A 119,547-nucleotide genomic window follows, 5' to 3' on the forward strand; every position below is an offset into this window, starting at 1 on the left:
CCCCATACACCCCCCCCCCCTAACTTATGTTTATTTTTCAATAAATATAACAATTTATTCATTCATTTTATTTTCGGCATGGTCCCTTAATTAATCAGGGGTCGCCACAGCGTAATGAACCGCCAACTTATCCAGCATATGTTTCATGCAGCGGATGTCCTTCCAGCAGCAATCCATTATTTGGAAACACACATACACTACGGCCAATTTAGCCATGCAGGGGGGCCGGACAGGGACCACTTGTGCTTTTAGGGGGCACACTTTAACATACATCACAAATTACTTAAACAATTATTTGAAGTCATTTTTTTAATGCATCACTCTGCGGTATTCATAAACAAGATAATTAAATTTCTTAACCTTAATAATCTTCCATGTTTATTTATTTGACAAGTAACTTTGAATTGTTGTGGATAACGCCTCTAACATTCAAGTACATCAAGGCACATTTTTGCAGCTGTAAACTATAACAGATGTAGTTGAAGTCATTTTTTTTTGCCCTTCCATTTTTGCCCTTCCATCCTAATTTAAAATGATGTTTTCCAGGTGATCTTTAATAAAACAAGGAAATCACAGTATTTCCTATAAAACAAAAAACAATTAATTCTGGAGTCATTCATTCATTTTCTTTTCAGCTTAGTCTCTTTATTAATCTGGGGTCACCACAGCGGAATGAACTGCCAACTTATCCAGCACGTTTTACACAGCGGATGCCCTTCCAGCCGCAACCCATCTCTGGGAAATATCCATACACACTCAGTCACACTCATACACTACAGACAATTTTAGCCTACCAAATTCACCTGTACTGCATGTCTTTGGACTGTGGGGGAAACCGGAGCACCCAGGGGAAACCCATGTGAGGGCAGGGAGAACATGCAAACTCCACACAGAAATGCCAACTGACCCAGCCGAGGCTCGAACCAGCGACCTTCTTGCTGCGAGGCGACAGCACTACCTACTGCGCCATTGCGTCGCCCTTTTGGAGTCATAATAAGTCTTATTTCTTATAGTTTATTTCTTGAATAAAAGCAGTTTTTAATTAAAAAAACATATTAAGGTCAGTATTATTAGCCTCCTTAAGAAATATTTGCTGTATATTTTATTAATTGTCTACACAACAAATCAGTTACACAATAACTTGACAAATTATTCTAACTTTCCAAGTTAACAGTTGTCTTTAAATTACACTTTAATCTGAATCAAAGACTATGAAATACTTAAAGGGACTTTGTCTGAATACAACTACCTTGCAAAATAACTAGTAAAATAGTATGCACTGACTGTGACCATGGAAAAGATAAAGAAAGTATTTATTAGAAATGAGTTAGTTAAACTATTATGTTTAAAAACGTGTTGTAAAAAATAATGTGTTTGAAGACTCGTGCTTTGTCACGACTGAAATCAAAAACGAATGAAGGCAAAACTAAATGAGCTGATTATTACTTTTACATGAGCGTGACTGAAAACTAAGCTTGAACAATGTGTTACATCTGTTCTTCGGTACTTGCTGACTTTTTGTAAAACTCAAGACTGCATTTCCTAACGTAAAACTGTACACTCAATTTTTTTATTAATAATAGCCTCTGCATAGCCGAGGACTTTCAATATTAAGTTTTAAAATCGCTATTAAAGATGTCCAATATTTTTGGCATCAACAACATGAAAACATGAATCTATCCTGCCTTGTATCAACGGTTCAAGCTGGTGGTGGTGATGGTGTAATGGTGTGGGGGATATTGTCTTGGCACACTTTGGGCCCATTAGTAGCAATTGAGCATTGTGTCAAAGCCACAGTTCATGTATTGCTACCCAATCCGACCAAAACCCATACAATCAATCTCAATAAAACCTTTTATTTAAAAAGATAATATTTAACTTTAGTTACCATAATGGTTTAATTGTTTTCTTTACAATAACATTTGTTTAAAAGTGCTCCGTGTTTTTACTGCTGAGGACACCAACCTGGACAGATTGTTGTGCGTAGATTTAATTTATCATAGTTATATATAAATATATATTTATATAGTTATTATATAAATTTTCTTAAAACAGGGATGCCCAAACTTGGTCCTGGAGGGCCGGTGTCCTGCATATTTTAGTTCCAACCCCAATTAAACACACCTGAACCAGCTAATCAAGCTCTTTCTAGGTATACTAAAACCTTCCAGGCAGGTTTGTTGAAAGAAGTTGGAGCTAAACTATTCAGGACACTGGCCCTCCAGGACACCCCTGTTTTAAAACATTTCTTCCTTTTTTTATTTAAAGACAGTTTGTTGGAAAAAAAAAAAAGTGTATGGATACAAGTAGAGCTTACACAGCATCTAATATATATATATATATATATATATATATATATATATATATATATATATATATATATATATTTTTTTTTTTTATTATTATTTTATTATTATTGTAATATTAAATGTATTAAGTTATAATAATTTATAATGAAAGTTAGGGCAAATAATAATCTCCATCTGGGCCATTTAAAAAATTCCATAGCGTTTGGCTTTAAGAGTCTAAAATTTGATTCATAATGGTTTTAAAAAGACTTAAATTTAACTTGATGAGACTTGCAGAAACTCTGTTCTATAGTCTTTTCTCTCATATAAAAATGTTTTAACGAAGGACAGAACAGAGTAATTGACCATTTTCATGTCGTGCTGATAAAAAAAACGCAGCATCTCTCAAACCAATAAGTGGTGTTAGTGAGGCCAGCAGGGGTTTCTCAACCTGCAGTCTGTGTGGGTCCTAATGCACCAGTATAGTGAAGGGAATACTATACTGAGGCGTTAAACAGAGGTCGTGACTCTCTGTGGTCATTAAAAATCCCATAGCACTTCTCTTAAAGAGTAGGGGTATAACCACGGTGTCCTGGCCATATACCCTCCTCCATCAGCTCTTACCCATCATGACCTCCCACTCATCCCTATTTACAGAATTGGCTCTATCACTCTCTCCACTCCACCAACAGCTGTGTGGTGAGTGCACTGGCACCATTTTCCTGTGGCTGCAGTCGCATCATCCAAGTAGATGCTGCACACTGGTAGTGGTGTGGAGATTAATTGTGAAGCGCTTTGGGGTATGGACATACACAATAAATGCACTATATAAATACACACATTACATTACAATAACGACCAAACTGACAACGGATCAAACTTCCAAGAGTTTTATTATCAAAAGTGGCCTATTATACTGAGAAAAGAAAAACATCACGCATACAGAAACTGAAAAACAGGTGCCACACTGGACAAATGTCATCACCTTCTAATGAGCTGGTGATATGCATGGAAGAGACCAAGTATGTATAAGAACAAAACCAGACAAAAAAAAGAAGATCTGAGACAATCTAATACCTTGAGATATGAACTGCAAAAAGCTACAAAATGGGAGGGAGATTTGACCAGCAGAGAAGAGCGGTGGCTTTTGAGAAGGATCAGTCAGTGGGATCGATTCAAAAGAGGAATAAAAAGAGATAAAAACCAAGTTAGGGACGTCTTCATTTGAATGATTAGCAATAAACCTCCAAGTTTGGTTGGGGCGTCGATAGTTGGTCTTCTCTGATGGTCAACGATCACTATTTTACATTTGTTTCATTATACAATTAAAAAATAGTAATAATTTTATTAACAGATTAAGTATCATCAGAATAGCAGAATAGCTCTCGCTAATGTTCTTAAAATACAAACGAAAAGCAAAAAAACCCTCCCACAATTGCTCACGAATCATCTTTTAATTTAAGCCTCAAAACAAAAAAAACACAACATTCACCTTTTGGCTTTTTTTTTTTTCTTTTTTTTTTTTAAGAGTACAAAAAAAAAATGTTCCCCCCTCTTCAACATCTCTGCCTCCAATTTGATTTCTTTTTACGAAATCAGCTCTAGGACTCTTCCTCTACCAGAAGTCTCGGCGATGATAAGCGTCTGGATCGCAGTACTTGGTCACCACCACCCTGTTGGCGAACTTTCTCCCCGTTAAGCCCTGCATGGCCTTCTGGGAGTCATAAACAGATGTGAACTCCACAAAGATCTGGAAAAATAAAACACAGATCATGAAATGGTTTGTGTATGTTTGCGTAGCACTGTCAGATGTTGATTTCTGCAGAGTTCAAAGTAAAAAAAAAAAACAGAACATGAAGGTGAATAAATGATAACAGAATTTACATTTTGAGCTGAAAAGGAGGACAAAGTTTGACCTGAAGCTTACAGCCCGCTTGAGCTGCTTTGGTAGGGCTTACCTTGCCGGTTCCAGGTATATCAAGGCCGTCGACGGGTCTGGGAATCTCTATGCTCTTGACCTGGCCATATTTAGAGCACTCGTCTTTGACGTCCTCCACGATCTCCTCGTACTCCTCATCATCGATAAGCTCCTCTGGAGCCACCATGTTCATCAGGCACAGGACCTCAGTGGGAATACCACCCATCTGGATCATGGGGTTTGATGTGAGACCCGGCACTTGCAACGTCACTGGAGTCTCGTTTATACTTGTCTACAGAGGGATAATGAAAAAGGAAAAACCCAGATTTAAGAACAATTAGAATTAGTGCTGCATGATATTAAAAAAAATCTGATATTGCAATATTTTATTTTTCTGCAAATACTGCAATTTGAATACAGTTCTCAAGATGGTATGAATAGCACTACTTCATGGGTTTCTAGGGAGTTTTGCTTTGAAATGTAGATATTTGAACAAGACAAGACAAAAATTCTAAGTAGGATTTTTTTTCTCCATATAAATAATTAGATGCAAATAATTTGTTACACTTCCAAACATCATAATTTTTTGTGCCGAGATGTTTTAAACTCTCTTAAAATGCTCAGTCACAGGCCTTCAAAACACATGCAAATGATAAACTTTCACTTTATTATGATTAAACTGACTCCAGAAATTGCATGTGTTCTGTATCTCCTAGTCAACTATAATACAGACTTAACTTTGCAAATCTTGCGATGCGATAACAGCATATGTATATCAGATATACAGTGCAGCCCTAATTAAAATTAAAATAAACTATTACATCAAATGTAGGCAGCTCTTCCTAAAGAGCACCATGGATTAAAGACTTTAACAAAAGAGTTGTTTGTAAAATGTAGCAATGTCGAAATTATTTGATCTAGAAATATTCTGTTACTAAAGTCACTGGAGAAACTTCATGCTTCAGTGCTGTATAAAAAGTATTAAGGTCCAATAAAAAGCCAACATTTTTAAACTGTCAAATCATGTCTATTTTGAATGTTTTTAAGTCATGTACCTAAATATCCTAAAACTACAAAAAATTAATTCATCCTTAATTCTAAACTAAATTGAAACCGCTTTAGTCCAGATTCCACAGTTGAAGTTCAGTTTAGTGTAATGTAAATGTCACTGCTGAAAACCAAAACACTAAAGAGCATATCCAACAATGTGCAAAAACCTCACCAGGTCTAAATTGCATAAAACAAATATAGCAAAAAAAAGGTCATCTCAAGCTGAACTTGATTCTTACCAGTGTGGCATTCTTGGCTCCAACACTTGCCCTCTGAACCAGCAACTTCTTATCTGCCAACTGCATACCATTCAATCCTGCAATAGCCTGTAACAAATGACCAAATTCACTTTTAAAAGCTAAAATCAATGCTAAAATCCATGGATCCAGTGAAAACCCAACCACACCAACTCACCTGATCATTGACGTTAACATCCACATATTCACAGAAAGCATAACCCTTTGACAGGCCGGTAGCGCTGTCCTTAACCAGATTGAAGGCTTTGAGAGGTCCAAAAGAGGTCAACAACTCTTTAACCTGAAGATACACAAACAAAAAAAGTCAACATCAAGTTCCAACATAGTTTTTTGTCTGATTAACAGTTGTTACCAAAGAGAATGTAGCCTAATGACAATGCATAGACTAATGTCAATGCATCATTGACAGATGGCTTTCTGTGTGCTATTTCAGGACTCTACGCCACTTCTAATTTAAAATGTGACAACATAACTTCATAAAACTGCAACTACTTTTTGGGGCCTTTAAATGTTGGGAATCAAAAGTTGCAAAACCTCACTGTTCTGTACTGAATAAAATAAGTGTCGGTGCATTTGGGAATTTGAGGGCTTTTATTTTATTTTATTTATATAATGGTTTATTAGATCTGATTCAAATGAAATGGCTAATATTTTTGTTTCCACGGAGCGGTATGGTTCTGTACAGTATGATTTGACAATGTCGACAAACTTTGTTTGAGCTCGAGTCGACTAGGTTTCATAACTGCATTGCTATTGTATTATAACAGTGTCATGTTAAGGTTGTGCATTTAAAAATGGTACTTTCAGTGTTGTCATACCACTGGCTTGTTGCATGCACAAGTGACTATTCGCTGTAAATCAATCGGCATTCTGCAGCGAGTACTTCCTCCTTTTAATACCATACTGGTGTGCTAGGTACCCTTGTGCCACAGTACAAACCGTATATGGTATGGGTCACCTTTGTCAGTCATCGTATTGCTAGATTCACCGTGCCTTTAAACTCCCGAAATACAATTTTCAGAGCACAAGCTGACCAGGGTTAAAAACACAAAGAAATGTTTCTATTTTGTTGCTGTTGTAACCATGGCACAAGCATCGGAAGCTGTTGCCTACATCGGAATATCTCCACATCCCCTGTTGCAATGTTATGTCTATGTTTATGTGCTTGATCTCACACTGCCCTTTTTTTTCACCTTCATATTTTTCCCCAATGTATCTTATTTCCTCTTCCTAATGCTACCTCTCATCTGAGCTGTCTTCCCCTGAAACATTTGATGTTTGTGTATAATTGGAGGGGTCCAATTTTGCTGCATGTACAGTGGTCAAGGCTCATCATCAAGTGGTAATGGCAAAGCTTTCTTACACTAAATAAGAAATGTTTTTTTGCGAATCAAATCAGCATATTAAATTAATATAGATGAGTTATGGCTGATGGAAATTCAACTTCATTATAACAGGAATAAATGAAAATAAAACTGTAAATATATTCAAACACAACGCATTATAAATTGCCACAATATTTTTACATTTTTTGGTTTTTACTGCAATTTTGATCAAGTTAAAGGGGTAATTCATCCTAAAAGGTAGATTTACTCATCTTTTACTCTCCCTCAAATAGTTCCAAACCTGTTTGAGTTTATTCTGTAGAAAACAAAAGAGCATATTTTGAAGAATATTAAAAACTTCTAACCATTGACTTCTATAATATATTCATTTCTACTATGGATGTCAGTGGCTACCAGTTTTCAACATTCTTCAAAATATCTTCTTTTGTTTTGAACAGAAAAACGAACAAAGGTGTGGAACCATTGATAACATTGAGTAAATGTTAATTTTTGGAATGAAGAATCCCTTTAATGCAAGCACAAAACAACCTTTCAAATTTATGACAGCCAAGGTATGTTTGACAGACTTTCAACCAGAAAGCATTTGTAACCTACCTGGTCGTCGTTGAGATAGTTTGGTAAACCTCCAATGAACAGCTTGTGAATAGAGTCTGGTACAACAGTAGACACCACACCTGTGGAACAGATGTACAACATTCATCAACACACAACTGGCAGGTACAAAAAAAAAGAAAGTGAATAACAGACTAAAATTTAAGGGTTGAAATGAATAAGAAATAACAGCAAGATTTTCCTAAAGTCAACTTTAAATGAAATTAGTTTACCCTGAAATTGGACTGCTTTACAGATGCATAAGGACACCAGACATTTGTAATAAAGAAAAAAAAAATAAAAATCAAATGTCATATTTGTTGTAGTTTGATATATTAGAAGGGAGTTGCAATGTGGGTTTACCTGGCACATAAACGCTCGGGTTCTCGCTCATGCCAGGTAACGGCTGATAGTCATGCGGTCTGCGAATCTTTAAGCTCTGTGCCTGGAAGATGATGCCATCGAATGCCATGGCCTGCGTGGTCTCATCCACTGATCGGAACTGAAGAATTAAAGCAAGAAATACAGTAAACAACCAAGCATATCAAATCATAGGAAACATAAGCCCCTGTGAGTAGCTATCTTTCTATCTATATCTTCATTATGTGCAGTTTGGAATATTGTATAACACATGGAATTGGCATTATGCGCATAATAAAATCTGCGCCACCATGCGTTCATTGCATTTCGTCTTCTGAGGTGCATGCATATATTTTATAAGAAAAAAGGCCCTCAGCGGCTTCTACTGCAGCAAATTCCATTTTCTCTTTGATATTTGGCGCAAGTGTATCAGGAAGTGACGATATTGATCTTATTGACTCGTTAGATGGAAACTGTGCTTTATTCACAAATGTTTTATGTGATATTTCAGGTTTCCCCCCAAGGTTTATTTGGAATCATTGAAAGGAAAAATAGGGAATGTGTGTATACATGTGCTACTGACCTCAAGGAAAGCAAAGTTCTTGTCCTGGTTAATCTGGACGGCGAGGACAGGGTTTCCTGGGGCCTGAGTCAGACCACCCAATCTCATCTGAGCATTGAAGAAGTCCATCATAGATTCCTGTAGAAGAATTATGAGTGTTAATTGAGCTAAGGATTAAGTTCTTAGTTCATTATGTAATAATAATATAGATAGCTGATCATTTTCTGACAGATGACCCATTAAATATGATAAATATATATATTTTTTTTATCCAAAGTGACTTACACCTGTAACCACACACCCAAGAGTAGTTGGGTGTTCGGTGCCTTGCTCAAGGGAATCACCTCAGCTGTGGTATTGAGGTTGTTATTCCAACCAACAAACCATGTTGGTACAGAGACTCAAACCTGCAACCTCAGGATCTCAAGTCTCTACCTATTAGGCCATGGCTGCACCCCCACATATATTAAAATGTGTGCATATTTTCAATATCAATAAAGTCAGTTTTTTGGCGATCATAAAAGGGATCATTCACCTTTATTCCAAACCTGCTTGCCTTCTGTTGAACACAAAAGAAGACATTTTGAAGAAAGCTAGAAATCAGTGACTTTCATAGAATTTGTTTAGCCTACTATGAAAGTTGATTACCGGCTTTCATCTTTCTTCAAAATATCTTCCTTGTTCTCCTCAAAGATTTAGAATGACTTGTGGATGAGTAAATGTTTATGTGCTTGTTGCTGGGTTTCCCCCCCACTGATCTCACAATGCCCTACTTTAAGGACAGCCTGGGAGGGGCTTTTTTTCTTAACTCCCTTTTCCCCAATGTATCTTTTTTGAGATAGGAAAACGAAACCGTTTAGATCCTGTGTGACTTGGGGATCTATTCACACTTAATAATGGTAAAATTATCTTTGTTCAATTAGTGTAGATCAAAAAATGAAATGATGCATTCATGATGTATATTATATGGCAGAAGTGCTTTTTTCCTATAAACCATGTTACTATTATGTTGTCTACCCTACCTTGTTGCGTATCCAAGTTTTAGGAACAACAAATCTTGTTGACTTCTAGTTGATCATTTGGTATCAGAAGTGGCTTACATGAAAGGCAAAGGCCTCTAGATTACGCTTATTTTACCAAAATAAAATATGATCATGCCTTGATTTTTAATTATTTAATTAGCACAGTAAGGTCTGACTTTGCCTAGACAAAAGTCTTGTCACTTAACAGAAATACTGTCCAGTATAGAATATAAAGTCATGGCGCAGTGGAAAAAAAATGTATATAGTGTATGACTCCCATGAGCTTGGACGACTGCATCCATACATCTCTGCAATGACTCAAATAACTTAATAATAAAGTCGTCTGGAATGGCAAAGAAAGCGATCTTGCAGGACTCCCAGAGTTAATCAAGATTCTTTGGATTCATATTCAATGCCTCCTCCTTCTTACCCCAGACATGCTCAATAATGTTCATGTCTGATGACTGGGCTGGCTAATCCTAGAGCACCTTGACCTTCTTTGCTTTCAGGAACTTTGATGTGGAGGCTGAGGTATGCGAAAGATCCTGCTGAAGAATTTGCCCTCTCCTGTGTTTTGTAATGTAATGGGCAGCACAAATGTCTTGATACCTCCGGCTGTTGATGTTGTCATCCACTCAGCAGATCTTTTGCACGCCCCCATACGGAATGTAACCTCAAACCATGGTTTTTCCTTCACTAAACTTTTATTTTATTTTATTTGTGATGATCGGGATGCAGTTCAACAGATGATTCATCTGAAAAATCTACCTTCTGCCACTTTTCCAAATGATCAACAGGAAGTCAACTTATTATTTGTTGCTCTTACAACTGGGGTTGACGACAAGACTTTTGTCAGGTCGTGTAAAAATAACAAATTTAAATTAGCTGAAGATTAAGTTATTCATGCTTTTAAAGATGAACTTTAGATGAATGTAAGGTAATCTAAATATGAAAACATTGGAGTATGCTGAATTAAATATCCAATATGCTTCTGCATAATGCATCCAAGCATGCTAGTTGGATCAGTTTTCAAAAGCCCCGCAGAGTAATTCTAGTGTGCAAATAGTGTTCGTTCAACACCTCTGTGATGCCAAATGGGATGTTGCCAACGTAAAGTCTGCGAGCCTGGCGAGTCATCTGACTGCCCACTACAGGGACCGGGGTCGGCGTTACTGCCAGGCCGTCTGGCGTCATGGTGGGCAGCAAAGCGGTAGCAGGGATTTGCCCAGCAGCTGAGGGAGAACAACAAAATATGAATTATTAAATTATATGTATGTATTACTGAGAAGTTTGTCATGGCCTGAATGAGAAAAATTAGAAAGACAGGAAGAGAATAAAATGTAGTTTAGGCCCGTGTACACCAATTTTTGCATTGTGCTCTCTCTCACGAACATACATGCAGCTTACTTAACCATAGACGAGCACAGATGGATGAGTTTAGCACATGCACATTATCACACACTGGACTTGTTCTGCTTCAACAGTCACCTCACAAATTTGGTTCGTGCACCATCCATGTGGACAGAAAAACTTACACTCATTAGAGCTGCGCAATATTTCAGAGAATTATTACCTTTGCTACATTGGTTAATTTTTAAACAATGATAACCTGTGACGCACTCCTATATTCTTTACAATGCTACTTTGAATATTTGCTCTGAAATACAGGGTATATGCAGGAATCCTAAAGATAATTTCAATTCCTTTTAAAGACTTTTTAAAGACATTCTCAGAATACTTTAAGACCTCATCTCCACTTCAAGTTGTAATCAGTATCAAACATTTAACTTAATAAACAGTTGTTAATAAACAGTTGTAGTTAAATAAATCAATAGAGCACAACCATGCAACAGAACTCAGATAAGCTCGGAAGAAACAAAGCTTGACGGAATAAATTACGCGGTTGTTTTCCGCCACTGTTTAAACTCGTCTCCAACCAGAAGTAAGCAAAATTACATTTTCTCATTTTGCTGTCTGTTTCGCTTTATAGATTCGCTACATGTGGAGAGCGTCACATCACCTTCCTGCGTTTGTCGCAAATTACATGGATCGAGCACACCGTTTTTAATATTAGAAGGAAAACAAATATATTTATGCTTTTTTGGAGTCGAACACTTTTGAACAAAATTTAAGACCTCGTAAAAACACAATTAACACTTTTTAATACCTTTTAAGGGCCCTAATTTTCTCATAATTGATTTATCAACTTAATACTTCTTAAGACCCCGCGGACACCCTGAAATAGCACGCAAGTATGGTTTAGTAATAAGTGTAATTCATGCGCCTCGCCGGCCAACCACCAAGCATACAGTAGTCACTTCAGGACAAAGCACGTGATAGAGTGAGACCAGCGATCCTTGCAGGCATGAAATATTGCACATTATGACAAGTTTTGCTTGCTACACAACGTGCTAGAAATAATACAGTTTTACATTCGGAATTGTAGTATTATAAAGCACTATAAAGTTTTCTAACTGGCGAATGACATGATCTAGTGGGTTTTCTACATAAATTTTTATATTAGATGTCACCTACCCGGTTGTCATCTATTGGAAGGAATGCGTCAATAGAGCCGCCATTTTAGTATAGGGTAGCGCTCCTTTGAAATTAATGTGGGACCAAGGTACAGTGGAGGACTGTGGCCATCCAGAGCCAGAGATATGTAAACATACATACATATATCGATGATCGGGAGTTTTACAGGTAGTCAGTATGCAAATTTTTTTTTTTATTACAAAAATTATTATTGTACATCACTTTTTCTACATCGATGGATCGGGGCATTGCCGACAAAGAGCGTGTGTTTGTGTGCATGGAAATGTATTATCTCCCTCCCTATAGAATTTGATCTAACCCATGTCCTGACACACACCCCCTCTCCTTCTTTTACTTCTTATTCTAACGGAGGGAGCGATTAAATTGTGAATGAATCTCCGTTATAAACAACTCGTTCACTTAGCCGACAATAATACAAGTTTCTAGCACCACAGCATCTTGTTTTCATTTCATTTACATAGTTTGCTTATTTTATTCAACAAAACTAGCATAAGCCTAGCAAGTTGGTGCATTTTTGCCTTATTGCCTAATATAGTCTGCACTGACTATATTATCATCAATAACGTTACTTGTTTAGCACAAAAGTTTATAACATACAAAAACGTAAAAAATGAAATCTTACCTATAAAATGTTCTGCCCTTATGCTTTGTTTTCTCGTTACTACACTGTACACAGCGCTAAAGTCCAGCATCTTCACATTAGCATACAGTCTTGACTAGTGCGGTTGAATGACATTTGTCCTGGGAGCACTGTACCAATGTGGCAGCACTATTGACGCATGCTCAGGATCCATATGTGATATCTAGTGTATTTATCTATCTATGGGTTGTCTATTGTCATCTTTAAAGGTGCGTGATCGTGATTACAAAAAAGCGTGGCTTTGGACAGCAGGGGAGAGGCTGTGTTTCAAAGATATTATGCTAACAGATAGCATTTTGGCCCATCACCTACTGCACCTTTAAGGTGCTTTTACAAATAGAGCATGAGAAAGGATCTTCTAATCCGGTAGTTTCTTTTACCAAACATTAAGGCTAATTTCAAGGTTTTTTGTATGTAGGTTATGAGTCCATTGTAGAATACATCCAAAACTAAATTACAAGCGTTATTTATTTATTTGTCTATTTATTTATTGCCACATCAGCAACTTATGGCTATTTCATAGCAAGATCAATATTCATAAAAATATTACATGAGACCAACTTCTTATTTCAATAAGAGATGATACACAAACAAATATATAAACAGAAATAAATAAGTAAAATTCAGAAATATATATATATATATTAAATATGACTTTTTCAATTTAATATCTGATAAATAACTTCACATTCTTCCTGGTGATACCTTTCAAAAACATCCAAAGTGTTTTCATTGTAAAAATCTTGTCTAATGGTACTCTTTCAAATACTTTGGTGAGAGCTAAAGTAGTATAATATCTAGAATTCTTGCTATGCAGACTTCTACACATTTCTGTGCAGTTTCAACCAGTATAGCGCCCACACATATTTAGTAAGGACAAACAAGTGGAGAGGGTATCACTCACCTTGCATTGCCTTATACTGCATGGGAGTAATATGCTCAAAGCCTGGAGGCGGGACATCCCAGTACTTCTTAATTTTCTTCCTTTTCTCCCGTTGAGGTGAACGGCTAAGGTGAAGAGGAAAAACAAAATAAATGTTACTATATTTATTTAAATAGTATATAAAATATTGTATAAAGAATATGATATTGTTCTTTCATTTTTATTCAAACAAGGTCAATTAATTGAGTGAAAAAGAAAACACAACCATATAGTGCACAGAATCTGAAGCACACACTTATTACAATTAGCACTGATTTAAAATACTTCACCTAACATGCTATAATCATCACACAGAGACTTTTAATGTAGAAATGACTAGTATTTCCACTCGCAAAACACTTTAAAAATGACGTAAAACATGGTAAAACTGGGTCAGCCCATCTGCTTTACCTGACATTTTCTTGGGGGTGGTTCTGTGTATGATCACTGAAATGACATTTAAGAACAGGGTTTGATATGTAGCTACTTCACAGTAGCTTGAATAACAGTACATAAACAACTGAATGAGATTTCAATTAAGAAAGAATTTAACAAGAGAAAGTTTTATTATTCTTCATTACTGTTCAATGAAAACAGATTACTTCAGTTACTTCACTAGTTGCTTGTGAAATACTGCTTCATAAAGCTTCAAATCCTTTATAAATGTTCTTGAAGTGCATTTTAAATTAGTATGGTCACGTGATTTCAGTAAAGGGGCCTTAAGTAAAGGGTTATGTCAGACGGTTTCAAAAAGGTTTGTAAATTCAATGGTTCTCCACTGAGGTGATCTGTGTAATAACATAAAATCCACATGAATCACGCAGCTTAAATAAAAAGAATCACTGAGCAAGATTCTTTGGTTTTATCTGATCTCAAATCAGTTTTTTTTGTGAGGCATTTGCAAAAAGAAAATAAATAATATTCGTTAATAGTCTCTTATTGGTCTGTTTAGCAGATCCTACCATGGAAAAAAACAATATATAAGCCTTAAAATTAATAATTAATTAATAACTCATTATGCAGCCACTTAAAGGTCCCATGAAATAAAATAGTTTTTTAGACGTTAGTATCACTATTGTTCATTTTTTTAGGATATCTATAATCTAGTGCACACCAAAACAGTGACAAAATTTGCATTTGAAAATATTATACTGGTGTAAAGCTTGAAGCTGGTTTTATTCACGTCACCTCATACTTCAGTTTCTCATTAAGTCTTGACCAATCAAAATCGCCATAGTATCTGACATGCCCCGCCCCCTTCAAGATGCTTCTTATTTGATTACTCTCACTGGCAGAGCAGTGATAAAACAAAACGCTATAGGCTGTTATTTTTTTTTTTAAACTGGTGGAGCTAGAATTTATTTTTAAATTTAAAGTTTGCACTGTTTGGAAAAACAAAAAAACTAATTCTACTACATGTTTTGTTGGATTTCTATGGTTTTGATAAGCAGGTGTCCCTTGAAGGTGGTGTTTCCAATGCTTCGAAACAGTAAATCATCTTGCAAAAAAAGCTTTGTTTCTCCCATCACTTTCAGTAAAATGGAGTTCAAATAAAACTAAACAACAATAAAAAACTGAATCATATTTAAAGAAAAAGTAAAGTAAAATGTATTTATACACAGGGTTTCCACTCTTTCATGGACACCCAATTTAAGCACTTTTTTAAAAAACATTTTTTTTAAGTCACTAATAATTTTTAATCGAGCACGTTTGTAATTCACACATCTAGCATATATGCTGCCATGAAAGTCCTTTCTGTACTTAATATTAACACTAAAATGTCGTAATGATGATGTTTTGAATGTGTCATTTTTAAAAATGTTGACTGTTTTAAACAACTGTTTTGCAGTCATGTTCAAAGAGATTTAGAACAAATGTTTAAATTCAATACTGGTGATATTCATATGTGGTTTCTGAAGTATTGATAAAATACATTATTTGACATATGTTCATGTACACTCACCGGCCACTTTATTAGGTGGACCTGTGCAACTTCTCGTTAACGGAAATTTCGAATCAGCCAATCACATGGCAGCAACTCAATGCATCTGGGCATGTAAACATGGTCAAGATGATCTGCTGCAGTTCAGAGCATCAGAATGGGAGAGAAAGGTGATTTAATTCACTTTGAACGTGACATGGTCTGAGTATTTCAGAAACTGCTGATCTACTGGGATTTTCATGCACAGCCATCTCTGGGGTTTACAGAGAATGGTCCAAAAATTAGAAAATATCCACAGAGCGGCAGTTCTGTGGGCGCAAATGCCTTGTTGATGGCAGAGGTCAGAGGAGAATAGCCAGACTGGTTCCAGCTGAGAAATGCAACAGTAACTCAAATCGCCAATTGTTGCAACCGAGGTCTGCAGAAGAGCATCTCTGAACACGTCAAACCTTGAGACGGATGGGCTACAGCAGCAGAAGCCCACACGAGTGCCACTCCAGAACAGGAAACTGAGGCTACAATTCGCAGTAGAGGATTGGAAAAACGTTGCCTGGTCTGATGAGTCTTGATTTCTGCTGTGACATTCAGATGGTAGGGTCAGAATTTGGCATCAACAACATGAAAGCATGGACCCATCCTGCCTTGTATCAACGGTTCAAGTTGGTGGTGGTGGTGCAATGGTGTGGGAGATATTTTCCCAGCACACTTTGGGCTCATTAGCACCAACTGAGCATTGTGTCAACACCACAGCCTACCTGAGTATTGTTGCTGACCATGTCTATCCCTTTAAGACTACAGTGTACCCATCTTCTGATGGCTACTTCCAGCAGGATAACACGCTGTCAAAGAGTGAATCATCTCACACTGGTTTCTTGAACATGACAATGAGATTACTGTACTCAAATTGTCACCAGATCTCAATCCAATGGAACACCTTTGGGATGTGGTGGAACGAGAGATTCGACAAATCTGCACCAACTACGTGATGCTATCATGTCAATATGGACCAAAATCTCTGATGAATATTTTCAGTATCTTGTTGAATCTATGCCACAAAGGATTAAGGCAGTTCTGAAGGCAAAAGGAGGTCCAACCCAGTACTAGTAAGGTTTACCTAATAAAGTGGCCGGTGAGTGTATAAGAAAGTATATTTTGAAAGCAGTGCAGTACAATTGTAGAAATAACAACATAAACTTTCAATTCAAGCACTTTCAATGACCCATGTTTGTTTAAGTACTTTCTAGACCTAGAATTCATGTCTGAAATTCGAGTACTTTCAAGCAGCATGTGAACCCTGTTTAGCACATTAAACAGAGAAAAGCTGAAGTGCTTAACAGAATAAAATGTAAAAAAATAAAACAAGATGGACAAGACAAACAATAAAATACCAAAGAGAATACAATTAAAATGTCAAAGACAAATGATATGTTTTTAACCTTGCTTTAAAAACAGTAATGAGTTTAATCAAATTGGAAGTGGTATCGTAACATCATCTTTTATCCTACAACATGGCTAAAAAAAGAGACTTGGGCATTAATAACTAACTTTTAAATCAACCTTTGCTTAATATTTCACTCCAAGCCTCGGCCACAGTTACTGTTGAATAATAATGTCTGCGATAGGCACCTGCGTCTGTGTCGGCGTTCCTTGCTGTCGCCGCGGCGCTCCCTGCTTCTCCTCTCCCTGCTTCTCCTCTTCCGCTCTCGACTGCGGCTGCGGGATGGACTGCGTCGCCGGTGCCGGTTCTCCTTGTCCCTCTCTGAGACCAAATAAAAAAAAAGAAATACATGAGCATCCAATAAAAAAAAAAGAGAGAATCAGTACTGCAAGCTCCTAAAGTAAATGAGAGGAAGGAAAGAAGGTGGTAAACAGAAGAGAAAGCCCATTCCAGCTGCAGAATGAAAGAGGTTTGGCACAGAATTATGCAGGTTTTCTGATTTCACAGTAAGTATCTAGGGGCAAACGGAAGATTAGAGGTAAAGGAAGGAGACAGGTTGTGTTTGCTTTTCTGAACCTCGTTCTGGGATACCCACCATGACCATTTAGACTGTCACCTGTGCGGAAGAGAAAAAGGGACACAGGAGGTTATTCCAGCTCATTTAACACATCCTATTCTGTCATGCAAACAGATTACGGTCAGCCTGACTGGACGAGTGCTGGTCTGGCAAAAATGAACGCACTGAACGCCTGCAGAAGGGCCCTATGATTTTCATTATTAAAGTTAGGCTAAAGTTGGTTTTATATTCGCACATATTGACTTTATATTCACCTCCATGATAACATTTCAGAAAAGTATTCTTTGGAAATTCCAAATAGGGAAATCATAATAGAAGTAGGGCTGTACTCTAGATATCGTTTCAGCATCTATATTGCAATACGTGCATCCGCAATAGTCAATATAAAAGAAGACGCTTCAATCCCGGTTTGTGGACTTAAATCAGGTTTATTTTGTACATTAACATAACGGATGTCCATACAGCAGTGGATATTAACGTGTATCTAGTCACATTTGCTGTGCAAAAACAGTGCAAAGCTAAATGTGTGTGTGTGTATGTGTGCGCACAAGCGATCGATCTTTATAACCAAATTATGTGTGACTCATCATTGCAGAAAGGCTTGAATTAACTCCACAACAAATATAACAAACAAACGTTGGGAAAGTTCTAACTGTTGTAAGGGAGATCTGCTTTAATCTGGTCTGTCACTGTGCTGTTTGTCTACATGAAGGCTATGGCTCTGACACGCACGTGGGAACGTTGGGCGGGGATAACCAGCTAGTGTTGTTACGATTCTGGAATTTGGTACCAAACCATACTGAAATTAACATAATTTTCCTGCTAATATCTGATACTAAGCACATTCTTAAACAGTGCTGATTTGCCATTGTGTTCACATGCTCAACAGAAATGACTGTGATTGGCCGTGAAGGTCATCAGTTCACCAAACTCACCGCTGTTTACTGAGTGTAACCACAGATACAGGGACACTGGAGTGTTTCAAACTCACGTCGATCAGGTGGTTTGTCTATAAGCTGATATACCAACAAATCCACTGATGAATCGCAGCTTTAAAACAGTCCAGTGTCCCTGTATCTGTGGTTACACGCAGAAATGTTCTGCTTCTTTGTGAATGAATGGTGTGTTTTTGCATCCATCACGTCTTTACACTGGCTTCCAGTTACATTCAAATTAGATTTTAAAGTAGGGCTGCACGATTCTGGCTAAAATGAGAATGGCGATTTTTTTTGCTTAAAATAAAGATCAAGATATTCCCACAATTCTGTACATGTAAATTAAAGTACTACTATGAGTAGGTTATTATTATTGTTATTTACATATGGTAAAACAACAATCACAATATTATGCGTAGGTCTACTGTTGGTCAAAAAGTTAAATTTTGAATAGACTTTGAATGGTGGACTTGAATAGACTTTAAATATGTCCTGGTCATTAATGCACAGTACAGTGATGACATCATTTTTTTTCTACTGGTAAAATCTGACATTTGGCGTCATCAGATTCCCTCTTGCATCATATTCAACATTATATAGGCTAGAGTAGTAATACTGACACTGTTAAACAATTATTTTCAAGCACAACCCTCTGTGTTCGCTATGAAAGAAAAAAATATTAAATTCTTGTCGCAATCATAACTCTTAAATGCGATATGACTATTTAAATGTGTGCGCGCTTTCGGTAAAATTTTCACTGTGATAACAGCTCATGGCCAGCAGTACACGTCACATGTGATTGGCCGCAAATACATCATTACATGAAGACAGAAATAAGATTTTTGGGTGAATTATACCTTATAAATACAGTATGTGACTCTTTCGACAGTAAACTACCGTATTTTAGTAATTTATAGAGGTAATATGTCTGTATTTTGAATTACCAATATCTGCACATCTTTTGTTACACAGTTAGATATGTTAACACAGCCATATACAGGTGGTGATGAGGAAGTTACATAATGAACCAATGCTTATCACAAAAAACTTTTCCCACAAGCAGAAAAGTGTATCAGTGTATAGAAGGTGCTCAGTGTCGTTCACACAGCTGCTAAACACCAATATGGTAACACGTATAAAATTAAAGTCATGAAATAAACTTTGTTTTAACATTAGATGTAACAAATCTCTAATGTACATAACCAATGGGAAAACAACTAAAAAGATCCATAATAATGTCAACAAAAAGCATAAAAAGTGATGTGCCATGCAGGGAATTCTGGGAAAGTCAATTTACAGTTTTCGCCGTATATATTAAGGAAACATACCGTTAACCAGGTTACGGATTTGTACTGTAGCATTTTTACAGTTTTTTACTGTTGAAATCACGGCCATTTTCTACAGAACTTCTCCTGAACTTGATAATATGATTGGCAGAATCAAAGAAATGCTGGATTAAGATCGTCTTGGGGGTCGAATCGAGATTGCAATCTTTTTTTCGGTTCATCATGCAGCTCTATTTTAAAGTATTATTACTTGTCTATAAATCACTAATTGGCCTAGGACTTCAATACATTACAGATATGCTCACCATATACAAACCTAACAGATCAGTAAGAGCTTTAGGAGCAAATAAACTAAAAATTCCAAGAGTTCAGTCAAGGGTGAATTCGCCTTCAGTTATTATGCCCCCCAAATGATCAGATGTGCTCCAACATTAGTCACATTCACGTCAAGACTGAAAACACATCTGTTTAGCTGAGCCTTTACTGAATAAACACTGTGCTATATCAGGACAGATCACACTATTATGTCTGTCTTCTCTTTTTCATTCCTTTTAAAACCTGTTTTAAAACATTTTAATCTGTTTTTTGTAATTTGTTTTTATCTTCTTACACTTCGTTTATTCCTGTTTATGTAAAGCACTTTGAATTACCATTGTGTATGAAATGGGCTTTATAAATAAACTTTCCTTGCATCGTAAAATTTGTGTGTCTGGGATTATTCTAGATTATACTTTGTAACTCAATTCGATCGCAAAATTTGCATGCAGCAATTGTTGGAAGCCTGTGATAAGTCTATTTGGTTTAAAATATGGACATGTTTCTTATAAAACCAAATCACTTCACTTTTGTTTAAACAGCTTGTGTCATTTGAATAGATTTTTTTTTTTTTTTTGATGGATGCATTTTTTGGAGTTCATCATTAATTCAACTCCAGCTATTTTATCTGAAAAAGGCAAGCCATTTTTACCTTGGATAGCAATTGAAATATCCAATCATTTTATTTAATTTTTTTTGGAAAAAGTATGTAATGGAATAAGAGAATAACCGTTTTTTTTTATTTTATTTCAGGATTTTTTTTTATATAGTTATTATTATTATTATACTTATAAAATATGACATTTTAAACGTTTAAGGTTTTTGACTGATTATAAATGTTTATGATAAACTAAATTTAAATTAACTAATCAGACAATAAAAACAAAAATAAATATTTCATAGGGCACTTCTGCAGTTACAAGATGATAAGTTTTTGTAATAATAACGTGTCATTTCTGGGAAAACAAATCCACAAATCTGTGTCTGTTGCAGGCATGGGCTGGTATAAGATAATAGTATGATAACCTTGGAAAAAAATATCACAGTTTTATGGTATAACGGCATTGTGATCACTGCTCTGAAATAAGTTCTTTCTAAATGTCTGGGTAAAAAAAAAAAACTTGCTTTTTTCTGCTATGAACACAATACATTTTATTTTAGGAAACATTTATAATATTTTAGAACAGCAAACATGTCAGGCTAAATAATTCAAATAAATCATTGACTTCTGCTGTTTTCATTAGTATCAATAACACAGACTCACATATTTCTTTACAGCACGAAGAAAAACACATTAAACACCCTTAAATATACATTATAACAGAATATTTATGCAGTTTTAAAACCACGACTTTTTCAAACCACGGTAAACCTTGAAACCAGTTAACATCCCATGCCTAGTCTGTTGTGCATTTAAAGTGTCATGAGTGAAAGATGAAAGTCAGATTCATTTCATGCGCTGAAAACATGAGTTTCAAATATTTTTTCATTCATTAGAATCCATTTAATTTTTACATTTTTTACTGTGATTTCCAGAAGAAATTAAAGTTGATGTATAGCAAAATGAAGATATTATCATGTGTATTTGACACGAGAATAATTAATAATTAAAATGAAAAAAATTACAATTTAAAACAGCATCTTTGGATATCTTTTTTGCTGGAGATACTGTTGTTTTGGCAGTTTTAAAACCTTGAATTTTCAAAACCGCGGTATACTTTGATAGCGGTTATCGTCCCATACCTAGGTCCAAATGATTAATTTATTGCCATTTTAAATTTGTATACTTTGCCATTAAATCTGAAGTATACATTGCTACTGGGGCTGTGCAATTAATCGAAAATTCAGTTTTGATTTTGGTTTTAATGATTATAAAAAACCATTAATCGAGAAACGATTATTGCATCAAATACCGCCCCTTTCGAGTTGTACATATTTGTTGCTCTGCAAAGCTCAGATTCACGTGAATATTACTAAAAGCATGTACTGTAATGTAACTTTCACAGCACGGCATGCATATCATTCATTGATGTACATTCGCATCATTCATGTTTTAAAAGCGCGAAAGACATCGCATGCTGTTGTGTGCATGTGCTCAGCCTCAGAGATGAGCAGAGCACGCACATCTAAAGTCCTCTTAATGTGAGCGCTTTAATGGTCAAATACATGCAAATTTGTGTCAAAATGCAGTGTTTAGTGATTATTCATATTAACCCTCATTTATGTAATAAACAAATTAGTTGAGAATCAAAAGACATGTGAAAGAGAAAATATAAATCAGAACCATACTGCTCTTAAAGTGACAGCGTGCTATATTCCTGCGGTCGACTGTTTTTATCATCAATCAAACAACAAAAGGACAAAATCACTCACTGCTCTTGACTGAAGAACTTTTGTAGCGATAATTAAAGTTTCTGTTCTTACAGCGAAGATGCTTAAAGCACAGTTTGTTTCATATTTGTATTCTATTGTATTTTTTTCCATTTTCTTATTTACAGGTGGGAAAATAACTCTATATATACTTGAAGTCAGAATTATTAGCCCTCCTGAATTATCAGCGACCCCTTTCCCTCCAATTTCTGTTTAACAGAAAGATTTTTTCCCAACCCATTTCTAGACATAATAGATTTAATAACTCATTTCTAATAACTGATTTATTTTATCTTTGCTATAATGACAGTACTTAATATTTTACTAGATATTTTTCAAGATAGAAGCATTAAGCTTAAAGTGCAATTCAAAGGCTTTATTAGGGTAATAAGGCAAGTCATTGGATAACAGTAGTTTTTTCTGCAGACAATCAAAAAAATATGTTGCTTAAGGGAGCTAATAATATTGACCTCAAAAATATAACAGGAAATACTGCAAAAACAATTTTTTTTATTAAACATCATTTGGGAATTTTAATTTTATATATATATATATATATATATATATATATATATATATATATATATATATATATATATATATATATATATATAAAAGAAATAAAAAATAATCACGTGAGGGCAAATAATTTTGACTTCAACTGACAATCTTTTTGAATAATCGTGATTACAATTATGACCAAAATAATCGTGATTATGATTTTTCCCATAATCGAGCAGCCCTAATTGCCATTATATATCCTTAGTTTCCTCAAATTTTCACACATTACTTTCTAATTGTACTCTTTAATTACATTAATACCTATAACAAGTGTGATTTTTTTTTTACCACAATACAACTTATATTATTGATACACATTTAATATTGTCTAATTATGTACAACACACGTGCAAAATCTAAATAAAAACATTTTATTAATTAAATCTTGACTAAAACCTCAAACATCCACAAAGACCAATTTTACGTGTTCTTGCATCAGTCTTCTTTAACAATAATTCATAAAAATGTTTAATATTAGATGCATTGAGATAATTTCATTACCGTACTAATCGACACATGAATTTTACCCCGTAACTTACTATGTTACGCAGGTGATTACTGTTTAGGGCAGTAAATGATGCACATCCATACTCACCTTGTTTATTTTCAGACAGCTGTCTCTCAAATTCATCAAAATCAGACATCCTGGTGTTTTGGTCAAACTTAAGCTAACACGACGTATTTGCTCAGATAGCTTTATTTCAGCTACACGCTATTACAGGAGATCGACTATAAAACGCAGATTTTAAAAACGTAACACAAGTATATAGACTTTGCCGAAATACACGTATATTTACGCAGAAGTTGATATAAAGGTTTTGCTTAAGAGGGTTGTTAGCGGCTAATGCTAAACGAAACCACTGCGGAGCACGAATAAAAGGCTTGCGTCGATAATGTTTAAGATTTAACCCTTTCGTTACAACGATTAGCCGTTTAGATAAATTTCCTGATACTCAAATTGAGCTAATAGTCCTTATTGATTGAGGTAAAGTGTAGCCAGTTTTGACCAAAGAGGCTAACCGCTTATTCCGCGTTGGCGGATGCGCTCATCTTTTCTTCACGGCACTAAAAACTCGCGGAACGATAACACTGATGATATGCGACACCTAAAGGCCTGGAGAGAAGATTTTATTTTACATATTTACCCCATTCAATCACTGTGGTCATAGTCATGGATTTTTATTCTAGTATCTTGCACATTAACTGACAGAAGGACTCCGTGATGACGCTGAGGATGTTTAACAGCAAGAAAACAAACAGTGATAATACAAAAAATATATAAAACACAATAACAAAAGTCATGTTCCAATGTATAAATATGGTTTTAGCATTATATTTAACGTCAAATAAGCACTATACATCAGAAGTTATATTTTCAGAATGAACCATGTCCTCATTAGTAATATTTTAGGTTTCCCTGCTGAAAGAAAATGCTTAAACCAGCCTAGGCAGGTTGGTTGGTTTTAGCTGGTCGACCAGCCTAGTTTTACAGGGGTTTTGGTCATTTCCAGCCTGGTCTTAACTGGTCAAGCTGGAAAAAGACCAGGTAAAACCAACAAAAACCAGCTTGACCAGCCTGGTTTAAGCAAGACATTTGATTGGGCTCCCAGCCTGGCTAGGCCGGTGAAGCTGGTTTTAGATGGTCATCTCCCAGCCTGACCAGCTAAGACCAGGCTGGAAATGGCTGAAACCAGCCTGGAAATGGCCAAAACCCCTCTAAAACCAGTCTGGTCAAGCTAAAACCAGCTAGGCTGGTTTAAGCAGTTTTTTTTCAGCAGGGTTGCTTTGCTAACAAAGCAAATATAGTCAATATCTCAACTAAAATAATAGCTCTAATATTTTCATGTATATACACACACAACAAAAAATTATTTGTGTTGACAATTGTGGTATTATTTAATAAGGTAGAAATACAAAATTAAACCTTTGTGTTATTAATACAGGCAATACACATGGAATAAATATGAAAAAAAGTTTTATTACAGTCAAGCATTATTTATTATATTTACGCATTGGCTGAAGAATCAAATCACAGCAAAAAGCTGGTTTAGAAATTCTCTAAAATAAGTTTAGAAAGTTTGAAAATAATTTAAATTGCAAGTGATGAACTTTATTTTAAATCAACACCCTTTAGCATGAAGTGTGGTCAGTATACAAAACCGAAGTGTTACCTTACCTGGACAAAAAGTAAATTGTCCAAAGTTTACAACAAGAAACTTAAGCATATACACAAAACAAGAAAAGGTAACCCCTCAAATACAGTGGCTGACAAACTATCTTACATTTCTTTTCCACTTTGGGGAAGAATTAGCATAAATAACTGTAGTTGGGACTTCACTCCTAATGCGTCATTTATAACTGAGGTAGAAAAAAAGGAGCCCATGAAAGTTCAGTGTTTAAACTTCAACACATTTTTTGGAAATTCAGTGCCTGAACCTGTAGGAAATGGGCAGCAAGAGGTTATTCTTCTTCAGGGTCTGCACCTTTGCATGAGCTTCCTCATCAAGAGCTTTATAGCAGCGCCTGGCATAATCCAGAAGTTTCTCCTTGGAGGAATCAAACTCCCCGACCTCAGCCATCTTCTCAGGAGCAACTAAGAGCATTTCAGCAATGGGAGTAGTGGAGGCGACGGTGTTTCTGTCAACCCCGTGGACCTGAAAGGCTCTTGACATGCTCTTCAGCTTCTGATAGGTCACGAGGATCTTATTGTAGCGAAGAAGAACACCTGCAGGGTCTTTTACTGCAAACGAAATGGTAGTAATTATTGCAAACTAAACTTAAGTGTTAAAAGATGCTTTAAAATACACATGAAGAATTCTCACCCCTTTGTCTTTCCATGCTTCGTGCGAAACGGAAGACGCGTCGTCGTTTCACCCTCATTTGGCCACTCAGCCTGCCTGTACAACTTTTACGTGACGTTTTATCCTCTGAAATGTTACCGTCGTCATCTGTAATGAGCTGTTCCTCTTCCACATAGTCTTCCTCCGCTATATACTCTTCCTCCTCAATCACCTCCTCTTCTTCTTCTTCCTGACCTGAGTGAAAAAAAACGTGTTTTAAACCCCATTTAAATTATTAACAATAAAAATAAATAATAATGATATTAATAGGCGACGCAGTGGCACAGTGGGTAGCACGTTCGCCTCACAGCAAGAAGGCCGCTGGTTTGAGCCTCGACTGGGTCAGTTGGCATTTCTGTGTGTAGTTTGCATGTTCTCCCCATGTTCGCGTGGGTTTCCTCTGGGTGCTCCGGTTTCCCCCACAGTCTAAAGACATGTGGTGCAGGTGAATTTGTATGCTAAAATTGTCCGTAGTGTATAAGTGTGTGTGTGTGTGTGTGTGTGTGTGTGTGCGCGTGTGTGCGTGTGTGTGTGTGAGAATGAGAGTGTATGGATGTTTCCCAATGATGGGTTCCAGCTGGATGGGCATCTGCTGCGTAAAAAATTATGCTGGATATTTGATTCATTTTCTTTTTGGCTTAGTCCCTTTATTAATCCGGAGTCGCCACAACGGAATGAACTGGCAACTTATCCAGCACGTTTTTTTATGCAGTAGATGCCCTTCCAGCCGCAACCCATCTCTGGGAAACATCCATACACACTCAAATCACACTCATACACTACGGACAATTTAGCCTTCCAAATTCACTAGTACCGCATGTCTTTGGACTGTGGGGGCAACCGGAGCACCCGGACGAAACCAACGCGAACGCAGGGAGAACATGCAAACTCCATACAGAAATGCCAACTGACCCAGCAGAGGCTCGAACCAGCTACCTTCTTGCTGTGAGGCGAAAGCACGGTCTACTGCGCCACCCCCAATATATATATATATATATTTACACAGTTGAAGTCAGAATTATTAGCCCCCCCTGAATTATTAGCCCCACTGTTTATTTTTTTGCCAATTTCTGTTTAACGGAGAGAAGTTTTTTTTCCCAACACATTTCTGAACATAGTAGTTTTAATAACTCATTTCTAATAACTGATTTATTTTATCTTTGCCATGATGACAGTAAATAATATTTTACTAGATATTTTTCAAGACACTTCTATACAGCTTAAAGTGACATTTAAAAGGCTTAACTAGGTTAATTAGGTTAACTAGACAGGTTAGGGTAATTAGGCAAGTTATTGTATAACGATTGTTTGTTCTGTAGACCAGTGTTTTCCAACCCTGTTCCTGGAGGCACAACAACAGTACATATTTTGGATGTCTCTGTTATCTGACTCATTAACTTCAGGTTTTGGAGTCTCTTCTGATGTTATGATAAGATGATTCAGGTGTGTTTGATTAGGGAGAGGTTGAAAATGTGGACTGTTGGTGTGCCTTCAGGAACAGGGTTGGAAAACACTGCTGTAGACTATCGAAATAAAATATAGCTCAAAGGGGCTAAAAATTTTGACCTTAAAATTGTTTAAAAAAATATATATATTTTTTTTAAAATGTTTTTTTTTTTCTAGTCAAAATAAAACAATTACGACTTTCTCTAGAAGAAAAAATATTATCAGACATATTGTGAAAATTTCCTTGCTCTGTTAAACATCATTTGGGAAAAATTTTAAAAAATAAAAAAAATAAAAATTCAAAAGGGTACTAATAATTCTGATTTCAACTGTAAATATTTTAAAAAACTAAAACAAAAACAGAATCTTTCAATAAATAAAATAATATAATCAATGGGGCGTTGGCCCTCCTCATTTACTTTGAATAGAGTGACGTCAAGAATTGCCGAACTAAATTGTGGATCAGACGAGTCTCGTTAGGGCCGTTGCTCGTGGCAAAAGTTGAAAAGGTTTCAACATTAAACAATTTTAATTGAAAATTAATTGGTTAAATAAATAAATAAATAAAAAGAAACTGGGCTCTCACTGGGTAGTTACAAGAACTCAGTTCAAAGAGCTAGCCACCAAGCCGGTTTCTCAGAGAACTAATCAACAAAAATCAACAACTGGAGTATGGAGGATGCTGCTATTAGAGCTGTGATTTTGTGTGTCATGCATTTCATGACAAATGGAAATTGAATATTCACCCTATCAGCATACATCATTATAGTTCCTACTGTGCAGAATTAAATCCTGCTCTGCAGTAGGAGCTAATTTAATTCCTCTAAATGGCATTTTTAGAATCTAAAGCTTTCCCAGTTCCTGCATACAAATAATAATAAAAAAAACTTCCACCATTCCTTCTAGGAACTGTGAAAAAGCACCTATATGATGCAAAGGCCCCTAAAGTGAACTTTTATCTTAAATTTAAATGAAGCTCATGATATAAAATGCATTAAAAGCTCATGAAAAAAAAATTGTAAACCACACTATAGACCAGGGATGTCAAACTTAATTTCTGGAGGGCCGCAGCCCTTCACAGTTTAGTTCCAACCCTAATTGTAACACAGCTGATCAAACTTATTTAGTCTTTCAGTCTGGTTTGAAACCTATACAGGTAAGCATGTTGAAGCAGGGCTGGAACTAAACTGTGCAGGGCTGCGGCCTTCCAGGAATTGAGTTTGACATCCTTGCTATAGACCATTTCAATCTGGTCATGTCATTGGTCCATGAACATTTCCTGCTTGTTATCAAACTATTTCATAACTGTAACAAGAGGTAATTCAATCATAACTTAACGCTAAAACAGCTCTCATAACATTATCAATTTGTGGCTATTTTTGGATTCTCGAAAGTTAAAGAAATTAAAAATGTAAAACAGGAAATACGTTGGGGCTATTGTTCTTGTTTACATCCCTCCTGGTCTATACTTAGAAAATAAAAAGCTCATTAGCTGTTTTTTCTGCTTCGCTTTTGGCTGCGAACAGGGATTTTTCCAGAGCGTGTCATCATGGGTGATGAAGGAGTGGATGTTTTCCTTCTGGAAAGCTTGATAGGCTGCTTCTGACCCGTGGCTTGCTGCATATGCTCTGCTTCAGTTTCTTTAATGAAAAAAAAAAAAAAACACTTCACTAACCATCACATTACAAGACACAACTCTGCTCTAGAACAATCTAATTCTACCTTTTTCCAAAGTGCCATTGCACTCCCGACTCTTGGTGCTGAAAATAAATCGGTCAAGTTGGCAGCGCAGGAAGTCCCTCTCCTCCTCCAGATCTTCAATGCGTTTCTGGAGCCAGGAGTTCTTCTCCAGTGAAATGTGCAGTTGAGCTCGGAGGCTGGTGATTAGAAGGTATGGACTGCAAGGAGGAATTGAACCCGTTGCAGACTCTGCAGAAGCACAAATTTACGAAACACAGATTGTAGTGCTCATTTGTGATAATTAAAAATCTTATGGATGAGGAAAATACCATCAAACGGGTGGTCATTTGGACTATAGAAACCAGAATCATCCAGGTTGCTGTCCTCAAAGGGGATGGAGATTTCATAGCCATTTTCATTCTTCAAACCTGTATTAAAAAAACAAAAACAAAAATGCAAACGTTTCTTAGTCGGAAAGAAGAAACATTAAAAACTCCACAAGTTGTATTTCCTACTAAGATATTATGATCATTCTGATACAATAGATACTAAAGTGGGCAGAACATAAACTTTAAAGCTGGCTGAGGAAAAACTGTGAGTGGTATTTATAAGCTTTATTAGCCTTTTTCCATAACGGCTACATCACCTTGTCTTTTCATTTAAAGTTGTAACTGTCACCGTCCCACCACCAGGACCGCTTAAGTTTACGTCACCGTATCAATTAAATACTAATCTAATCATGACAAACTATATATCGTTGGATAGGTCTAAGACTTCTGAATAAAAATTTGACCACTTCTTTGTTTTGTTGTTGGTTTACGCAGAAAGAGTAATAGATTAAACATTTACTGTCACCCATAATAATACTGATCACGCCATAATAATTTAGTCTAAACAAAGCAATCATTTTCACAATCACAACTATATATCATATGAAAGCTTACACTTTCTAGATGCTTAGAGTTCTAAAACATTACTTTGCTACAGCAATCCACATTTGCATTTTTAGATGCTTCATAGAGGTTAAATTTGAATTAAACGCCACCAAATTACTTATACTACTATAGAATGTTATGTCAACTTTAAAAATATCCAAAGTAAAAAAAAAAATCGTTCAAAATCCTCAAAACATAGGGGGCGCCCTTGTATGGTCACCAACGGAAGCTGTATGTCATCTGGTGGTCATGTCTGGTACTGCAGCCAAACAAAATCTTACTGAAAGCTTTTATTGATATATCAAATTCAAATATGGAATATAATTTGTTCAGAAGTTTAGCTGGGATTTTGTGTCAAAATTCTGTTTGTAAAATACATATTTAAAATATTATATTAAAATATACTTTTATTTTATTATTTATTTTCATAAACAAAACCGCATAACATTTGTTTTAATAAACTTGTTTACATTTTTTTACACTTCAGCTACAATCTGACATCTGTCTTTTTTAAAATGAGACCAAACTTAAATCTATGCAGTTGAAGAATGGCATTCAAGTTTAATCTAATTTTCATGTCTATGTTCAAAAAGTGGCGGTGACAGTTAATGGTATAATTTATGAACAGTCATTTAAATTTTACATTTAAAGTCTATTTCATAGTGAATTTGATTGTATATGATCTAGATAGTGTGGTGAATGTTAATTGGTTGTCAAAGAATGCTACATTTTATTCCAAATTAAAATATTTTATACTCCATGATTCAGATTATTTTCAAGAGCAAAACTACAAGCTTGTAATCCCAACTTTAAAAGAGGGAACAATATTTAACCTAATATAAAGGCAGCATTATTAAATCAAGCGGCTGGTAGCTTGCTTTTAGCTGGACCAAACTGCAAGACCATCTTTACCCTATAAATTGTACTGTATCATATTTGATACACACATTTGTAAGGCCTCTAAAATATCAATGCTACTAAAATACTGCTGAAAATATGTTGTATACAATATGTCTGCTGTCCCTAATAGTGAATCCATCTTTCGCACATAAACATACAAATTAAATCAAATTTAGCACAAAAAACATTGTAAGGCATAGTTCACCCCAAAATTAAAATTAAGTCATCATTTACTCACTTTTTACTTGTTTCAAATATTTATGGGTATTTGAAGAACATTAAGAGGATATTTGAAGAAAGCTGAAAACCTGTAACCATTGACTTTCATAGTCACAAATACTATGGATGTCAATGGTTACTTGCTGGTTTCCAGCTTTCTTCAAATATCTTCTTTTGTGTTCAACAGAAGAAAAAAAAGAACCTCATAAAGGTGTTAAACCACTTGAATAGTGAGATTTTTCATTTTTGGGTGAACTACCCCTTTAAAGCTTTAATTATTTTAAATAATCATTTATTTTTAATTTGTTAGTAAATTCCAAAAGCAACATTTACTGAACTGAAGCAAGTCCTATTTACTAAAGTATCCAAGCCTATAAATCATTTCCATATTCATTTTATGCAACTTGTCACCTAAACTGTTATAAAAAAACATTACAAGCTGTTATAAATTATTCTTACTACTTAACAACAAAATAACAACAACTTCTGCACATTTTGGCCCAATTTGGGCCTATGTAGGTGATTTGGATATTTAGTTAGTAATTTACAATTTGTAAACGTCCTCTTTGTGTGTGAGCTCTATATTCCCACTATATAATAGTTGAACCTTAATATATTATTAACCATAATGACTTGTATATCAAATATGACAGTGGCAGGTTAACCAGCTAATAACCAGCTAGTTTTATCTTAATAAACTAGCTAGAAACCAGCTTTATTCACCCAAAACATCAGATTAAAAACATTTGAAAGGCTAGTAATATCTGACCTCTGGAGCTCCTTGTGCTTCTCTGTGCATCCGTCATGATGACATCAGTGACACGGACCTGCCTGATATTCACAAACCTGCAACCAAACATGAACTCGCTCAAAAAGGAGGAAAAAACAGCTTCAAACCCAACCAACACCAAACACATAAAACGTGCAAATGCGTGACACGGAGCACGGCGCGTGTAATTAATAACAACCAAGCACAACTAAGTAGTTAATTAGTCATTAACATTAACAGGTAGTTAATTAAACATTAGTTAATTTTCTTGTGTCTCCCTAGCCCCGTCAAACAGGCGACTGTTTCATATGGGGCTTAACTTCTGAAATATATTAAAATACTATTTGGATATAATGCTTGCAAGCATTAATAAGGGTTAATAAACTAACCTATTTACAAATTCAACTTACAAGACCTCGTTTGGTAAGCGTCAAATGGGATTGAAGCGTCCTCTTGTTGATTGGTTGTTGCTTGTTGATGGCTATATAATGAGGATTGGACTGACTGAATGCGGAATACTACGGAGCGAGTTTATCCATTTGCAATTCGTCTGTCATGTACGGCGCGCTCACGCCAAACGTGTTGCCAAATAAATTGATTTTAGGAAAAAAATAATAATAATAATAAATAAATAAATAAATAAATAAATAAATAAATAAAATGATTTTAGGATGTACTCTGACTGACTGGAAATCTTGCTTTATTTATTTATTTATTTATTCAGTTGTCTTTTAATGTAATTATTAAGTCTTTTGAAGTACAAGAGGTAGGCCTAACTTACTTTGTAAACTGAAGTTAAGTTTATTTTTATTTTTTTTAATCAGTCCCAGCAGTTATGTACGGAGAACTGAGAAGTCTTCAAACATGTTCTGTCTCGTAACAAATATATAATATAATACATTCTAGGTAAAGTTGTTGTAATTCACAGAAATATCGAACATGTCAGAGTCTGTTTCTGAATGAAAACGGCACATTCCGGTGGTGTCAAATATCAACATGTCGGTGTAAGTGCGGAAGCAGCTTCAAACAGGTTTAGGCCATACCTGACTCAGCCACACCTGCAATGCGATGATTACTTTGTTTTTGTGAAGGAAAGATTCCGAAAATCGAGGTAAGTTTACTTAAAATGTATTTGAGATTGATAAAACCCTCAAAAGTTGTCTGTGTTCGTGTTATTTCTGTGAGCAGACGATACTGTCTATTGTTTAGTGTTGATGGTCTCTCCTACGCAAATTGACCATGCTTTTACCACGCGAAAGTGTAGTAAACACGATTTTTTTGCAGATTGACTGCTATTTGTATAACAACAGTTTTACTACAAATACTATGGTTAGTGTAACAACGAAGTGAATTTGTGGTTACTATTGCTTATAACAACAAACTATGTGCTTTTTTAAAAAATTGAAGTAAACCATGGTTATTTTCTTGCAAAGGGTGGGCACCTATTGGCATGTTGGCCACTTAAGTTATCTTTATGAATATATTTTATACTGCAAAAGAAGTGGCTTAGCAAAATATCAGCACTGTTTGGAGTATGTGTTGTGGTATTATAGAAAACTGTATTTTTCTCATTTACATTGTGGTATTTTGTCATTTTAATCAGCATTATGCTATGTTCATAAATGATCTAACAAAAACTAAATATTCCTGTGTATTTGTCTTTAACAGCTGCCATGGTGTGCTCCGGTGTCAAACACTGCAAAGTTGCCCTGGGCTTTGCAGTTATTTTTGACATTTTTGGCTTTACTGCCCTGTTTCTGGGGCTCTTTGTGCCATTGGAACTGAAGGGGAGAGATTTCGGGGACCTTCTTGTCTACACTGGGGCTCTGTTAGTTCTGATGTCTCTTGGCGGTTGGGTGATGTGGTACAGTGGTAACATTGAGGGAATGGCAGCACAAAAGGATATGGGAGGAATAGGCAACGCCGTAGACCGTTTGGCCCGCAACCTCAGCAGGAAAATATACACACATCGTGTCAACAAAGGGTGAACAATTTGGGAACAAATTATGGTGCGCATAACTGGACATGTGACTCTTTTTGGCGTACAGATTTGGACATTCAAAGAAAAACAGTATTGTCAAAATGAGATTTGACAGATAAACTATATATATATATATGTGCTTTTTAATCATGTAAACAAATAATATAATTCTACCCTAGCAGTTTGATAAGATACTAAACTAACAAGTGTCATATAACTTTACAATATTAGTTGTTACAAGAAATTCTACAGTACTGTAGTCTTAACATTTCTACATGTTGTGTGTTTATCTTTTTTTTTCCCAACTGACCTCTTTTGGGCAACTTTTTTTCCAAGAACATTGTTTATTTTCTGTTAAGTTAGTTCTCAAACAATTCATTCACAGCACATAAAATGCACCATGTACAATAGTCAGTATTGTTATTTAGGAAACAAATTGGTACTTCATATGATCTCTAGGTGGAGACAAAGATGAACCTTTTATATCATGATAGGAGTTACTAGAGGTCATATGGCCTTAGCATGAGTAAAATGGGGTTTGGCTTGTTAAAATGTAATCAAAAATGTTTTTCTTTTGTCCTGTACTATGATTATACAGTTAAAATGACAATTTATGGAACAAACATTAGCACAACGTAAAGTAAAGAGGACTTTTTTTCTCAATATAAGGCTGCTTTACTGATTTATATATTAATGTATTTCATTATAGCCTAAATCTTGAGTGTTTAAAGTTGTTCAACTTATTTCTGTCTAGTCTAAAAGTGTCTCCAGTAAACAAAAAAAGAAGCTTACGGTTAGTCTGAGACACAAAAACACAGGGCTTTATTTAGCTCCAGGGTCTTTTCCTGTTTTATACTTGATCTCTGAGGGCTTTTCTTGTTTTAAGCCTTCTAATGGGATTGGGACTTATTAGCACATGTGGTCTAAAAGTGGCATATTCTGTGTGGAGCAGACTTGAGTGCGTCAGGAAGATTTACACTTGATGCGAGAAAAGTAGGCTTGAAACTGAGCTATGCTGCTTTCAAATACAATAAATCAATAATCAATAAATAGTTATGAAGATATCATAGAAGGTTGTTTAGGAGCAAACAAACTAAAATAATAATAATAAAAAATAAAACTTGTTTCTTGCTGGAACTGTGGCTATTAGGCATGGGCTGGTTTAAGATTATGATTACTTTGGATAAAATATTTGTGATTTATTGTGATTAGTGCTTTAAAATATGTTAATTGAATCATCTTGGTTAAAACCAACAACTGTTGTCCCTATTGAACACAATATATTTTGGAACCGTAAACATGTCAGGCTAAATAATTGAACTTAATCATTGGCTTCTGTAGTCATCATTATTTTCAAAAACACTAATTTCTTAAAACCTGAAAAGGAATCTTTGGATATCTTTCTTTTTTGGATATACGGTAAGCCACTGCACTGTTCAGGTCTATAGCATGGTTGTTGGTGTATAAGCGATTTGTTTCACAAATGTTTTCTGAATTGTGTGCTGAGCAGTAGCTTTTAATGTGGAGGGTCCTTTTGTGCTAGACATAAATAAAAGTCGTTAAAACACATAAAAAATTACATATACCATAGGAATGGTATAACAGAAAATGTTAGCGGTTTTAAAACTGACTTTTTTCAAACAGCAGTAAACCTTGAAACTGGTTATCGTCCCACGTCTCTAAGATCATATAACTACCTTCTTCCAAAAACTGCAAGACTGAACATGTTTAAAATCATTTGAACATGTTATAAGGCATTTTACACTGTAGCACTTTAGTCTAGACTCTGCTTTGGAAACTTTAATAGAGTGAAGTCTATAGCTCATAAAAATGGTGTGCATAGTACTTACGACAGAAGTTTTAGAAAATATATATATATATTTTAAACCACAGGTCATTTAATAGAGATTTTGACACAATTTCCTCCTGCACACAATGAAAAAAAAAGAAAATTCTAAACAATAGAACAAAAATACAATTGAAAGCAACATTTTAGCTTTTAGAAAAATAATTTAGTGATTGAATAATATAGTTAAAATAAAAAGCTGTAAATTCATTACTGCATCAATTAAATACACATTGAGTCTTATTAGAAGTTTGTACTGTTATTCAGAAAAGAGCAGCAAAGGATTTTCCCATTTTTTGGTTATCCAAGACATGTTTTGCAAACACAAATATGTACTTTTTAAACATTTTTAATAGTGCACCCAAAAGTTAGTTTGCTAGAAGTAAAGTAAATGTTTTAATACTAAAATACTAACATTTGTGTCAGTACTGGTAATTAAACTTCCCATAAATGAAAGAAAAACATTTACATGATCTTTTTTTCATTCTTTTTTTAAAATAGGTAAAGGTGTTAAACTGATAAATACGATACTGGTCCTTAAGGAAAACACCAGTTATTGTTTTATATTAAGCAGATACACTCACCGGCCACTTTTTTAGGTACACATGTCCATCTGCTCGTTAACGCAAATTTCTAATCAGTCAATCACATGGCAGCAACTCAATGCATTTAGGCATTTAGACATGGTCAAGATGATCTGCTGCAGTTTAAACTGAGCATCAGGATGGGGAAGAAAGGTGATTTAAGTGACTTTAAACGTGGCATGGTTGTTGGTGCCAGACAGGCTGGTCTGAGTATTTCAGAAACGGCTGATCTACTGGGATTTTCATGCACAACCATCTCTAGGGTTTACAGAGAATGGTCAGAAAAAGAGAAAATATCCAGTGAGCAGCAGTCCTGTGGGCGCAAATGCTCACAAGGAGAATGGCCAGACTGGTTCAAGCTGATAGAAAGGCAACTCATGTCAATGCCACAGCCTTGTTGCTGACCATGTCCATCCCTTTATGACCACAATGTAGCCATCTTTTGGGAGGGGGAGGAGGAACAAAAGTGTTTTATGTTCAATCCACTTAAATTTATATAAACTAATAAGTAACTTCATTTCTTCATGTTGTCCCAACACAAAAAGGATTGTATAACCAGCATTTTTACAGTATATTTATTTAGGTAATTTTTCAGTTAAGATTTGGTATAGGATTAAAAGATTTAGAATTAGATTTAGAATTCAGAGTAAAAAGCATTCAGGTGATAGCTCATCTGAAAATCTAAATTTACACTCCCTCAAGTGGTTCCAAACGTTTATGAGTTAAATTCTGTTAAACACAAAAGAAGATATTTTGACAAACGCTGAAAAACTGTAAGCATTGACTTTCATTGCATAAGAAATACTATGAAAGTCAATGGCTACCGGGTTCTGACATTCTTCAAAATATCTTCTTTCATGTTCGACAGAAGAAAGAAAGTCAAACATGTTTGGAACATGTAAACATTGACAGAATTTTCAGTTTTGGGTGAACTATCCCTTTAATGTGTGTGTATTATGCAAACACGTAAGCAATTAGTTAAAAGTGAGAACGAGTCTCCATACTGAAGTGTAACAGATTAGGCTTTAGTCACTATAGATTAGTCACGGTAGATAAGATCTTGGGACATCCCCACTGGGGGAGCACTTAGAGTAAACTGATGTCTTGTTTGGGTTTGCACTTAATTAATTATAGGAGGACATAATTAATTGGATGCCAGTCATTAAAGAAACAGCTCGCAGAGTCTCGGCTTTACTCCTTTCCCTTCTGCTGTGCTCTTATTGTTTTCCTCCTTATAAAACGTTCCTTACAGTCGTGTTTATTTCTGTTTTTTCTCAATATAGAGTAAAAGTTGAGGGATTGTGTGAGGCCAGGTATGCAGGTCGAGGCAGACTAGGTAGCCTATAAGCTGATCAGAAAAAGGCAGCCAGGATGTATTTATGACCCAGAGAAACTCCAGTGCTTTAAAAGGTATAATGCAGATTAAAAACAAGCAAATCTGTACCAGAACAGCTCTTGTTTTGTTGTAAAATGGCTTTCAAACATCCATGTGCATTATAAGAAGGCTTTAAAAATATCTGTAAATTAGCAGATTTGTGCTTTCCCTGTTTATTTATGCTTTTGAATTGCATTATGAGATCTTGTTCTGTTTTCCAACAACCTTTAAGTTTTAAAAATTGGAAAATGTGACTTTTATTAACATTTTTAATAGTTTAAAGAGATAAATTGTCTGGGATGATGTTGTATATTACGGTACAAAAACCTTGTAATAAACTGCCAGTACATTTTCTGTTATTTTACAGATTTATTTCTCTTTCTATATATTATTTCTTATACATTATATTATTTCAAAGTACTAAAATGTTAATAAAAGTCACTTTGTTAAACCGTAGAGATGAATTTCAACATCAAAAGTGGTCAGAGCTGAGATAAAGTCCCATAATGCAATTCACAGCTGTAGATAAACAGAAAGCAACAGGTTTTTTTTTACAGTGTAGTCATTTGGACCAAAAAAAGAAAGAAAATTCAAAGCAACAATACAAATTGCACCCAGAAATTGTAAATCTTGTAGTTCAACACAAAGAAATGGCAGGTAATGCATCGAATCAAACATGACATTTTGAAGCAGACTGAAATTGTATTTAAAAATATATACTCCAGTAATTTTTTTTTACAATGTAAATAGCCCTAAATATGCCTGCTATCAAACTGCAAACAATATCAACAATAAAACTATCCAATCAATCAATCAATCAATCAATTAATCAATCAATTGAAAATTCTCAGATCAAATATTCAATAATCTAGCTGGATATGTAATTTTATATTTAAATTTTATACTTATTTACATTTTCTTAAGTAGTAATCCAATGATTTTACCCAAATATTTTCAAGTAACAGGCCAGTAGCCATCCTATTCAAAGGGGTGGTTCTTTTTTTCTGAAAAGTTAACCTTTTTTGCAGTTATTCACCAAATTTTCTATTCAATTATGCATTTTAGTGACATTTTAATTTTTTTACTTTATTTATTTTATACTTATTTTCATTTTCTTTAGTATTAATCCAGTAATTTTACCCAAATTTTTTCAAGTAACAGGCCAGCCAGCCTATTGAAAGGGGTGGTTCTTTTTTTCTAAAAAAAAAGTTAACCTTTTTTTGCAGTTATTCACCTAATTTGCCATTCAATTATGCATTTTAGTGACATTTTAAGAGCTAATCTTTGTTGGATGAGCTTGTTGGATGGTGATCATATCCACTTTTTTGATGTACCAAAAATAATTCCTACAATTTTGTCGAAGTGCTCACCATATTATTTTACCACAAAGTGTTTAATTACAAAAGTGCATTTAAACTGTAAATTAATCCAGTTTCATAAATCTTGTTATAAGATTAGCATCTAAAAAATGAATTAAGAAACGTGAAAAATATACTTATTTTTACATATAAATATCATCCATCATAAAAAAAGGATTCTGAGATGATAAACTTGTTTTAAAATGAAAACCGTTGCCTATGGGCAATTAAAAACCTGGCCAACTCATTCAACGTTCCTTAGTCAGAATTTGGCCACTTGAATAATTAAAAATTTAATTAGTCTTAAAGCCTTCACATATCTATAATTTTCAAAATTGATAATGGCAGTCAAAAATGGGATAAATAAGCTCAAATAGGGGTCAAATTCTGGACTTTGTCAGTGGGGGGCTGGGTCTTTCGAACCACCAGAACCCACCTGGCTACAGGTCGTAATTTCTAGTTAGTCGATTAACCACAGTAAAAATAGAAGCTAGCGGTTACGTTTTACTTTCAAGGGTCAGTAAATTACCCTAAGATGCTGTAAATCTGGACAGCATGAGGAGGAGAAGACCATCGCCGCTTAACTAAAGGAGATTTACGGAAATCCCTCTCTTTTAGACACTAATAGTTGACATCAATACACCCGTTGTATTTTTCAGTGTATTTTTGCTGTTTCGGTGTACTCGATGAAAATAGTTGCTTAAGTATTGTTAAGATAAAATAAGCTCAAATAGGAGGCGAAAAATTTTTAATAATTTAAATAATTTTAAAGTCAAAGCATACAAGTTTTAATATTACACATGAGTGTGTCATTATTCCATGTCACTATTTATTTAGCTGAAACAGAGAACGTGTAAAAAAAAAACAATGAACATGCTATTATAAATAGGAGAACAGAAACAGGGCAGATCATTATGAAATGTAAATCTGTTTCTGGCTGAGCCCTGTGCAATCTTGCATAATTGACTTATCCTAATATGGAGAGGCAGCACCTCCTTCAACACTGGATCATTACTCAGACACACTCTTCCTTCATTACTTGCTCCTTCATTCTTCATCCTTAGATCACCAGCACAGGTAAGCATGCTGTTATATATCTCTTTATAGTGTACTTCTGCTAATTGGCATAGTGATTTTAACCAGATATGTGTTAATGTGTGTTAATCATTAAGTCATTACGTTAAAAATATTTAATTAGGGGCTTATATACCTTATACAAAATCTTATTTTCTTCTGAGGTTATTTTCATTTATTTTTTATCATGTCTTACTTTAATTTCTACATGTTGTTCTAGCTACATTAAATGAATCATTGGAATCAACTTATTGTAGACTAAATTTACACTTACATTTAATCATTTGGCACTCTTTTATCCAAAGTAACTTACAGTAGAAGTAATCCAAACAACATGTATTTAATATGACAAATTCCCTGTTAGTCAAATGAACTGTAAAAGTTATAAATACTTATAAAACTTTTTGTCATGGAAGAAAAATAGAAACTAGAAAGGGGATAAAATGTTGGCATTAGAAAGTCTGAGCAAGTTTTATTAAAATAAAGAATGGAAAGTGCAAAAACGTGTGAGCATTAGAGAGAAAATAAGAGTGTGTTAGTGACAGAAGAGTTTATAAAACCTATAAATATATGATTAATTTTGGCTATTTAATTTTTTAGAGGTATTTTTACTGGGAAATCCTGAGAATAGTTTGCATAATGTTAAGCTAAAAACTGAAGACAATTTTGTATTACGTTTTTTCAAATCTCTACAAACCAACCTGATGAACATACTTCAGAAGTGAAGTCTTTTATTGTTCGTATCAGCAACGTTGGCTCTAATTTAACAGCAGATGTGTGTGAGAGATTGCCTTAAAATAATATTTAAAGGGTTAGTTCACTTCCCAAAATTATTTTGTTACTATTTACTCACCATAAAGTTTTTCCAAATCTTTTTACATTTATTTCAAGTAAAAAAGGGGAAAAGAATATATATATATATATATATATATATATATATATATATATATATATATATATATATATATATATATATATATATATATATATAATTACATATAAATATATATATTATTATATTATATATTATATATATATAAAACCCTTTTGGAACCATCACATGTCAATTCATGTTTTGTTTTTTTTTGGTTCTGGGGCAATTCAACAATTTGTAAAGCCAGATGTCATCCAAACAAATGACTGTAATCCAAACAAATGACTGTAATGTCCACTATGCTGAAGAGAAGCATTGCCGCACTTGCAGCACAGATACTACATTTTTAATGGTTTTATTCCCATATATTATATGTTGCCAATATTTAATATTGTATAGAAAATTGGATTACTTTTGATACTTGAAGTTAATAATTGATTGTAGAACTGCAAGCTTGCAATGACAATGGGTTTCGACGTTAAAAATGTCTGTTTATTGTAATCGACAGTGGTTTAAAGAATAGTTCACCAAAAGTGAAAATATACTTACTATTTATTCAACCTTAAGTGGTTCCAAACATTTATGAGTTTCTTTCTTCTGTTAATATTTTGAAAAAAGCTGAAACCTACTAGTAGGAAAAATAATATAGAATGGTCAGTGGTCACATGTTTTTAGCTTTCTTCAACGTATCATCTTTTGTGTTCAACAGAAGAAAGAAACTCAAAGGTTTGAAACTATAGTAAAGGGTGAATAAATTGTGACATTTTTGGGTGAATTTCTTTGAATGTCTCTTCATTATAGGGAACAGATGGCTCTAATAATGTACAGTCTATAAAACCAAAACCTGAAAATTTAACTCTGAAAATGTTACATTGTTCAAGTTTGTAACCTTCAGAAGAAACTTCAAGATCAACAAATTGTATAATTTTATTCATATTTTCATGTTGGTAATTTTTTTTAAGTACAACTGTATTATCTTGATGTCCACTGAAATTAACCAAAAAAGAAATCAATTAAAGATTGTTGACATTTTTATTATTAATCATATTTCAATTTGGTCTCTTCTACGAAAGCCTTAAGAACAAGGAAAATGTAATTCTACATTTATCTAAAACTTGGGACACAATTCCTGTCTGAATAAGTTAACAGAAGAAAGGAAGCCATACAGGTTTGGGACAACTTATAAATGATGAGATAAGTACATGAGCCTGGATGGGTGACCACATGGGAAAACTAGGTTGCTGTTGGAAATGGGTTAGTGAGGCCAGCAGGAGGCACTCAACCTGCGGTCTGTGTGAGTCCTAATGCCCCAGTATAGTGAAGGGGACACTATACTCTCAGTGAGGTCTGTTTTTTTGGGTGGTTCCATCAGCCATGACTCATCATGGCCTCCCAGTCATCGCCATCCACAGAATTGGCTGTATCACTGTCTCACCGCTGCACCTATAGCTGGTGTGTGGTGGGCACACTGGTACACTGGTGCCATTGTCCTGTGGCTGCCATTGCATCAACCCCCCCCCCCCCCCCCCTTATGATTGTGAAGCAATTAGGATGTATAGCAATACACGATAAATGTGCTATATAAATACACATTACATTACATGGGTCGTCTTAATTTATTCCTTTAAGTGCAACAAACCATCAATGGTTCAGTCTTCACCACCTCAGGACTCAATTGTCAATCTCTTCCCTCTCACCTCTCACTCAGAGACTGAAGTCATGGGAAACGCACAGAGCGGAGGGATTCCCAGAGAGATCCTGGATGACCTGAAGCTCACCACCAGGTTCTCCGAATCTGAAATCACCCAGTGGTACGAGAACTTCCAGAAGCAGTGTCCTACAGGTCGCATCACGCTGCAGCAGTTCGAGGAGATCTACGGTAAATTCTTCCCCGACAGCGATGCCACCACTTACGCCCAACACGTTTTCCGCTCCTTTGACGCCAATGACGATGGAACGTTAGACTTTAAGGAGTACGTTGTGGCTCTTCACATGACCTCCTCGGGCAAGTCCACCTTGAAGCTGGAGTGGGCCTTCTCACTGTTTGATGTGGACAAGAACGGTTACGTCACAAAACCTGAAGTGATTGAACTCAGCCAGGTAATAAAATTATTAGTTTATCCTACATAACGTATACAAGAATGGGATATGGCCAAACCACTATTCTACAGATACACTCTGTTTCTAATATATCTGTCATACATTCGACAAATGTTTAAACTACTTACTTAAAATGAGTTGGACAACACAATTCTTACGTTTTTTTGGGACAACTTAATTGTTTTATTTTCAATCCACTTAAATTTGTAAAAACGATTAAGATAACTTAAACGATTTGTGTTCGGACAACATGAAGGAATTGTGTGGAACATTTTTTATGATATTGTGATATCAAGCAGATACTGTACCTCAAACCTCATTGGTTAAACAGTAGTCCAGCCCCCACACTCTTTCACACATGTTTGATTGATGTAGTGGGCTGGGTCTGGCAGTATTATTCACATTAAATGTAATATTTTAGTTTGATCATTTATTATTTAACTCAGTTTATTTATTATTAGGATTCATGTGATCGATGGATAAAGTCATGAAGTTTTGGAACAAATGCAATTTTACGATTAAAATGAGTTTAAAGGTTGGCGCCAGTGGTGTAGTGGTTAATGCGTCGACACATGCTAACGGTGACCCAAGTTCGATTCCTGCCTCACGGTCCTATGCCGTTCCTACCCCTCTCTCTGCTCCCCATGCTTTCCTGTCAATACTCTCTACTTTACTATCCAATAAATGTGAAAAATTTATTTGAATGTCCCGTGAAGTGCTTTGGAATGTAATTTTTTTTTATTTGATGTTTGACGTAATCTCAACTGAAACATGAAGAGGGGTGAGACATATAGTAGCTCCTCCCCTTTAATATAACAGGCAATAGTATTTCGTTTTTCTCACAGCTCTGCCAGTGAGAGTGCTTGTGCTCAAGTGCATCAAATGAAGAGCGTCTTAAAGGGAATGGTGCATGTCAGATATAACAGAGCATTTGATTGATTTGATGAGGTGACGTAAGAAAAATCTTCGAAACACTTTTTTTTTTGGAAATTTAAAGAGCACTATCTTACATACTGGTACCTATCTAAAAAACTTTAACTTCACAGGACCTTTAATGCCAGAGTATTAATGAAGTGAAGAGTAACACCATTTTAGTTAGATATTTAAAAAGCTATTTAAAATGCTGATAAAATATTATTAGCTGAAACCTTTTCCAACAGTAATTGTACAGTCACAATTAACATTGCAAAATCAATTGTCAGTTTTTCTCTAATGTAGTAATTATTAAATAAGTCTTTTATACTTAATGTCTGGAAAAAAAAATCAAGGTTATGGTTCTGATTTGTTGTTATCGGCACAGTTTAGTGCTGTGGACTTGCCTAATCTTATAGAATTTAAACAACTTAATAGTTTAAGTTGAATAAGTTAAAGCACACAAAAAACACCATTTGTGAATACGTATAGACTGAAAATTTTCATTAACGCTTGTCAGAGAAAAAGTTGTGATCATAATGATAAATGCATTTGTGATTACATTAAGACAAAACAATACTAACACAAACTCTGTATATGGTACAAATTGAGGTCAAAATACCATTGTACAAATACCATTTTCCGAATCCAAGAGATTTAAAGCTGAAATTTGGGGGCCGGCCAGCATGTATAGTGAGGGCGGCATCCGGAACACCCCTACCCTTACTTTTGTCCGCGACCACCCAGAACCATACTCGACAGCAAACCCCTCACCAAAATCCCCCTCCTCTACCCTCTGTCGACAGCAACCCCCCCACCAAAATCCCCCTCCTCTACCCTCTGTCGCTTCACTGTGTGATTCGGTCTCTTTCGTTTTCACATTCAGTTTGAGGGCGGCATGATCGTCATTTGCCTAAAGTGCCAGTTCAGCTTGCTCCGGTCCTGTCTGGAACAAATCCCATTGGAATACTGAAATTCGGTACCAATCGATACTGAAATGTCCCGCTAACATTTGAGTGCTGTTGAGCACGTTCTTAAACACCACAGTTCCCTGAACTCACAACTGCTTACTAAGTGTAATCACAGATACAGAGATGCTGGAGCATTTTAAAGCTGCGAAGATCAGCTGATTTGTCTATTAGCTGACATGAACGATGAATCGCGACTTTATGGACGTTTTAAAATTTTCAGTATCGATTGGTACCGAATTCCAGTATCGTAACAACCCTAGTTGTTTGTATGTTTGTTATATGTTGTTATCATTGTTGTGGACTTAGCAATTCTCATAGAATTAATTACAACTAGTTTTAAAACTTTTATTATTATTGTTAAATAACACTGACACCCTTTGCAAATGCCATTAGATAAGAAACACTAACGTAAACTCTATGTAAAATTGTTGTAACATTTATTTTGCCGACAAAAGCCAGCCATTTATTATTGGTAGATTCGAGCATGAACTCTTTAAAGTCAGGTAGATTCTGATGCACGATTTAAGCGTTCACCATCTGGGAAAAGTGTTCCTCTGTGTCATTGTTGAAATAGTTATGTTTTTGACTTTTCTCATTTACATCATCGTGAGCAAGGGTGAATAAGTTCTCTATCCAAAATTTCCTAGTCATCTCTAATCTTCTAGATTTTATTTAAAATGGAGCTGTCTGAAAAATGTCATCTAAAAGTTTGTCTGATTATTTGAATGTGTCTCAGATTCCGAGTCAGGTCATTTTGACAGAGACGATTACAACACAAAGAGCATCAAACTGACCTAAGATCAGCGATTAGAGTGACATCACCCTTAAGCTGAAGCTCTATAAGAACTGATTGCGGCGAGAAGCTGAAGGATTCATTGGTGGGCACGGCGAGAGAGATAAGCCTCAATATGCAATCAGGATTTAAGACCACGGGCACGGGGGGATTCAATGACAAGTCAACTTATAAGCCTCCTTCTCAGAAACGGCTGATCAATGTACTAGGGAATACAGTAGGCTGTTGGGCAGAGACGTTGGGCAGATATAAAACAAATGATATCCTATGATCCTGAGGCAGTTAACTTCCATTCAAAAATAAACTACTGTACAGTGTAATATATCACAGCAGGCTTTCTTTTGGATTATGGCATAGGGGAATGATTTGCAAATACTTGAGTCTAAAATACACACATGCACTCAGGATGTGTGCACTATACCAAGATTCTGCCTTATCTAGTGTCTGTGCATTTTCTCTTGTGAAGTTATGAGCAACAAAAATGCTTTTATATGTGCACAGACTTAATTTTTAGACAGCAAGCCCAAGCGCTTCTGGTGAACTGTCTTTCCATTACAAAATCTCCATGTTTAAGATCTGATTTCTTTAAAAATCTGTGATCTTCACTGCCTGATAGATATTCAATATAAAGTGGGTCTCAGACCAGACAAGAAGCGCTGCATCAAATTAAATTTTTCTGTGCCATGTCTTTAAAATATGAAGAGTTATTTTACCCCTTTCTGTGCTAGCCTGCTGCTACTGATGGCGCTTGTGTTTATATGGTCTTTCATCTCGTTTTAGGTCTATTTAACTATGTGTATTTTAGTTACATTACAACATCTATGCTGTAAAAGGAACATTATAAAATAGAAAATAGTCACAATAACCTTTTACCTGAAGTTTATTGTTGGCTAAAAAACATTAGCTGTGCATAGAGCTTGAGTTGAGGTACGCATCAAAGAGTGGGTCTGTTTTTCCAATCTACAGTGATGTTGTACTTGTTTTATCTCCGTGTTATCCCTGACTGTGAAATGAATGAGTGGACAAACTAAGTCACACACACACAAAAAAAAAAAACAATTCAAAGAGACAATGCAATTAAAAGTGCAGTAGGTGATTGTATTCAGAAACATTTTGTGTTGTGCTGGTTGAAAATCTCTTCACATTCCAATAGTAATGATTAAAGTAAATGATCTGAATGTATTTGAAAAAGTTTCACGTCTACATGACAAAGTTTCAAAATAATCTGCAGGTACACATATTCATGAAAATTAGCCAAAAATGCTATATGCCAGGAGATTATTTGTTGCTGTCACCCAGTTGGTAAACCTTGCTGCTTGTGTCTATGAATGATTAACCTTGTGTGTAGGTGCTTTTCCGCTTTTGATTGTAATGTGAAGTAATCTAGACTTTGCTGATTAACCGTTAGGAAACACTTAAACAACAACAAAACAACATCATTGTTTTCAAAGTCGGAAATATAATTTTAGGTGCTTACATGGACACAAAAATGGTGTTTTTTTGTAACCTGTTTTCAAAAGTGTGCATTTTCAGTCCCCAATTTGTTGAACATTCATGACCTCATTCTTATATTTTAGTACGATATGCTCACCCCTCCTACCTCCATTTAAATACGTGAAATAGAAAAGTTTACTCGTAAGATTAGGCTGGTAAGCACACACTTAAATTTTGCCATCATCTGCTGATTGGCTGTCATTGTTTTTAGTGTTTGTCAGCTAGTTTGAGGTATTACAATGAAGTAGTAGTATAATAAAAGTAAAATGATTATTACATTTTTTAACTATAGTACATTTTTGTGGTGTAAAAATGACTTGCGCACAGTACTGCAAACCTTCTGAAGTCAAAAAAGCAGACCACAATTAAAATATAGCTTTTAAAATATATTTAATAATAGATTTTCTCTTATATTGAATTTTTTTACCATTCAAAATATAAATATGGACAGAATCGTTTAATCAAACTTTAATTTGCTTATTTATTTATTTACTATTTCACACCGGTTCATTGAAAGTTCATGCAGATTTATCTTTTGGGTTACAAGACTGCTCCAGGTATCCCTTTACTCTTTATCTTGCCAAAGCCCTTAAGCAAGATTGACACAGCTGGCACTATTTCATCCATTTGTTTTGACTTATTGTTAGGTAACTTAAGCTATTTCAGGGTGAGCTGAATCAGCAATGCAAACAAATTAACGAACAAGCTAAGCTTAAAGAAAAGAGTAAGATTGAAACATACAGGGATCTGAGGGAACGCAAGGAGAGACACGTTACAACTAAGCTAAGCGTGGATTAGAGAACAAAATAACAGATTTGGAAATACGTCACTTGTGTAATAAGATGTTATCCAAAGAATAGGTTCATGTAGTGTCCAACTATAATATCACCTAAAAAGTGCATCTACAACAATATAGCAATCGTGACCCAAGCTGAAATAATAATAATGATACTGTTTTATTAAAGGAGTTATACATCCTAACATGCAAAATGTTGAGACTTTAAAAAAAACTTGACAAAGTCTTTGTGGCACAGCCATATGCGTGAATCTATAATTGGAGATAGATTTGGCATTTCAAAATGTAAAAAACTGTTTGCTTAAAGAATTTTTTTCTAATTTGAATTTGAACTTTTAGTTTTAGTAATTAAGTAAATTTCAAACACGTCACTTCCTTTTTTTACTTTTAATGAACAAAATATAAAGTAATCTTTCAACTGTGTTACATTCAATTATTCATTTTCCTACGGCTTAGTCCCTTTATTTGTCAGTGGTCGCCATGCACAGCAGAATTAACCTCCAGCTTATGCAGCATATGTTTTACACAGCAAACGCCCTTTCAGTTGCAACCCAGCACTGAGAAACACCCGTACACTCTTACAATCACAGACATACACTATGGCCAATTTAGCTTATTCAATTTACCTATAGACTGTGTGGGAAACCGGAGTACCTGGAAGAAACCTACGCGAATACGGGGAGAACATGCAAACTCCAAACAGAAATGCCAACAGACCCAGCCAGGGCTCGAACCAGTAACCTTCTTGCTGTAAGGTGACATTGCTAACCACTGAGCCACCGCGCCGCCCAACAGTGTTACATCAGTTTTATATTTTAAAGGCAACCGTATTGACAAGTTTAAACTTTTTTAAAACTATTTTAGCTCACTTGCTAGCTTAAATCCTACTACTTAGAGCACATGGCACTAATTCAATCATGAGTAAACGACTATTAAACAACCCACAGAGTGATCAGTGATGAATTCTGTGTCATTTTTATACAGTGTATCAATAGTTTGTTTTGGTTCAATTAGGAATTTCCACAACCATTGTAAAGCTCCAGCTTGGCCCCACCCTGATCCCTTACCTTTCAGTGCTTCAGATCTTAAAAGTGAGGGCCAGTGCCATAATTTCCTGTACCTTACATAGTTGTGGGAGATCATTACATAAACTTAAAGGGAAAGTACAGTACAGTAAAATAATTGACACAAGATTTGTTCTCATTAAAGTTATTTTTAAACCATAAAATTTTGTCTAATTAGAAAAGTTACTCTGTTAATAAATAAATTAATGAAATATATGTGACCCTGGACCAAAATGTCTTTGTTATAGGATAATATTTGGCAGCCATATTTGTCGGAAGTAGAATTGCATTTTCACCATTACACTGTGGGAAAATTCTATGTGTTTAAAAAAAAGCAAGTCAAATGTATAGCAACAAATGTTAAATGTATTTGTATTGTACTGATACTTAAGTTACACACATAATTGTATGTGGATAAAACATTTAATTTGGCTCCTTTTAAAGCATTAAAATTAATATGTAATTTGTATGTTAAAGGTGTAATTGAAATGGCAAATGTAAGTTATTTAATTGAAGTTTTCTTTTTGAGCAAAACATTGCACATAAATCTTTTGGAAAATGCTAATATAAATAAAGAATACATTGCCATTATACATATTGCATTCCCAATTCGCTTATTAGATTTCAAAATTACCTTTGCTACTTACATGCTACCATACATTTAAGCTTTTCAAATAAATTTTACAATAGTAGAAAAAAATACACTGACTAGTTCACACACAAAAAAAGTGGACTTTGGACACCGTTGGAGCCAAAATGTATGCAAATGTTTTGGCCCCAACGGCCTTCCATACAAACCTACGATCAATCACATGTAATGATGATTTTGCTTCAGAATGATAACACTCTGATTGATTCATTCAGTTCATTTAAGCCAGATACATTGTAATTTCTCTCTGATTTCTCTGATTAGGCCATTTTCAAACTCATCCCGAAAGAGAAGCAGACGAATCTTCCCAACGATGAGAGCACGCCAGAGAAGAGAGCAGAGAAACTCTGGGCCATCTTTGACAAAAAGGACAACGGTATTAATACTAAAGCACTGTTTTAATCAATATTAGCACATTAACAACGTTAATAGACCCAATTATCTTTCTCTCCTGCAGAACGAGTCGCAGAGGGAGAGTTCATTGAAGCCATCCAGTCAAGCGATGATGGTCTACGCCTCATTCAATATGATCATAAATGAGCCTACATAAACATGATCATGCAAACGGCAGTTTTTTTCATGCTTGAATGTATGTGTATTTGTTGCTTATTAAATGTGTTTGTTAAAGGTTCACCATCTTAAAGGTGCTGTATGTACGTTTTTGACTCTTCTAATTCATAAAAATACCATAATATGTTTGCAGATATGATAACCACGTGAACATACTACTTCATCTGAAAAACAATGCTATAGTCAGTTATTGTCCTTTGACAATGTGCGTTCTGTGTCTTAATATCTGTCTTTGTTTTGGTTTCTGTGTGTAACTCCGCCCACTGTCAGTTTACCCAATTTTATTTTGGCACCTCGGGTTGCCAGGTAGGGAAAAATATTCTCCAATAATTAGAATTTGAACCACAATACCTAGTTTAACCACTTGATGTCAATACTACATACTGCACCTTTAAATTCGAGTGCCGCAATTTTATAAGCAATAAGTTCATTTCTCTGTTTCTGTGACATGAATATATGTGTTGATTTAGAATTTGTATACATTTTACCTTGTTTAAACTCCACATAAAATCAAAATTTACATTCTTTATTTTGACAACGCACATTGATTGTCTTAAAGGGAACAATGTATCCATCCAAGTTAAATCACAAAAAGAAACTATTTGTTTTGGTAATCTTACTCCAATTACAATTTTTTTTTTGATGCTCTAGAATGGCAGTCCGGTGTGGTGAAAAATCGAGTCCCTGCTGGAATCGAATCTGCTTAGGACCCCAAGTGGTCATCTGAGGGGATCAAAATTAGCTTCTTGTATCTAGAAGGCGAATGTTAGAATGCTAGCACATAGGCTAACTGGGCTAACTAAACTGTATGAAATATATAAGATGGGTCCAATTTCTCATGACACCGACAGCTCAGTCTGGTCAAAATTATAAGCCACACCTCTCTCTGTTCATTTGTTGTAACTGAAAGATAAGAGGAGGAGCTAAAAATAAAAACCCACCCCTACTGAATATTCCATTTCAGTTAATGAGGAAAAATATCATACTGTCATAAAAGTCAAAATTCGTTTTCACGCAGATTTTAATCACATACCTTGTATAATCCTTTGTAATTAGTTTTGGATATAGCTTGTAGGTTCATGCTCAGTTGATATGCTGTTGCTTAGTCTCACAAATGGTTTCTGATGGAAATTAGCCATGTTAAATTTGTTTGATATCTCTCAATGTATTGTTGATTTCATTTAAGCGAGCTTTCCATGCTTTATTTTTTGCACTACATTACAATTTGTTTCTTACAGTATTATTTCCTAACAGTTGTATAAAGATTACACAATCAAAATCAATTTGAATAATTATATTTTTGTTATTTCTTAATTGAATATTAAGTTTCTGGCCTGGTTTGAGAATATTTAAGAAAAGATACAAAATGAATTTGTGTGTGCTTGTATTATAACTTGAACATGTTTCCTATCTTCACCATAAACAAAACTACAAAACATAAGAAATAGCACTTCTCTCTTGTGATTATGGTTTTCCTTTTCCCATTTCTCATTCCGTCCGTCTCTCACTTGATCTCCGTCTCTTACTGGGGAGATTATTCACATAATCTTCTGTCCAGCTTGTGAAAGCATCTGTCTACAGCTGCAGGAATTCCTCTGTTTGATGTAATCTGTCCATCAAGCCATCTTGTCGTACAGTATATTCAGATTATATGATACATTGTGCTTGGTGTTCCTATTTAAAAAAAAAACACACTATATAATGAAGTGAAGAGGGCGTCACGGTTGCACAGTGGGTAGCACGATCGCCTCACAGCAAGAAGGTCACTGGTTCGAGCCCCAACTGGGTCAGTTGGCATTTCTGTGTGGAGTTTGCATGTTCTTCCTGTGTTCGCGTGGGTTTCCTCTGGGTGCTCCTGTTTCCCCAACAAGTCCAAAGACATGCGCTATAGGTGAATTGAATAAGCTAAATTGGCCGTAGTGTGTGTGTGTGTGTGAATGTAAGAATGTATGAATGTTTCTCAGTGTTGGTTTGCGGCTGGAAGGGCATCTGCTGCATAAAACATATGCTGGATAATTTGGCGGTTCATTCCGCTGTGGCGACCTCTGATTAATAAAGGGCCGAAAAGAAAATGAATGAAGTGAATGAGAAAAGTCCTAGAGAACAAGACATGATCCAAACTAAATGAACACAGTATTCCTGGAGATAAAACTCTTGATCTGAAAGAAACTTTTTATTTTTTGTTAAATATTTTACAGACAGTAAAAGAAACATCCTGACTGGCAAATTATTATTATTTTCTTTTTCTTCAGAGATTACTTTTCCGTTATTTTACGATGTAGCTTGTTTCCTTGGTACAAAAAGTAGGCTTTTATGATTTTCGTTTTGTAGCAAAACTTGCCAAACATTTGAAACGATGCTGTGTGTTGAGTTGAACATGCAAATGTATCTATCATGGTACACAATAGCGTTTTTATTCGAAGGAAATTTTGCAATGCCTCTATTAAACTGTGATGGGTGTAACTTTTATAATGAGAAAAAAGTGTGCTTGAGCATTACTACTTTTTATGGTTGCATCTTGAGACATCATCAGTGGTGGAAAGAGTACTGAAAAATCATACTCAAGTAATAGTACCGTTACTTGCAGAAAAATGTAGTGCAAGTAGAGTAAAAGTATCTGTTGTAAATATTACAAAAGTACTCAAGAGTAGTGAGTATTACGCTGTAAAAAGCTAATGCATTTACATGTAATTTGTGGATGTGTGTAAACGTAACATTCTGTAGTGCATTTAGTGATTGCCCAGCAGGCACACAACATTATAAGACGTTAATATTAGGTTAGATTTAGGTCGTGACTTCAGGTGACCAAAATTCAATGTCTATCCAGCGTCTAAGGACAATGTTATTTTGATGTCCAATAATGACGTCAAATGGGGCTACACGGTGACGCAGTAGGTAGCACGTTCACCTCACAGCAAGAAGGTTGCTGGTTCGAGCCTCGGCTGGGTCAGTTGGCGTTTCTGTATGGAGTTTGCCTGTTTTCCCCGTGTTCGCGTGGGTTTCCTCCGGGTGCTCCGGTTTCCCCCACAAGTCCAAATACATGTGGTATAGGTGAATAGGGTAGGCTAAATTGTCTGTAGTGAATGAGTGTGTATGGATGTTTTCCAGTGATAGGTTGCAGCTGGAGGGGGCATGCGCTCTGTAAAACGTGCTGGATAAGTTGGCGGCTCATTCTGACGGCAGACGACAGTCCTAACCACTGAGCCATCATGTTGCCTCTCTTAAATCTTAGATGTGGCATGGCTCAAATGATCATAACACAATTGGTAGAACGCAAAATGCCAGGAAAATATGCGTATGGTCACGAATCCTGCATTTTAGGCTAGTGTGGATAGAGTTTGCTTTTCTGCAACAAAAATGCCAGTTTGGACAAGCATATTTATTCAAAAATACTGTATTAAAATGAAAACGCACCAGTGTAAACAGCCTGATCTCACGAGGAAACATAACTATTTTACATTTTGTCAGTTTAGTGGCTAATTCATATGAATTTGTACGAGTTCAGTTGCACAAAAATGTGCAATTTTTATAAAGAGGCATGCCATCCAACGCCACCCCTTAACCCACCCAACCATCATTGGGGGATCAGCAAATTGTACTAAATTATACAAATGAGATTGTATGATTTCATACGAACTAGCCACTAAATCAAAAAGTTACGAATTGCTGTGAGATTGCGTTGATGTAAATGGCAATCCTTGAACATACACTAAAAAACTATTTTCTTTGTTTGTTTAAACTACTTATTTAAAATGACCTGAATCAACACAATACTTAAGTTTTTTGGGGACAACTTATTTTTTTTATGTTCGATCCACTTGTAAAAATGATTAAGTTAACTTTATTGATTTGTGTTGGGGCAACATGAAGGAATTGTGTGGAACCCAGCATTTTTTACAGTGTACTTCAGATGTAATCCTATTTCAGAAAACTTCCAAAGCAAAATAAGAGTTCATTTATTGATTAAATCATTTTAATTGTATTATTCATTCTGTATGAAACATATCCAGTAATAAAAATGACAATAAGAGTGAAATGATCACTATCCGCGTTTATTCGGAATATGCTGACTACAGGTCGATGTGATTTTGCCAAGTAGGACATGTTCTTGAATCAACAACCTTTGGTGATTCTGAAACAGCATTCCTGACAAAAAAATTAAACAAAAATTAGCGAAGAACCACTAAAAATCCTTGCTTTAAACCTAATCCTAAAATTGAGTGAAGTTTATTCATAAACTAATTTAAAGAGAATCACATCCTTATGATTGACCACAGCTGATTCAGCATTAGCTAACATATGATTCACCAATCAGAAGATTCCTAACTCACTTTTAATAACCAGGGTTTCTTACCTCAGTATCTTCATCTTGAAGAATCCCCATCGCACCTCTACTCCCCCATTCTTTTCTAGATTGGGCGACATGGCAGCCCACTGGTTAGCACTGTTGCCTCACAGGAAGATTGTCACTGGTTAAAGTCCCTACTGAGCCAGTCGACATTTCTGTGCAGAGTTTAAATGTTCTCCCCGTGCTCGCGTGGGTTTCCCCCTGGTTTCCTCCCACAGTGCAAAACACGCAACTTAAGTAAATTGAATGTACCAAACTGGCATCATAGTTGAGTTCTTTGGGGTTGATCACACTGAATGCGCATTTATTTTCCAAAAACTTGAGGCGCACCACATTGCCTTTTATGTTGAAAAGAAAAAAGTAGTGCAGTGTGCTTTTTTATGTCGCTAGGCAACAACTGAATCAGCTCGGAATGGTGTATGAGTGTTGCTGTTGATAGTATTATAATTTTACTATTTAATAATATTGTGATATTCAAGATTTGTGAAGTCATATACAGCAGCTCTGGATAACTTAAAACATCAACCACAAGTTTCTTCTCCATCTTCAAAAGTCTGCGTGGTTGTCTTGACAACACAAACACTACAGGCACCTCAACAAAAACCCCACCTCTGCTTTCATTTGATTAGAGAATGAAACAGACGCGACGTACGTAATGCGCTTTTTCAGCTCAGAGTTTACTTTTTTTCAGTTGCCGTTAGTAAATCATTCAAAAAAGGTGCCTCTCAATGCAAAAAGCATGTTCAGTGTGAGCGGCCTCTTAGTACATACCTGCCAACATTTGACTCTGAAAATCCGAGATCCGTGGGGGGGTGGGGTGTGAGGCAGAGAAGGATGGGTGGGGATGTGTAGGTGCCGTGCAAAGAGTGGCATGCTGGAAATTACGAAAAGTGGGGGGTGCGTGAGCTGAAGACCGGGAGAGGGGGGCTTGGGGGGTTAAAATTCCTGGAGTTTTCCAGGAGATAGTACAAAACAAAAAGGGTGGGGTCTGAAATACGGGAGACTCCAGGGAAAAAGTGTTGGCAGGTATGCCTTGGTAAGCAGTATATCTATCTATAACCATCCCTATATTTGCTATAAGCCAGAAAAAAGTCAGGGGGAGTTCATCAAGATCTACCTGAGCTCAAACTCCCCTCTCGCCCTGCTAATGGGAGGGAGCCCAGGGCCCGAGGATCTTATAAGCTCAGGGCTCTCTTTCGTGGCAGCATGCCAAACAAACTTTATAATTAATCATCAGCTAAGTGTGAACTCTTGAAATCTGATTGGTCGATTGAAATGTTGTTCAAGGATCACCAAAGATGTTTATCCAGGAACATATTTCATACATGACATATTTCAATTGTTTCTGAGCATGTAAAAGGTGGCGGTGGAGCGGCTGGCGTTATGGTGCAGATACAACAACCTGGAGATGAACACGCTAAAAACAGTGGAGATGATAGTGGACTTCAGGAGAAACCCCACTGCTCTCCCCCCACTCACCATCATGAACAGCACTGTGGCTGCAGTAGAGTCATTCAGGTTCCTGGGCACCACCATCTCTCAGGATCTGAAGTGGGACACTCATATAGACTCTATAGTGAAGAAAGCCCAGCAGAAACTGTACTTCCTTTGTCAGCTGAGGAAGTTCAACCTGCCACAGGAGCTGCTCGTACAGTTCTACTCAGCTGTCATCCAATCCATCCTCTGCACTTCAATCACCGTCTGGTTCGGCTCAGCTGCCAAAACCGACCTCCGTAGACTACAGCGAATAGTCCGGACTGCTGAACGAATCACTGGCACAACCCTTCCTACACTTCAAGAACTGTACTCTTCCAGAGTGAGTAAAAGGGCTCGCAAAATCACTCTGGACGCCTCACACCCAGCACACTACCTGTTTGAACTGTTACCGTCTGGTCGGCGCTTCAGAGCACCAAGCACAAAAACAGCCAGACACAGGAAAAGTTTCTTTCCTCAGGCTGTCTACCTTATGAACAGTTAAATATTCCCCTACTGTGCAATACATATGTGCAATACTTTCTCATATGCACTTGTACACAGCACCTTATATCAATATGCAATGCAATACTTTCTACATTCGCACTTGTACACAGCACCTTATAACCTGTATATTTATAACAATCTGTACATACAACTCAACATCCAGGTTTCTTCACTAACCGCATCTGTTTAATGTTCATCATTTTTTATTATTATTATTTTATTTTTTCAGATTTGTTTTGTGTTGTCACTTGTCACTTTATGTACACTGGAAGCTTCTGTAGCCAAAACAAATTCCTTGTGTGTGTGAAGCACACTTGGCAATAAAACCGATTCTGATTCTGATTCTGATTCTGAAAAGCATATTTCACAGTAAATGCTTAACCAAAATATGGACGTTAAAGGAACAGTTCACCCCTAAAAACAAAAAAAAGTTCTCCCCCTTATGTGGTTCCCAATCTTCCATCTGTTGAACACAAAAGAAGATATTTTAAAGAATGTTGTAAACTTGTGACCAATTACATCCATAGAAAAAACTGCTATGGAAGTCAATGGTTACAAGTTTTAACATTCTTTAAAATATCTTCTTTAGTGTTTACCACATTAAAGGTATTCAAAGTGAAAAGTAAACAAGTAAAAGATGAGTAAATGATGACAGAATTTTCTTTTTAGGGTGAACTATCCCTTTAATTAAAAAAATGATATGCAAATGTGATCACTGATGGTACTGATGACGAAAAGCTCCATAGGTGTTCCTTCTTTCTCCAAATGTCTTTCACATCAGAGTCTCCTCAACACATTTCATCATTCCTCTCCCTCTCCAACGCTTCCTCCATCTCATCCATTTCTCTCTCACAATCCTCGCATCCCTCTCTCCCACATCCCCCTACCAGCACCAGCCCATGAGGACTCTTGGCGCCCACCATACCCCCAATGGACCCTTCGTCTCTGGGCGTCCACATGTTGTCGATGTACGCTCCCTGCTGACTCTGCTGAACCAGCCGGCTAACCGAATACAGGCTCTCCCCGCCGCTCGTGATCACCTCGTCATAGGGGGGAGCGTGGTTGGCAGCACGGGCTTCCTCCAGACGGACACGGGCACGGTGCTTCATCTCAATCAGTGTTTTGGTGTAAGAGTTCAGTGTGAATACTGCCGCCGCCATGCAACAGCTGAAGGAGATCCAGGCCATGCTGTGGAAGCAGAAGCAATGGAAACTAATATTTAGTGATCTACAGTGCATCCAGAAAGTATTCATAGCGCTTCACTTTTTCCACATTTTTTGTTGCAGCCTTATTCCAAAATGGATTAAATTAATTTATTTCCTCAAAATTCTACACACAATACCCCATAATGACAATGTGAAAAATAATTCTTTTTTAAATTGTTGCAAATTTATTACAAATAAAAACCCAGAAAAATCACATGTACATAAGTATTCACAGCCTTTGCCGTGAAGCTCTAAATTGAGCTCAGGTACATTCTGTTTCCACTGATCATTCTTGAGATGTTTCAGCTGCTTAATTGGAGTTCACCTGTGGTAAATTCAGTTGATTGGACAGGATTTAAAAAGGCATACACCGGTCTATATATGGGTCCCAGGGTTACCAGTGCATGTCAAAGCACAAACCAAGCATGAAGACAAAGGAATTGTCTGTAGACCTCCGAGACAGGATTGTCCCGAGGCACAAGGCTGGGGAAGGTTACAGAAAAGTTTCTGCTGCTCTTAAAGTTCCAATGAGCACAGTGGCCTTCATCATCCGTAAATTGAAGATGTTTGGAACCAACAGGACTCTTCCTAAAGCTGGCCGGCCATCTAAGCTGAGTGATCGGGGGAGAAGGGTCTTAGTCAGGGAGGTGATCATTAACCCGATGGTCACTCTGTCTGAGCTCGAGTGTTCTTCTGTGGAGAGAGGAGAATGTTACAGAAGGATAACCAGCAGCAATCCACCAATCAGGTCTGTATGGTAGAGTGGCCAATCTGAAGCCACTCCTTAGTAAAGGGCACATAGCAGCCCGCCTGGAATTTACCAAAAGGCATCTGAAGTCCTCTCAGACCATAAGAAACTAAATTCTCTGGTCTGATGAGACTAAAATTGAACTCTTTGGAGTGAACGCCAGGCGATATGTTTAGAGAAAACCAGACACCGCTCATTACCAGACTAATATCATCCCTAGAGTGAGCATGGTGGTGGCAGCATCATGCTGTGAGGATGTTTTTCAGCAGCAGGAACTAGAAGACTAGTCAGGATAGAGGGAAAGATGAATACAGCAATGTACACAGACATCCTGAATGAAAACCTGCTTTACAACAACTCAGTGAATGTTCTTGAGTGGCCCAGCCAGAGCCCATACCTAAATCCTATTGAACATCTCTGGAGAGATCTGAAAATGGTTGTACACCGTCGCTTCCCATCCAACCTGATAGAGCTTGAGAGGTGCTTCAAAGAGGAATGGGCAAAAATTCCCAGAGACAGGTGTGCCAAGTTTGTATTCATATTCACAAAGACTTGAGGCTGTAATTGCTGCCAAATGTGCATCAACAAAGTATTAAGCAAAGGCTGTGAATACTTCTGTACATGTGATTTTTCAGGTTTTTTATTTGTAATCAATTTGCAACAATATGAAAAACTGGGCAGCACGGTTGCGCAGTGGGTAGCACAATCCCCTCACAGCAAGAAGGTCATTGGTTCGAGCCCCGGCTGGGTCAGTTGACATTTCTATGTGTAGTTTGCATGTTCACCCCGTCGTCGCATGGGTTTCCTCTAGGTGCTCTAGTTTCCCCCACAAGTCCAAGGACATGTGCTATAGGTGAATTGAATAAGCTAAATTGGCCATAGTGTATCTATAACTGTCTGTCTGTAATGTATTTATTAATCCATCCATCCATTATAAAGATGGCTTTTAAAACAAAATATATATTATATTCTAGAATATATTTAAAATAAGCAAGCCTCTAATTTTGACTGTCAGTGTTTATCAGCTGCATTTCTATCCAAATATGAATTCACTTTCAGGTGGAGACTGAGATACAATTGTATATGGTCATTACACCATTGCTAAAATAACAAATCTAACGGAGACCTATACAGACTTTTCAAGGTCCCGTGAAGTGCTTTGAAATGTGCATTTTTTAGTCAATGTTTTACGTAATCTCAACTGAAACAGGAAGAGGGTGAGACAGAGTAGCCCCTCCCCTTTTGGAAGAACAGCCAATGGCGTTTTATTTTATCACAGTTTTATATATTCTGAACGCAAATTTTGTCACTGTTTTTGAGCACACTAGCTTATAGATATCTCTAAAACTAACAATACTCTTAACAACATCAATTGTTACGGGACCTTTAAACAGTAAACACATTACATAATGAAAATTTAAATCCCCAAATTTTCTGAACCACATAGTAGTATATGACAATAGCAGAAAGTATAGCTGCATTCCAAATCGCATACTTCTGCACTATTCTACGCCTTTTTGTAGTATAAATAGTGTAAGTAGTGCGTTCACACTGAAAACTCAAAAAATAATAAGTGCACTTTAATTACCTGGATGATGCCCTCATTCAGCCGGTAAAATGAAGTGTGTAATGATGGACACTTCACACACTCAACAGTCGCAGCTCTGCTCACATAGCGGAAGGGGCGGAGCTATCGGGCGCACATGTTGGATACTTTATTTTGGATCGTGAAAGCAAAATTCTCCTAGAAGAGTGATTATAGCGCCTCCCGATGGTAAATGCGGTTATAATCATGGCAGGTATTATTTGGTACTTTGGTCATTTATTTCACTTATCTGGCAACCGTCAAACGGTATCAGGAAAACGGTTTGAATTTCCACTTAGTAAAATAACCATTAGTGTTCCATTTGGGACGACACTACATTCATATACTATGCTGTTGAGTGTGTAAGTACATAAGTGTATAAGTGCATAGTGTACAGTGTGCCATTTAGGATGCAGCTTTTGAAGAAAAATAAGCACTAGACAAAGATGGATGGATACTCACGCAAATGACCAGCCATAGTCCCAAGTCTGAGGTCTCCAGTCTTTGGGCCCAATGCTGACAGTCATCTGGAATACTGTTGTGTACATCATATGTGCCACCATTCCCATCATGCCTAAAATGGAGAAAGGTTCTGCTAGTTTGTTTCTGTTACATATCGATTATTAATAACATATTTTCTTAAAGTCGGCATGAAAGAAATATTTTCAATTCTTATTTTTATATGTAAATATTAGTTCTTATTATAAACGATGCATCTGTGTACTTTATTATTTCCTAAACATTCTTTAACAATCTTTAATAAATCTCATAACTTTCCCTCCCCCTTCAAAATGACTTTTCTTTACTTCTGGTCACATGGAATGCATTTAGGGCGGGGCTATCAGTCCTTTAAGGGCTATGAGGGCATGTTTTGTTTTTACCCCTATTTTGTCCATTTATTAATTTTTCTCTACTTTGTTAGCAACGCCCACCTTCAAACAATCCAGTCGGTTCCCAAAGGATGAAATCTTGCTGCGCCCTACTTTTTTTCTAACTTCAATACCATTTCAATTGGATGTACAGTTGAAGACAAAATTATTATTCCCCTGTGAATTTTTCAAATATTTCCCAAACGTGTCAGGATTCTGCCACTTTGGTCTTGATAACTCTTGCTTTGGTTACAGAGTCCAGACATCTGGTCCTGTCATGTCTTGGATGTTGTGCTAGGCTCATGTTTTTTCGGGTCAAGCACTCATTTTCTGTAATTGTCTGTTTTCGTGTTTGTACAAACACCATCTTGGCCACACTTAGGCCGTGTGCGCTCCCATTTGATTTGGGCACATGAGGTCCAGGTGTGCTTGGGATGCATGCTCTCGTCGTGCTGTGTTTATTGTTTTGTTCGCGGCATGGTGTTTTCTTTCTCAGCCTCTCAGTCTAGTTGGTTTCGGTTTGGCGCTGGGATTGGAACATGCATGTCACATGTGTGAGTGCACGGTAAGTGTTTTCATTTATCGTGTGCTCGTGTCTTACGTTCAGTCTTCTGTAGGTGTTGTGTTTAGTATGTGGTTCATGTTTACATAAACCGCGTGTTTTAGTGTTGTTATTCAGTTCTCTCATTGGCTGTGTGTTGTAGTCCTGTTTTACATGAGAACATGACTTGTGTTGTGTTTTTGTATCATGTGCTCGCCTGTCTATTGTCTTGTCTCACCCACCTGGGCTAATTCAGGATGGCTACTAATTATGAATCCAACTGTATGTCACAATATGTTTAAAAGGACAATCGTAACTTCTGTTTCATGCTGACTTTAAAGCTCTCAGATGCAAAACGCACCAGACAGTACAGTGCAGATGGCAGCAAAAGCGTTGATCTTGAGCGCATACATCTCCTTATTCAGGCACAGCAGCAGCAGCTCCACCCACATCATAAGAAAACCCATGGCCAGCAGGCTGATGTATGCAAACTCTGAGACCACCGAGAGCCACAGAACTCCTACAGGACACGGAAAGAAGCAGGAAAAGCATTTTGATGTGTGTTTTAAGGGTTATTATGGATGTGCAGCTCACAATCATCTCACCTTGTGTTTCTCCAGGGGTCAACTCAATGAAACTGCGACATTTCTCACCTGTGAAGAATAAACACTATGTTTGGCAGATGTTTGGCAGATTTTTTGAGTGATAGATTTATCTTTTCACCTATAACAGTGCATAACATAATTATAGGGCTCATGGAATCTAGAGGAATTTCAGTATGTAAATGAGTGTACTGTGAAAACTGTACTGTGCCAAAAGGAAGCCCTATGTTAACAGTGTCCAGAAGCACTTCTAAGAGGCTTCTCTGGGCTCTGAGGCATCTGGGATGGACCATCACTGGAAACATGTACTGTGATCAGATGAATCAGTATTTCGGGTATTATTTGGGAGAAGTGGACACTGTGTGCTTTGGACCAAAGAAGAAAAGGATCATCCAGACTGTTGGCAGCTACAAGTCCAAAAGCCAGGGTCTGTCATGGTATTGGGTTGTGTCTGTTGTGATTGCCAGTGGTGTTGGAGGGTGCCCCTATTGAGTGCATGTGTCTGAGACTACATGTGTCTGAGACTGTGCAAGTCTGCTGTCAGATACTATTGGGATGTGTTGCTTTCAATCTTCTATGAGGATGGTACACCTCTGGTGATGCTTGTAGCTTTTTAAAATTAAAACTCGATAAACATTAATCCACTTATTTACACACTCTACTTGCCTCTTTTGACCCAAAGAGGGTGCTAATATACTCACGAATCAGTTAACCAACTGAGCCAACACATGCTACGGCTCCACTGACCATCTGCTGGTAACTCTTGCACACATCAGACAACTTCCTCCTCATCATAAAGTTTGCGTGAAATCCAAAGTTATGTATATTTTGTTATCACGTCCCTCTTACCGTAAGTTTGCTATGAGGGATTGATGCACAAAAGTAAGCCATGCCTCCTACTCAATATTCCTCTTCAGTTGGAAGTACATCAACATACTGAAATAAAAAACTTCCAGTTCATGCCGACTTTGAGCTTAATGCCTGACAAAATTCCTCCATGTCACCTTCCGTCATCCGGTCAGTCTCACCCTCTGAACTATCCACTATGATTAAACTGTCATTTCCTCCTACTAATGAGTTTTTAACACTTGACACTATCAGCACTACTGACACTTCCTCCTCCACTTTGTCATCTTGTTTAGACACAGTCTGTATCTTGTCGCCCAGGCCAGCTTGTGCCAATCTCTCTGCTCCCTGACTCAGATTATCTCTGAGAACATCAATCCAAACTCAGGACTCTTTCGTTCTATTACTTGTCCACTTGATCCTATTCCATATCATCTCCTTCAGCCTGTTACCCTTCAGTTGTACCTGCAGTTACTCACATCATTAACAGATCGCTTCACTCTGATTCCTTTGCCATCACATTAAAGCAGGCTTGGATAACACCACTGCTTTAAAAAATATTAAGCTTGTATCCAGAACTTATAAAAAATAATTACAGACTGATGTCCTGGTATAGCATTTATCGCAAAAAAACACTGGAATGAGTATTTAATCAAATTTCTGCTTCATACAACATCCATTCATCCATCCATCCATCCATTTATTTGTCTGTCAACCATCCTTCCTTTCATTCATCCATCCATCCATCTATCTGTTCTTTGTTCATCCCTTTGTCATCCATTTGGCCATTCATTCGTCCAACCATCCATCTATCCATCTGTTTCTTTGTCAGCAATCCATTCATCCATTCCTTTGCCGAACCATCCAGTCCTTTGTCCATCCATCCATTTATTTATCCACCATCCTTCCTTGCTTCCATCCATCCATCTATTCATTTGTCCATCCATTAACTTGTCTTTCTATTTATCCATCCATGCATCCAGCCATCTATTCTTTTGTCCATCCATTCATCCATCTATCCACCCATCCATCCATCTGTTCCTTTGTTCAACCCTTTGTCATCCATCTATCCATCCATCAATCCATCCATCCATCCATCCATCCATCCATCCATCCATCCATCCATCCATCCATCCATTTCTTTGTTCATCCCTTTGCCATACATTTGTCCATCCATTCATCTATTTCTTTGTTCATTCATTCTTTTGCAGATCCATCCAGTCTTTTGTCCATTCATCCATTTGTTTGTCTGTCCACCATCCTTTCATCCATCCATCCATGTCCGTCTATTTATTTGTTGATCCATCCATCCATCCATCCATCCATCCATCCATCCATCCATCCATCCATCCATCCATCTATTCATTTGCCCATCCATCCATTCATTTGTCCGTCCATCCATCCATCCATCCACTCATCAATCCATCCATCTGTCTATCTGTCCATCTATTAATTTGTCCATCCATCCATTCATTTGTCTTTCTATCCATCCATCCATGCATCATCTATCCATCCATCCATCCATCCATCCATCCATCCATCCATCCATCCATCTGTTTCTTTGTTTATCCCTTTGTCATCCATCCATCCATCCATCCATCCATCCATCCATCCATCCATCCGTTTCTTTGTTTATCCCTTTGTCAGCCATCTATCCATCCATCCATCCATCCATCCCTTTGCCAGTCCATCCAGTCTTTTGTCTATCCATCCATTTATTTGTCTATCCCCCATCCTTCCATCCATCCCTCTAACTATCCATCCTTATTACTGATTATGCTTCTATACAACCATACAGACCGCAGTGCTGCAGAGGGGGGTGGATAGATGAGAGGCAGGGTTACCCTCTCCACCAATCCACCACTATCATATTAACCCTAATTTCTAATTTTATTCTAAAGTCTGCAAATCTATAGTTGTAAAAGAACACCTGAAACCAAATACTCTATGTAGTAAATCAGACTTTACTAATCAAACTGATAAAACAACTGGTGAAGTAAAGCCGCCACTTCTACACAATTAATAATAATTTACAATCCACCTACTGGATTATTAGTCTATTTAATATTAAAAGTCGAATTTGATAAAGGGCAGGCAGTAATATAAATCAACATTGAAAACAACCATCCTGCAACCATCCATCTATAACTCTTCTCTCTCTTTCTGTCTCTATTGTCCATCCATCCATTCCTCTAACACATTTAAAACAGTGAGGCAAATTATGTAAACTTAAAGCCGTGTCCTCTGTGTTGTGTAAGACTGTCTTGTTGCAGCAGATGTTGACAACTGGGGTGACCCCATGCCAGATAAATGAGAGAAATGAGAAAGAAAGGCCACAAGAGGGAACAGATGTGGGACTAAATCAGGACATTAGTATCAAGAACAGCTTTGACAGCTGGACAAATAACAGTAGTTGTGTCATTTTCCCTTGGACTTGAATTGAATTTTTAACCAAAAACATCAAACGTCTCCAGCCAAAATTGCAAAGTAATTCTGATGTTTCATGTTTTTGAGCAGTTTTTTTCTTTACCTCATGTAACATCATCATTAAAAGTTCACAGATATCAGAAATAAGTAAGCAGGGGAGATCGGGGACGATTGTAACACAATTTTTCTTTAGCACCTAAAACTACCTTTCTTTTAGCTACAAGACTGAAACTTTTAGGCAAAGAACCCACATTTGTCTACTACAAATGTCAACTATTTAAATTTCTTAAACTATATCACAGACTTTGTGAGACGATGACAAATACAAAGTGGTAATTAGTTACAACCTACCCTACTACTGGGGTAGGTTGTAACACATACTGGGGTAGGTTGTAACAGGTAGACAAAATGCACAAGAACTAAGGGTACTACAAGTGATTTGCCACAACAACAGATTTATTGTAAATAAATGACTGCAACAATACAATATATGTGAATATTGGAGGTGTATGTGCATATTGTGTGTTTGTGCATGCACATGTACGTTTGTGTGTTCATATCTGTACGTGCACATTCATATGTATGTGTGTGTAAGTGTTTGTATACTTTCAAAACACGTGTTTCAACCTACCCCACCAATGTCACCCATTGTTTAGCTTGCTGTACTAGCGTGGTGCTGTGAAATTAGCAGGAGGTTGATACACCATTCTTTACTAGAGAAACTACAGTTTGACCTGATATAACTCATTCAACATCATCTACAATGATGGAGGTACTAAACAATATTATCTTGTTTTTTTTTTTACTTTCTTACCTCAGAATTCGATTTTTTGCTGTAGCTTCAGGAGGGATTGCAAGACTGACTGGAAAATCTCCATGTGTGATTGTTAAGTTAACCTGAGGAAACTGAAAATGCTACATGACCCCTAACTTATCCCTGATTCATGGAATTAGTAGTGTTACAACTCTCCCTGTGTTTCAACTATACCCGGTCTCCCCTATGGAGGAGTATTAACCATCACCAATACCTTCATTGTGTTTCTCACAGGACAACCAGAATCCAGTGTGGAAGTAGCGCAGCATGTATTTGTCCTCTCCAGTTTCCCATATGTAGTGCACTGCATTGGCCAGATTTTTGGCTCTGATACGGGCCAGTTCCTCTTTCTGGATGGGAGACATTGTCACATTGGATTCAGGTTTTTTCGGGTCCCCTGTTGGAACCTCTGTAAATAAAAAAAAAGAGAGAATTCAAGTGAACAATGATGAATGAAAAGATTGATTGTGAAGGATTAAACACCATGTGGTCTCTTTTAAAATCATGTAAATAACTCACTGTTCACCTAATCTGATAGAAAACCTTTCATTTGCAATCCTCCATAACGCTTAGGTTTAGTGATAATCTCCTTCAGTGTTAAGAGGGGTTAAAATGATCTATTAGATTTGCTGACCTGAAAGATCATAGTGCAACAGTAAGTATTAACCTGTAAAGCTTTGATTTTACAGTTTAAAAATTGCATTTTCAGGAATTTGTTAGTTTCTACATTAATTTATGAGTAGTTTTTAAAAAATCAGCACTGAAAATGTGTGTTAAATGTGGCCTACATCTAAGCGGTTGTTCTTGCAAAATAAAGCCTGACAGGCTTATCAGCAGCCAGATGCAAACCTAGAAATGTAATTTATCCCACTTATTACACGACTACTGCATTATTTAGCACCGATTTTGACTTGCCGGCAGGTTTTCAGAAATCGGCGACAAATTCCTGAAATCACAGGCAAATCAATGCTCGTTCACGTAAATAACAATCACACAGTGTGAACTTTCAAAAAGATTCGATCTGAGAGAATCGCCAATGAGATATTTGGCATGCTAAATATCTGAAACTGTCTGCGATTCAAATCATGCCGTGTGAAATTAGTTCTGACTGAAAATAACATCGGCGATTACCTATAGCCAATGATAGAGCAGCATCCACTAGTATGAGTATCTGCAGGCGGGAGGTTCGGGAGAAGTTAAAAGAGCTTCTTTTCGGTCTATCTGGACCCAGGAAATAGAGGAAAAACAAGTGGAAATTTGGCAGGAGCAGCCATGTCTGTTTGACGTGTCATCTGAGCAATACCATAACCGGGTTGAATTATTCTTTTCAAAACCCAGGGGAGCAAAATAAGTACCTTTTCTACCCCACTAAAAGCTTCTTTCATATTATGTAGTTAACAAAATATATACTCCGTGATCTCGCGTTGTTTCCATGTCACTTCACGCATATGTTTGGTTGTGAGACGTGGTTTGTGGACCAAGACAACGTTGTCTGCGATTCTTCATATTATAAAATCATGCAGTGTGTAACCCCCTGTCACATTTCCATCTTCCAGTATAAACACAGCATTGACAAAATGCTACCCAGATAGTCATGCAGTGTGAAAACATTTGTGACATGACTACTTTGAAAATCGTGCAATCTGAACTCAGCATAAAGACTCAAAACATTGTTCTAAGGTGTATTAATTTGCAAACTCTTTAATCAAATGTAAAGCTTGCATAAAGAAAAAATGGCTAAATGTAACCTAATGGCTTCCCACTGCACTGATTTTTGCTCAAGACTGGTTTTTTGAAATCGCTAGAAAAGCCAGAAGTCGGAGGCTAATCAGTGCTGATTCACGCAAGTGACAATCATGTAGTGTTAAATATCTAAAACATGATATTTACAGATGCCTGTGAAATATTTGGCATTCGGTTATTCATAATCGTGCTGTCTGAATGACTGAAAAACACATCAGTGTTGACCAACAGCCAATGAGAGAGCAGGATGCAGGAGAGTGTAGGGTTCAAGGAGGAGTTATAAACCACATAATCACAATAAATAAGGGTTACACAGCCTGATCTCAAAAGGAAACATAACTATTTTACGTTTTGTCAGTTTAGTGGCTAATTGTGAGTTCAGTCGTATGAAAATGTATGATTTTTAAAAGGAGGCGGGGCAACCAACCCCACTCCTAAACCCAACCCTCATTGGGGGATCAGCAAATCGTACTTAATTGTAAAAATGATATTGTACGATTTCATATGAATTAACCACTAAAAATGAAAGTTACAAATTGCCTTGAGACAGCCTTGATAACACTAAACAGAAACAAATAAACACTTAACAATAAGCAGTCACAGCAGCAGCACATTGCAAAATTATTTATTGACCTCCACCTATTTTTTCTCTCTTTGCACAATGCACAGTATTTTCCCCCTGCAGCTCCCCAAACATTTCCTCCTCTATAATCTTACATTGTTTTTGCCCTTTTGACAGATTATTTAAAATATTTATTGCAGGCCACCACACTTCTTGCGTGCCTTTGTTAGCCTGAGATGTCGCCGATGATTTTGTAGTCATGCTGTGTGTGTCCTTCTGTCACTGATTCATCATGCAGTATGAACACAACAGCAACTGAACGCTATCCCAGATAGTTATACAGTTGAAAAACAATGGCGATCCAATGATTATAAAATCATGGGCTGCATCCTAAATTGCCTACTACTCAGTAGGTACTGCATTTGAATTTAATACTCGACCATTAGACAAGCAAGTTCTATACAGGATGTAAGTAGTATGAATGGAACACGGATGTACTACATCTGCCATTTTAGGTATGTTCGACTTCATGCAGCACTGCACAGACCAATCCAAATCTGTCGTAAAGCGGTGCATGCCAGTTAGAAATTTTGTCCGGCTTGACACTGCACCGACGCCACGTGACTGTCACATGTGGCATCAAAGCACCGCGACAGCGCTCCGAGATCAGAAGATTAATTCAGCCGGTGCAGCATCAAAAGAAGGACTGCAGGAGCTGCAAAAACGGCACACGATATTACACGATTGGCTGGATTTACCGCATGACAACAACCACATGTGTTTCGGGTTTTGTTATTGGACAAATTCCATCTCACAAATTTCAAAACAATTATCTTTTATGCCATCTCAATCTTGTATATATCTTGTTCATTTGCTTATTAAAAGATTACAAATATTTTACTGCACTGATGATGCACTGCATCAACATTTGTTAAATAGTTTATAAAGGCTGAATTGAAGCTCACGTAAAGTGCTTTCCTTATCCAAAATAATCTTAATCATTGTTTAAGACTTAATCAAACCACCTTGTTTTTGGTTTTACACTAATATATGTTGGAAAGTTTTATATTTATAAATGTAAATAAATGTAACTCCTTTTTAGCATATTCAAACAAGAAGTATTAGCCTAAAGAGTGATGTATTAAACTCCTAGAAATTGTGCTTATTGCTTTGTATTTAATAGGCCTCTTCGTTGATAATTATTTCATTTTTATGTTTATATTACCCTCTCGTTTCCCCGTACTTCTCATGTGTTGGTTATATAGGCTACTTAAATTCAATTCAAAGTTCCCTTGTTATTTAAAAATTAACTACAGTTTGTAGAGACTCTATTCTGTTTTATTTGTACTGTAAATATTTTCTTGTTATAAATAAAAACGTAAATGATGATCATCGGTTGCAGCCGTGGTTCAAGTCGAACGCACCTATTGTCATGATCATGTGACCCATCTACTATCAGTTGCATTGCTTCACTCCCATTCATGAATTCTCACAGTGTCTGTCGGATGCGCACTTTAGAATCTTGCCGGGAGTAGTAGGGCATCTGGGTACTTCTCGCATGCTGTTTTTAGAATTTTACAAACCTGAATATTTTACTTGGCTCACATACTGATTTTAGCGTACTATATAGTATGTAAGTATGCAATTTCACACACAGCAATGCAGTGTGAACTCAAACTAAATAAACCTATGTATTATTCAGTCACAAGCTGGTGGCAAGAAAATCTTTTATTATGTGTAGGCCCACACGGAATCTGCGCATGCAGAATTACGCAGATTTTCCGTAGATTTTTAGCCTATCATTAATTCTGTTTATTTACTTGTGTGTGTAAATCTATATTTATTCAGTTTTTAAATTAATTAAAGTAATTATATTGACTAATATGAAAATGTTCATCTGATTTATGTACAATGCAGTTTGTACAGTAATATTTTTACTAGAAATATTATATGAGAGATTTGCTTTGTTTACCAAATAAAGGGAATCTAATTGGATTTGCATTTTAAACATTAAATACAAGTTAAAGAGATATTATTTTTTATTTCACATATTAAGGTTTTAGTTATGATCTTCCCAAAATAATTCCGCAGAAATCCGCAGATTTTACCAAAATTCTCAGCAGAAATAGCAAAAAACATCCGCAGATTCCATCTGCCCCTAATTATATGTTATTCAGTCAAGATCAGCGGTGTGACACATAAGCAAGTAAATACGTATATGAATGCACTCTATAATGGTCAACATGATTCAAAGTACCTGGATGAGCATGTGTTATTAGTTTCAGAGGTTGTTATCTGGGTTCATTACACAGGCTTATTGATTTGAGCTCATTTGTATGTGTTTATCTTTAATCTACAAACCTATCACCATTCGCTGCCACTATATGAATTCAGCTAAAAATATTCTTTAAAGTTCTACTGAAAAAGTCACCTAAATCTTGGATGACCTGTCGGTGAGTAAATTAATAGGAAATATGATTTTTTTGGGGTGATCTATCCCTTTAAAGTTTTCTTAGGATGTGTGCACACTGATACTTTTTTCTTGACGAGCAAAGATCCAGCTCAAACCAGCATCAAAACCCATCGTATACTGTTTTATTCAGAAGGGAAAATGTTAAAAAAGTGCAAAGAATTCCTGCAGGTTGCGACTTTGATTCTTTTAAGTTTTAAAATGTTCACGTTTATCATTCCTCCGCTCAATCTTTCATTCTTTTATTATCATTATTATTATTATTATTATTACTATTATTAATAACTAATCCTAGTATTACCTAAATTCTTCTTTTCAATATTTCTTTACTTTGAGTTTTTACTTTCTGTTTATTATCATTATTATAGTAATGTTTTTTTTCTCTTCTCTCAATATTGTTATTGTCTTATCTGCAGCATTTTCTTTCCACTTCCTTTTCGTCTTCTACTCTTTCTTTTCCTTCTTTCCTTTTTTTTCTCTCTCCTTTTCTAATTTTCTAATCTTCTATTTCTTCTCTTTCCTTTTTTTACTTATTATTATTATTATTATTATTATTATTATTATTATTATTATTATTATTATTATTATCATCATTATTAATATTATTTGTTCTCTTCCTGAAATCCCAACCCCCCCTCACCTTCTCACTATTATCATCAATATTATTACTTCTACTTTTGTTATCATTATTATTAGTACTGTCCTGACTTGTCCTGTTATCTCCTCATTTTCATTATTACAAGTATTTCTACCATTGTCATTATTCAGGTTGCTGTAGTTGTAGTAGTAGTAGTTGTAGTAGTAGTAGTAGTGGTTGAAGTTGTAGTTTGGGTTTTTGAAGTAGTAGTTGAAGTAGTAGATGTCGTTGGTATAGTGGTATCAGAAGTAGTGAATGTGTAGTAGTAGTAGTCGTTGTCGTTGTCTGTGTAGTAGTATCAGAAGCAGTAGACGTTGTTGATGTAGATGTTGTAGTAGCAGTCATTCCTGTAGTAGTATCTGTAGTAGATGTAGTATTAGTATCAGTGGTAGTAGTCATTGTAATAGGTTCAGTAGTAGTACACATTGTAGGAGTAGTAGTGGTTGTGGCTGTAGTAGCAGTAGTAATAGTTGTAGCATTAGAGACTCTCTGTAGTAGTAGTAGTAGTAGTAGTTGGTGTAGTATTTGGGATTTATTTTTATTATTATTATTTTTATTATTGTAGTGGTTGTTGTTAATGATTATTACTGTTGTCCTTTCTTGCTTGTTTACTGTCCTTATTACTATCATTATACTATCACTTATCACATTGTTGTCACTCCTTATATAAGTTATTTGCTTAATTTAGTGACTGTTATTGTTCCTTTTGTATGTACTCTGACCTGTTTACCATGTTACCTTTACATGCACACACACCACGCGCGCACACACACACACACACACACACAAACACACGCACCTGCCGGTACTTGATTGTATTGTTGTTGTTTTTTGTATTTTTGTTATTGTTTCATTTTCTTTGTATTTGCATTATCTCAAATTGTGTACCTTTTGTATATTAAAATGAAAAATAAAATAAAATAAAAAAATTATTAAACAGACAAAAAAAAAAAAAGTTTTAAAATGTTCTTATCGCTGCATCCTTACCAGTTGTGTAAGGCTGACTGTTGTTTTGTCCACAGTTCTTCATTTTGACAGGTGACAGACAGAGAGGCTTGGCAACTTTGTGCGTTCCCTCGCACCAGTAAGAAGTGCAAAAGGCCAGCACGGAGAGCGCCAAGGCCAGAGAGGTCAGAAAGAGGGACAGAAATGACCGATTCCTGCGGGACAATTGCTCCAACATGGCAGAAACTGATACTGCAGAGGACAAAGGAAAGACAACATTCATGTACTACACTGCAAAAAAATCCTTATCTTGTCAACAATTACAGTTTCAATTGTGGTCAAGAAATCTTAATTATCTCGATTTAGATAGATTGTATAATATTATTATGAATGTTTAAGATTATTTAGTTTTTAATTTTGTAAAGGTTAGTTAGGTATTTTACCTGCAAATTTAGTTGAACTTCAACCAAAAACATGATTTAAGACCAGCCTTGTATTTGTAAGACTTTATTTTAGCTGTATTAACATTGATAAACTTGTTTTAAGTTTGCCCCTAAAAATACTCAATCACACTTATACTTACACTTTAGAGTAAAGTAGAGCACAATCGGTAATGTTTTGATGCAGTAAGCCTCAGAATTTTGAAAAGCAGCAAGTAATGTTTTTTTTTTCTACTACACTGTTAACAATTTCCTGTAGAATCTGTAGTAACTTGGCGGAAGTTCGCCAGTAACTTACAGTAAATCAATTACAGCTAAAATACTGTAATTACATTTACAACACTATTTATCTTGCTGTCTGTGTATGTATTTACAGAATGGCATGTATATCTTTACTGTAAAATATGCAGTAAGTTTCACAATGCAACTTTTAAATACAGTAACATACTGAAAAACTGCCCTACAGTAGAATACAGTTTATATTGCAGTTAAATACAGTGTAATTTACCAAAATCATCAGCAGTGTACTGTCTAGTCTTAAATTTTAACAAAGAATTGTGGGCAATATGCACATACAGTTGAAGTCAGAATTATTAGCCCCCCTGTTTCATTTTTTCTCCAATTTATGTTTAACGGGGAGAAGATTTACACATTTCTGAACATAATAGTTTTAATAACTTATTTCTAATAACTTATTTAATTTATCTCTGCCATGATAATATTTTACTAGATATTTTTCAAGACTCTTCTGTACAGCTTAAAGTGACATTTAAAGGCTTAAATAGGTTAATTAGGTTAACTAAGCAGGTTATGATACTTAGGCAAGTTATTGTATAGTGATGGTTTGTTCTGTAGACAACTGAAAAAGGGGCTAACAATTTAGACCTTAAAATGGTTTTCAAAAAAATTAAAAACTGCTTTTATTCTAGCTGAAATAAAACAAATTAGACTTTCTCCAGAAGAAAAAAATATTATCAGACATACTGTGAAAATTTCCTTGCTCTTTAAACATAATTTGGGAAATATTTAAAATAGAAAAAAAAAACTTTAAATGGATGTGTGATCCTAATTGAATTCATACAATAATTTCTATTATTACTACTACTATCATTATCATTATTATTATTATTATTATTGTTATTGTTATTATCACTACAGATATTACTGCTACTCACCCCCCCCCCCCCCAAACACACACATATACATCAACATTATTACTATTAATATTATTGCTATTATTGATGCTTGACTTATGTATCAACATTAAATACCTTATACATTTGGGAATACCACATGCCCATTGTTTTTTTTTTTTCTTCTTCTTTTTTTCTCATATATGTGTATTTTTATTACTGGCTGTAGTTTATGAAATCTGCCCTTTTGATTTTGATTAATACAAAAATTTTAAGAAAAATCATACAATAATCTTCGGTAACACTTCATTTTGATGGTCCAGTTGAGTATTAGTAGACTGTCTGCTTAATATCTGCTGATACTGCTGCTAAACATACATTTAACTGACTAAGAAACTTTGCAAGTACATGTCAACTGACACTAACCCTAACCTTAACCCCAACCTAACAGTCTACTTATAATCTAATGAGAATTAGTTGGCATGTAGATGCAATGTAACTTGAATTCAACATCAAAATAAAAACATTAAATTGCACCATCAAAAAAAAGTGTGACCTAATCTTATTTTAAGTTTAAATGCTTTGGCTCATTTTAAGACAGAATATTGACCTTATTCTTCGATGTGGAAGTGCGCACGTTTTTGTGATTGTTTTAGAACTTCCGACTTCCGACCTAGGAAAAATGACTAGGAATAATAAACGTCAGAAAACGGTCAAACTAGTTACTCTACAAACAAATGTTTTCATGACTATACATACAAAGTAAAATAATATAATAAAAAACATCAGTTTGCAACATCAAGCAGCAGAACGAGCTGTTTTTAACGTCTAAAAGTGAATGGCAGTGAATGAGACCGGAAGTCTCGAGCCAAAAAGATTCCAATGGCTGCACCCACTCGTACACGGAGAATAAGGTGAATACTGTATAATGACAATTCTTAAATTAAGAGAAATGCTGCTGTTTAGCAACTCTAGTTGCTTTTGAGACCTTTCCACACAAAAAAGCATCCAGTTTAAAAAGATAGTTTTAAGATAACAAAATATGCTGCTTGTAATAAGTGATATACTACTTATTTTAAGAAATAATTTTCTTTACTAAAGCCTACACTGTAAAAATGCTGGGTTCCACACAATCAATTTCTGTTGGGACAACATGAAGGAATTAAATAACCTTATTAGTTGGATTGTACAAGTGGATTAAACTAAATAAGTGGATTAAGTAAATAACTAAATAAGTGGATTGAAAATAAAACAATTAAATTGTCCCCAAAATTTTTAAGAATTGTGTTGTTTCAGATCATTTTAAATATGTTGTTTTGAGTGCAGGAAAGTTTTCTTATTTCTAAAAATCTTACCAAGTATTATCATTTTACTGAACTAGCAGATAATGTGATGTGTGTTTCTAATCTACATCTTCTTTTATCATTTATTTATTTCTCATATTTAAAATAATATTCTTTGCAGTGTAAAAAAATAGTTTTTTTTTGTCTCTGTGTATGTGTGTGTGTCAATCTACAGACAAGGCAAATGAAAAAACTACAAAAACAATGTGTGTGGGGATAGTAAGATTACTAAACTAGAAGAAATGATTGCACTGACAGGCCAGTGTCAAAAGTCAGCGAGGACGAGTTTATACGAGCGGAGGAAACAAACAGAAATTGAAGACACAGAGGCCAAATTAAAGCTCAGTGGAAGCGAGATGATGAACAGAGGATTTAAAGAAAAGGATAACAGACAGATGTGAGGAAACAAACTTGCCACTGCCTTAGGTTTCCATGTAAAAATGGCAAAATGCAGAAACGACTCAGTTAAACATGTCTTCGTGGTCCACCTCCGGCAAATGTGTCCTTAAAACTCCTTTAAAGCGTACAGCTGAAAATCTTCATCTGTGTGTCCCAGATGTTCTTCAGCTCAGAGGAAAACACTCTTCATTTTTGTGCATCTCTTACCTGGTATCCGTCTTGGAAAGGATTACAATTTTCTGAGGATTTCATACTTATTCCATGTCTTCATCACCATCGTTCAGTTCTTTGTAATCCTTTATGATCTCGGGTTAATCTCTAAGAGAAAGAAAGGTACATCTGTCTGTCCTGGTCCCTCCAGACACCTAAAGCAACAGATCGTGTTCATATTATCTAAACAGATTAAACATGAAATGTACAGATCTATACATGGAATATTTATTCATTATGATTGTTAGAAAATACTATTAATATTAAACTATTGTATTAAGTCATTATAATTACATTTATTGCACAATTTTAATATATTTTTACATCTGCAGGGATAATAATGTCAATTGTTCACACATTGATAAATCAATAGCATTACAGGACTATAATCAGGATATATTTACAGGGATATATATTAAAAATGATGTTTAACAGAGCTTAGAATAATTTTTTCACAGTGTTTCCTAATATATTTTTTCTTCTGGAGAACTTTTAATTTATAAATGAATTAAAAACTGGTCATTTCATGTCATCTAAACAGACTAAGTATGAAATGTACAGATCTATACATGTAATATTTAATCATTGTCATTGTCAGTAAACACTATTAATATTAAACAATTGTATTACAACATTATAATCCCATTTAATGTACAATTATAACATATTCTTTACATCTGCAGAGATAATAATGTCAATTGTTCACACACTAAGAAATCAATAGCACCATAATCAGAACATATTAACAGGGATATATATTAAAAATTGTGTTTAACAGAGCTTTTTTCACAGTGTTTCCTAATATATTTTCTTCTGGAGAAAGTTTAATTAATAAATGAATTAAAAACTGGTCATTTCATGTCATCTAAACAGACTAAGTATGAAATGAACAGATCTATACATGTAATATTTAATCATTGTGATTTTTAGTAAATACTATTATTATTAAACTATTGTATTATATCATTTTAATTACATTTATTGCTGATTTTTTTTTTTTATATTTTATGTCTGCAGAGATAATAATGTGAATTGTTCACACATTAGGAAATCAATAGCACCATAATCAGAGCATATTAAAAGGCATATATATTACAAATGATGTTTAACAGAGCTTCTTTCAAAGTGTTTCCTAATAGATTTTCTTCTGGAGAAAGTTTAAATGATAAATAGATTAAAAACTGGTCATTTCATGTTATCTAAACAGACTAAGTATGAAATGTACAGATCTATACATGTAATATTTAATTATTGTCATTGTTAGTAAATACTATTATTAAATTGTACAACACCATTATAATTTTATTGCGGAATTTTAATATATTCTTTACATCTGCAGAGATAACAATGTGAATTGTTCACACACTGAGAAATCAATAGCACCATAATCAGCATATATTAACAGGGATATACAGTTGAAGTCAGAATTATTAGCCCCCCTGTTTATTTTTTTCCCAATTTCTGTTTAACGGAGAGATTTTTTTTCAGCACATTTCTCAACATAATAGTTTTAATAACTTATTTCTAATAGATGAATTATTTCATCTTTGCCATGATGACAGTAAATTATATTTTACTAGATATTTTTCAAGAAACTTCTATACAGCTTAAAGTGACATTTAAAGGCTTAACTAGGTTAATTAGGTTAACTAGGCAGGTTAGGGTAACTAGGCAAGTTATTGTATAATAATAGTTTGTTCTGTAGACTGTAACAAAAATATATAGCTTAAAGGGGCTAATAATTATGTCCTTAAAATAGTGTTTAAAAAAAGTAAAAACTGCTTTTATTCTAGCCAAAATAAAACAAATAAGACTTTTTCCAGAAGAAAAAATATTATCAGACATACTGTGAAAATTTCCTTGCTCTGTTAAACATCATTTGGGAAATATTTAAAAAAGAAAAAAAAAATCAAAGGGGGGCTAATAATTCTGACTTCAACTATAAATTAAAAATTATGTTTAACAGAGCTTTTTCAGTCTTTCCTAATATATTTATCATCTGGATAAAGTTTATTTTATAAATAAAAACTGGTCATTTCCTGTGATCTAAACAGACTAAGTATAAAATGTACAGATGTAATATTTAATCATTGTTAGAAAATACTATTAATATTAAACAATTGTATTGTTCATTGATTTTCTTTTCGGCTTCGTTCCTTTATTAATCCAGGGTCGCCACAGCAGAATGAACCGCCAACTTATCCAGCACATCTTTTATTCCAGCTGCAACACATCTCTGGGAAACATCTATACACACTCACTCACACTCTGGACAATTTAGCCTACCCAATTCACCTGTACCGCATGTCTTTGGACTGTGGGGAAACCGGAACACGCGGAGAAAACCCACGCGAACGCAGGGAGAACATGCAAACTCCACACAGAAATGCCAACTGACCCAGCCGAGGCTCGAACCAGCGACCTTCTTGCTGTGAGGTCACAGCACTACATACTGCGTCACTGCGTTGGCACAATTGTATTATTTCATTATAATTACATTTAATGGACAATTTTAATACACTCTTTACATCTGCAGAGATAATAATGTGATTTGTTTACACATTAAGAAATCAATAGCACCATAATCAGCATATATTAACAGGGATATATATTAAAAATTATGTTTAACAGAGCTTAGGAGAATTTTTTCAAAGTATTTCCATACATGTTTTTCTTCAGGAGAAAGTTTAATTGATGAATAAATTAAAAACTGATCATTACGATTTTATCATCACCCTTAGGATTTATTTCATCTCGACTGGCTTAGGAACAAACCACTATTATCCAATTGACCATGACTAATTAACCTAGTCGAGCCTTTAAATTGCACTTTAAGCGATATTTATATATTATGAATTGTCATCGTGACAAAGACAAGGATTTATTTATCAAAACTATTGATTAAAATATCTTCGAATAGGTATGTATTTAACTGTGTGGTGCATACCAATAATATTAACAAATAATTTCATGGCAAACATAAAAAACAAATAAATAATTAGGAAAAATGCACATAAGTAGAAATGTTATTAAAAATACATATATGCATATTATGCATTATAAAACTATATTTATTAATATGCTTTAAAACAGAAATGAAGCCTACCTCTTCATGCACTGCTCATCTGTCTCCGCAGTTTCACCTTATTCCCTCGCAATCTCTGTCTTTTCTTTTATTCATTCTCGACCTCCAGTGAATGTTTATTATGACAAACCCACCCAGATTTCACTTAATCCGCCCAAGTCCATCTGTTCCTTCGATTCTGTCTCTTTCTATAGTTCTATTTTAAATCTCTCTATTTCTCTCTCTCTCTCTGTTCGCCTACAACCAGGTTATATTCATCTCCATCTTGTGAATTAAATGCTTCTCTTCAAATGTATGTCACATCCTTCTGCATTTTTCTGTTCTGTAATCTCAAGGGCATTTCAGACTACACTGTATTGTTCTGGACTGCCTCCAATTCTGAGTTATTTAACAACGGCAGTGACAGGAAATTGAATAATTTAAGGGATTCAATAGTTCACCCATAAATGAATATTTAATCCCAATTTACTCACCCTCAATTTGTTCCAAAGCATAACGAGTTTCTTCATTTCTTCTGCTGAACGCAAAAGAAGATATGTGAAGTGGGCCAATGTTGAAAACCGGTAGCCATTGACATCCATAGTAGGCTAGGAAATAACAAATACCATGGCTAAGTCAATGGAAGTTAATGGTTAAGTTTCCAACATTGTTCAAAATGTATATTCGTGTTCATAGAAAGAAATCATAATAGGTTTGGAACAAGTTGATGGTACGTAAATGATTTTTGGCGGGAATAGTTTTTAAAAAAAAAATAAAAAACAGTTGAAAAAACAACATAAACGACTGCTTCACATAATGTATGAATGAAAGTGGTAAGTAGTCATACTGTATTATAGGTCTAGGACGTCATTTTTCCCACATACATGATCCCCCTAGTGGTTACAACAAAGTGATGCAATGGCAAGAAGATCGGGTTCTTTGAGACTTATTGACTGACATTTAAAATAATATGGCGGCTCTAAATAACAACTGCAGGAGTAAATGATGATGGACTGTTGAAACTGTGGTGAAGTTATTAACTTTCTTAGAATTCAATAGACTGGAGTGTATCCTTCTTCTACTTATATTATAGTTACCATACCTGGACATGTTCAGATGTTGTATTTCAAGATATTTGTCAAGTTTCTGTCATAAAAGAGCTTGTGTGTTATGCTAGTTTTTTACACATCTCCTCTGTTTTATTTTGATTTATATTTTAGACTATTGTAGACTAGGAAGATGTAATGAGGTCAAAACCTACCTAGAACTACTTTAGTGGCGCAGTTTCCCTGAAAATTCATCTATTCAGCATATACAGGTACAGTCAAGACCGAAATCATTCAAACCACTGGCAAATTCTGACTTAAAGTTTTTGTTCAAATGTAAATAAAAACTGAAATATTTCTTCTACAGTGATGCCTGTTAAAAATCGTCTCATCTTTTGAGAGAAGCCTGTGTCATTTCTGGTAAACAACAACAACAAAAGTGTGCTCGTTGAATAAAAGAAACTTTAAGTCAGAATTTGCCAGGGGTATGAATAGTGTATGAATAGTTTTGAGTTGACAGTATTTAGACAGCCCTCAATGATAGAAAGTTTTGAGTAAACAAAACAAAGCATGTATAGACTAACTTGCATAAAGTATGTCCTTGATAATATTGTATTTGAGACTTACTCAATTCCACTTTCAATGTTAAAGTTTTAAAGTTATTTAAAGTTTGGCTGAGATTATTTGATAAAAAAAAAAACTTTGAAAAGTTTGCTTGTCATTCAATGATTAAGTTAGGAAAATAATATTACTTTGCATCTTTTTTGAAAATAATATTGTTGAAACTATTATTAAATCATAGTCATATTTATAGATTTTTTGGGTGCACAAAAGTGTTCTTGGAGCTTCGTATGATTACAGTTGAACCACTGAAGTCACATGGACTTTTTTGACAATGCTTTTGGCTCCTTTTGTGGACTTTGAACATCTGTGAACATTCGTTGCTGTCTGTGGAGGATGAGGGAGCTCTCAGATTTAATCTAAAACAACTTTATTTGTGATCCAAAAATAAAAGAAGGTCTCCAGGGTTTGGAAAGACATGAGGGTGAGTAATTAAGAACATCATTTTCATTTGTGTGTGAACTAATCCTTTAATTTTAACCTTGTCGATGTTAGCAATTAAAAATAGAAACAATGCAAGAGTCACCAGAACAAAGGAAGTTCAATGATCTTGAATTTATTCATTTAAATTGTGCACTTTCACAGGTAACACCACAGGTTTACCATAGCTGGTTAAATAAATAAATAAATAAATATATCTGTAATACAAAATTAAACTGTAACTGAATGTATAACTTTAGCCTATGCGGAAATGTATGCTTTCTTCATACATTTTTGAATGCCATTGAATTATGATGATTCTTGTCTTCCAACAATCTCTGCCTATAGATGAACTGTAGGATCAATAGAATAAAAACATTAGGTCCAATAGTCAACTCTGATTAAAATTAGAATGAATAAATGAATAAAAGTAATTAAACACCTTACAACAACATTTATCAGACAGCAAACAGTGATGAAGACTTCAATAAATCATCTTACAGAAAAACAAGAATATATCTTTCTCTTTCTCCATCCTCTGATATTGCTAATTTACACCAATAAATTAACAATTACTAATAAATACTGTGATGATCTTCACTTGCTGCATCGCTCTGATATTTGATACTGATCACAGAACAGATCAACTCCAAAACAATCATCATACAAAAATTTAAAAATGGTGGTCAGTTATTAGTAATTACACCACATACCTCTTCTTCACATGACCAACTAAAAAAGGATAAAAATGTGCATCACTCAAACCATCATATCACAACAAGCCACATTTTGATTTGCCATTAATGAAATGTTTCATTAATGAAACTGTGATACAACATACAGACAAATGCTGGTTACACAATCTAATTGTTATGATAGGGTCTGCTATTTTTATGATAATAGAGTTTATCATAATAGAATAGAGTTTTCTTCAGGGGAAGCTGAAGTCTTCAATTGATTTGGTTTGTAAGATTGTTCATGTTGTTTGAAAGATGTCTTTAAATGTTAAGAGTAATACATATTTATTTGACCAAAAATACAATAAAAATACAGCTTTTCCACAGTCTTCAACAGAGTGTAAATATCTTTATGGTTCTGTGGGTCACGTTTATCAAATCTGATCTTTATTTTGGATTCTCTATTGGATTCAAATCAGGTGATTGGCTAGGCCATTCCACAGCTTTATTTTCTTTCTCTGAAACAATTTGAGAGTTTCCTTGGTTGTGTTTTGGATCATTGTCTTGTTGAAATGTCCACCCTGGTTTCATCTTCATCAACCTGGCAATGTAGATGTTGGACTAAAGCAGCTGATATTATTTACAATGAAGAAGGGCAGAGAGATGCTGAAGAACAACTGAAGAACAACTTTCAGCTGCTGTCTGGGCTTTCATTGCGTTTCTACACCTCCATTTCTTCATGTGTTCAATACTTTGTCCCTGTGTCATTTCATTTTATTATACATAACTTCATTTGTTAACTAATTGTTGTTTTACTTTTATAAATAAATAAATAAATATATATATATATATTTATATATAAATATATATATATATATATATATATATATATATATATATATATATATATATATTATATATATATATATATATATATATATAAATATATATATTTATATATAAATATATATATATATATATATATATATATATATATATATATAATATATATATATATATATATATATATATATATATATATATATACACACATTTCTTTCTTTGGTTGTTATCAACATACTTAGACAAATTTACATATCCTTATTGCCACTTTTGATCAAATAATTATTGATTTCCAATCAATCGTTCAATCTTACAGACCACAAACATTTGATTGTTAGTTTATTCAAATCTACACTATTGATCCAGCAGATATTTCCTAAATCCTTCAAGAATGAGATCTTTATGGTTTCTAAAACATACTAGAAATTATAAATAAATAAATAAATAAATCCATCAGTCACTCCATCATGTTGGAAAGGCCAGGAAATGCATGCTTTTTGTCCCAAAAACATAAGACGAACAGTATATTGTTGCTCAATAATATTTAAATACTTTTCACACATTTACACTCACACACCCACACACAAAATCATTTAGTACTAATGAACGGGGTCGAAAATGGAGCTAGGGATGACTAAAATGGAAAACTCAAAAAATTTTATTTCCTTTCCCGGCTGCCCCGGTTCCAGTGCCCCAAACCAATGAAGACTGATGAGAAACTGGAGCTTGTTGGGTAACAGGCGTTCCTGTGAGGGACAGGGAAGAAAACTCACCAATAAAAGTGCCACCAGTGCTGGGTTGAAGCATGCTAGTCGCCATATGAGGATTAGCCATGGAAAGACCAATGTTAGGCACTGAGAGACTTGCATTCTGGGTTGCCATATTGGTGACCGGCATCCCGAAATCTGTGTTTATGGGCAACAGGCCACCGGAGCTGGATGCCATGGTGTTAAAACCGAAATAACTGCAGTTTGAAGGCTGTGCAGAAGAAGCGCCTGCACTGGATATATTGGCGCCCAGTGGTGGGATCATGCATGTGGCTGGCAAATAACCTGGGAAGGATGAAACTGAAGTGTGCAAAACAAAAAGGGATGATGGGGGAGTGATGGATGGAAGGCAGTGGATAGCATATAGAAGCAGGGATAAAGGTGGATGTGATGAGATCTACGTCAACTACATACAGGTTATGATTCACATGACTATATGAAGTCTAGGCTTGAAAAACACTGTCACAAACACTCAAAAATAAACATGTACTATACAGTGCTTCTCTCTCTTTCTCAAGTCGCTCTTATTGTCAATGTCTCTCTCTCTCTCTCTCTCTTTCTTTCTTTCAGCCCTCCTTACCAGGGGCTTTTTGGGTTGGGATGGCGCTGAGAGGAGGCTGTTTGGGTTTGGGCTTGACTGACATAAGAGAGTCCAAGTCCACCAATGAAGCACCGTCTCCGAGGAAGGAGGACTTTTTAGTCTCTTCAGCAGGTTTTGTTGCGTTGTTACCTAGGGATAGAAAGAAATGAACTATTATTAGTGATAGCAAAAAACGTAAAGGTGCAAATGTGCAATTTTTTATTCGAAGCTTGACGTAATCTCAACCAAAAAATGAAGAGAGGGTGGGACATACAGTAGCCCCTCCCCTTTTAAAAAGCAAGCAGCCAATAGCGTTTAGTTTTTATCACAGTTTTGCCAGAGAGAGGTTGAGATCAAGCACGTCAAATGAAAAGCAAATGAGAAGCGTCTTGAAGAAACTGAATATGAGGTGACGTAAAAAAACGTGGATCCATTTAGGCGGAAGTGAAAAAAAACTACAAGCTTTGAATGTTTATATCAGTTTTTTATCTTCTAAAAGCGAATTTTGTCACTGTTTTGAGCACACTAGCTTATAAATGTTCCTAAAACTAACAGACTGAAACTAACATCTATTTTATATTCATGGGACCTATAACATCTCTTGCCCTTACTAGGGCTAGGCTGAATGACTATATATCATGAGGATGCTGTAAAGTAGCAATGGCTGTTTTTCTGTTTTTGAAGCACTGCTTCGTGAAGCTTCAAAACCTTGACACAACTTTTGTTTCAAATCAATGTATTGGAGTGTGAATAAAAATTAGCAAGGTCATGTGATTTCAGTAAACAGGTCTTCACTCTGCCAGTTTTGAAATGTTTCACAAAATCAATGGTTCACCACTGGGGGGAGATCTGTGTAATACCATAACATCCACATGGATCACATGGGTTAACTCAAGTTGCTCCCAGTGGCGAATCACTGAACATGTTTCATTGACTTTATATAATTTCAGTTTGGTTTTAGTACAGTCGTGGACGTTTCAGAGGGATATTTCTTGTCAAATTAAAAGAAATAGTATTAGTTAATAGTTTCTTGGGGCGACATGATGGCTCAGTGGTTAGCACTGTCGCCTCACAGCAAGAAGGTCGCTGGTTCAAGTCCTGGCTGGATCAGTTGGGAATTCTGTGTGTAGTTTGCATGTTCTCCCCATGTTAGCGTGGGTGTCCTCTGTGTGCTCCGGTTCCCCCCCCAGTCCAAAGACATGAAGTATAGGTGAATTGAATAAACTAAATTGGCCATAGTGTATGTGTGTGAATGAGTGTATATGAGTGTTTCCCAGTAATGGGTTGCAGCTGAAAGGGCATCGGCTGTGTAAAAAATATGTAAGCAAGTAATGTAATATATGTATATAAGTAAGATAAGTTGGCGGTTCTTTCTGCTGTGGCAACCCCTGATAAATAAAGGGACTAAGCCAAAGGAAAATGAATGAATGAATAGTTTCTTGTTGGCTGTTTAGCATGGAACCATGGAACAAGCAAAATGTATTTAAGCCTTCAAAATGTATAAAACAGCCAGAGTTAGTTGCTTTTTAAATAATTTTGTGAAGCAATTGGTTTAAAGCTTTGAAAAGCTTAATTTTTTCCCCATCACTAATTTAAAGTATTAGTTTGAGATTTTGCTATATTGTTTAAACGACAATATGTAACTACAGTCGTAAACATTTGAAGTGGATTAAAAAAGGTTTTCAAAATTGGCCTAAGCAAAGGATGGGTGTTCTTCGACACTACCTGACAAAAGTCTTGTCGTTAATCCCAGTTGTAAGAGCAACAAAAAATAACTTCTAGTTGATCATTTAGAAGTGGCAATGGATTTTTCAGATGAATCATCTGTTAAACGGCATCCCAATCCTCAGAAATACTGCAGAACCAGCATGGAGCCAAGATTCTCACAGAAATCAGCCAAGTTTGGTGAAGAAAAAAAATCATGGTTTGGGGTTACATTCAGCATGGCATGGGGGGCGTGCGAGAGATCTGCAGAGTGGATGGCAACATCAACAGCCTGAGGTATCAAGACATTTGTGCTGCCCATTACATTACAAACCACAGAAGAGGGCAAATTCTTTAGCAGGATAGCGCTCCTTCTCATACTTCAGCCTCCACATCAAAGTTCCTGAAAGCAAAGAAGGTCAAGGTGCTCCAGGATTGGTCAGCCCAGTCACCCGACATGAACATTATTGAGCATGTCTGTGTAAGATGGTGGAGGCATTGAAGATGAATTCAGAGAATCTTGATGAACTCTGGGAGTCTTGCAAGAACGCTTTCTTTGCCATTCCAGATGACTTTGAAGTTATTTGAGGCATTGCTGAGATGTATGATGCAGTCCTCCAAGCTCATGGGAGTCATACACAATATAATTTTTTTTTACTGCACCATGACTTTATATTCTATACTGTACATTATTTCTGTTGTGTGACAAGTCTTTTGTTTAAGCAAAGTCAGACCTCAATGTGCTAATTAAATAATTAAAAATCAAGGCATGATCATATTTTATTTTGGTAAAATAACCGTAATCTAGAGGCCTTTGCCTTTCAGATAAGCCAATTCTGATACCAAATGATCAACTAGAAGTCAAGTTTGTTGTTCCAAAAACTTGGATAGGCGACAAGACTTTTGTCAGGTATTGTATAGTTTTAGGTCAACTTTGATAAAGGTATTGACTCACTTCAAATGTTCAACACTGTATACCTGTGCAGCACAATACTAAACTCATGCCATTTTAATACTAATACCATCACACCAATTGGCACTAATTTGTCATCACGTAATACAGTAAATTATACCGTGAGGACTATGAAGGGCTTTATTTTTGCATATTATTATTCAGTAGTATTTCTAAAGGTTGGGCTAAGTCAGTTTTATGATTCTTTGGGAATATCTATTCATTAGCGTAAAATAAGATCAGAGACTGCAGAAATAAATGGGAAAAGAAATGTGATCCTTTATAGTACCGTTCTCAGAGGAAACCCCCCAGGGGTCTGATTTGCCTCCATCTCCAAAAGGGTCATTATTGGTCATGGCATCAGCTGGTACTGATGGGGCTCCCCATGGGTCATTCGCAATGGGAGGAGAAGTTGCTGAGAGTAAAATACACAAGCATTAGTTGGGAAAAGTGAACTTGTAAGAATATTGTCCTAAAAATCATTTATAAATCGATATAAAATACTGTTTTATTTATTTTCTAAACTACAGTTACACCACCGTTCATAGAGAGCACAGAAGTACTGTAGGTGTTTTAAAGAAGTCACAAGTATTTATTGAATCAAAATGCTGTAAAATATGTAAGACTAAATGTAATGTTCTACAGTCTTCTGTGTCATATGATTCTTCAGAAATCATTCTGAACACACAATAAACATACAAATATTTTAAATAAATAATACATTTTGTGGAAATTTGTATATTTCCTGATGATTCTATAATGATTAAAATAGTTAAAACTAAAGTAAACTTTATTTCAATAACAAATTATGTCACTTGATCAATTATATGCATTTCTGAATGCATGTACACATTTCTTTTTTTAAGTACATTTGAATTGGGGTAATTATTATTATTATTGTTATAATAATAATAATAATAATAATAATAATAATAATAATAATAATAATAATAATAATAATAATAATAATAATAATAATAATTATTATTATTATTATTATTATTCCATTCAGGGCTTTTATAGTTTTTTTATATATATATTTTATTTATAACAGTTTTATAATCACAAAATAGATCAAAAACATTTATATGATCTATAATATTTTTATACAATTGATAAAGAATAACAAAAAAATTTAATAAGTAAATTAATTAAAAAGACATTAAATAATAATAATGATAATAATAGTAGTAAAATAATAATAATAATAATAATAATAATAATAATATTAATAAAACAAAAAACAAACACCAGTCCATCCAAACATTCACCATCATATAGAGTAAATAATAAACACCATCAAGTTTTACTTGGTCAAACTCAAAACATTGAAAATGGAGTGGAAAAGTAAGAGTAAAATTGTTTGTGAATCACAAGTGCCTTACTTTCAACTCTTAAAAAGACAAGCAGGGAAAGAGGCCCCAGTTTTTCAAACTTTTTAGAAGCATCTGGCCTAGCAAGACGAATATTTTCAAGCTTAAAAGCGGCAACAATTTCAGTCAGCCAATTGTGAAAAGTAAGTGGTAAAGTGGATTTCTAATCCATCAAGACCTTTTAGCCACCACCATACCAAAAATAATAGACATTTGCTGATTATGTGACCATGCCTTCACAGGGTCAGAGCACCCAAACAGGAATAATTCAATATCTGGACTAATATTTTCTGCTAAAACATTTGAATGAAACTGAAAAATATTCTTCCAAAACTCAGATATCCCAAGGCAAAATCAAAAAGTATGGTCATACGTTCCCTCTGAGCTCTTGGATCTGTCACATAATGGGGAGACTGAAGTGAAAATTTTCTTGAGTATAGTTATGATATAATGTAGCCCATGTACCACTTTAAACTGTATGAGTTGTAATCTTGCATTGATGGAGCAGGTAGGGCTTTTATAGTTAACTAAAAAGACAAGAATATATTCCTATTTTTTTCTTTCAATTATAACTAAATAAATAAAACATGGTAAAAACAATAAAAATACTAAAACTGAAACAAAATTTAAAACAAAAACAGAAAATGTAAAAAACTATTAAACTTTTTTAATAGGTCTTAAACTGTACTATTAATAAGTACTACAGTAGCTACTCAATAACAAAACTTCGCTAAATTTGGAATTAATTCCCCCGACTAGACAGTAAAAGCTCATTATTACTAGACAATAAGATGTACTGCACCTGCCTTTTTTCTTCAATCCAGTCTAATTCTCACCTGCTGTTCCCCAAGGGTCATTATCCGCTTTTGAAGTGTTGCCAAATGGATCAGACGCAGTAGGTGAAGCCTCCATTGGCGCCCCCCAAGGGTCAGAGGCCGCCGGTGCTGAATCCTGCACACTGTCTGCTGATGCCCCCCAAGGATCGGATGTCTGCCCGTCAGAGTCTTTCGGCGATTCGGCTGAAGCTCCCCATGGGTCATTTTTCACTGGGGCTTTTTCCTCTAGTACCCCAGCAGAGTCACCCCACGGGTCGCCAGCAGCAGGTGGAGAACTCTTCTCTGTATTTGTAGATTCTCCCCAAGGATCACTGGAGACCGGTGGAGAACCGTTATCAGCAGATCCTCCCCATGGATCATTGGATGGTGGTGCGGATCCGTTTGTCCCGTCAGCAGATCCTCCCCAAGGATCATTGGTAGCCGGGCTGGATTCCTTCGCCTCAACGGATGGAGCTCCCCATGGGTCGTTGGTCGCAGATTCGTTGGATGGTTCAGATGGGGCTCCCCAGGGGTCTGAGCCAGACGGAGGCTGTGCTGTCGCTGCTTTTTCCCAGAGATCTGGCTCCGTGTCTCCCTCCTTCGCCTGAGTGCAAAAATGTTCATTCAGTCAGCTCAAAATGTCTGAGAATAGACAAATACTCACTTGATTTAAAATCACTCTATTCTTGAACAAATTGTTTATTTTTATTAATATTATTAATATTCGATGTTGTTTCTCAAAAGCTGTGAATTGCGATGAATGAAGCTGATTGAGTCAAGTGGATTTTATGATATTACACAGATCGCCCTCTGGTGGAGAAACATTGAACATTTCAAAAACATTTGGACAGAGTTATGACTAGGGCGAGACAGAATCTGTGGACATTTTTTTGCTATTTCTGCTGAAAATTCTGTAAAAAATCTGTGTATTCATGTGGAAGGATTTTAGGAGTATCAAACTAAAAACATTTTTAACTTTTATTTAAGGTTTACAATGCAAATCCAATTAGATCTACTTATTTGGTAAACAAAGCAAGTCTCTCATATAATATATCTACTTTAAAAGACTGAAAATATTACTTTACAAACTGTATTGTAAATAAATCATATGAATACTTTAATATTACTATTATTATATCACAATAATATTAGTGAAATTAGTTTAAAAACTGAATAAATATGAATTTACACACATTTACACAAGTAAATACATAGACTCAAGGATGGGCTAAAAATCTGCGGAAATCTGTGGATTTCTGCGCATGCAGATTCAATGTGGGTCTAGTCATGACATAACCAAGCACCGTTTATACTCACCAATTATGAAATCCAGCATGTATTTAAACTGCTTGCACTGAACCGAATAGTGAATTGAATCAAGATCATATGAATCAAATCGGGACTCTTTATATTATTATTACGATTTAATCTAAAGTAGGGCAACACGGTGGCTCAGTGGTTAGCACTGTTGCCTCACAGCATGAAGGTCACTAGTTTGAGTCCCGGCTGGGTCAGTTAGCATTTCTGTGTGGAGTTTGCATGTTCTCCCTGTGTTGGCGTGGGTGCTCCGGTTTCCCCCACAGTCCAAAGACGTTCGCTATAGATGAATTGAATAAACTAAACTGGCCATAGTGTATGTGTGTGAATGAGTGTGTTTGGATGTTTCCCAGTTCTGGGTTGCAGCTGGAAGGGCATCCGTTGTGTAAAACATATGCTGGATAAGTTGGCGGTTCATTCCGCTGTGGTGACCCCTGATGAATTAACGGACTAAGCCGAAGGAAAATGAATGAATGAATAATCTAAAGTATTACTGAATAAATTCTCTGAGTGGTTGATCTCACCCGTCTTTCTGCTTCTTTCTTCTCCGCCTCCAGGCGTTTCTGTTCTTCTTTTTTCTTGGCCATCTCAGCGGTCAAGTCTGCTACTGATGGGATGTTGTCCAGGGAGGGCAGCCCTGTATATGGTGGAATCTCTGGCTTTTCCTTCTCTGGTGCCGTAGCTGAGGAGACTGAGATAAAACATAGGAAACATATATGAAATGAACAAAAAATAAAGACAATTACTATAGTGTTATAATGTTTTAGGAGAGAAATTAATACTTTTTGTTCAACAATGACAAATTAAGTCAACATGAAAGACTTAAAACAGCTTCTATTTCTTACAAAGAAGAAATATTTTATTACAAATAAATGCTGATCTTCACAAAAATATTAAGCAGCACAACAGCTCACCTGTAATTATAATAATAAGAAATAATAATTGTTTTGAGACGAGTCAATAATCATATTAGCATTGGTTAGCAGAAGAGACATTCAAAACATTAAAAATTCTACAAAATTGAAACTTATTTTAAGCAGTGTATATATTTAGCATACAAAATATATGTGTACTTTAAAAATGAAAGTGTAAATGCATGTAAAACATGAAGAAAAAAACAATATACAGTGGCAGACCTACAGGACTTAAAATAAAGAAGTGTAATGTTTATTTAAAATTTGAAATCTTTTTTATTTTCCTGTTTTGACTTTAATTATACATTTTTTTTGCCTATATAGAGTTAGTTAATTCTCATTTTACTTTCAGTTGAAATTATATTAGCCTTAAATTAAGCTAAATGAGAAACATTGTATTATATTTCAGCTTTTTTTGTTGCTATTGTTTTTTCAGTTTATTTCAAGTAATTAATTATGATGATAGTTTTATGTCTTTAGTTTTAGTTAACTAAAACAATCCTGGTATATAGCATGCAAGTCATTTATGCTGAATACAAATAGTTTGTGCTCATTTTCTGGTCTTTGTTATGTCCTTTTGTTTCTTTTTTACCAAGATAAGTTGAATGAAGAAGCCTAAACATTCTTCAAAATGTCTCATGGGAGAGAATTTAAATGCTAAAATCACGAATGCATTTTAATATCCTAGCGCACTATTGCTTTAATTACATTTAACATGTAATATGCGGAATATGGACTATTTAGATACAACATTAATATTAATAGACTCTTTAGATACAAACGTGTACTATTTTAAGGTACCCACCCAGCTTTAGTGCAATTTATTCTATTTATATGCCAATATGCTTGTTTTCTTTTAAGGAATAGCCTAATCATTTATGGGAGTCATGCACACTATTCGACTGAAAAATATACAGGTGATTTGATGTAGACACCTTTACCAATATTAAAATGGTTACAACTTTTTATTTTTGATCAGATACATTAAACATTGGTGAGCAGAGGAGACATTACCAAAAAAAAAAAACATTTTAAATCCTACCAACTTGAAATATTTAATCAGCAGTGTATATATTTGTATGTTAAAAATAATAGTGCGAATGCACTTTTTATTCTTCTGTTTTGACTTAAATTTTAGCTTTATACACACACACACACATATATATATATATATATATATATATATATATATATATATATATATATATATATATATACACACATATACATACATACAGTACATACATATTCACATCTATCTATCCATCTATCCATCCATCCATCTATCTATCTATCTATCTATCTATCTATCTATCTATCTATCTATCTATCTATCTATCTATCTATCTATCTATCTATCTATCTATCTATCTATCTATCTATCTATCTATCTATCTATCTATATATATATATATATATATATATATATATATATATATATACACATATATATATACACATATATATATATATATATATATATATATATATATATATATATATATACACATAAATATACATACATATATATACATACATACATACATATATATATATATATATATATATATATATATATTTTTTTTTTTTTTTTTTTTTTTATATGGATTTAATTAATTTTCGTTTTAGTAATTACATTAGCCTTAAGCTAAATGAGAAACATTTTATTTTATTTCCCAGTTTTTTTGTTGTAATTTTTTCCAATTTATTTTATATTATTTCAAGTAACAAATTACGATGATCATTTTATGTATTTAGTTTTAGTCAACTAAAACAATCATGCAAGTCCTTTATGGTGAATATGTTTAATACAAATAATTTGTGCTCATTTTCTGTTTTTTCTTATGTCCTTTTGTTTCTTTTTTACCCAGATAAGTTGAATAAGACACTCTTCAAAATGTCTCATGGGAAAGAATTGACATGCTAAAATCATTACTGCATTTTAATATATCTGGGTGCAGTATTCCTTTAATCACATTTAACATGCGTAGCATGGATACTGAAATATATGTGACTACGGACCTTTTAGATACAATGTTATTATTAATATGGACTTTTTTAGATACAAACCTGTACCATCTTAAGGTAATAAACCAGCTTCAATTAAATTTATTCTATTTAAATGCCAATACTCTTGTGTTTCCTTTTAAGAAGTAGCCTAACAAGTTTTAAGAGTAACGAACAATTTTTGACAGTGTATATGCAGCTAATTTGATGCTTCGTTAAAGTTGCAGACACCTTTAACAACATCAAAATGGTTATAACTTTTTATTTTTGGACAGATACATTAACTTTAAATTCCCCATCTTTAAATTCCTAAACAGCAGTGCATATTTTTATTAACTCTATGCTAAAAATAAATGTGTGAACCCATTTAAAACATGAAAAGACCAAACAAGATAGCAGACCTACAGGTCTTTCAAGTTAGAAATGTAATTTTTATTGAAAATGTCAAATTATTTACATTTTTCTGTTTCAATATTCATTTTAGCATTTTTTATTTATTTCTTTTTACCATTACTTATTCTTATATATACTTAGTTATATTATTATGGACTTTTTAGCTACAATTTATTCTATTTATATCTATTTTTTTAAGGAATAGCCTAATAGTTTTATGGGAGTCAAGCACACATTTCGACAGTGAATATGCAGGTGATTTGATGCTTCGCAAAAGTAGCAGACACCTTTACCTATATCAAAATTCTTATTTGATGCTAAAATAATTTTGGTAGCCAGTTATGCCTTACGCCACAAGAAGAAGCTTAAATTGGCCTACTATACAAAAAAAATCTGCTCAAAAATGAAAACTAAAGATTTGAATGTGTACCAAACGCTTCATGTCTGCTCAGAGTATGCTCCAAAAAATGAGTTTTGCAGCTTGTTCAAACTACTTATTTAAAATAAGCTGAAACAACAGTTTTTTGAGGACAACCTACTTGTTTTATGTTCAATACATTTATATTTGTAAAAAACAATTAAGTTAACTTAATCAATTTGTGTTGGGACAACATGAAGGAGTTGTGTGGAACCAAGCATTAGTTTCATTGTAGTGCTCATGAGTCTTACCATTGGGAGCCTTCGTCAGCTTGTCTTTTGTCTTCATAGCAAAGTCTCTCTCCTCTTTCCGCTTCTCCTCATCCTCGATCAGCACCATCACTATTTTAGCCTTCTCTCTCACATTCACCCCCTAAAGAGAGCAAATTTATTAATGATCAGGTTTCAGACCTTTAATATTACTGCAACGAGTGTAGGAGAAGTGTAGAAGAACTGAATATTTTGCAGTACCTGGTCTTTTCCATCCTTGTCTGTAAAGCGATACTCTGATAGAGCTTTGATAATGTGGATGTTCTCCACACTCTGCTGAGGGACTCGGTCGGAGCCAGTTTTCAATAGATACTCAAGTAGTGTTAAAGCCTGTTGAAGAACACAAATGAAAGAAAAGAAGTTTTTTTGTATATTATCCATAATCCTGGACCAGGCTGTATCCTGTGCTGATGCTGTGGTGTTCATGGAGAAGTGGAGTGCATGAGACTGATTCCTGAAAGACCACAGTGATAAATAAGTCCCCGCATTGATCGCGTAGGCCAGCCTGATCACCCGCCGGTGACCTACTCACACTTGTGGTTCTCCACGATGGACGTACAGCGTTCTCCAGCCCCGATACCTAGACTGCAGCTCTGCACAAGAAGTTCGGCCAGAGGAGAAATGTTCATGCCTAACTGATCCTGATTTCTTTCGAGGTTTTTTCCTTCACTTTTGTCAATTGGTTAAGTTTGTTCCTCATCACTGGCTTGCTTGGTTTGGGACTTGTGGAGCTGCGCATCGATAGATTTGCACTACAGAGTTTAGATTTTTAGCAGTGAAATTTAAACCACAATGAACTGAACTAAACTGAGCTTCAACTCTGAAAACTGGACTGACACAGTTTCAATTTACTATAATCTTCTATGTTAAGCTGCTTTGACACAATCTACATTGTAAAAGCTCTATATAAAGAAACATGAACTGAACTGAATATGATTACAGATGATCCACTGAAGTCACATGGAATGTTTTGACAATGTTTTTGGTTCATTTTCTGGACTTTGAACATCTCAGGATGTCGGGAATATTGCTGACTATTTAACTGAGGGTGAGTAATTAATAACAGAATTTTCCTTTTTGGGTGAACAAATACTTAAATTTTTTTGTAAAAGATTTTTCTTTTACAGACGTCCTAATTGAAAAATAACCGCCATCCAAATAGGGCTCTCGTCAATGTCAACTTCATCTGCAAGTGTCAACGGCAGACTTTAAATTATACCATGACCAGCTATGGCTTCTCAGGAAAAAAAAATAGGGGAGTAAGTTGAAGGAAAATGAATGAATGAAGGAAGTTGCCCAAGAAACATTAAAATAAATAAATAAATAAATAAATAAATAAATAAATAAATAAAACACAAAAAGCTTTTGTTCCCTACTATTGAGGAGTGATGTGTAAAACCTAGCAAATGAAATTCACTATTGAATACTCGTATGCATGTTTTTGTATCTATACATATTTATTTAGGCATTTAATATTTTATTTATATAAATTTTAGAATTTAATCACTGAATTAATTCTGATTAAAGGTGATCATCATATTAGAAAGGTAAATTAATTTACTTCCATAACTAAAGGAGTATTAATTTATTTTAATTAATATTTAATTAATCAGAAGGGATGCCTACATTAACATTTATCATATCATAGTGAACCCCTTTCATAATTAATTCCATAATTAAACTTTTGTTTTTTTTATTTTGGAGTTGAACATGCACCAAAGGCCTGTTGCACAAAACAAGTTTAACAAACTCCGGGTTGCAGACTACATTTCAGGTCGACAAATCAAACAAATCCAACATAGTTAAGGTGTTTCACCGCTTTATATAAAGCTTTTCTGATAACTCAGGGTTTAACGCAGAGTTTGTGATTAACTCTGGACTGCATGGAGCTATAGATGTGACAACAGCAGCACACAGCCAATCACACAGAACATTAAAGTGTCAGTTTTAGTGATTTCTCGACAGAGCCAGAGCAATTTACTTATGAGAAATACAATTCATTTAAGTGAAGTTTCATAAACTAATTTCGAGAGGAGCATGTAATATGATTGAGCACGTCTGGCCGCTCATCTGTAATCAGTAATAATCCAATCAGATTGATCCTAGTCTACTATAAATGGATCATTTTCTCCCTACTGCTCTATCTTCGTTTGGAAGAATCCCCCTTCCACCCCATCTCCTCCTTTACCTCCCTTTTCTAAAGGGGGAGCTCTCTGATATGCTTATCGACCGGGCAGGAGCCCTGGGCTCAAATATCTCTAAGCTCAGGGTTCTCTCCCGGGACAGCATGCTAAACCCGCTTTAAACGCCAAGCATATCTAAGTGGGAACTCTTGAAACACATTTACAAGGCAGAAACGAACACTGCTGATGCTGAAGTTTGAGAAGGTAAATTAAAGATAATATAATTATACAAATGCTTATTAAATCAACAGATTTTAATAACGTAGGTTTACCAACATATTATTTAAAAAACTTTAGATATTAAAGCAAATTTACATGTGATTTATGTGATATTGTCATTTACCATAATTTTTAAATGACAATTCAAAACTATTTGAATAATATTCAAATGCCTGACAAGCATACATAATAATTCTACTTCATATAGAATAAAACATAGCAACATAAGAAAAGTTTGACAAAAATGCTTTTATTTGCATCGGATATACAGTGGGGAAACATGTATTGGTCACTTTTCATAGGACAAAAAGGTGTTGTTGACTTGAAATTTTCCCCAGGGAAAAAGTATTGAACACATGAAGAAAGGAAGGTGTAGAAAGACAGTGAAAGCCCAGACAGCAGCTGAAATCTCTCAGTATTTCTTCAGCAACTCTCTGGCCTTTATCATTGGAAATTAATATCAGCAACTTTAGTCCAACCTCTACATTACCAGAATGATGAAGATGAAACCAGAGTAGATATTTCAGCAAGACAACGATCCAAAACACAGCCAAGGAAACTCTCAAATGCTTTCAGAGAAAGAAAATCAAGCTGTAGAATGGCCTAGCCACTCTCCTGATATGAATCCAAAAGAAAATACAAAAAAAAGATTTGATAGACGAGATCAAGATTTTTACACTCTTGTTGAAGTCTGTGGAAAAATCACACCTGAGCAATTCATGTGACTACATTCTCCATATGAAAGTCGTCTTTAAGCTGCCATCACCACAAAGGTCTTTTATGTAAGTATTAAATACATATCAGTAGTTCAGTACTTTCTCCTTGAGTAATTCCATTGTTATTACACAGTACAAAATTTTCAGATTTGTTTTGTTTTATTTTCATGTTTGTATTGTTTGGGTTTTTACCAAAATCTGGTTCAACACCATGTCAACAGCTCCTTTAGAAATATTGTTCCCAGGAAAAAAAACATGACGCGTTCAATACTTATTTCCCCCATTGTACATGTAACTTTTCTCAAACCTGATTGGTCCAGCTTGGGTTTGCAATCTCCAAATAGCTCAGAATAAAACTTGCTCTGGTAACGGTGTAGTGTCAATTACCATGGAGACCAAACTAATCCACCTTCTTGAACCCAAAAACTCAGAGTTTGCTCAAAGTAAACACAAAATTACCAGGGTAAAAACTCAAACTGGCTTTGTGTAACAGGTTTCAAAATAAAGATATTGCTATTAGAACGAAGAATTAAGTTATTTCTATTGCAATGTTTTTGAAAAAAAAGGTATATTATTATAGTAATAATAATAGCAAAAAAAGCAAAATACTACTATTACTACTACTATTACTACTGATAAATAGTTTGAAATACACTATTCCTATGTCATGTTTCAATAGCAATCAACGCTTATTTTAAAGTGTAATTAACTTAATCTCTCTTTTCACATCTCTCTTTATCTTTCACTGGCTCTCCCTCTCTCTCAACAATACACAAAAGCCATAGGTAAACATCAGAGAATGAAACATTATGGCAGTGAAGCTGAATGGAAAATCCAGCCTGCACAAGCTCAAACATTGCAGCAGCAACGGTCCTGCTGACAGGAGAAACTCAGCCAGCGATCGGGTAACCGGATCACAAAAACGATCACTTACTATAAATATTCAATCAGTCTGAGTAGGCAAGCAAGCTTCGAATCTAGTTCCCCTAAACCCAATGACTGTTTTCTTCAGTTCTCCATACTTCACTCACCTTGTACACATGCCTCCAGTTCTTGTCATCATTGAGACGTTTCCAAAGCATGGCTAAAATCTCATTGCAGGCCACCACATTGTAGGTCAGGTCCGAGATGTCGGCCATCTGAGAGCTGGACGGCCCCCAGGGGTCATTAGAGGTCGCTTCTCGAACCTACACAACATATGCAACATGTATGATGTAAATCTCTGACCAGTAAAGGCCTGCTAGCACCAACAGAGGTCATCTTTAATCATTATATCAGCATCCACAACAACAACATGCATTTTCATATGGCGGTATAAATGCTTGAACTCTATTCTGATTGGCTGAATATTTGTAACATTTACAAATAAAAGATAAATAAATCAGCTGGAAAAAAAACTGTTTAAAATAATAAAGAATAAAACCTTATTTTGTGTGTTGTTTTCATCATATTTTTGCTTTCCTTGTTTAGGATTTCTAAACTATATCTTATACTAATTTAGGGGGAACATACATTAATTTGTTGCCAAAATAAACCATATTAAACCATAAGGTTGGAAACCAACACCACATTTAAAACAACATACTCTGCAATCTTTAAATAAATAATATCTCACAAAAATCGCAAAACAAAGCACACATGGCTGACATTTGTTTACGACAATGTAATGACCTTTTATTTTTACGTTTCACAAATATATGATCGGTTGATTTGACAGTTTTAATGTTATCTTTATTTATTATCTAACTACTTCTCTATTTGTGACTATGTGTGTGTAATAGGGCTGCACAATATATCATTTCAGCATCGATATCGCAATGTGATCATTCACAATAGTCATACTGCAAGATCTACAATGTCAAGTTCAGCTAGTTTATTCATCCCTTAGGAAATCTGGGTGGAATTAGCTGACCAAGAACCATATTGTTGAGTGATTGGGAAGCTTAACCTTAATAGAGTAAAATAGAGCTTGTGAGCTTTGTTTTTAAGGCCTTTAAATAAGTTGGTACAAGAAATTATAACAATGAAAATTTATTGCATTTAACTTTTATACAATGAAGACTATACAGTTTTATTTGCTTGCATTTGATTATTTAACTTATACTCGAATACAGTTAGATTCACTGAAAATTGCAACTAAATTTATCCAGATTATCTGGCCTACAAAGTCATGCCAATCAATATAAAATTATGAGTTCTTTGCAAATTCAGCTATTCAAGTCGTTTGGTGAAGTGATTATATTCATAGCGCACTAAATATTGCGGGAAAACTAAATTTCGCAATGTCAGATTTTTCCAATATAATGTAGGCCTAGTGTGAATTATGTATTTTTACATAATTGTTGTCTATTTATGTACATACTGTATTTAAGTGTATATTGTCTTAAAAGTATATCATTGTGTTTTGCATTGTATTGTGTATATTAGTATTCTGTATATTGTCTTAAATGTAACTTACTATATTTTGCACTGTCTGGAGCCTGCATCTAAGTTTTTCACTCATCACAGCACACATGCTGCTGGTGATGTGACAATGGAAGTGATTTGGATTTGAATTTGACTACACATTAAAAAAGATTAATAAAAAAAAACCAGATAATTAAAGTGGATTCCACAATTCAATATGCAACGTGGGTTAAATGTCTTATATACTCGTTAGGGGTTAGAACTTTATAAATGTTTATTGTATTTATATGTATATAAATTTGTGTTATTCACACACACAATTCAGAATTCTCTTGGTGAAGATTTAAAGGGGTTGCCATTCATTGAAATGACTAAATGAGTGTGAAAACTGAGCTTTGAAGAGGTAAGTGAAACTCACCTTGACCTCTGCTTCAGAGAAGTTCTGAACAAGGTTTTTCAGTTGTCGTCGCAGCATTGAGTGAGTCATGATGGCAGTTTTGTCCTAGACCTGTTTAAGAATAACAAAATTTCCATAAAATACAAAAAACTTAAATTACATAAATTATACAAGTTGGTTGATTATTGCTAATCGCTGTAATCAGAGTGCATGGATCAATAAAATGGCTCAAAATTATTGTTTTATATCTTTGGGAATAAGAAAACAGATCCTTTATTATTTTGCGCTATTGTTTTTGATTTTCGGCCAATTCATAATAGAATATATATCAATATTAAAATACCATCAATTATGATGCTACTGTATGATAAATACTAATCGATATTAGAGATGCTACCAATTTTTATTTCTATTTACATTTTGTTTATTTACATGCAGTTATTATTTTCACATATTTCAATTTATTTTCATTTAAGACTTTTTGCTGTTTTGCAATTGTTGCATGCTTTTTAAAGTGTCTACATAGCTTTTATTGTTATGTTTATTTATTTTTTTGTAGTTCTATGTTTTTGTAATAAACTAAATGCAAAGACAAATGTTGCCTTCACAATAAAGCTGAAATGGAATTGATGTTTTATTTTATTTAGAATAAAACTTTTTATGGTTTTACTTAACTACAATAACCCTAAACAGAGCATAATACAAACCTATTATTAATCAATTATTAACAACAACACACACAAAAACACACACACACTATATATATATATATATATATATATATATATATATATATATATATATATATATATATATATATATAATAACATTTTCCTCAACTTACCTGCTAATTAAAGATGTTGAAATGGCTCTTCACTGAATTTCTCAATTGACCAGCACTTCAGTCCATGAGCAAATCTATGGCAACTTTATGGCATATAAATCATAAATGTAGGGGGAAATCTGAAACAAAGATTTTGATGAAACAGTTACATAAAAAATAGCATCCGGTAAAGATATTTTCACTCACTGAATATACAAAATGTTTGTAAAATGTAAATAAAATAAACTGTATAAGACACACACACACACACACACACACACACACACACACACACACACACACACACACACACACACAAACATATACATATGTGTGTGTGTGTGTGTGTGTGTGTGTGTATGTATATATATATATATATATATATATATATATATATATATATATATTACCACTAATTTGTATATCAATAAACATCCTCTGAATCAGCATCACCCTGCCATCAAAACAATGCTTGACTTTATGCTATTTCCAACAGCAAATCCATGTATCTGCCATTTACTTTATGATCCAAACGATGGCTGATTTATTAAGCTGACAGACATCTTACCAATGATGCACACACACAAATTAAGATAATGTGTGCTTGATAGCATCACATGATGTCGATGATGATGATAACGCAGATGAAATGATCTAGTCCTATACAATATAAAGCGAGACTGTCGCATTACATAGGTCTGATCGTGCCCTGACTGCAATCTGACACCTGCAGAAGCTCATATTGGTTTGCTGAATGAGAGACATCGCCTTAAAAACACGAGGATAATAATGCATGAATATACACTGCGCCTTAGCCACAGATATATTTAGAGCATCGCTTCTTACGTCAGCTCGGCGACAAAATGTCTGATTGATGGAGATAACATATACATGTATATTTATATTTCAGTACCAACCTTCTTGGAGAATGGAGAGGAGAGAAGATGAGAGGCTTTTCCAGAGCCTAGCGGAAATTTCCGCTTCCGTTTACGGCTACCTGTCAAAAAACGAGCGCAGAGGAAGCCTCCCTGCTGAATTATTCATGAGGTGGGAGTAGCTGTTTGCTACGTATAATCCGCTGTAATTTGAATATTAATGAATAGGCGTGGCTATATGTCTTACGCTAAAACCCAAAAGGGTAAACAAACCAACAGTTTTTGTTTTAGTTCCTTTTTTAATGAAAGCCTATCAAAATATTAAAAATTAGCTGGAAATATTTCTGATATTGAGAATGTTAAACATGAGTCACCCGGTTTGTTAAAGTGACAAAAAGGATGCGAACAGAAAATGACAAATCCGCCGATCCCTACATCATGGTTGCGCGTGCACGAATCCCGTTTTCCATAACAATGAGTCGATCCATTCACCCGGAGATCTGATGACGCGTGATGCGTGATTCTCAAGCTCGTGCCTGAGGCATCACTGACGTCACTGACGCTCCGGTGCCTGTACGAGCGGCTGGCCCGCAATAACAAATTGGATGAAGACAGAAAAATTACTCACATCCACTGAAATCAGTTCAAGATGGCGTCCGAAGGGGAATACGAGTCGATTCTGTGCGTGAAACCAGATGTCAATGTTTACCGCATCCCGCCGCGGGCGTCGAATCGCGGATACAGGTGAATTAAAGGATGTGCGGGCCTGAGCCCATGGCAAGTGCCTGATCTGTAAATAATGCTGAAATACCATTTTGCATCGTCTGTGTAACACTACAATGCTATTACGAACGACATTCGGTTCATAATAATGCACGTATCGTGTTTATTATTATTATTTTTCTCTTTATATAGTGCCTTTGCCGCAGAGGCAGTGTTTTGTCATCAGTTTTGATAGAAGGATAACATCCTGTGATCTCTAATGCTTAGTCTGTCTTCTAGCTCACGACTTAATCTTACTACGAAACAGTCAGCTGAATACATTTCATAATGTTTTTGCTGTTTATTTTCATGATACTGAAGCCAATCTCTTTCATTTTGATTATAATATTATATTGTGTTGATGTAAGTGTTTTGAGGGGTTTTTAAGTGGTCCTCTTTATATAGCGTATAATTAGTCCTAAAAGCTCTTGCCCACAGAGAATGTGATGTTTTACTGACATACATTCCTCTTCTAAAATCCCTGTTGGGTTCCCTCATTAGGAGCTTGAGGGCGTATTGCAATAGTTATTAAAATTTGCTATAAACTGGAAAGGGGTTAAATGTCTTCTATTCCCAGTGAACTAAATCCTTTAACCCAAAGGGCTGTGATTTTATTTGAAGCCTGGCGTATTTGATGCCACAAAAGTGTCAGCACACGCACATCATTTTGATGTCTAGTTTATTTGATGGTTTGTTTACATCTGGAAGACACATTTTTAGAACTTTGCTCATTTGCAATACATCTATGTCTCCTTGGGTCTTTAATAGATATTTAGAATAGATGTGTATGATTTATAATGTTGTCGAAACAGACCTTTTAAAGCCATTTATCAGATCTTTATATGCAGCAGTTGTTTTAAGACAAAACGTTCTTTACAAATTGCACATGTATCTGTGCTAGCTGGGAATTTTTGGACCACTATAGGAGTGAAATGGGTGTATTTTTTTTTTGACATTCAAGTGGATCAGATTATTGAGAATGGAACAGATTGTTTGTATCTTGTATCGGATTTTCATATGGGGGCATTAAATAAAAAACTGACACATGAATTTAGGCTTGCTTGTATGTAGTTTAAAGGTGCAGAATGTAAGTTTGACACCCAGTGGATGAACTAGGTATTGCACCCCTGGTTTAAAACACACGCAAGCACTGGTTGCCAGATTGCGGACATCAACGGCATGCCTGACTATCGAGCCTAAAAGCTGATTTAAGTCATGTTCTAACTAAAAGCAACAGAATGCGATAGAAGGAATATTTTCAAAATTAGAAGGAGTTTTTGTCCTAACCAACACCTGAAATTGATATATTAGATACGACCTCTATTTCTTGCAGCTGAACAACTGACAATGATCACCTCAGGTACACCTCATGTGCTTTATTCAGTGTTAAGTGCTAACAATGTGAGTTTGAATGCCATTTTACATGACAATAATTGCCATACTACTGAAAGCAGAAGCAGATAGTTCACCTCAGATCTTGAAAATAAAATAAACTGTTTGAAATTGAACTTTAGAACTGTGACTCAGTGTAAACAACACATATCAGGGATTCAGCATGTACATTTAATAATGTTAAAGAGGTTTAATATATATTAGTTAGGTTATAAACCTTACAAATTTGTTGGATTGCAGTAAGTGCACTATTCTGTACTTCTGAATGACTGTATTTCAATTCCTGTCATGTTGTATCTCAAAACAGCCAAATTGCTTATCACTGCAAATCTCATCACGAAGCATGTTGTTGAAAGCAATCAATCACCCAATGTTTGCGTTCGGAATATTTATAATATTTGATAATTAATAACCACCTCATGTGGAACTCTGAATCTATGTCTCATTTCGAGGCTTCTACTCTCCACCAGAGGTCACATTTTGGTCACAGACTTGCTTTGAGAGCCTTTCTGACTGACTGACTGACTGACTGACTGACTGACTGAATGAATGAATGAATGAATGAATGAATGAATGAATGAAATAAGCGTTTTATTTCCAACAAGGTAACCCAGGGTGCTAAAATATAATTGGCTAAACTGGCAGTGGGCAGGTTAAAGGGACCAAAACAAAAACAGATGTTCTAGCACGTAACTCACATTTTCATAGCAGAATATCTGACTTCAGCATTGTTTTTCAGATAAACAAGAATGTTTACTTAGCATCTTTCTTAAATATCTGCAAACATATTAAGGTATTTTTATGCTTTAGAAGATTCAAAAACTTACATACGGCACCCTTATGTTAAACAAATAATAAGTAACGAGTGAGTGGGGAATACATGCAAGTCTGTCATTTACAAAATTCAAAAATGTAAATTAAAAAAAGGTTAATACAATGCATTTACATAAACTGGTATTGAGAGCTGTCACTGATTTTACATTTCAAAATTATTTTGTGACACTTCATTTTCTTTCACTCAGTGCTCATTTTGGATGTATCTAGATGTTTGACTACAACAAAAAAATATGTTTTATTTCATTGTTGTTCATCTTCAATAATTTTTTTTAAGTTAAAAACTAAAAGGTTTCTGTCTCACCATTGAATTTCAAATCAAGTAATAATCCTCAGCAATAAAGAAACTAAATGAGTTATATTTTACTTTACATTAAAACAATTCTTTATTAAAATAATGCTACACTTTTAGCATGGTATTAGCATCAAAAGGTTATCCAAGACTCTTGAGTTGAGAGTTATTCCTGATCTGCTGGGAATAATTTCTTCAGTTTAATAAATGTACTCTTAACATTTAGTGTGAGGAGAAGATAGCTGTGAGGGGGTAACCGCAAATTTATGCTCACATAATTTGAGCAAACTGCAATGGGGTGTGGGGAAAAACTCTAAAGTGATGAACAGATATCATATATGCTTTCATGTACATCTAAACAATGATCTGCAGTCATGCGTAGAGTATGTTACGTATGCTAAACAGAAGCTGAAATGTGTGTGGGTGAAGCTTGAAAGCTAATGGGATATTTTCTTGTGAGCGATCCACAAAATCTCATGGGTTTAAAATGGAATTTTTGGGTGAAGTACTTCTTTAAGCTTTTACTAAAAGAGCCTAGTTATGAATTGAAAACTATTTAAGCAATTTAGTCATTGTTAATTTGTTCATATACATGACAGTGGCTTTGTGGCGTCCTGAAAATGCAGCTTCTGTATTGCAATACTTAGGTTTTACTCAAATTTTTCATGAGCAGAACTTAAAGATCAAAAACAATTTTTTTAAATACACACAAAAGGCCTATTTCTCTCAAATTTGTCTGACACATTTGTCCAGATCTGTGTTAATGAGCACTTCTCCTTTGTCAAGATGAAGATTAGACAGCATGATTATTGCACTGGTGTGCCTTAGGCTGGCCACAATATAAGGCCACTATAAAATGTCACACAATGCCACAGATATCACAAGTTTTGAAGGAATGCCCATTAGAGCTGTTGTCTGTAAACTGAATGTTCATTTCTTTACCATAAATCCATCCATAAAAGCCTTTCAGAGAGTTTGGCAGTACATCCAACCAGCCTCACAATCGCAGACCATGAGTAACCACACGAGCCCAGGACCTCTACATCCAGCATCTTCACTTTCAAGATTGTTTCAAGATCGAGATCAGCCATCTGGACTGCTGATGCAACCATCGGTTTGCATAACTATAGAATTTATGCACAAAATTTCAGAAAGCATCTTAGGGAAGCTCATCTGCATACTCATCGTACTCACTGGGGAATCGCCATGTCTGCAGTTTATCACCGTAACTGACTTGAGTGGGCAAATGCTCACATTCGATGGCATCTGGCACTTTGGAGAGCTGTTTTCTTCATGGATAAATCCCAGTTTTCAGTCTACAGGGCAGATGGCAGACAGCCTGTATAGGTCGTGTGGGTGGACGTTTTGTGCTGATACCAACGTTGTGAATTGAGTTGCCCATGGTGGCTTCATTGTAATGGCAAGAGTAAGTTATGGACAACGAAACAGCTACATGTTATTGATGGTGTTTTGAATGCACAGACAATAAAAGTCTCGTTGTGCCATTCATCCATGAATATCACCTCATGTTGCAGGATCATAATGCATTTTAAAGGATCTGTAAACAATTGATGGAAGCTAAAAACATTCCATCTCTTATATGGCCAGTGTACTCAATGGATATGTCACCCATTGAGCATTAGGATGCTCTGGATCGCCATATATGAGTGTGCTCCAGTTCCAGCCAATATCCAGCAACCTTTGCACAGCCATTGAAGAGGAGTTCACGGACATTACTAAAGGCCACAACCAACAACCCAATCGACTCTATGCGAAGGAGATGGGTTGGACTGTGTGAGGCAAATGGGGGGGTCACACCAGACACTGACTGGGTTTCACTTTAAGACTTTGAATTCAGCTCATGAAAATTAAAGCAAAAGTGTTGCATTTAATAGTTTTGTTGAGTGTAGATTATTTTTTAAACAATATCATTATCACTTCCTTTTACTATTGTAATTTTGCCATTTGAAGTGCATGTCCTTTACAGTTAAGTACAACTACAATAGCAACAGTGGACTGCAAGGCTGTATTTTAACATTCTTTACAATGGACCATCACCAAAAGTGGTATGACTTGAATAATGCAGTGTTTTTAGTCATTTACATGGGTTTTTTAGTCATTTAAAGTTTTATCAAACTTTTCAGCAACAACAACAACAAATTTTCCCATTTGTTGTAAATTACAGTAAATGTATCATTTATTTAAATACGTTGCCCCTAAAATGTGATTTCTGCTGTGATAATGGCAGGGCGGCGGACTGGAAGTTGGACGCTCCTGACTGGATGGGCCGGATGCGCATAACAGCTAAGGGGAAAGTGGCTTTTATTAAACTGGAGGACAAAGTCTCAGGTTGGAAATCTGTATTAAAAGAAAAATACTAGGATGTTTGATTGAAATGAATTTCAGATTATTGTGGGCTTTATACCTGTCTTCAGGTGAGCTGTTTGCTCAAGCACCAATAAATGAGTATCCTGGCATTGCTGTGGAGACGGTCAGTGATTCCAGTCGCTATTTTGTTCTCCGAATACAGGATGACAATGGTTAGTGTAATAGTTTCACTTCTTTGGTTTATTTCCTGCCATATAATAAAATGAGTTACTCACTTCTTTATTACAATTCAAAGCTGAATATGCAGTGCTAAAGTGTGTGCATAATAAAAAAAAATGGAACAAAAGGAACATAATTTTTTACATTTGAACAGATTTTAAATCCTGTCTACAAGCACTTGAGACTTTGAAATGGAACATCCTTCATTTGATATAATATAACATAATCATTTGACATAATATAATATAATATAATATAATATAATATAATATAATATAATATAATATAATATAAATGTCTTCTTTACTGACTTTTGTAACTTAAGAAAAAAGTAACATTTTATTTGTTCAAACACTACTCATCTTTTTTTCTAAGATTATACTTGATACAAACCTAAGAAGAACTTAAATTCTTATATAATAATGTTCTTAAAAAATCTTCTTAAATAAGAAATTAAACATTTTAAAGTTAAGATAACTGACAACTAGTTGTAGGTCACCAAAGGTTTAGATTTCTTATAAAATTATTACAAACATTGCAAAATGCTAAACTTTTTTTTTTTTTTTTTTTGATTATAGAAAACGATGTAAGTGCTAAAATATTTTACTTATTTAAACTACTTGGCTCATTAGATGTTTGTGTACCAGATACATATACTATTGGTTGTCCATAGCTCTTTCCTTTTGAAGTTTTTGTTTCTTTTCTTGTCATTCATGTCTAATTAGGTAAGGCATTTACCCATTTCTGCCAGTATATTCTGTTTTGACAGTTAATGTAATTAAACAAGCATATCTCACATGCTTTACCTCCAAAAAAAAAAAAAAAACTGGGCTTTGGCCACTAATTTAAAACAGCATAATAAAGTTATACAGGTAAAATGTAGCTTAATGAATTTGTTCTATTGCTATATTTATTTATTTTTTTTAAGAATTGCACTTTTCAGAACCTTCTTAGAGTTTATCTTAAGAATTTATCATGAATCTGGTCCCTGGTTTGTGATTTTTATGCAAGAATTGCTTTTGTAACACAATAAAATTCAAAATACATTGTCAAATTATCTCAGAGGATTTTTTCATCTTAATCAACATATTAATATTTTAAAAATATATATATATATTTAAAGATTGTTTTAATTTGAGTAAAATATTATTTATTGCTGTATTTACTGTTATTTAATGCATTTTTTTATTTTTACAAAATTGCTAAATAATTGTCAACTTTGACTTTGAATTATATTGTAATCATAATGTGCCTTCTGACTGTTGATTTTGCAGTTATTAAGATCAATTGCTTCTGATATGGCATTATGCAAGTATCCAAGTTTTAGGAACAACAAATTTTAACTTGAATTCTAGTTGACCATTTGGTATCAGAAGTGGCTTTTATGAAAGGCAAAGGCCTCTAGAGTACGCTTATTTTACCAAATAAAATAAAATCTTGCCTTGATTTAATTATTTAATTAGGACAGTAGGTCTGACTTTGCTTAGACTAATGTCTTGTCACTTAACCGAAATAAGGCCCAGTATAGAATGTCATGGTGCAGTGGAAAATGAATTAATATTGTGTATGACACCCATGAGCTTGGAGGACTGCATCGATACATCTCTGCACTGACTCAAATAACTTATTAATAAAGTCATCTGGAATGGCAAAGAAAGCATTCTTGCAGGACTCCCAGAGTTCATCAAGATTCTTTTGATTTATCTTCAATGCCTCCTCCTTCATCTTATCCCAGACATGCTCAATAATGTTCATATCTGGTGATTGGGCTGGCCAATCCTGGAGCACCGTGACCTCCTTTGCTTTCAGGAACTCTGATGTGGAGGCTGAAGTATGAGAAGGAGCGCTATCCTGCTGAAGAATTTGCTCTCTCCTGTGGTTTGTAATGTAATGGGCAGCACAAATGTCTTGATACCTCAGGCTGTTGATGTTGCCATCCACTCTGCAGATCTCTCGCATGCCCCCATACTGAATGTAACTCCAAACCATGATTTTTCCTTCACCAAATTTAACTGATTTCTTTGAGAATCTTGGGTCTATGCGGGTCTCTGCAGTATTTGTGATGATTGGGATGCAGTTTAAGAGATGATTCATTGAAAAAAGTCTACTTTCTGCCACTTATTTCCAAATGATCAACTTGAAGTCAAGTTATTATTTGTTACTCTTACAACTGCGATCAACGACAAGACTTTTGTCAGGCAGTGTAACTAAATAAATAAATTTATATTACAGTTGAGACATTCATTATCCATGCTTCCTGTGTTTTAGGTCGGAGTGCGTTCATTGGTGTTGGATTTGCAGACAGAGGTGATGCTTTTGACTTCAATGTTTCCCTGCAGGATCATTTCAAGTAAGTCTTTTTCAAGAAGCATGCATGCATTCATGATTTGAAATAATTTTGTACTTATAGTGACACCTTAAATTATTAAAAAGCTATTTTATCATGTCCAGTGTTTGATTCTGTTGAAATGTTTTGATATTTTCATATTAAGGTGGGTGAAACAGGAGAATGAAATCAGCAAAAATTCTCAGGCTGCAGACTCAGGACCCAAACTGGACCTAGGTTTTAAAGAAGGACAGACCATCACACTGAATATCGGGGTAAAACAAAACAGCTGAAAATGCTTTTTACAATCATGTTATTATTTTCATGTCCACATATTAGAGCATAGGTCTCAAACTCAATTACTGGAGGGTCGCAGCTCTATAGTTTTGCTTCAACTGTAATCAAACACAGCCGATCCAACTAATCAAGTTATTCAAACCTACTAGAGACTATTAAGCAGATGTGAGTTGGAGGTGTTTGGAGCTAAACACTGTATTAGAGAAATATTTCTGTGTGCAGCAAGGTAAAAAGAGGGACAAGCCCCGCCCCCAGAGCTCAGGAGGCCTGGGACTCCTCCCTCCCCCTCCAGGAGGAAAGATTGCTCCGCCTCCTTTGTCCAATCACAACACAGTACAGCCAACAGGAGGAGCACAGACAGGTTGTATATGAACACATTAATGTGTTCGCTTTTCTTCGATGTCACAGACTTGCAAGTCTAGATTTAGATATCTTAACTGATCTTTTTTTCTTCTCTTCCTAATTTTAGCATGTTTATTAGAACTGGACAGCAGTAACTCTAATACAGTGGTTCAGTCCAACCCCAGCTCTGACCTCTGGGGAGACTTCTCTAGCTCTGCAAGGTAACATCATTAGTGTTGTTGATTCTTTACCAATAAATAAATTACTTTATTCAGATGTTTATTTGCTAATAACTAAACAATTTCTTTAAAAAATAAACCCTTAAACCCTTTTGAGATTTTATTAAAAAGCTTTTTTTTCAATATTATCTCCTAATGTCTGCATTGCAAGATATAAAGAATTGGGTTTTTATTTCATTCTGAATTTATATCTTGCAAATTCTGTCTCTAAATTCAGTTTTTTTTTGTAATAGAATTTTTTAACCCTTGCGTGCTGTTGGGGATGTTTCCTTATTTTGACATATTTTGGGAAAATGCTTAGAAAATGTTATTGTATGTGTATTGTTGAAAAACTCAACAATAAACTATGGGCAAATATACTAACTTTTGAAATGTTAATGACTGTTTTTGCCCTATTGACTTCCATTATAATGACATTTTTTGATTGCAAAGTCATGACACCAAATAATCATGCATTCTGGATTGCTGGTGGTTTTCCTTGTTGGAAAGAGGTATGACTTGTAATATTTATTTGGCTTTATATGGAGTATTGTGTGTGAGTGTGTGTTTGCACACCAGATGCAGATGAAGCATCAAGCGTGAGTGATTTACATGGTAAGTCAATGCAAAGACGCAAACAGACATCTTGCGGTGTGATTTGCACGAATGACGCAATGTAAATTGAGCGTTTTGCGCATTTAATGGACTTTTGTGCTGTGTTAACCAATCAGGAGCTTGCTCTTAGAGTGTAGTTATTATTACGTAACACCTGCAGTTGGTGTCCCAAGTGGAAATTGACACCGAACAACAGCTCATCAAACTGGGCTTGGATCAGTCGGAAGCACTGCTGAACGTTTCCATTATCCAGGTATAGCTTCTGGAGGAGATAATGAACTCACAGAGCTGGGTGCACCTCTGAAAGAATCTAGTGCACTCAGACATGGCACTGAACTAATATATGCTGTTTTTCAGCATTCCTAAAGCACATAAAGCACAGCTACTCGCTCAATGAAATCCATGTTAGCCATTTAGCAATGAAGCTAGAGTCATTGGGCAGACAAAAGCCCTGCCCATGACGCACATTTGCATCAATAGTGAAGTGAATTTCACACGCAAATGAAGCGAGTAAACTCCAAATTTTCATGCATCTATTTACACACAAATAGCGGGATTTATTCGTCCAGGCCGCATCTGGTGTAAACACAGCAGGAGATCTTTGTGCACTTACCTTAATATGTCTAAGAAAATCAAAATAAGTACTTCAGTTCTCAGAACATGGTAAACATAGTAAATGTATTCATGCACGCACACTGTAATTTGCTGTTTTACTTCATAGATTTCCATATAAAAGCCAGGCCTTTTTGCACAGGCCTGGCTAAAGGGTTAATGGTGCCAACTGATGATCAACAGTAAAAAGTACAAATTTTACCTCTTCCCAACAGGGAAAACCACCAACAATCAAAATTGCATAATTATTTGGTGTCATGGCTTTCAGAAAATGTGATTCTAATGGAAGTCAATGGGGCAAAAACAGCCCCAGACATAATGAAAGGGTGGTCATTTCGAACAATACACAAGGGTTAAATTCTGTGGCTGAAACTAGCTATTGCATTATATGTTAAATTATATAAAAGTGGGAATCACAAATTTAGCTGTTTTCTTTCTTCTCCTCTTGTTTCAGCTCTGTACCCGCTTCAGCACCACGTCAAGAACCCTCTTCTGGAAACTGGGTTCAGTTCTGAAAAAAAAATCCTTCATCATCCTTCATTTCAGTCGTTCCCATTCCTTTCATCAGAACTACTGCAATTAAAATATACTGCATAACTGTTTGGAAAATCTGAGGCGAGCTGTATGTTAAGCTGCTAATCCTAGCAAAGCACAGCGGTGAAAAATAGGCTATTAAAAATTGCATTGGTCTTACAAAACAAATCAACCAAATGAAATTATGGAAAAAGATTGTAAAAAGGTGAGGAACATCCCATTCATTGTGTGAAACATTATGGTAACTTTATGGGATTTTTTTTTTAAAAGTCTGTTTCAGTATCTTTACATTTGTCCAAAAGGTGTTGGATGTTTCCACTTTGTTGTCATAAACTGTATGTGTTTGTCTTTGGTTTTCGGGGAGTGAATATGTGTCTGAGTGTTTAAAACAAAAGATGACAGAGGTTTGACTGCTTGGAAGTGTACAATTTAAACAGGGCCTAGATACGTTTTCAAGAGCTAACATCTTGTATATCATGAGAATATATCAAATCTGTACAGTATAAATATATACACAAATAAATCGAAGGCCATAATGTAGAAAATATGTCCCTCAAATATGGGGATTATGTCTAGATATTCATTACATATCCATATTGTCATTTACTTGACTAAAAGATAGTCATTTACATGTTAAACAAAAATAAAATATACAAAAGAAATACAACACCCATTGCTTCAGATGTGATTCTTTTTAAAGAATGTAATTGCTGTGTAATTTGATGACTAATTAATATTAGCTTCTGCTGAATATGTTAAATTAGTGAAAAAATGCCTAGCCTACCTTTATAGCATGGAAACAAATACAATATTGTGCAAAATGTATATGAACTAAGATTTGTTATATCAATTACTTTTTTTATTACCGGATATCAAAACCCCTCTGTTCCAAGTATTACAACATGTATTTTTGTTCACTATAAAAACAATAGGTCAACAGCATAATAAGTGCTTAAGTTTTATTTATTATTACTTTAGTTTCCATGATAGGCTAATTGTAATAAATTGCATTGAACTGCGTGATTTAAATATATTTGAATGTAAACATGATGTGTTTCATAAATTAGACTAATTAGCTAGTAAGAGTTTGTGAAGTGACTAAGCACTTTTCAGTTATCAACTTCAAGAGTAGTTAGACAAACACTACCTGACAAAAGTCTAACAACAAATAATAATTTGACTTCTAGTTGACGTTTGGTATCAGATGTGGCTTATATGAAAGGCAAAGGCCTCTAAATTACACTTATTTTACCATAATAAATTTCAAGTATAGTGTCTTTTTAATTTTTTGATTATTCAATTGATTTTTAATTATTTAGTTAGCACAGTAAGGTCTGACTTTGCTTAGACAAAGTCTTGTCACCTAAGAGAAATAATGTACAGTCTAGAATATAAAGTCATGGTGATTTGGAAAAAATAATAATATTGTGTATGACTCCCATGAGCTTGGAGGACTGCATCCATACATCTCTACAATGACTCAAATAACTTACTTAGAAAGTCATCTGGAATGCCAAAGAAAGCGTTCTTGCAGGACTTCCAGAGTTCATAAAGATTTTTTGTAATCCTCTTCAATACCTCCTCCATCTTACCCCAGACATGCTCACTAATGTTTATGTCTGGTGACTGGGCTGGCCAATCCTAGAGCACCTTAACCTTCTTTGCTTTAAGGAACTTTGATGTGGAGGCTGAAGTATGAAAAGGAGCGCTATCCTGCTGAAGAATTTGCCCTCTCCTGTGGTTTGTAATGTAATGGGCAGCACAAATGTCTTGTTACCTCAGGCTGTTGATGTTAGCATCCAGTCTGCAGATCTCTCGCACGCCTCCATGCTGAATGTAACCCCAAACCATGATTTTTCCTTCACCAAACTTGACTTATTTCAGTGAGAATTTTGGGTCCATGCTGGTTCCAATAGGTCTTCTGCAGTATTTGTGATGATTAGGATACAGTTTAACAGATTATTTAGTTAAAAAACCTACCTTCTGCCACTTTTCCAAATGATCAACCAGAAGTCAAGTTATTATTTGCTAGTTTTACAACTGGGATCAACGACAAGAATTTTGTCAGGCAGTGTACTGCTAACAGTGAAACAGCCTACACATAACTATGTAGGCTATATAGTCTAATTCTTACTAAAAAGACAATGTGATGTCGAAGTATCTTTTAATTTAATCCGTGTAAAGAAAATCTCAATACAAACCAAATAAATAATACAGAAATGGCTTCTTATTTACCCAGCGAATGGTAGCCTATAGTGAGTGAGCTACTGGATTTGTGAAGTAAATTAAATCGCCAGAGTAACAGATGGTTAATCTGCCTCACATGGTCTTTGTTTTTATAGCGGTTTCTGCTGTGAAATACAGTTTAAGATGGCGAATATAATAGTGGACCGTGTTGATCTAGTCTGTCAAAAAGTCACAAATATTTTAAGGATGGAACATTGCTAGAATGCAGTTTGGACAGCTAGAAATAAGCTATAATCGCATAATACTTTCCATTAGAAACCGCAAAGCACAGAAATTATACAGATGGAACTCATGTCTAGATAACATCTTGAGCGCTTCCTTTGGCAGACTTTTTCTGCATTGGTTGAGCACAGGTTGAGCAACAACTTCCGTCACACTCACAGTCTGCAATTCTCAGTTTGTCCACCAAACGTCTCTGTCACCCCAGAATTCCAGAATTAGCTGTACAGTCTCTACACAACTGCTCTTTGTCTGTTTTATGACCTGTAAATACATATTTTACATTTTATACACATTGTAAAAAAAAAAAAAAAAACTGAGAACACCAGGATATACAGCACTCTTAGCCTATATATTTTAAGTCATGATGAGACAAACGTTTTTAGATTTTCATAAAGCCATGACAGGACAACTTAGACTGTGGTGTGTCCCACCACAGATTAGGGAATGCATGTAATCCATAAAAATTTAATAGTATGAAAATTGAAATTTTAACACAATTTAATTAAGTAATTCATTACAAAACCCGATTACTTAACCCAGATTACATGTAATCAGCACCAAATACTGATGATGCACTTTCCTATTCAGCACTACTGCCACGTTTCCTTAAAACTATATCTATTTGTAATTATAAAATCACAAAAAAGACCAAAAATTTAAGGGAAGATACATAACCCTGCTGAAAAAAACAGCTTAAACCAGCCTTAGGTGGTTGGCTGGTTTTAGCTTTTCGACCAGCCTGGTTTTAGAGAGGTTTTGGCCATTCCAGGCTGGTTTCCAGCCATTTCCAGCCTGGTCTTAGCTGGTCAGGCTGAAAAAATGACCAGCTAAAATCAGCTTGACCAGCCTGGTTTAAGCTGGACATGGCTGGCTAGGTAGGTCAAGCTGGTTTTAGCTGTTAGTACAAAAGTGTAATCAGTACTTCTACTTTTACCAGAGTCGTTTTAAACATGAGTATCTACTTCTACTTGAGTAAAGAATTTGTGTACTTTTCCATCCCTGCTTCTGAACACAAAAGAAAATACTTTTAAAAATGTTGGAAACCAGTAACCACTGACTTACATAGTATCTGTTTTCCTACTATGGAAGTCAATTACAGGTTTTCGGCTTTCTTCAAAATATCTTTTGTTATTTTCAGAGAGAATGAAGAAACTCTTAAAAGTCTGGAACCATTTGAGAGTAAGTAAATTGTGAGTACATTTCGATTTTGGACGTGAACTATCTCTTTAATTGTAGTGGTGCAGAAATAGAACAAAGTGTCCTGTCTGTCATTCTGATATAGCGAACGGTTATGGAGAAGGTGTTAAGGTCTGTTTTGAAATGTTGCGATGAAATGGTCTTGGGTAATAAATAGGCAGCATGTTGGGGCATCAGCTGTTCACTCGTTGATGCAAGTTTGAATTGGTCTCATTCAGAAGCTTGAATGTGTGAGTGACGTGTGAACAAGCATGTTATTTAGCATCGTAATGATAGATTGTGGACTTGATCTTTCTCTCATTCATTTGATCTGCCACTTCTGCTAATGAGAATTTAAGGTGCTTCTGGATTAAACATGCAACCATGTTTTTTTTTTTTTGACTCTGAATGATTTGGCACATTTAGATGCTTTTCCTTATTATAATATCTTGTCTTAGCTAAATAAAAGAGCTAAATAGAGTTTTGCCATGTTCTTTTTTGCCACACACAATCATGATTAAAGGGGTGTAATCTATAACGGCCTTGAATGTGGATCAGCCAATCAGGATCTAGGACTGTTAAAACCTGAATTTAATTTATTTTTTATTTTTTTTCCAAATGTTCTCATACTATACAGTAAATATTGTAAGCAGGCATACATTGGCATCAGAAATGTGGTCATAAATAAATAGACAATAAATTCATCATTAAGTGAAGTTTATTTATAAACTAATTTCAAGAGGATCACGTGCTTCCGATTGCTTGCTGCTGGTCCCGCATTATTTAATTTATGATTCACCACTATAAATCCCTAAGCCACTATAAGTACCCTAAGTTCCATAAAACAGCCATCTTCGTTTTAAAGAATCCCCCCTTCCACCCCTACTCCGCCTCCTTTCCTAGATGGGTGGCATGGTGGCCCAGTGGTTAGCACTGTTGCCTCACAGCAAGAACGTCACTGGTTCTAGTCCTTACCAAGCCAGCCTACGTTTCATTTACTGTATGGTAAAATTTTATTTATGCTTCATTTATGCCTATCAACATCACATTAAATCAGAATCAGTTTTATTGCCAAGTGTGCTTCACACACACAAGGAATTTGTTTTTGCTACAGAAGCTTCCAGTGTACATAAAGTGACAGGTGACAACACAAAATAAATATGAAAAAAAAAAGATAAACATTAAACAGATGCGGTTAGTCAAGAAACCTGGATGTTGAGTTGTATGTACAGATTGTTATAAATATACAGGTTATAAGGTGCTGTGTACAAGTGCGAATGTAGAAAGTATTACATTGTATATTGATATAAGGTGCTGTGTACAAGTGCGAATGTAGAAAGTATTGCATTGTATATTGATATAAGGTGCTGTGTACAAGTGCATATGAGAAAGTATTGCACATATGTATTGCACAGTAGGGGAATATTTAACTGTTCATAAGGTAGACAGCCTGAGGAAAGAAACTTTTCCTGTGTCTGACTGTTTTTATGCTTGGTGCTCTGAAGCGCCGACCAGACGGTAACAGTTCGAACAGGTAGTGTGCTGGGTGTGAGGCGTCCAGAGTGATTTTGCGAGCCCTTTTACTCACTCTGGAGGAGTACAGTTCTTGAAGTGTAGGAAGGGTTGTGCCAGTGATTCGTTCAGCAGTCCAGACCATTCGCTGTAGTCTACGGAGGTCGGTTTTGGCAGCTGAGCTGAACCAGACGGTGATTGAAGTGCAGAGGATGGATTGGATGACAGCTGAGTAGAACTGTATGAGCAGCTCCTGTGGCAGGTTGAACTTCCTCAGCTGACGAAGGAAGTACAGTCTCTGCTGGGCTTTCTTCACAATAGAGTCTATGTGAATGTTCCACTTCATATCCTGAGAGATGGTGGTGCCCAGGTACCTGAATGACTCTACTGCAGCCACAGTGCTGTTCATGATGGTGAGTGGGGGAAGTGCAGGGGGGTTTCTCCTGAAGTCCACTATCATCTCCACTGTTTTGAGCGTGTTCAGCTCCAGGTTGTTGTATCTGCACCATAACGCCAGCCGCTCCACCTCCTGTCTGTATGCAGACTCGTCACCGTTCTGGATGAGGCCGATAAATTTCAGTTTGTTAAAACTATTTCATCCAAATGAAAAGTGTATATGGAATTAAATACATAATATTAAGCTCAACCTGTAATAATAATGAAACGTAGAGTAAACTATTCATTTACTAATTGTTAGTATTTGTTGTTTTTTATTTGTTATTATTTTATATTATTTGTTATTTTCTCAGTGGAAAAAAATTGCTAGGATCTTTCTGAGCATGCGTTCTAAAATATGTCCCTGCTGTTTTAATGGGCTAATTTATTGGCAATAAACTTTAACAAACAGAAAGTTGGCATTTCAGCCATTCCAATGCTGTAAATGCATCGCAAATATAGACAAATATTTCTCTACTGCGCATTTACTTACAAATTAACATATGCAAGATGACAGCATACGAGAACGCCAGCATTATTGCACTCATAAATGTGTTTTAATGTAATATATCAGATGAAAGGTCATACAGACAGTGACTGGAATAGTTACCAGAGCTGTTAAATGATCTTCATGGTTCTTCTCTTGCTGTAATGAGCGACTTCAGCTGTTAATCTCTTAACAAGATGCCTGAAAATCCTTAGATTCAAAAGACAAAATCTAACTCTAAGTATATTTTGATATCTTATTTCAGAGGCCTAGACTGTATATGTTTAGTTTGTTGTGCAAATATTGTCAGTTACATTTCTTTTTAATATCTCAATTTGTCTTAAATTGCTTACAACTGTATATTATCTTTATAAAAGTCCAGTTTTAAATGAATCTACAATACCAGATTTTTTCCAAGAAGTTTTAATTTGATGTATTATGCATTTAAGGTTGTCATATTTACTTGTAATTTACAGTGTTATGTTTTCATGGGTTACTTGGACGAGCTTGAACTGAGGCCAGACCTATCTGTTGCATGTAACTTCACACTGTTTGTGTGTGTGTGTGGCTTTTGATGAATGGAGGGACAGGTTCGAATACTGGAGTGTAAGACGCTTCAGGATAAAGATCAGTGAGAACTGTGTGTGTTTGTGCATGCATGTGTATGTGATTTCAAGTGTGTGTGTCTGACAGAGGTGATGATGGCTAAAAGACTTTTATTAATGGCTGCGGGCTGTTATTTTTAAATCTAGGACACATAGTGTCTGAGTGCTTGTATGTGTCTGCAAGTCTTCTCCTGAAATCTGAGAGATATTCTCCTTCTTACGCTCACAGCTTGGAGTGCTCCACTTGAAGATGACATTTCATGAGCATCGGCTGTTAAAA

General features: G+C 35.3%; 6 protein-coding genes across 13 annotated transcripts; 2 read left to right on the plus strand and 4 right to left on the minus strand.

The window, feature by feature from the left end:
• Window positions 1-3,162: 3,162 nt before the first annotated feature.
• u2af2b (U2 small nuclear RNA auxiliary factor 2b) lies at window positions 3,163-23,991 on the minus strand. Of its 7 annotated transcripts, none has more exons than XM_056479222.1 (14): window positions 23,532-23,991; window positions 17,488-17,508; window positions 17,081-17,213; window positions 13,924-13,959; window positions 13,495-13,598; window positions 10,475-10,626; window positions 8,394-8,510; window positions 7,814-7,952; window positions 7,684-7,695; window positions 7,454-7,533; window positions 5,671-5,793; window positions 5,496-5,582; window positions 4,247-4,498; window positions 3,163-4,038 (listed from the first exon to the last, which is right to left on the minus strand). In XM_056479222.1, the coding sequence occupies exons 1-14, from the start codon at window positions 23,578-23,580 to the stop codon at window positions 3,904-3,906; spliced, it is 1,440 nt and encodes a 479-aa protein (XP_056335197.1). In that variant the 5' UTR covers window positions 23,581-23,991; the 3' UTR covers window positions 3,163-3,903. The 7 variants fall into 7 exon arrangements, with proteins under 7 accessions (XP_056335197.1, XP_056335196.1, XP_056335200.1 ...); XM_056479221.1 differs by having other exon boundaries at window positions 7,684-7,698; XM_056479225.1 differs by lacking the exon at window positions 17,488-17,508 and having other exon boundaries at window positions 7,684-7,698.
• A 1,083-nt stretch (window positions 23,992-25,074) lies between these two features.
• On the minus strand, window positions 25,075-31,847 carry ccdc106b (coiled-coil domain containing 106b). The gene is made up of 6 exons (XM_056480324.1): window positions 31,726-31,847; window positions 29,232-29,330; window positions 28,945-29,151; window positions 28,716-28,862; window positions 25,759-25,971; window positions 25,075-25,676 (listed from the first exon to the last, which is right to left on the minus strand). The coding sequence occupies exons 1-6, from the start codon at window positions 31,814-31,816 to the stop codon at window positions 25,360-25,362; spliced, it is 1,074 nt and encodes a 357-aa protein (XP_056336299.1). The 5' UTR covers window positions 31,817-31,847; the 3' UTR covers window positions 25,075-25,359.
• Window positions 31,848-39,851: 8,004 nt separating this feature from the next.
• rcvrn3 (recoverin 3) lies at window positions 39,852-50,566 on the plus strand. Of its 2 annotated transcripts, XM_056480013.1 has the most exons (4): window positions 39,852-39,946; window positions 42,526-42,917; window positions 49,861-49,972; window positions 50,054-50,566. In XM_056480013.1, the coding sequence occupies exons 2-4, from the start codon at window positions 42,537-42,539 to the stop codon at window positions 50,134-50,136; spliced, it is 576 nt and encodes a 191-aa protein (XP_056335988.1). In that variant the 5' UTR covers window positions 39,852-39,946; window positions 42,526-42,536; the 3' UTR covers window positions 50,137-50,566. The 2 variants fall into 2 exon arrangements, with proteins under 2 accessions (XP_056335988.1, XP_056335987.1); XM_056480012.1 differs by lacking the exon at window positions 39,852-39,946 and having other exon boundaries at window positions 42,434-42,917.
• Window positions 50,567-57,282: 6,716 nt separating this feature from the next.
• si:ch211-232m10.6 (uncharacterized protein LOC572203 homolog) lies at window positions 57,283-72,726 on the minus strand. The gene is made up of 6 exons (XM_056480011.1): window positions 72,531-72,726; window positions 66,346-66,540; window positions 62,048-62,095; window positions 61,804-61,962; window positions 60,495-60,606; window positions 57,283-57,682 (listed from the first exon to the last, which is right to left on the minus strand). The coding sequence occupies exons 1-6, from the start codon at window positions 72,724-72,726 to the stop codon at window positions 57,283-57,285; spliced, it is 1,110 nt and encodes a 369-aa protein (XP_056335986.1).
• Window positions 72,727-82,900: 10,174 nt separating this feature from the next.
• Window positions 82,901-101,929, minus strand: epn1b (epsin 1b). The gene is made up of 11 exons (XM_056479902.1): window positions 101,855-101,929; window positions 100,959-101,077; window positions 100,136-100,225; window positions 98,343-98,498; window positions 94,395-94,523; window positions 94,176-94,296; window positions 90,717-90,883; window positions 88,897-89,479; window positions 86,977-87,102; window positions 84,032-84,181; window positions 82,901-83,751 (listed from the first exon to the last, which is right to left on the minus strand). The coding sequence occupies exons 3-11, from the start codon at window positions 100,202-100,204 to the stop codon at window positions 83,333-83,335; spliced, it is 1,920 nt and encodes a 639-aa protein (XP_056335877.1). The 5' UTR covers window positions 100,205-100,225; window positions 100,959-101,077; window positions 101,855-101,929; the 3' UTR covers window positions 82,901-83,332.
• Window positions 101,930-102,365: 436 nt separating this feature from the next.
• necap1 (NECAP endocytosis associated 1) lies at window positions 102,366-113,242 on the plus strand. The gene is made up of 8 exons (XM_056480514.1): window positions 102,366-102,556; window positions 107,341-107,441; window positions 107,528-107,632; window positions 109,908-109,989; window positions 110,132-110,240; window positions 110,485-110,623; window positions 110,732-110,825; window positions 112,504-113,242. The coding sequence occupies exons 1-8, from the start codon at window positions 102,462-102,464 to the stop codon at window positions 112,562-112,564; spliced, it is 786 nt and encodes a 261-aa protein (XP_056336489.1). The 5' UTR covers window positions 102,366-102,461; the 3' UTR covers window positions 112,565-113,242.
• Window positions 113,243-119,547: the final 6,305 nt, after the last annotated feature.

This window comes from Danio aesculapii, chromosome 19, assembly GCF_903798145.1.
Source record: "Danio aesculapii chromosome 19, fDanAes4.1, whole genome shotgun sequence".
Taxonomy (NCBI): Eukaryota; Metazoa; Chordata; class Actinopteri; order Cypriniformes; family Danionidae; genus Danio; species Danio aesculapii.

Coding starts and splice junctions, on each gene's coding strand:
- rcvrn3 (XM_056480012.1), top strand. CDS start 42,462: ATGGTTCAGTCTTCACCACCTCAGGACTCAATTGTCAATCTCTTCCCT. Junction 42,918..49,860: donor AAGTGATTGAACTCAGCCAG/GTAATAAAATTA, acceptor TTCTCTGATTAG/GCCATTTTCAAACTCATCCC. Junction 49,973..50,053: donor CTTTGACAAAAAGGACAACG/GTATTAATACTA, acceptor TCTCTCCTGCAG/AACGAGTCGCAGAGGGAGAG.
- ccdc106b (XM_056480324.1), bottom strand. CDS start 31,816: ATGTTTGGTTGCAGGTTTGTGAATATCAGGCAGGTCCGTGTCACTGAT. Junction 28,863..28,944: donor CAATGGCACTTTGGAAAAAG/GTAGAATTAGAT, acceptor TTTTCATTAAAG/AAACTGAAGCAGAGCATATG. Junction 25,972..28,715: donor AAAGCGAAGCAGAAAAAACA/GCTAATGAGCTT, acceptor TTTTTCACTCAG/GTCAGGAAGAAGAAGAAGAG.
- necap1 (XM_056480514.1), top strand. CDS start 102,462: ATGGCGTCCGAAGGGGAATACGAGTCGATTCTGTGCGTGAAACCAGAT. Junction 107,633..109,907: donor CCGAATACAGGATGACAATG/GTTAGTGTAATA, acceptor CCTGTGTTTTAG/GTCGGAGTGCGTTCATTGGT. Junction 110,624..110,731: donor AACAGGAGGAGCACAGACAG/GTTGTATATGAA, acceptor TCCTAATTTTAG/CATGTTTATTAGAACTGGAC.
- u2af2b (XM_056479221.1), bottom strand. CDS start 23,580: ATGTCTGATTTTGATGAATTTGAGAGACAGCTGTCTGAAAATAAACAA. Junction 5,583..5,670: donor ATGTTAACGTCAATGATCAG/GTGAGTTGGTGT, acceptor CATTTGTTACAG/GCTATTGCAGGATTGAATGG. Junction 4,499..5,495: donor GAGCCAAGAATGCCACACTG/GTAAGAATCAAG, acceptor ATCCCTCTGTAG/ACAAGTATAAACGAGACTCC.
- si:ch211-232m10.6 (XM_056480011.1), bottom strand. CDS start 72,726: ATGTTGGAGCAATTGTCCCGCAGGAATCGGTCATTTCTGTCCCTCTTT. Junction 66,541..72,530: donor CAGTCAGCCTTACACAACTG/GTAAGGATGCAG, acceptor TTTTATTTACAG/AGGTTCCAACAGGGGACCCG. Junction 60,607..61,803: donor CATCTGCACTGTACTGTCTG/GTGCGTTTTGCA, acceptor TCTCCATTTTAG/GCATGATGGGAATGGTGGCA.
- epn1b (XM_056479902.1), bottom strand. CDS start 100,204: ATGACTCACTCAATGCTGCGACGACAACTGAAAAACCTTGTTCAGAAC. Junction 98,499..100,135: donor TCTCTGAAGCAGAGGTCAAG/GTGAGTTTCACT, acceptor TATGTTGTGTAG/GTTCGAGAAGCGACCTCTAA. Junction 83,752..84,031: donor CCCAACCCAAAAAGCCCCTG/GTAAGGAGGGCT, acceptor TGCACACTTCAG/TTTCATCCTTCCCAGGTTAT.